The 144,179-nt window shown below is 45.4% G+C and overlaps 2 protein-coding genes and 1 non-coding gene across 5 annotated transcripts in view; 1 reads left to right on the top strand and 2 right to left on the bottom strand.

Moving 5' to 3' along the window:
- Positions 1 to 31,538: 31,538 nt before the first annotated feature.
- Positions 31,539 to 31,652, bottom strand: trnal-caa (transfer RNA leucine (anticodon CAA)). Its single transcript has 2 exons — positions 31,615 to 31,652; positions 31,539 to 31,584 (listed from the first exon to the last, which is right to left on the bottom strand). It is a non-coding gene; the product is annotated as a tRNA-Leu (tRNA).
- Positions 31,653 to 46,406: 14,754 nt separating this feature from the next.
- On the top strand, positions 46,407 to 131,518 carry zhx2a (zinc fingers and homeoboxes 2a). Of its 3 annotated transcripts, XM_078216886.1 has the most exons (7): positions 46,542 to 46,668; positions 106,248 to 106,349; positions 107,790 to 107,840; positions 109,772 to 109,876; positions 111,237 to 111,322; positions 122,446 to 125,253; positions 130,659 to 131,518. In XM_078216886.1, exon 6 carries the CDS (start codon positions 122,618 to 122,620, stop codon positions 125,246 to 125,248), a length of 2,631 nt encoding a protein of 876 aa, XP_078073012.1. In that variant the 5' UTR covers positions 46,542 to 46,668; positions 106,248 to 106,349; positions 107,790 to 107,840; positions 109,772 to 109,876; positions 111,237 to 111,322; positions 122,446 to 122,617; the 3' UTR covers positions 125,249 to 125,253; positions 130,659 to 131,518. The 3 variants fall into 3 exon arrangements, with proteins under 3 accessions (XP_078073009.1, XP_078073010.1, XP_078073012.1); XM_078216884.1 differs by lacking the exon at positions 109,772 to 109,876 and having other exon boundaries at positions 46,531 to 46,668; XM_078216883.1 differs by lacking the exons at positions 107,790 to 107,840; positions 109,772 to 109,876 and having other exon boundaries at positions 46,407 to 46,668.
- Positions 131,519 to 141,317: 9,799 nt separating this feature from the next.
- The window catches only part of derl1 (derlin 1), a 19,316-nt gene continuing 16,454 nt past the window's right edge, over positions 141,318 to 144,179 (bottom strand). The window contains exon 8 of the mRNA XM_078216882.1: positions 141,318 to 144,179. This exon is cut by the window's right edge and continues 495 nt beyond it. The gene's annotated coding sequence lies outside the window, so the exon portion shown is untranslated.

The raw sequence follows: 144,179 nt of genomic DNA, 5'->3' as shown, positions 1-144,179 counted from the left end.
GTAACTTCATTGCAGTGTGAACGTAAGCCTACTTGTGACACTAATAAATAAACTTTAATCTTTCACTGGTGGTAAAGCGTGAGGGATGGCCTGAAGTTGTGAAAGTGGTGGTTGAAATGCAATTCTTTCTTTTGATCGTATCTGAAATATCTGTGTTCATTTTAATAATGAAACAATGAATGTTATCACAGGAGAGCTAACTAATTGCAATTGGGGAAGAGTGCGGTCATGATTTTTGCACCAACAGCTAATACGTGAGCTTAAAGAACTCAGCAGACCAGTACCTGCTCCACCTCTTGTGGAATCCTGTGCACCATTTCACGCTGATAATTGTGAATGCTGTTACTGGTGTTAGACCTCTCGGTCCTGCTTTCCTTTTGAGGCCATTTATTTATCACAAATGCATGCGTGCAGGCACACACACACACATACAAACACACATGCAAGCACCATGCACACACGTATGCACACAGACAACCAAGTACTCACACACATACAAACACATTTGCAAATCCCATACACATACACACATGCAAACACCATGCACACACGTACACCCAAGTGCACACACACATACACACACAAATACATATACACACACACAAACGCACATGCAAACACCATACACACACATATGCACGCACAAGTACACACACACAAACACACATACACACACAGATACACATGCAAACACCATGCATACATGTACGTACACACAAAAGCACCTACAATCATGTATACACACACGTGCACAAATGCACACGTGCATGGACAAACACGCATGCATACACATGCACACACACACGCGTGTGCACACATGCTTGCACTTACACAGACAAATGCACATACCCCCACACACAACATCAGTGAAAAATCCCGGCAAGCAATAAATTAGGATAATTACATTTCAGGCTGAATGAATGGGAACACGTCCAGCTGATGATAATCTGAAGACTAACATGCGCTCTGATTCTGAGAATGATTACTGGAAAGGAGATTGATTTGAAGCATTTCAGAAAGTGTTTATTTAGACGGGAATGTCAGCCACATTTTCTCCACAAGTCTCCAAAGGGCAGCCACCTCCTTCAGCTGCTGAACGAAAGGGAAGTTTCCTAGACAGTGACTCAGCCAAAATAAAATCTGGACAGCTGTAATCGTGTCCGTGCAGGGAAGCCTGATCTAATGGGATATGTCATTCCCAAACCCTTCACTGCTTTTATCTTGGGAGGAGTCACTTGGGAAAGCGGATATCCCCCTGCAACCCATTCAAAGGTTAATTTTGGTCCCTCACTGCTGGATTGAATTCACCCTACGACATTCAGGACAGCTTTTCAGCAAACACTTACTGCAGACTTGTATGGATTTAGTTTATAAGCTCACAGCCAAAGGAATAAAAGCACTCGGGAAACAAAAGGGTTCCTCAAGCGGAATGTCACCAGTGTCTCCACTTCCCCGAAGTGGATGAACTCACAGTCAGAGCGTGAAGACCGGGAGTTGGGATTTTCTCCAAATCAATTGTTTTCTTTTGAAATTGTAATTGGCTGGGAATTCCAACGGACAAATCCACAAAAAACAACAACAGACATTTAGATACAGTAAGAAGTCTCACAATACCAGGTTAAAGTCCAACAGTGTCCCACTCACCTGATGAAGGAACAACGCTCCAAAAGCTCTTTGACTTGATTTGATTGATCTATTATTGTCACATGTATTAACATACAGTGAAAAGTATTGTTTCTTGCGCACTATACCGACAATGCATACCGTTCAGGAAACGAGAGTGTAGTGTTACATTCGTAGCTAGGGTGTAGGGAAAGATCAGCTTAATGCGAGGTAGGTCCATTCAAAAGTCTGACAGCGGCAGGGAAGAAGCTGTTCTTGAGTCGGTTGGTACGTGACCTCAGACTTTTGTATCTTTTCCCCAACGGAAGAAGGTGGAAGAGAGAATGTCCGGGGTGCGTGGCGTCCTTAATTATGCTGTCTGCTTTTCCGAGGCAGCGGGAAGTGTAGACAGAGTCAATGGATGGGGGGCTGGTTTGCGTGATGGATTGGGCTACATTCATGACCTTTTGTAGTTCCTTGCGGTCTTGGGCAGAGCAGGAGCCATACCAAGCTGTGATACAACCAGAAAGAATGCTTTCTATGGTGCATCTGTAAAGGTTGGTGAGCGTCATAGCGGACATGCCAAATTTCCTTAGTCTTCTGAGAACGTAGAGGCATTGGTGGGCTTTCTTAACTATAGTGTCGGCATGGGGGACCAGGACAGGTTGTTGGTGATCTGGACTCCTAAAAACCTGAAGCTCTCGACCCTTTCTACTTCATACCCATTGATTCCAAATAAACCTGTTGGACTTTAACCTGGTGTTGCGAGGCCTCTTGCTGTGCCCACCCCAGTCCAACGCCGGCATCTCCACATCATGGCATTTAGATAGAAAGAAAGGCATATACTTATTCAGAAACTCTCACAATCACAGCACACTTATTAGTGTTTCATGTATTTTTGGATTGTGGTCACGGTCCCAATTTAAAGAGCATTTCTTGTACCAGAATGTACACTGACCAGGCATAAGTTGACACAAAGCCACATCTAGGACGAGAGGTCATCGTCATAGGATAAGGGGCAGCAAATTTAAAACAGAGTTGAGGAGAAACTACTTCTCCCAAAGGGTTGTGAATCTGTGGAATTCGCTGCCCCAAAGTGCGGTGGATGCTGGGACAGTGAGTACATTTAAGGAGGAGTTAGACAGATTTTTAATTGGGAATGGGGTTGAAGGGTTATGGGGAGAAGGCAGGAAAATGGGGACGAGGAGCATATCAACCATGATCGAATGGCGGAACAGACTTGATGGGCCAAATGGCCTGATCTGCTCTATAGCTTATAAACTTATAAGGAAGTAGCTGGACAGGTTTTGAGGAACATCTTTAAGGAAGAGAGGGAGACAGAGACTGAAGAACAGCTTCTTACCTGCTGCCATCAGACTTCTGAGTGGACCTATTATATATTAAGCTGATCTTTCTTTACACCCTAGCTGTGGCTGTAACATTATATCCTGCATCCTCCCCTTTCCTTCTCCCTATGTTCTCGATGGGGCTGCACAGGGTTAGGGTTAGGGTTAGGGTTAGCACTTCTGCCTCACAGCACCTGGGACCTGAGTTCGATTCCTGGCTTGGGTCACTGTCTGTGTGGAGTCTGCACATTCTCCCCGTATCTGCGTGGGTTTCCTCCGGGTGCTCCGGTTTCCTCCCACAGTCCAAAAGACGTGCTGGTTAGGTGCATAGGCCATGCTAAATTCTCCCTCAGTGTACCCGAACAGGCTCCAGAGCGTGGTAACTTTTCACAGTAACTTCATTGCAGTGTTAATGTAAGCTACTTGTGACACTAATAATGAATTTAAAATGGTATGTTTTGTCTGTATAGCGCTCAGGAAACATTACTTTTCAAAGTGTCCCAGTACATGTGACAATAATAAATCAAATCAAATCAAAGAAACGTTTAGGGATGGTATTTCCAATCCATAGACACACCTGTACTGGGGTAAATCCTGACAACTACTTAACATTCTCCTTTAATGTATTGGTAGCCATCGTTGAATAACACAAGTGCTGATCTCCTGAGCTAACAAGTCAGCACCAAATGATAAAGGTCTCGGTGTTGTGTGTTGGAACTAGTTGATGATGGAAACAAGCAGTTTGGAAGCAAGTGTAGCTAACGGCAATGATAGGCGACAGTCTTTGGGAGTATTTACAGCAGAGACGTCTGGTGTTACACCATCATCTTTCACTGCTGAGCTTGCAGAATGAAAAGCTCGGAAACACTGGGGTAGATTTTCAAACTGGAGCCCAAGGTTCAGATTATTATCACAGTTCAACAAACTACTCGCTTAAAGAAGACAGCTTCTTCAACAGCTGCTGCCAGGATCACACTATGTCACGTCTTTATACCACGCGGTTGAATAAACAGTTAATACAAATTAGACACAAATATTCAGTTAAAGTTAGAGCGAGATTGCTATGCAGATTGCTCTCTGCACCCAGCTATTTTGCAGGACGGTTTTCTCTCACTGTCTCTATTCTGAAACACACTGCACCAAGAAAATACAACACTTCATAAAGGTGAACTCATCATAAACTGCCATGTACACTATAACTCAGCATATACCCCATAACTCAGCATATACCGCACAACTCAGCATATACCCCATAACTCAGTATATACCCCATAACTCAGCATATACCGCACAACTCAGCATGTACCGCACAACTCAGCATATACCGCACAACTCAGCATATACCGCACAACTCAGCATATACCGCACAACTCAGCATATACCGCACAACTCAGCATGTACCGCACAACTCAGCATATACCCCATAACTCAGCGTATACCACACAGCTCAGCATATACCGCACAACTCAGCATATACCCCATAACTCAGCGTATACCACACAGCTCAGCATATACCGCACAACTCAGCATGTACCGCACAACTCAGCATATACCCCATAACTCAGCGTATACCACACAGCTCAGCATATATAGCACAACTCAGCATATACCCCATAACTCAGCATATACCCCATAACTCAGCATATACCGCACAACTCAGCATATACCCCATAACTCAGCATATACCCCATAACTCAGCATATACCCCATAACTCAGCATATACCCCATAACTCAGCATATACCGCACAACTCAGCATATACCCCATAACTCACCATAAACACTATGGGTTGGATTTTATGGCCTCCCTTGTCCCAAAACTGTAAAATCCTGCCCAAGGTCAACAGACCTTTCCATGGTCCGCCCTTCGCCCATTCCGATTCCCGTGGTGGGCAGGACGGCAAAATTCCAGCCTATAACTCAGCGTATGCTGAACAACTCACCATGTGCCGGATATCTCACCATATACAATAAAACCCACCATGTACACTCTAACCCACCATGTACACTCCATGTACACGTCATGCATTTTTCTATGTTCCTATTAAAAGACTTTTAGATAAGTACATGGAACTTAGTAAGATAGAGGGTTATAGGTAAGCCTACTAATCGCTAGGGTAGGGACATGTTCGGCACAACTTCGTGGGCTGAAGGGCCTGTATTGTGCTGTAGTTTTTCTATGTTTCTATGTACACTCTAACCCACCATGTACACTCTAACTCACCATGTACACTCTAACGCACCATGTACATTCCAACCCACCATGTACATTCCAACCCACCATGTACACTCTAACTCACCATATACACTCTAACCCACCATGTACACTCTAACTCACCATGTACACTCTAACCCACCATGTACACTCTAACCCACCATGTACACTCTAACCCACCATGTACACTCTAACCCACCATGTACACTCTAACTCACCATGTACATTCCAACCCACCATGTACACTCTAACTCACCATGTACATTCCAACCCACCATGTACACTCTAACTCACCATGTACATTCCAACCCACCATGTACACTCTAACTCACCATGTACATTCCAACCCACCATGTACACTCTAACTCACCATGTACACTCTAACTCACCATGTACACTCTAACTCACCATGTACACTCTAACTCACCATATACACTCTAACTCACCATGTACACTCTAACCCACCATGTACATTCCAACCCACCATGTACACTCTAACTCACCATGTACACTCTAACTCACCATATACACTCTAACTCACCATGTACACTCTAACCCACCATGTACACTCTAACCCACCATGTACATTCCAACCCACCATGTACACTCTAACTCACCATGTACACTCTAACTCACCATATACACTCTAACTCACCATGTACACTCTAACTCACCATGTACACTCTAACTCACCATATACACTCTAACTCACCATGTACACTCTAACTCACCATGTACACTCTAACTCACCATGTACACTCTAACCCACTATGTACACTCTAACTCACCATGTACACTCTAACCCACCATGTACACTCTAACTCACCATGTACACTCTAACCCACCATGTACACTCTAACTCACCATGTACACTCTAACCCACTATGTACACTCTAACTCACCATATACACTCTAACTCACCATGTACACTCTAACTCACCATGTACACTCTAACTCACCATGTACACTCTAACTCACCATGTACACTCTAACTCACCATGTACACTCTAACCCACCATGTACACTCTAACTCACCATGTACACTCTAACCCACCATGTACACTCTAACTCACCATGTACACTCTAACCCACCATGTACACTCTAACTCACCATGTACACTCTAACCCACCATGTACACTCTAACTCACCATGTACACTCTAACTCACCATGTACAGTTTAATGTCTTTCAGCAGTGAAATTAGGAAACACATCTACACACAAAGGGTGATAGAAGTTTGTAATTTCCTTCCAGAAACAGCGATTGATGTCAGATCAATTGTTAATTTTAACTCTGAGATTGACAGCACCTTTGTCCTGCGGGAATCTAAGGGGAGAGCGGTAAAGAAGGGTGCACAGAGTGAGGTCACAGATCAGAGATGAATGAGTTGAATGGTGAAACAAGATCAAAGCGCTAAGTGACTTCTTCCTGTTCCCATGTCCCTGCAACATTTCAGAGAGCAATGAAATTGAATGAGATTGTGGGATTGGAGTCACATCGAGGCTCAGACAGTGTCACCCATTTGAGCTCTCTGGATTATCAGTCCAGAAAGGGATGCATTAAACCCAGAAACAAAGTTTTAAAAATCTTTCCAATTCTAAGTGACGGATTTTCATTTAAGGAAAATGCCTGTGTTGGTTGTATTATCATTTAGGTGTGTTTACTTCCTGTGGACGTTTAAGTAAAAACATAAAAGCATTAGAAACAGAAACATGAGTAGACAACTGGCTCCTCAACTCCTCAGCTCACTATTCAATAAGAACTTGGCTGTTCTTCTATCTCAATTCCACCTTCCTGCAATGTTGGGCAGGTGTTCCCCACAGAATGGCTGGAATTTTACCGTCACAGTTGCCCCGGAATCAGGGCAGGCGAGGCTCACGGAGCAGCATTCTCGGGCGCAATCTTACAAGCCTCGGGTGGGCGTGCCAGTAAAATTCCGGCAAATATATCCATCCAGGAAATCTTTCCAGTCTTCAGTATGTTGACAGAAAGTCTGTATTGACTACTTGTAACTATACAGTAAAGATAGAGATACAGAGCTAACTCCATGCCTTGGTTTGTACACATTTCTACTCAACACCAAACTGACCCTAGGTCTGGGTAAGGTGCCTCCTTACATCTATGAGTGTGGGGGGGTTTGGTATTCAGCCGCACATTAACTTTGTGTGTGCCAGACCCTTATACTACATACATTATCCTAATATCTTGGAATCATAGTACCCCTACAGAGCAGATGGAGGCCATTCAGCCCATTGAGTTTTCACCCACTAATATCCGGTTATTCCCATAATATCCAAAAATCTACCAATCTCTGCCTTGAATATATTCAATGGCCGAGCTTCCACAACTCTCTGGGGTAGAGAATTCCAAAGATTCACAACCCTCTGAGTGAAGAAATCTCTCCTCGGTTCAGGCCCGTATGGACAACCCCTTTTCTTACACATTGCTCTTTCATACTTGGTGTAAGCATCTTATTACCTGTTGCAGGAGGAGAACGCAACCCCCATTTTAACCCCTCCTCCCTCCCCCACAACTCGTGGCAAGGGTACAGGAGGTGGTGGGGGGGGAGGGGGGGTTGACGTGGTGCTGGGGGGTTTGAGGGGCAGGGTTGACCTCTGATCCCGGTGGTCTGCCACCTCACCAAGCTAACTGAGATCACACACAATGAGGCCACTCGGGGCTCCTCCCTGAGCCGTGGCAATCCAATTAGAATGACAGAGCTCTTCACTCCTAGGATTGTGAATCACTCCGCACTTTGTCCCTCCTTCTCACTCCACCCCCTCACCCTCAACGCTCCCCTTTCACCACTCCTTTCTTTCACTCTTTCTGTCCCTAACTCCTCCCCTCCTCCACTTTTCACTCTGAACTCTCATCTTCACCTTCCCTCGCTCGCCCCTCCTGCCCTTCACCCTCATCCCTCCCTCTCGCTCCACCTCCTCACTCCTCCCTGATCTCGTTGCACTGCTCCCACCCCTTGCCTCTTCCTGTCCATCACTCCTTCCCCTCTCCTCCCCTCCCACTGCTTACCGTCACCCTCAAGCCTCCCCTCACTGCACCTCCTCAAGTGTCCCATCCCTCACTCCTCATGTTGAATGCCATTTAAACCGGGCAGCTCTGGTTAGGAATGAGGGAGCGGCTGTGGCTATAATTCAATGTGTGTAACCATCCAGAGGCTGATGGTAACGCACGGATCAATAACGGAGAAGATTTATGTGCACATTCCCCCAGTGTTGTCACCGAACTCCTTGTATGTTGGAATTCAAAGATGCAGGCCATTCCTCCAGGTATATTGATGGAAGGTTCCGGTTTGGATTGAGTGATTTATTATTGTCACAAGTATTAACATACAGTGAAAAGTATTGATTCTTGTGTGCTATACAGACAAAGCATACCGTTCATAGAGAAGGAAATGAGAGAGTGCCGAATGTAGTGTTACAGTCATAGCTAGGGTGTAGAGAAAGATCAGCTTAATGCGAGGTAGGTCCATTCAAAAGTCTGACAGCAGCAGGGAAGAAGCTGTTCTTGAGTCGTTTGGTACGTGACCTCAGACTTTTGTATCTTTTTCCCGATGGAAGAAGGTGGAAGAGAGAATGTCCGGGGTGCGTGGGGTCCTTGATTATGCTGGCTGCTTTGCTGAGGCAGCGGGAAGTGTAGACAGAGTCAATGGATGGGAGGCTGGTTAGCATGATGGGACCTTGTTGGTCTTTAACACGATGTGGAGATGCACTCTCAGGAAGTGGCAGGGTCAATTAGATGGACTCCCTGTCTTCAAACACCCCCAGCTAAAATTGAATCTAGAACCCAATGGAGTGGAAGGCCCTGATTCTACCAGCACGCTCGCCCCGCTTGCGGAACGGCATTCCCCGTTGGTCTTGGGCGCGATCTTACGAACCTCGGACGGGCGGGCTGGTAAAATTCCGCTACAAGGCTTTTTCCAACTTTCTGTTTTTTGTTATTTGATATATTCAGTTCCTTTCAAAAACATAATGTAACTTCTCACTGCCAAGCTCCAGTCAATGCTGAATTGTATAATTCCTTCAGAGATTTGGGCTTGGGAACCTGGAGGCCTGTCCCTCCCACAAGAGGTGCTCAATGCCAATAGCCCCAGAGCAATGTGCATCTCCGACATACTGCCAGGATCAGTATAAGGGAGGCAATGGCCTGGTGGTATTATCACTAGACAATTAATCCAGAAACTCAGCTAATGTTCCGGGGACCAGGTTCGAATCCCACCACAGCAGATGGTGGAGTTTGGATTCAATTTTTTTTAAATCTGGAATTAAGAATCTACAGATGACCATGAAAACATTGTTGGAAAAACCAATCTAGTTCACTAATGTCCTTTGGGGAAGGAAATCTGCCATCCTTACCTGGTCTGGCCTAAATGTGACTCCAGAGCCACAGCAATGTGGTTGCCCTCCAAGGGCAACTAGGGATGGGCAATAAATGCTGACCAAAGAACAAAGAACAGTACAGCACAGGAAACAGGCCCTTCGGCCCTCCAAGCCTGTGCCGCTCCTTGGTCCAACTAGACCAATCGTTTGTATCCCTCCATTCCCAGGCTGCTCATGTGACTATCCAGGTAAGTCACGATGTCCATGTCCCACGAATGAATTTTAAAAAGGGAGCCAGAAGCTGCTGTCTTGTACTGAGTTCCATTCCCCTTTAAGGCGAGGGGAGGACAGGCTGCCTTTAAGTCTGTTTTATCAGGGCAATGTTTCTTGCCCCCTTCCCCCACTGTGTGTTCAGACAGTCAGCAGTGCAGGGACCTTTGGACCACCAACATAATCAGGTAAATGAGGAGGAAGCACTGGGTTCACACCCTGCCTGCCTCCAGGTGAACCTGTCCTCGAACGGAACCTTTTTGTAGCTCATTACATCTCGAGTCATCTGGGTCTGTTTATTTGCACGTTATAAAACCGGGCACCACATTGAGCTGTTTCCGATCGAGTGAGATCTCTCCAGAGTTCATCACTCCCTTCATAATGACTAAACCTGTGTTTCTTTTCATGCAGGGAAGTGTAGCCCAGGGAGAGGTCCAGCCTTAGTCAATGGCAGAGCAGGCTCAAAGGGCCAAATGGCCTACTCCTGCTCCTATTGCTCATGTCCTCACAGGCCAGTGGCGCATCTGCCTTCCCTGGGGAACTTAACTGGCCAGATTTCCATCGAGTGTTGGCAGCCGTACATAGGCTGGACTCAGATATTTTATATAAAAGCTATGATCTTATCTAGCTGTCATTACATTGCTCTTTCAATTATAACAAATATCATTCTTGGGTATGGTGCCAAACAATTTTATGCACTTTTCTTTGCCTGTAACGTTTGTTTAAGAACTCATAAATCAAAGGGAACCTCTCAATATTGCTGGATAACTGATGAGATGCCAGTTTAAGAAACAATTTAAAAAGCGCAACTTATTTTTATATTTTAATATCCTTGTTATAATTTATGTCGAGAAAATGAACCAATTTGGAACTACTTCAACCATTCCATTTACAGTTTATAATATTTTAGAAACTTTTTAAATCTTGCCCACTTGCTAAGTACCTGCAATCTGATTGGTGGGATAACTATGATTCCTGGTATTTTGAAAGGATCAGTGGGGGGGGGAAAGCCGGGAACGGGACTTGGAAATGGCGTAGCTGAGCAACAAAAGTGTATTGCTGTGAAAATTCCATGCAGCTTTCTTGGTGCACCAGGGGACTTCTCCCAGTGTCTTAGAGCCAATATTCATACCTCAACTAACAACACTAAAGCAACTAGTCCAATCATTATTGTGTAGGATCTTGCTGTGCATAAATTCGCTTGACCCCCTTTAATACATTTTTTAAATTCATTCGTGGGACATGGGCGTCGCTGGCTGGTCAGCATTTATTGTCCATCCCTAGTTGCCCTTGGAGGGCAGTTGAGAGTCAACCACTTTGCTATGGCTCTGGACTCACACCCAAGACCGCAAGGAACTACAAAAGATCATGAATGTAGCCCAATCCATCACGCAAACCAGCCTCCCATCCATTGACTCTGTCTACACTTCCCGCTGCCTCGGCAAAGCAGCCAGCATAATTAAGGACTCCATGCACCCCGGACATTCTCTCTTCCACCTTCTTCCGTCGGGAAAAAGATACAAAAGTCTGAGATCACATACCAACCGACTCAAGAACAGCTTCTTCCCTGCTGCTGTCAGACTTTTGAATGGACCTACCTCGCATTAAGTTGATCTTTCTCTACACTCTAGCTATGACTGTAACACTACATTCTGCACTCTCTCGTTTCCTTCTCTATGTACGATATGCTTTGTCTGTATAGCGCGCAAGAAACAATACTTTTCACTGTATGTTAATATATGTGACAATAATAAATCAAATCATAAGGCCAGACTGGGTAAGGACGGCAGATTTCCTTCTCTAAAGGACATTAGTGAACCAGATGGGTTTTTCCGACAATTGACAATCGTTTCATGGTCATCAGTAGATTCTTAATTCCAGATTTTTTAAATTGAATTAAAATTCCACCAACTGTTGTGACAGGATTCGAACCCAGGTCCCCAGAATATTAGCTGAACATTTCTGGATTAATAATCTAGTGATAATACCACTAGGCCGTCACCTCCCCATTGGAACAGGAGTTACACTTTTAAAAGTATTTTGTTGGCTGTGGTTGTGAAAGGCATGATATAAATGCAAGTCTTTCTTTTCATTGCTCAGTTGTCTGCTGTCTCACTCCCTTGTACTACACGGAGCCAAACACTGGCCTCCTCTGTGAAGATGTGGAGATGCCGGCGTTGGACTGGGGTAAACACAGTAAGGAGTCTAACAACACCAGGTTAAAGTCCAACAGGTTTATTTGGTAGCAAACGCCACTAGCTTTCGGAGCGCTGCTCCTTCGTCAGATGGAGTGGAAATCTGGTCTCAAACAGGGCACAGAGACACAAAATCAAGTTACAGAATACTGATTAGAATGCGAATCCCTACAGCCAACCAGGTCTTAAAGATACAGACAATGTGAGTGGAGGGAGCATTAAGCACAGGTTAAAGAGATGTGTATTGTCTCCAGACAGGACAGCCAGTGAGATTCTGCAAGCCCAGGAGGCAAGCTGTGGGGGTTACTGATAGTGTGACATAAACCCAAGATCCTGGTTTAGGCCGTCCGCATGTGTGTGGAACTTGGCCAAGTTCACTATCAGTAACCCCCCACAGCTTGCCTCCTGGACTTGCAGAATCTCACTGGCTGTCCAGTCTGGAGACAATACACATCTCTTTAACCTGTGCTTAATGCTCTCTCCACTCACATTGTCTGTATCTTTAAGACCTGGTTGGCTGTAGGGATTCGCATTCTAATCAGTATTCTGTAACTTGATTTTGTGTCTCTGTGCCCTGCTTGAGACCAGATTTCCACTCCATCTGACGAAGGAGCAGCGCTCCGAAAGCTAATGGCGTTTGCTACCAAATAAACTTGTTGGACTTTAACCTGGTGTTGTTCGACTCTTACTCCTCTATGAACACAGTAAGAGTTTTAACAACACCAGGTTAAAGTCCAACAGGTTTATTTGGTAGCAAATGCCATTAGCACGGCTCCTCTGTGAAGCCTAGTGAGTGTGTTTTTTATTCATTCGTGGGACATGGGCGTCGCTGGCTGGGCCAGCATTTATTGCCCATCCCTAGTTGCCCTTGAACTGAGTGACTTGCTGGGCCATTTAAGAGTCAACCATGTTGCTGTAGATCTGGAGTTCTTTCCAGACAAGTTAAGGATGGCAGATTTCCTTCCCTAAGAGACATTAGTGAACCAGATGGGTTTTTCCGACAATCGACAATGAGTTCATGGTCATCAGTAGACATTTAATTCCAGATTTTTACTGAATTCAAATTTCAACATCTGCCGTGGTGGGATTCGAATCTGGGTCACCCAGAGCATTATCCTAGGTCTCTGGATTACTAGTCCAGTGACAGTATCACTAAGCCGCTACCTCCAATGTCCAGACCCGCAGCAATATGGCTGGCCCTTCATTGCCCTCTGAAATGGTCAAGCAAGTCACTCAGTTCAAGGGCAATTAGCGCTGGGCAACAAATGCTGGCCTTGGCCGTGACACCCACACCCCATGAAAGAACAAAATGAAACCAAAGCCAGGATCTTATGGTCTGGCCAAAGTACAGGGCGATTTAAATGGCTGGCTATATCTACCGGCGGGAGATACACTGCGACAAGGTGATAAAATCCTGACCCAAAACAAATGGATTAGTCATTCACCTTGGTGCTGATTGTGGGAGATCGCTACAGGGAAAAGGTCTATGTAACCAAACCACACCATGGCGCAGTCGGCATTTAAAGATGTTTTTGAGGGTAAGGCGTTACAGAAATGAAGAACGTCTTTTGAGTTGGGCTTTGGGTTTCAGAGCTGTCAGCGCCGTTTCCGTGCTCTCAGACTGAACGCAACAGAAGAGGGCAGTGTGACACGTATCTATCCAATCAAACTGGAAAAAGAAGCAGCATTGTATTCTGGGTGGGACCAGTTAAGTTGGGTGTTTCATTTTTGGACGCACTTAATGATTTAGTCACTGCAAATTGTGATTAAAAATTAAGCCAGTCGATTCTGGGTGGGGTGGGGGGGGGGTGAAACGGGGAGTCATCAAAGAATCCTACAGTGCAGAAGGAGGCCATTTGGCCCATCGAGTCTGCACCGACCACAATCCCACCCAGATCCTACTCCCATAACGCCACATATTTACCTCGCTAATCCCCTGACACTAGGGTCAATTTAGCATGGCCAATCCACCTAACCCACACAGCTTTTGGACTGTGGGAGGAAACTGGAGCACCCGGAGGAAATCCACCCAGACATGGGGAGAATGTGCAAACTCCACACAGACAGTGACCCGAGGCCGGAATTGAACCCGGGTCCCTGGCGCTGTGAGGTAGCAGTGCTAAACACTGCGCCACCGTGCTGCCTGTAATTCACAATCTTGACTTGCCTTCAGAATTCCTCTGAAGATTGGTAAATGTATTTTTAATGCTGAACAGTGAAATCCCCGGCAACCCAGGGGGCTCAGATTGTCCAAGTGTTCTGGAAGCTGGACTCTTCCAGACGTGCAGCACCGTGGCCTGCCACTAGATGGAACTCAAAACAAAGTTTAAACTTTAAACAATAATTTCGAAATACACACTCAGATCGCAGGGGCAAGAATTGAAAAGAAAGCTCGGAGGAGCCATACAACACATTAAAGTCTGGCATGCAGTTTAATCCTACAAGAAAACTAGTTATAAAAGTATTCCACATATTCTCAGAAATACAATAGGAGGATTAACGGGGTAAATACATGGTGTTACAGGAAAGTTCCTGGGTGGGATCCTCTACCAGTCAGTGCAAACCTGATGGGCCAAATGGCCTCCTTCTTCACTGTAAACATTCGTTCTATGATTAGGATGCGACAGTACCCATCAAAACATATGAATCATAAAAGAATCATAGAATCCATGACAAAGATGTGCTGGTTAGGTTGATTGGCCATGCTAAATTGTCCATTAGGGTCAGGGGGATTCGCAGAGTAAATGCATGGGGTTATGGGGATAGGACCTGGGTGGGATTGTGGTCGGTGCAGGCTCGATGGGCTGAATGGCCTCCTCCTGCACTCTAATGATTCTATGCACAGGATTTTACGACCTCGCTCGGGCGAGACCGGAAATTCCCACCCAAGGTCAACAGAGATTCCCGTTGTCGGACCCTCGCCCGCTCCGATTCCGTGGCGGGTGAGGTGGTAGAGCTCCAGCCTATGACCCTATGACTTGGCCCATCGAGCCTGCACTGACAATCCCACCCAGGCCCTAACCCTGTAACCCCATGTATTTACCCTGATAATCCCCCTGACACCAAGGGGCAATTTAGCACGGCCAATCAACCTGACCCGCACATCTTTGGAAATTGAGTTTAAATTCCACTTCCCTGCAGTATAAACTGAAGCTCTCTCCTAAAGCCAGTTGTGAAAATCAGGGGCAGTTTTACACTGAAAGTACTTTGGAAAATGTGAATGATAAAGTAATCATATCTTGCTGAAACTATCAGACACTCGTCTTCCTTTCGGAGCACAGTCCTCACTTTAACTTTAGTTGCAAAACGTTATGGTTCATAAGCCGGAACCAGAGAACAATGCAGGTAATGCAATATTAGAAATTCAAAATCACCCATCCAGAAATTAGCCCTGTACTTGGGACGGAGCTCCCTGACATTTAACCGGACCCATTAGAAATGGTTGGCTGTGTTTTTACACTTCATTGGTTTACACAGAGGGAGACTGCAGCTTTAAGAATAATAGGCTATTCACTTTTACTGATTTTAATATTCTATTCATTTTTGCTAAATTATTAAAGATCAGGTACTTAACAGCGAGTGTACGTCAAAGGAAAAGTGAGTCATTGGATATGAAACTCTAAGGATATGACCTGGTGAGAAATAGAAAGCAGATACAAAACAAAAACTGTTTATTTCCTCATTCACAGTGATTCCTCACTAAGTTTCAGAGAGAAACATTTACAGTCTCGGGCTGTAGAATGCTCGGATTCTCTCTCCCTTCTCTCTTTTTCGTCCTTCGAGGCAAAGATGACCAAGTTCGTTGTCCAGAGTGTTGAGTAGTGTTCTAGTGGGTACATCTGAGCCTGGAAGATTAGTATAAAGGTTAATGCTAAATATGTAAATCTATAATCTACATTGTTAGTGATTTTTACCAATTTTTACAGATGCACCATAGAAAGCATCCTTTCTGGTTGTATCACAGCTTGGTATGGCTCCTGCTCTGCCCAAGACCGCAAGGAACTACAAAGAGTCATGAATGAAGCCCAATCCATCACGCAAACCAGCCTCCCATCCATTGACTCTGTCTACACTTCCCGCTGCCTCGGATAATCAAGGACCCCACGCACCCCGGACATTCTCTCTTCCGCCTTCTTCCATCAGGAAAAAGATACAAAAGTCTGAGGTCATGTACCAACCGACTCAAGAACAGCTTCTTCTCTGTTGCTGTCAGACTTTTGAATGGACTTGACTTGTATTAAGTTGATCTTTCTCTACACCCTAGCTGTGACTGTAACACTACATTCTGCACTCTCCTGTTTCCTTCTCTGTGAATGGTATGCTTTGTCTGTAAAGCGCGCAAGAAACAATACTTTTCACTGTATGTTAACACATATTGACAACAATAAATCAAATCAAATGTAAGATCACATCACTGCAGTGTATGCTGAGAGATAGCTCTATATAGAGCCTTGTGCTAAGCCTGTACTGTACATAGGACAATGTTCAATAAAAGGTAAAGTTTGCCAACAACCTAGTCTCCAGCAGCATCTGCAAGCCCAGACAATGAACAATCTTATGTTAAGCTTTCTCAGATAACAGATAAGGTTGTGCTGCAAAAGGGACAGGGTACCACAGAAAGCTGCATTTTGAGCAAGTTCCTGGAGCAGGATATCCTCTCCTTGCGTTTTCTCTCTGCCCCCTGATATATGCCCGCTTTCGAAGGAGGCCGCGCTGTTTTTTATTTGGTCGTACCAGGTGCCGCGATCCTGGACGGGCAGCTCCCAGGACTCAAAGCCGGCATCAAAACTCCTGAGGGAAGCGTCAGCCCAGTCCATCACGCAAACCAACCTCCCATCCATTGACTCTGTCTACACTTCCCGCTGCCTTGGCAAAGCAGCCAGCATAATTAAGGACCCCACGCACCCCGGACATTCTCTCTTCCACCTTCTTCCATAGGGAAAAGATACAAAAGTCAGAGGTCACGTACTAACCGACTCAAGAGCAGCTTCTTCCCTGCTGCCATCAGACTTTTGAATGGACCTACCTCGCATTAAGTTGATCTTTCGCTACACCCCAGCTATGACTGTAACGCTACATTCTGCACTCTCTCCTTTCCTTCTCTATGAACAGTATGCTTTGTCTGCATAGCGCGCAAGAAACAATACTTTTCACTGTATGTTAATACATGTGACAATAATAAATCAAATCAAATCAGAGTGTCCTAGTGGAGCTTCCTTTCACCACCATGTGAGCACACCCTACACTTAAGTTCTCCACATGACACTCACTTTGCTAAGCGAGTATCAGGCATTCTGGCCACATGACCAGCCCTACTCAGCTGTGATTATCTCAGTGTGGCACGGATGCTTGGCAATGCCAGCTCAGGTTCCTGGTATTGTATCCTGCCATCTGATCTTCAGAAGCTCCCAAAGGCAGCTCAAGTGAAAGTGATAAAAGCAAAATACTGCAGATGCCGAAAACGTAAACAAAAACAGAAAATGCTGGAAAATCTCAGCAGGTCTGACAGCGTCCGTGGAGAGAGAATTGAGCCAACGTTTCGAGTCTGGATGACCCTTCGTCAGAGCTCAGGAGAAATTGTCGAGTGAGAGAACTGGTTCAGCCGGATGGAGGGGAGTTGTGGTGGATGGGGATTGCTCAGTCCTCTGTTCGAGGAAGAAGCCAACAGGTCTTAAGCCATTCCTGCCAGGGAATGGAGGTGTAGAGGGATTGGACATCCACGGTGAGGAGAAAGTGGTTTGGGTCAGGGAACTGGAAGTTGCTGATATGGCGTAGGGGCATCGGAGGAATCAGGGATGTAGGTGGAAAGGGACTTGACAAGTGGAGAGAGGGTGGAGTCTTGTTGGCATGAAGCTGGTACAGAATCATTGGCCCTGATTTTACCAGCAAGGCCGCCCAAGGCTTGTAAGATCGCGCCCGAGGCCAACGGGGAATGCCGTTCTGCGAGCCGCGCTTGTCCTGATTTCGGGACGGCTGTGCCGGTAAAATCAGGGCCCAAGTGTCACGTGTAGAGAAGAGTGGGACAGGACTATTGCTCTACAGTTCACAGATTTCATTCCCAGGCCGATTCCGAAGTCTGCCAATGGTTAAACTTATTTTTAGCAATTCTTAAAAAGGCATCACAATAGCTCAGGCATTCAAGAACCAGAGGGAACCAGAGCATCTTCTGTGTCATCCTAAAGACTGGCACAGAAATCTTGTTGAAGGATTTGATGTTGCTGATGTAAAGGTGAGATCGGTATTAATACGGCAGGAGCAAATGCTAATCTAAAGTACTTACACCTCAGTGGACAGATTCTGTCGGATTTTTGCAGTCCGTTTTTTAATGTATCCAAACCAATTTCACTGATGCTTTGTTTTGTGAATTTTGAAATGCTGCCTGTGTTCTGTTTCAGAAAGCTGGGCGGTGAAGGATGTAAACGCAGCCCAACCTAGATCATACTCGGGAAATAAAGGCTTTTATTCGCAACAAGAATAGAGCATACTGCTTAACAATACTATCCCAGACTAAGGGTCACGAGGAAGTGGCAGTGACCTTTATACTCCTATAGGAAGGCGAAGCCAAACGGAGTGTACCACAGAACAATGCTAACAGGTGGAACACCCCAACCCTAACCCCAACAGTAACAAGAGTAACATATGTACAAGTACCCATAGTGGTAACCATCTATGGTTCAGTACCCATAGTGGTAACCATCTATGGTTCACCACATTCACCCCTCCTTTAAAAACAAAGGCCGGTGGGGTAAGGAGACAATACGAACTGTCCATATGTTCACAAGTTCAGCCGTATCGGGGGTCCGCACCGTCTCTGCGACCTCCGCAGCACTGGCGCCAGTGCCGGTTCTGGTGACCGTGGTGTCCCTCTCTCCAAGGTGGTGTCCAGTGACTGCTCCAGTTCCTCACGCACCTGTGGACCTCGAGGTGGCGACAATCTCCTGGACTCAGGCAAGCTGTGCACGGGAGTAAGAGGATTAAGTGGAGGCCCCGATGCTGCCCGCGCCGTGTCAGGAGGGGAGAGAATGGGCAAAGGAATCCTAATGTGGAGATGCCGGCGTTGGACTGGGGTAAACACAGTAAGAAGTTTAACAACACCAGGTTAAAGTCCAACAGGTTTATTTGGTAGCAAAAGCCACACAAGCTTTCGAGGCTCTGAGCCCCTTCTTCAGGTGAGTGGGAATTCTGTTCACAAACAGAACTTATAAGACACAGACTCAATTTACATGAATAATGGTTGGAATGCGAATACTTACAACTAATCCAGTCTTTAAGAAACAAAACAGAGCTGTGACTGGTGACAGGATTTTTGGGGTAAGAATTAGTTTTAAGTACTTTTCCGCGGGTGTTATTTATTTATTTAATTTAGTTTTAAATTTTGGCGCGCAACCGGCAGTGGCCGCGGGGTTTACTGGGAAGGGTCTCTTGAGTTTTTTTTTAGTGCAGAGGAGGTTTAAAAGGCAGGTCCCACTATCTAGCGGGCAGCGGAGTGAGACGGAGCTGAGTGAGAACTGAGGGGCTTTGGCTCATCGGGCTCAGGCAGAAAGGGCGAGCAGGGGTGAGTTTCTTATTTTTAAAAAATTTTATTTATAAGTTACTTTTCTCCGGGTACCTTGGTAGAAATAATTTGGAACAGAGAGGAATAATCTTCATTCACTTTTTTCCCTGTGTTTAAAAGGGCAATTATGACTGTCAGGCCAGTATGTTGTTCCCAATGTAGGATGTGGGAGGTCCTGGAGGCTCCTAGCCTCCCGGACGACCATATCTGTGCTGGGTGTGTTGAGCTGCGGTTCCTAAGGGACCATGTTAGGGAACTGGAATTGCAGCTCGAGGACCTTCGCCGGGTTAGGGATAGTGAGGAGGTCATTGACAGGAGCTATCGGCAGGTGGTCACACCGGGACCACGGGAGGAGGGTAACTGGGTAACAGTGAGGAAGGAGAAAGCTCGGGTGATGGTGAGCACCCCGGTGGATGTGCCCCTTAATAATAAGTACTCCTGTCTGAGTACTACTGGGGTGGACAGCCCACCTGGGGGAAGCAGCGGTGGCAGTGTCTCTGGAGCTGAGCCTGGCCCAGTAGTGCAAAGGGGTAAGGAAAGGAGGGTAGTGCTAATTGGGGACTCTACGGTGAGAGGGTCAGATAGGCGTTTTTGCGGACACAGACGGGACTCTCGGATGGTGGTTTGCCTCCCTGGTGCAGGGGTCCGGGATGTCTCTGGTCGAGTCCCAGAAATCCTGAAGGGGGAGGGAGAGGAGCCCAAGGTCGTGATGCATATAGGTACTGCTGACATAGGTAGGAAGAGGGAAGGGGTCATGAAAAGAGAATATAGGGAGTTGGGTAGACAGCTGAGAAAGAGGAATGCAAAGGTAGTAATCTCGGGATTGCTGCCTGTGCCGCGGGAGAGTGAGAACAGGAATCGGTGGAGAATTAATGCGTGGCTGAGGGACTGGAGCAAGGGACAAGGATTTGGGTACTTGGATCATTGGGACCTCTTTAGGGGCAGGTGTGACCTGTTTAAAAAAGACGGGTGGCACTTGAATCCCAGGGGGACCAATATCCTGGCGGGAAGGTTGGCTAAGGCTACTGGTGAGACTTTAAACTAGAAAGGTTGGGGGGAGGGAATAGAAATGAGGGGACTGAGAGCGAGGAGGTTAGCTCGCAAATAGATAAGGAATGTAGACAGGGTAAGAGGGAGGTTAGACGAGTGAGGGAGAAGGGAAGTGCTCAGGCTGAAGGTCTGAGATGTGTCTATTTTAATGCCAGGAGTGTAGTGAATAAAGTGGATGAGCTTGGAGCGTGGATTGCTGCTTCGAATTGTGATGTGGTGGCCATTACGGAGACTTGGATGTCTCAGGGACAGGACTGGGTGCTTCAGGTGCCGGGTTTTAGATGTTTCAGGAAGGACAGGGAGGGAGGCAAGAGAGGGGGGGGAGTGGCACTGTTGATCAGGGATAGTGTCACGGCTGTAGAGAAGGTGGACGCCGTGGAGGGACTGACTACGGAATCTCTGTGGGTGGAGGTTAGGAACAGGAAGGGGTCGGTAACTTTGCTGGGTGTTTTCTATAGGCCGCCCAATAGTAACAGAGATGTTGAGGAGCAGATGGGGAAACAGATCCTGGAGAGATGTAGGAATAACAGAGTTGTCGTGATGGGAGATTTTAATTTCCCAAACATAGATTGGAATATCCCTAGGGCTAGGGGTTTGGATGGCGAGGAGTTTGTTAGGTGTGTCCAGGAGAGTTTCCTGACACAGTATGTGGATAAGCCTACTAGAGGAGAGGCTGTTCTTGATCTGGTGCTGGCTAATGAACCTGGACAGGTGGAGGATCTCTCGGTGGGTGAGCATCTTGGGGATAGCGATCATAATTCTATCTCCTTCACGATAGCATTGGAAAGAGATAGGGTCAGGCAGGCTAGGAAAGTGTTTCTCTGGAGTAAAGGGAAATACAGTGTCATCAGGGAGGAAATTAGACGGGTAAATTGGAAGGAGGCATTCTTGGGGAAAAGTACCGAAGGAAAGTGGAGGATTTTCAAGGAATGTTTGTCTGGAGCTCTGCATGACAACGTTCCGATGAGACAGGGGGGTGTTGGTAGGGTACGGGAACCGTGGTGCACGAAGGTTGTGATGAACCTGGTGAATAAGAAAAGAGAGGCGTACAGAAGGTTCAGAGAGCTAGGAGGTGTTAAGGATTTAGAGGAGTATACGCGATGTAGGAAGGAGCTTAAGAAGGAAATTAGGAGAGCGAGAAGGGGTCATGAGAAGACCTTGGCGGGTAAGATTAAGGAGAATCCCAAGGCTTTCTACAAATATGTCAAGAGTAAAAGGATGAGATGTGAAGGCATAGGACCCTTAAAAGGTGAAGGGGGAAAAGTTTGTGCGGAACCGTTAGAAATGGCGGAGGTGCTTAATGAATACTTTACCTCGGTATTCACGGTGGAAAGGGATCTGGGTGGTTGTACTGCTGGATTGCGGAGGACAGAAAGGATCGAGCATGTGGACATAAAGAAAGAGGATGTGTTGGAACTATTGAATGGCATCAAGGTTGGTAAGTCGCCGGGACCGGATGGGATGTACCCCAGGTTACTGTGGGAGGCGAGGGAGGAGATTGCGGAGCCTTTGGCGATGATCTTTGCATCGTCGATGGAGACGGGAGAGGTTCCGGAGGATTGGAGGATTGCGGATGTGGTCCCTATATTCAAGAAAGGGAACAGGGACAGCCCGGGAAATTACCGACCGGTGAGTCTAACCTCAGTGGTTGGTAAGTTGATGGAGAGGATCCTGAGAGACAGGATTTATGATCATCTAGAGAAGTTTAGTATGATCAAAAGTAGTCAGCACGGCTTTGTCAGGGGCAGGTCGTGCCTTACGAGCCTGGTTGAGTTCTTTGAAAATGTGACCAAGCACATTGACGAAGGAAGAGCGGTGGATGTGGTCTATATGGACTTCAGCAAAGCGTTCGATAAGGTCCCCCATGCAAGACTTCTTGAGAAAGTGAGAGGGCATGGGATCCAAGGGGCTGTTGCCTTGTGGATCCAGAACTGGCTTGCCTGCAGAAGGCAGAGAGTGGCTGTGGAGGGGTCTTTCTCTGCATGGAGGTCAGTGACCAGTGGAGTGCCCCAGGGATCTGTTCTGGGACCCTTGCTGTTTGTCATTTTCATAAATGACCTGGATGAGGAAGTGGAGGGATGGGTTGGTAAGTTTGCTGACGACACCAAGGTAGGTGGTGTTGTGGATAGTTTGGAGGGATGTCAGAAGTTGCAGCGAGACATAGATAGAATGCAAGACTGGGCGGAGAAGTGGCAGATGGACTTCAACCCGGATAAGTGTGTGGTGATCCATTTTGGCAGATCCAATGGGATGGAGCAGCAGTATAAAATGAAGGGTACCATTCTTAGCAGTGTAGAGGATCAGAAGGACCTTGGGGTCCGGGTCCATAGGACTCTTAAATCGGCCTCGCAGGTGGAGGATGCGGTCAAGAAGGCGTATGGCGTACTAGCCTTCATTAATCGAGGGATTGAGTTTAGGAGTCGGGAGATAATGCTGCAGCTTTATAGGACCCTGGTTAGACCCCACTTGGAGTACTGCGCGCAGTTCTGGTCACCTCATTACAGGAAAGATGTTGAAGCCATTGAAAGGGTGCAGAGGAGATTTACAAGGATGTTGCCTGGATTGGGGGGCATGCCTTATGAGGATAGGTTGAGGGAGCTTGGTCTCTTCTCCCTGGAGAGACGAAGGATGAGAGGTGACCTGATAGAGGTTTACAAGATGTTGAGGGGTCTGGATAGGGTGGACTCTCAGAGGCTATTTCCAAGGGCTGAAATGGTTGCTACGAGAGGACACAGGTTTAAGGTGCTGGGGGGTAGGTACAGGGGGGATGTCAGGGGTAAGTTTTTCACTCAGAGGGTGGTGGGTGAGTGGAATCGGCTGACGTCGGTGGTGGTGGAGGCAAACTCGTTGGGGTCTTTTAAGAGACTTCTGGATGAGTACATGGGATTTAATGGGATTGAGGGCTATAGATAGGCCTAGAGGTGGGGATGTGATCGGCGCAACTTGTGGGCCGAAGGGCCTGTTTGTGCTGTGGCTTTCTATGTTCTATGTTCTATGTAAAACAATGGGAGTGGAGAGAGCATCAAGACAGGTTAAAAAGATGTGTATTGTCTCCAGACAAGTTTCACTGGCTGTCTTGTCTGGAGACAATACACATCTTTTTAACCTGTCTTGATGCTCTCTCCACTCCCATTGTTTTGTTTCTTAAAGACTGGATTAGTTGTAAGTATTCGCATTCCAACCATTATTCATGTAAATTGAGTCTGTGTCTTATAAGTTCTGTTTGTGAACAGAATTCCCACTCACCTGAAGAAGGGGCTCAGAGCCTCGAAAGCTTGTGTGGCTTTTGCTACCAAATAAACCTGTTGGACTTTAACCTGGTGTTGTTAAACTTCTTACTAAAGGAATCCTAACCAGGGGTGCGGGAGTGACAGGGGTTTCCAGGTCCCCTGCAGGCGCCAGATCTCTGATAGAGACCGTGTCCTCTCGCCCGTCAGGGTATGCCACATAGGCATATGGAGGGTTGGCATGGAGGAGATGGACCTGTTCAACCAAAGGGTCGGACTTGCGGGCCCGAACATGCCGCCGCAGGAGGACAGGTCCTGAGTACGTCAATCAAGACGGTAATGAGGTCCCAGAGGAAGACTTCCTAGGGAAGGTAAACATCCGCTCATGTGGGGTAGCGTTGGTTGCCGTACACAGGAGGGACCGGATTGAATGGAGCGCATCAGAAAGTACCTCTTGCCAACGGGAGACTGGAAGACCCCTAGACCTTAACGCCAGTAAGACAGCCTTCCAGACTGTAGCGTTTTCTCTTTCGGACCTGCCCGTTACCCCTGGGGTTGTAACTCGTAGTCCTACTTGAGGCAATTCCTTTAGAGAGCAGATATTGCCTCAAGTCGTCGCTCATAAATGACGAACCCCTATCACTGTGGATATAACTGGGGTCGCCGAACAGGGTAAAGAGATGACCGTGGCAGCGGACATGTCTGAACAGGGAATGGCAAAGGGGAATCGGGAGTACTCGTCAACCACGTTGAGGAAATACACATTCCGATCTGTCGAAGGAAGGGGGCCTTTGAAATCGACACTCAGTCATTCAAAAGGGCGAGTGGCCTTAATGAGGTGTGCCCTGTCAGGCCGGTAGAAGTGCGGCTTGCACTCTGCACATACCGGCAGCTCCGAGTTATCGACCTGACATCGTCTATGGAGTAGGGCAGATTCCGGGCCTTTACAAAATGGAAGAGCCGAGTGATCCCTGGATGGCAGAGATCATTGTGGAGGGCCTGTAGCTGGTCCTCCTGCACACTGGCACATGTTCCACACGACAGGGCATCTGAAGGCTCATTGAGCTTCCCCGGACGGTACATGATATCATAGTTGTAGGTGGAGAGTTCGATTCTCCACCTCAAGATTTTATCATTCTTAATTTTTCCCCTTAACGTGTTGTTGAACATGAAGGCCACAGACCGCTGGTCCGTGAGCAGGGTAAACCGCTTGCCAGCCAAATAATGGCGCCAATGCCGTACGGCCTCCACAATGGCCTGAGCCTCTTTCTCCACAGAGGAGTGCCGAATTTCAGGGCCTTGGAGGGTGCGAAAGAAAAAGGCGACGGGCCTGCCCGCCTGGTTAAGTGTGGCAGCCAGGGCGAAATCAGATGCATCACTCTCCACCTGGAAGGGGATGGACTCATCGACAGCGTGCATCGTGGCTTTCGCGATGTCGGCTTTTATCCCTTCAAAGGCTAGGCGAGCCTCTGCTGTCAGGGGAAAAGAGGTAGACTTTATGAGCGGATGGGCTTTGTCCGCGTAATTGGGAACCCACTGTGCATAATACGAGAAGAAGCCTAAGCATCTTCTCAGTGCTTTGATGCTAGTGGGTAGGGGAAGTTCAAGGAGGGGACGCATACGGTCTGGATCGGGGCCGATGACCCTGTTTTCCACCACGTATCCGAGGATTGCTAGGCGGTGCTTGCTGAATACACACTTCTCCTTGTTATAGGTCAGGTTCAGGAGAGACGCAGTGCGTAAAAACTTCTGGAGGTTGGCGTCGTGGTCCTGTTGGTCATGGCCGCAGATAGTGACGTTGTCCAGATACGGGAAGGTAGCCCGTAGCCCGTTTTGGTCCACCATTCGGTCCATCTCACACTGGAAGACCGAGACCCCATTAGTGACGCCGAAAGGGACTCTTAAGAAGTGGTAGAGACGGCCATCCGCCTCAAAGGCCGTGTATTTGCGGTCCTCTGGGCGAATGGGGAGCTAGTGGTAGGCTGACTTCAAGTCGATGGTGGAGAACACCCGGTACTGCGCAATCTGGTTGACCATGTCAGATATGCGCGGGAGAGGATACGCGTCCAGCTGCGTGTACCAATTAATGGTCTGACTATAGTCTATGACCATCCGGGGCTTGTCTCCAGTCTTGACCACCACGACTTGTGCTCTCCATGGGCTAGTGCTAGGTTGAATGACCACTTCCCTGAGGAGCCGCTGAACCTCAGATCGAATAAAGATCCGATCCTCAGCGCTGTAACGCCTGCTCTTAGTCACGATGGGCTTGCAGCCTGGCACGAGATTTTCAAATAAGGAAGGCGGGGTAATTTTGAGTGTCGAGAGACTGCATGTGGAGCGCGCTGGACAATTTGGAGGCTGCTGTTCTCCCACTGAAAGTGGAGGGAGTGGCCCATCATACTGCAGGGTCACACTCTTCAGGTGGACCATAAAGTCTAGCCCCAGGAGTACCGGAGCGCAAAGGTGCGGTAACACAAGGAGCCTGAAGTTCTCGTAAACTGTGCCCCGCACCGTTAAGGTTACCACACAGCTCCCAAGAACAATAACAGATCGGGACCTCGACGCCATAGAGATTGTCTGCCTGACAGTTTGCACACGGAGAGCGCACCGTTTCACTGTATCCGGATGGATGAAACTCTCCGTGCTCCCGCTGTCAAACAGACAATGTGTCAGGCGCCCGTTTACCTCTATGTCCATCATGGACTTGTCGAGTCTGTGAGGCTTGGCCTGGTCCAAGATGATTGACGCCACTGTTGGATCCCGAGTGTAACTGCAGGCAGCTGAGATAGTCGACGACGAGGACCCCTGCTGATCTTCTGCGGCCGGTGTCGACCAAAATGGCTGCGCCCATGGATCGCACATGGTCGATGGCGTTGAAAATGGCGGCACCCGCAAGTCGCACGTGTCTTGCGTCGTCGTCCTCAGAAATGGCGGCGCCCGTGAATCGCACATGGTGGAAGACATCGACGAGACCGGAGACGAGGAGACGGATCCTGGGGAGTCACACGCAGCACTGCTTCATTTGGAAGGGGGCTTTGCTTGGCACACTTTTGCATAGTGCCCTTTCTTCCCACAAGTGGAGCAAAATACCATCCTGGCCGGACAGCTCTGACGAGGGTGCTTCGCCAATCTGCAGAAATAGCACCGCGGGCCTCCTGGAGCTGCCGCAGCCGTCAGGTCTGATGTCGAGAACATGATCGCGCAGTTCCGAGGAGCCGCCGGGTACAGTTGAGGCGGTGGCTGTACTTGCCACGATGTTCCCACGTGGTCGGTGGGGTAGTTTTCAGGACTTCTGGAGGCCGTTTCCATCGCATCGGCCAATTCTACCGTCTTGGCCAGGTCCAAGTTATCTTGCTCTAGCAGCCACAGGCGAATATAGGATGAGCCGATTCCCGCCACGAACGCATCTCGGATCAGATTGTTGGTATATTGAGTAGCCGACACCTCCTTGCAGTTGCAGGCTCTGGCTAGCTGCTGAAGTTCGCGCAGGTACTGTGCCGTCGTTTCGCCGGGCTGCCGCCGTCGAGTGGCTAATAGGTGACGAGCATGGATTTCGTTTGGCAGTTTATGGTACAGCTTTTTGAGTAATTCGATGGCCTCTTTGTAATCTTGTGAATTGTGGATTGGTGCATACACAGTGTCGCTCACCCTTGCGTGGAGGACCCGCAATCTATCGGCGTCAGTCTGGACTGCTGTCGATGTAATCCTGGAAACACTTCAACCAGTGGTCGAAAGTGTTCGACGCTCCCGCGGCACGCGGATCCAAGGTTAGCCGATCAGGTTTAAGCATCTGCTCCATTTTTTTTTTCTTTTGAACAAAATTTGTTGCGAATAAAATTGATGAGCGATTAATTCACTCGAGAGGCTAGATCATACTCGGGAAATAAAGGCTTTTATTCGCAACAAGAATAGAGCACACTGCTTAACAATACTATCCCAGACTAAGGGTCACTAGGAAGTGGCAGTGACCTTTATACTCCTATAAGAAGGCGGAGCCAAACGGAGTGTACCACAGTACAATGCTAACAGGTGGAACACCCCAACAGTAACAAGAGTAACTTATGTACAAGTACCCATAGTGATAACCATCTATGGTTCAGTACCCATAGTGGTAACCATCTATGGTTCACCACAGTGCCTAAAATAGAACATCTTACTCCAGCCGGACCTAACCAGCGTTTTACATCAGTTTAGCATAACCTCCTTGCCTTTCTGCTCCATCTGTTTAAAAATAAAGCCACAGATGGCAAATGCTTTTTCCTGCACCCTTCAAATATTGAAGAGCAAAAGTCATAAGAAACCATAGAAAGCATTCTTTCTGGTTGTATCACAGCTTGGTATGGCTCCTGCTCTGTCCAAGACCGCAAGAAACTACAAAAAGTCATGAATGAAGCCCAGTCCATCACGCAAATCAGCCTCCCATCCATTGACTCTGTCTACACTTCCCGCTGCCTCGGAAAAGCAGCCAGCATAATTAAGGACCCCACGCACCCCCGACATACTCTCTTCCATCTTCTTCCATTTGGAAAAAGATACAAAGGTCACGTACCAACCAATTCAAGAACAGCTTCTTCCCTACTGCCGTCATGACTTACCTCACATGAAGTTGATCTTTCTCTACACCCGAACTATGGCTGTAACACTACATTCTGCACTCTCTCCTTTCCTTCTCTATGTACAGTATGCTTTGTCTGTGTAGCGCGCAAGAAACAATACTTTTCACTGTTTCCCAATACATGTGACAATAATAAATCAAATCAAGTCAAAAAGCGATAGGAGTAGGCCATTCGGCCCTTCGAGCCTGCTCTGCCATTCATGACTGATTTGTTTGTGGCCTTATCTCAACTTTCCTGCCTATCCCCCAGAACCCTGCACGCCCTTGGCAATCAAAAAACTGCCTAACCCAGTCCCGAATATATTCCATAATCCAGGCACAACTGCTTGCTGGGGTAAAGAATTCCAAAGCTTAATGAACTTCCTGGAGAAGAAATTCTTCCTTATCTCTGTCTTAAATAGGAGATCCCCTATTTTGAAATGTGCCCCCAGTTCTGGATTCCCTCATCAGAGGAAACATCCCCTCAGCATCCAACCTTTCGAAGCCTTCTCAGAATCTTACATGCTTTAATGAGATCACCTCTCATTCTTCTAAACTCAAATGTGCCAACCTGCTCAGCTTTTCACCGTTAGATAATGCCTTCATTTCTTTTCAGTATTGTTTTATGGGTTGTGGGCATCGCTGGCAAAGCCAGTATTTGTTGCCCATTCCCTATTTGCCCTTGAACTCAGCGACCTGTAAGGCCATTTCAAAGAGCGCTGCTGTGGTCTAGAGTCTGGGCAAGGATGGCAGATTTCCTTCCCTACAGGACATTAATGAACCAGAAGGGTTTTGATGATAATTTCATGGTCACTATTACTGAGTCCAGTTTTATATTCAAGATTTCTTAACTAAATTCAAACTCCACCATCTGCCATGGTGGCATTTGAATCCGTGTTCCCAGAGCATTAGCCTGGGCCTCTGGATTACTAGTCCAGTGCCATACCATCATCTCCCCCTTCATTCCAGGAATCAGTCTAATTAACTTTCTCTGAACTGCCTCCAATGCAAGCATGTCCCTCCTTAAGTAAGGAGACCAAAACTGTGCACAGTGATCCATGTGTGGTCTCACCAGTGTCCTGTACAATTGCATACAGCAGATTGCGCATACCTCCCAGTCTCTCTGTTTGAGCACCCCTTTAAAATTGTCCCTTTATCGCACACTCTCATCAATCCATTCAAGATGCTCGGGGGTAGGTACAGGGAAATGTTAGGGGTAAGTTTTTCACACAGAGGGTGGTGGGCGAGTGGAATCGGCTGCCGTCAGTGGTGGTGGAGGCGAACTCAATAGGGTCTTTTAAGAGACTCCTGGATGAGTACATGGAGCTTAGTAGGATGGAAGGTTATAGGTAGGTCTGGAAGGTAGAGATGTGTTCGGCACAACTTGTGGGCCGAAGGGCCTGTTTGTGCTGTAGTTTTTCTATGTTTCTATGAAACCCTCATTATGCTACATTGCTGTTTTGGCTTATAGATGTGGAACATCTCACAACTGGTTAAAATTACAACATGCTGCTGTGCAGAGGGACCTGGGTGTCCTTGTGCATGAATCGCAAAAAGTTGGTTTGCAGGTGCAGCAGGTAATTAAGAAGGCAAATGGAATTTTGTCCTTCATTGCTAGAGGGATGGAGTTTAAAAACAGCGAGGTTATGTTGCAGTTGTATAAGGTGCTGGTGAGGCCACACCTGGAGTTCTGCGTATAGTTTTGGTCTCCTTACTTGAGAAAGGATATACTGGCACTGGAGGGGGTACAGAGGAGATTCACTCAGTTGATTCCGGAGTTAAGAGAGTTGGCTTATGAGGAGAGACTGAGCAGACTGAGACTATACTCATTGGAATTCAGAAGAATGAGGGGAGATCTTATAGAAACATATAAGATTATGAAGGGAATAGATGAGATAGAAGCAGGGAGGTTGTTTCCACTGGCGGGGGAAACTAGAACTAGGGGGCATGGCCTCAAAATAAGGGGGAGCAGATTTAGGACTGAGTTGAGGAGGAACTTCTTCACACAAAGGGTTGTGAATCTGTGGAATTCCCTGCTCAGTGAAGCAGTTGAGGCTACCTCATTGAATGTTTTTAAGGCAAGGATAGATACATTTTTGAACAGTAAAGGAATTAAGGGTTATGGTGAGCGGGCGGGTAAGTGGAGCTGAGTCCACGAAAAGATCAGCCATGACCTTATTGAATGGCGGAGCAGGCTCGAGGGGCTAGATGGCCTACTCCTGCTCCCAATTCTTATATTCTTATGTTATTCTAAAAACCCAAAATTTCTTCTGTGTGTTCAGCTACATGCCTGGACCAAGTTTCAAATTCTTAAACAATTATGTGCTTTTTTGTGTCACTATTGGTCATACTTGGTCAGTTCTGCCTGTCTCTTAACCACAATTTCTCCTCGTAAATTCTGTTAGCAATCCCGGGGAGAGAGGAAAGATGAAGGCAGGAGTTATTTTGTCTTATTCTCCTGTCTGAGATAGCAGGCATCCCAAACAAAGCCAGATCCAGGCAAGGTGGAAACGTTGGACTTCTGAGTTGGATGAGCAAAAGAACAGTAGATGAATTTGCAATAACTCCACGGAGGCGAAAGTCCCATCACCAAGTTACTTTATTTACACCATACATCTGTACACAGCCAGCTCTCCATTTGCTCCCTGCTGAATGCAGGCTAGGAGTCTGACAGACCTGCTTTAAATAGGGAGCATGAGGCTCCCTGATTTAACCATCAATGAGTATTCATCAGGTATTTCTTTCGACACCAACCAAGTAAACGAACTCAAACTAACTTAGAGACAAATTAAAAGGGGCAGCTCCCCAAAAGGAAGGGGGGAACAGCCCGAACCAAAAACAAAGTCGAAAGGAAACTTAAAACATCAAACCAAAAGGTGATTATCAGGGTCGATAATACACCCCAGCCCCTGCGGCGCCCAGCGGTCGCGGAAGGCGTCAACCGCGCCCGTGGACACCGCATGCTCCCTCTCCAGGGACACCTGGCCGCGAATGTAGCCGCGGTAGAGGGGCAGACAGTCAGGATGGACGGCCCCGTCGATCGCCCGCTGCCTGGACCTATTGATGGCACACCTCACCAGGCCCAGGAGCAGGTTCATGAGGAGGTCGCCCTCCCAACCTGCCCCTCTCCGCACCAGATGCCCAAAGGTAATGTCAGAAGTGGGATTTGAACCCACGCCTCCAGTCGGAGACCAGAACACCCGGCCGGCAATGGGAAGGATTGAATCCTTGAGTCTGGTGCCTTAGGCCACTCGGCCATCCTGACAAGTTAGGACTCATCAGGTAGTCCATACTCTAGCAAGCCAACCTCATTAGCCTGGCTGAAGCCATCACAGAATCAGATTGGATTTGGCTCTGAGATATTTTCTCAGACTATCACCAGCTTCCCATGATCGGGGCTGACAAAGCACACGTTTACATCTGTTCACATCGCTCGGTTTTCTTGGAACAGTCTCTAGGCTGTCTCCAGAGGTTGTAGCTCAAGAAACGCCACTCCCCATCAAGCTTGGGTCGACCAGGAATCTCTCCCACTCCTATCGCCTTGCCACTGCCGTGTGTGGGAAGGATTTACAGGTCGATAATCCAATGGCCCTGTGGTGTGCACACCTCTCTTGTCCGTCAATTCTAGGGCATGGGAACAAATGCAGAAGCTCAAAGGCAGAGACGCTACCCATTGCACCAACCACAAGACTTCCCTCAGATTCCTCAGGGTGTGGGAACAGACACCCCCGAGAAGAATTCCACTCCTCGTAGGCATCCAGGACCTCAAGGTAGACTGAAATGCCATTAAGCCAGCCGAGAGGATCAGATATCAGACTGCACTGCTGTCCATTCTTGTCAGATTAAGACTCACTGAGATTTTGGTTTCTGTGACCAAACCATACTGAATACATTCCACTTGAAAACCTCTTCAATGGATTATCAACCAAAACCTTATCTTTTTATAGTAACTTTACTGCGCTAAAACATCCCAATGCACTTCACAGGGGTTTATCTAACAAAATATAACACTGGACCACATAAGAAAATATTAGGTCAGATGACCAAAGGTTGGAAAAGGGGCAGGTTTTAAGAAGAGTCTTAAAGGAGGAAAGCAAGGTCGAGAGGCTGAGAGGTTTAGGGAAGGAATTCCAGAGTTCGGGATGGCTGCCAATAGTGGGGCAATTAAAATCCCAGGGTGCTCAAGCATTCGGAATTCAATGAGCGCAGAGATCATGGGGGATTGTGGGGCTGAGGAGATTACAGAGATAGGGCGAGGGAGGGTGGTGCTTTCATGAGGGGATCGGAAAACAAGAATGAGAATTTTCAACTTGAGGTGCTGACGTACGTAGAAGCCTATGTACGTCAGCAGGCACAGGGGATGATAGAAGAACGGGACATGGTGAAAGTTAGGACATGGGCAGCAGTTTTGCGTGACTTTCATGGAGGGCAAAATGGAAGAGACCAACCAGGAGTAGTTTGATTTGATTTATTATTGTCACAGATAATGGGATACAGTGCAAAGTATTGTTTCTTGCGCACTATACAGACAAAGCATACCGTTCATAGAGTGCATACAGGTGAAGGAAAGGAGAGAGTGCAGAATGTAGTGTTACAGTCACAGCTCGGGTATAGACAAAGATCAACTTAATATACGGTAGGTCCATTCAAAAGTCTGATGGCAGCAGGGAAGAAGCTGTTCTTGAGGCGGTTGGTGTGTGACCTCAGACTTCTGTATCTTTTCCCGATGGAAGAAGATGAAAGAGAGATTGTCCGGGATGCGTGGGGTCCTTAATTATGCTGGCTGCTTTGCCGAGGCAGCGGGAAGTGTAGACAGAGTCAATGGACGGGGGGCTGGTTTGCGTGATGGACTGGACTTCATTCACAACACTTTGTAGTTCCTTGCGGTCTTGGGCAGAGCAGGAGCCCATACCAAGCTGTGATACAACCAGAAAGAATGCTTTCTATGGTGCATCTGTAAAAGTTGGTGACAGTTGGGATTGTCTTTTAAATGGAGAGAAATTGCAGAACTGCAAAATACAGAGGAATCTGGGGGTCCTGGTGCATGAATCACAGCAGCTACAGCATGAAATTGGGAAGGGAAATGGAATGTTCGGTGCTGGGGCCTCAACTGTTTACCATATACATAGACGATCTGGAGGAGGGGACCGAGTGTAGGGTAACAAAGTTTGCGGATGACACAAAGATGAGTGGGAAAGCGAATTGCGTGGAGGATGCGGAAAGTCTGCAGAGAGATTTGGATAGGCTAAGTGAGTGGGCGAGGATCTGGCAGATGGAGTGTAACGTTGACGAGTGTGAGGTTATCCACTTTGGAAGGAATAATAGTAAAATGGACTATTATTTAAATGGTGAAAAATTACAACATGCTGCTGTGCAGAGGGACCTGGGGGTCCTTGTGCATGAATCGCAAAAACTCAGTTTGCAGGTGCAGCAGGTGATCAAGAAGGCAAATGGAATGTTGACCTTTATCGCGAAGGGGATGGAGTATAAAAGCAGGGAGGTCTTGCTGCAATTGTACAAGGTACTGGTGAGGCCGCAACTAGAGTACTGCGTGCAATTTTGGTCCCCTTATTTGCGGAAGGATGTATTGGCCTTGGAGGGAGTACAGAGAAGGTTCACCAGGTTGATACCGGAGATGAGGGGGTTAGCTTATGAGGAGAGATTGAGTAGATTGGGCCTGTACTCTTTGGAGTTTAGAAGGCTGAGGGGAGATCTTATAGAGACATATAAGATAATGAAGGGGCTGGACAGGGTAGAGGCAGAGAGATTCTTTCCACTTCGAAAGGAAACAAGAACTAGAGGACACAGCCTCAAAATAAGGGGGAGTCAGTTTAGGACAGAGTTGAGGAGGAACTTCTTCTCTCAGAGGGTAGTGAATCTCTGGAATTCTCTGCCCATTGAAGCAGTGGAGGCTACCTCGTTAAATATGTTTAAGTCACAGCTAGATAGATTTCTGATCAATAAGGGAATTAAGGGTTATGGGGAGCGGGTGGGTAAGTGGAACTAAACCACTATCAGATCAGCCATGATCTTATTGAATGGCGGGGCAGGCTCGAGGGGCTAGATGGCCTACTCCTGCTCCTATTTCTTATGTTCTTATGTTCTTAATGTTGTTTTTTATTGCAAGGGGGGATGGGATATAAAAGGTTTAGTTACCATATCCAGGGGAATTGTGCACAGTTTTGGACTCCTTACTAAAGAAAGCATATAATTGGTTTAGAAATAGTTCAGAGAAGGTTCATTCATCTAATTCCTGGGATGAGGAGGTTATCTTCTGAGGAAAGGGTGGACAAGCTGGACCTGTATCCACTGGAGTTTAGAAAAAACGAGAGGTAATATCCCGTAGGTATTCCAATTGCTGAGGTACAATTGGTTCTAACTATTTACTCAATGGCACAGAACATCCGGGTTGGCAGAGAATGAATTCGGCGAACACGTAGCTGAGACAGTGAATCTCGCAGTTTGAACAGACATGCAACAGCCATTGAAGAGACTACACCTGAACATGTGGAAAAGAAAATGAGGTGTCGAAGGAAGCCAGTCTCTGAGGAAAATATAGATTACCGTCAGTGACACTGGAGTATGTATTGATAACATTTTTCCAGCCGAAAAAAATTTACGGTGGGCACAGTGGTTAGCACTGCTGCCTCACAGCGCCTAGCACTGCTGCCTCACAGTGCCAGGGAACCAGTTTCAATTCCGGCCTCGGGTCACTGTCTGTGCGGAGTCTGCACGTTCTCCCCGTGTCTGCGTGGGTTTCCTCCGGGTGCTCCGGTTTCCTCCCACAGTTCAAGGATGTGCAGATTAGGTTGATTGGCCATGCTAAATTTCCCCTTAATGTCCAAAGATGTGCAGGTTAGATGGATTGGCCATGCTAAATTGCCCCTTAATGTCCAAAGATGTGTGGGTTAGGTGGATTGGCCATACTAAATTGCCCCTTAGTGTTCAAAGATGTGCAGTTAGGTGGATTGGCCATGCTAAATTGCCCCTTACTTTCCAAAGATGTGCAGTTTAGATGGATTAGCCACAATAAACAGAGACCTCTGGTGCACTGAGGTCTTGGTCGATGGGATGCAGAGATATGTGATGCCGCATTCTGTGAATAAACCTACCATCAGAAAAAATGGTCTGGTTTCATAATTCACTATCTGGCTTGGATCCAATTAACATAGCGAAGCCCAAAATAAATTAAAAATGAAGGAATAAATTTTTAACCAGACTACAGCGGGTTCATGCTGAGAGATTTCGAGATTCCCCCGCAATGCAAACCAATCAGCAGGAGATAATCCCAGGCCAAAATCTCCCACATGAGGATTTGTCCATCAATCCAGTGGACCATGCTGGTATTAAGTGTGGTTTAAGTGACATAAACTTTTTTTTTGTTCTTATTTATTGATTTAATTTTTTTTGGAATCATTACCCATTTCAGTTCATCATCCTGTTTTGTAACCCAGTGCATTTGTTCCCTGTCATAAAATTATTAGCCCACCGCCATCAAAGGAACATAGAATACAGCAGATTTATCCAAGTACCTTCTTGTCTTGCAGGCTACTGTGCATTCTTGAAGTAATAAGAACTGACTTTATTTCTGTGCCATAACATAGAGTGAATGTTAATGGATATTTAATTATTTTGAATGTGTTTATATCAAGCCATGAACCAACTTATTATGCGAGATCCGTGACACACTGCTGAAGCAGACTGCATTCAATAAAGAGGTAACTGAGGAATTTTAATATTTAAATTCCCAGGTCGTCTCATTAATAAACACAATTGCTTTTGCAGATTTTCAAGATGACAGCCACTTACCTTCGGAAGGAGGATGAGGAAGAAAGCAAATTGGGAGTGTTAAGCTCACCCAAAATGGCACAAATGGCTTTAGGATCATAAGGAATAGGAACAGGAGTTTGGCCCCTCAAGCCTGCTCCGCCATTCAATAAGATTTGATTTGATTTGATTTGATTTATTATTATCACATGTATTAGTATACAGTGAAAAGTATTGTTTCTTGTGCACTATACAGACAAAGCATACCGTTCATAAAGAAGGAAAGGAGAGAGTGCAGAATGTAGTGTTATAGTCATAGCTAGGGTGTAGAGAAAGATCAACTTAATGCGAGGTAGGTACATTCAAAAGTCTAATGGCAGCAGGGAAGAAGCTGTTCTTGAGTCGGTTGGTACGTGACCTCAGACTTTTGTATCTTTTTCCCGATGAAAGAAGGTGGAAGAGAGAATGTCCGGGGTGCATGGACTCCATAATTATGCTGGCTGCTTTTCTGAGGCATCGGGAGGTATAGACAGTGTCAATGAGTGGGAGGCTGGTCTGAGTGATGGACTGGACATCGTTCACAACCCTTTGTATTTTTTTGCAGTCTTGGGCACAGCAGGAGCCATACCAAGCTGTGATACATCCAGAAAGAATGCTTTCTATGGTGCATCTCAAAACGTTGGTGAGAACTGTAGTGGGCATGTTTTCTGAGAAAGTAGAGGTGTTGGTGGGCTTTCTTAACTGTAGCATCGGCACGGGCAGATCAGGACAGGTTGTTGCTGATCTGAAAACCTAAAAACTTGAAGCTCTCAAACATTTCTACTTTGTCCCCATTGACAGAGACAGGGACATATCTTCCACTATGCTTCCTGAATTCGATGACTATCTTCTTCGTTTTGTTGACATTGAGGGAGAGATTATTGTTGTCGCACCAGTTCAACAGATGGCTGATCTGTTGTGGCCTTAACGCCGTGTTTCTGCCTGTTCCCCATGACCCTTGACTCCCCTGTCAATCAAAATTCTTCTAACTCAGCCTTGAATATATTCAATATTCCAGCCCTCACTCCTCTCTGGGGGAGAGAATTCCAAAGACTAACGATACTCTGAGAGAAGAAATTCCTCCTCACTTCCGTCTTAAATGGGAGAGACCTTCTTTTGAAACAGTGCTCTCTAGTCCTAGATTTCCCCACAAGGAGAAAAACTCTCCCAGCACCTACCTTGTCAAGCCCCCTCGGAATCTTTTATGTTCCAATAAGAATGGGGTGGCATGGTGGGACAATGGTTAGCACTGATGCCTCACAGCGCAAGGAACTCAGGTTCAATTCCAGCCTTGAGTGACTGTCTGTGTGGAGTTTGCACGTTCTCCCCATATCTGCCTGGGTTTCCTCCGGGTGCTCCGGTTTCCTCCCACTATCCAAAGATGTGCAGGTTAAGTGGATTGACCATGCTAAATTGCCCCTTAGTGTCCCAGGGTGTGTAGGTTAGGGAGTTAGTGGGTTAAATATGTGGGGTTAAGGGGATAGGGCCTGGATAGGATGGTCTGTGAAAGAGTCGGTGCAGACTTGATGGGCCGAATGGCCTCCTGTAGGGATTCTATGATTCTAAGATCATCTTGCGCTCTTCTAAACTTCTTTGAGTATAGGCCCAACCTGCTCAACTGTTCCTCTTCATCATAAGCATTAGCCTGTCTCTAAACCAGGGGGATTGGAGAGATCATTGGTTCAATCTGGAATCTGTGTGAAGTCATGTGACCTCAGCTGGTCTTGGCACCACGGTTTAGGGAGGAAGGTTTCAGCTCTGGGCCCCACCCCTGATCCGGCAGAAAGCCACATTGGATTGGCATCTATGAGTGTTGTTCGGGACCAGATCAGAAACTCCAAGGTTTATTATGAAGTTAGCCTAGACCCCAACTTTATTTGGTTTTGGCATCAGGGTGAGCATAAAGTGCTTCACTCCAGGTATGATTCGATTGGCCCACTATGAAGCTTCTATTAAAACAGAAGTTATTTAAGAACACAGTTAGAATATAACAAAAAGAATTAGCATAACTTTTACCAATTAAAATTTTTAACAGCTATCCATCTCTATAGTTCCAATTTAAGCAATATCCCCATAGACATACATCCTTCTTCAGAACCAATTAGCACCAAAACAGATATGCTCACGTGGTTGATAGATTTCCAGCCTTTTAACCCCTCTGGACAGATACAGAAAGATACCTGCCTTCCAATTCCCATACAGCAGTTTTCAGAGAAGAATACATCCTCAAATAGCAGAACTTCCGCGAAAGAGACCTAGGGTGGAATTTTCCTGTCCCGCCCGCCACAGGAATCATAGCGGGTGGGATAGGACCATGCAAAGATCCATTGATCTCGGGCAGGATTTTCTGGTCTTGGGGCAAGCACTGCTGGAAAATACCGCCCCTACTTTCTGGCAGATTTCAGTCTCTAAACTTCAGAGAGACACAGAGCTATTTCTGCTCTTTACAGATCCCAAACAGCAACTGCAATGGGTTTTTCTCTGTGGGCCTAGCTCCATCCAGCTTTTCCTCTCAAAACCTAATTAAATCCCACTCTGAAAACATTAAAATAACAACCCTGCATTAGTCTAGATTAAAACAAACATTGAAGCAATCATGATCAATTATGCTGCTGCAAAGAGACTGCTGTGTACAGACAAAACAGCACCAATAGATAGAACTGCCTGCTAAATAAATCCTGCACAAGAAACATGACACAAATACATTGCTTAAAGGCACAGTATCATCACACAGTATAGACTGATGGATTTATGGAAAATGAACACATTAATTTTAAAACCAAATAGAGTTGAGAGGTCAGTTGACAATGAAAAACAGATACTATGGTCACATGAAAAAAACAAGTTTCTGATAAGGGACATTTAATCAGATACATTTTGGAGCAGTGTTAACAGTTAAAATGGGGACATCGGTTATTTTTAGTGGCCAGAATTTTACGCTCCACCCCAGGCAGGTTCCAAAGCGGGACGAGCATAAAACTGCATGCACGGGATTCCCTCTGGAATCCTGCCTGCCCCGACCCAGAAACAGGCTCATGGTGGGGTGGACAGAGCCTCAGCCTATACCTGTACTATGGCCATTAAATGATTACTTAAGGTCCCAGCCTCAGTTTTTAAGATTGGCGGCTGTCGATTGGAACAGGGTGTCGATTAGAAAAAGTGAACTTCTCCATCTTGGGGGCGGGAGTGGGGGGCTCTATGTGAAGACTCTTTCAGCTTTGGGGTCCCCTTCCCTCAGGGACCTGGGAACCCCAGCACCAAACGCGCACCATCCTGAAATTTCAGGCCAGTCTATTCTTTATTCATTCATAGGATATGGGCATCGCTGGCAAGTCTGATATTTATTGCCCATCCTTAATTCCCATTGGGAAGGCAGTGATGAGTCCCTTTCTGGAACCGCTGCAGACTATGTTGTGTAGGCACACCCACAGTGCTGTTAGGGAGGGATGTCCAGGGTTGTGACCCAGCGACAGTGACGGAACGGTGATTATATTTCTGAGTCAGGATGGTGCGGGGCTCAGAGGGGCACTTAGAGATGATAGGGTTCTTGTATGTTAAGCATGGACTTGCAGATTCTTTTAAGTCTCTTTTTTCCCCCTTGACAATAGCTAGCTTCTCCTCTCCAATGGAGTTGACTCCTTACTGTGGTATCATGGTCCCAAAGATGATGGCATTCTCCTACATCTCAGCAAAGTGGACAATTGAGCAAATCAGTTTCGACAGTGAGCATTGACAGAAAGTTAAATGCAAGGGGCCTGATCCCAGCTTTTCTGATATCCATTGTTATAATGTGGAGATGCCGGCGTTGGACTGGGGTAAACACAGTAAGAAGTTTAACAACACCAGGTTAAAGTCCAACAGGTTTATTTGGTAGCAAGAGCCACAGGCTTTCGGAGCCTTAAGCTCCTTCTTCAGGTGAGTGGGAATTCTGTTCACAAACAGGGTATATAAAGACACAAACTCAATTTACAGAATAATGGTTGGAATGGGAATCCTTACAGCTAATCAAGTCTTAAAGGTACAAACAATGTGAGTGGAGAGAGCATTAAGACAGGTTAAAGAGGTGTGTATTGTCTCCAGACAGGACAGCCAGTGAAATTCTGCAAGTCCAGGCAAGCTGTGGGGGTTACAGATAGTGTGACATGAACCCAATATCCCGGTTGAGGCCGTCCTCATGTGTGCGGAACCTGGCTATCAGTTTCCACTGTCTTAATGCTCTCTCCACTCACATTCTTTGTACCTTTAAGACTTGATTAGTTGTAAGGATTCGCATTCCAACCATTATTCTGTAAATTGAGTTTGTGTCTTCATACGCCCTGTTTGTGAACAGAACTCCCACTCACCTGACGAAGGGGCGGCACGGTAGCACAGTGGTTAGCACTGCTGCTTCACAGCTCCAGGGTCCCGGGTTCGATTCCCGGCTCGGGTCACTGTCTGTGTGGAGTTTGCACATTCTCCTCGTGTCTGCGTGGGTTTCCTCCGGATGCTCCGGTTTCCTCCCACAGTCCAAAGATGTGCGGGTTAGGTTGATTGGCCAGGTTAAAAAAATTGCCCCTTAGAGTCCTGTGATGCGTAGGTTAGAGGGATTAGCGGGTAAATATGTGGAGGTAGGGCCTGGGTGGGATTGTGGTCGGTGCAGACTCGATGGGCCGAATGGCCTCCTTCTGCACTGTAGGGTTTCTATGATCTTCTATGAAAAGCTAGTGGCTTTTGCTACCAAATAAACCTGTTGGACTTTAACCTGGTGTTGTGAGACTTCTTACTGTGTTTACCCCAGTCCAACGCCGGCATCTCCACATCATGACCTCCAGCATTACAGCAGTGACTGTGCTTCTAAATGACTTGATTTGCCGTTGTAAAGTCTTTGGGCGCGAGCGGAGGGGAGGGGCAGGCAGAGAAGGGGAAAGGGAATGTCACGAGAGATGCTGGACAAATACAAGGCGTTGACAACAAGAACAGAAAATGCTGGAAGAGAGCCAATGGCCACAATTTTACCGGCACGCCCACCCCAATTCTGGGAACAGGCGAGGCTCGGAGAACGGCATTCTCTGTTGGCCTCAGGTGGGATCGTATGGACGTGCCTCGGGTGGACGTGCCCGGAAAATTCCGCCCAATGTTTCGAGTCTGGATGACCTTTCATCAGAGCTCTGTTCTCTCTCCACAGATGCTGTCAGACCTGCTGAGATTTTCCAGCATTTTCTGTTTTTGTGTCAGATTCCAGAGTCTGCAGTATTTTGTTTTTATCGAAATACAAGGCATTACCCTCACAAAAGAAAATTCTACAACCCCTTAAATGTACTGATGAAGGTTATGTTTCCACCTAAGGGGTTCCTCGAACGGCACTTTTCTAGCACTTTGATTTGAATTTTTTTGATTTGATTTGATTTATTATTGTCACATGTATTGGGATAAAGTGAAAAGTATTGTTTCTTTCGCGCTATACAGACAAAGCATACCATTCATAAAGTACTTAGGAGATGGCAAGATGGCACAGTGGTTAGTACTGCTGCCTCACAGCACCAGGGACCCGGATTCAATTCCCGACTTGGGTCACTGTCTGTGCCGAGTTTTGCACGTTCTCCCCGTGTCTGCGTGGGTTTCCTCCGGGTGCTCCGGTTTCCTTCCACATTCCGAAAGATGTGCTGGTTAGGTGCATTAGCCATGCTAAATTCTCCCTCAGTGTACCCGAACAGGCACCAGGATGTGGCAACTAGGCAATTTTCACAGTAACTTCATTGCAGTATTAATCTAAACCTACTTATGACACTAATAAATAAACTAAACTAAACATAGGGGAGAAGGAAAGGAGAGGGTGCAGAATGTAATGTCACAGTCACAGCTAGGGTGCAGAGAAAGATCATCTTAATATGTGATAGGTCTATTCAAAAGCCTGATTGCAGCAGGGAAGAAACTGTTCTTGAGTCGATTAGTACATGACCTCAGACTTTTGTATCATTGTATGGTTTAAAGTTTAAAGTTTATTTATTATTTATTATAAAGTTTATTTATTATTGTATTGAGATATATTGTTTCTTGCACGCTATACAGACAAAGCATACCGTACATAGGGAAGGAGAGGAGTGGGTGCAGAATATAATGTTACAGTCATAGCTAGCGTGTAAGGAAAGATCAACTTAATGTTAGGTAGGTCCATTCAAAAGTCTGATGGCAGCAGGGAAGGAGCTGTTCTTGAGTCAGTTGGTACGTGACCTCAGACTTTTGAATGATTGGATGGTTTAAAGTTTATTTATTGTTGCCACAAGTAGGCTTACATTAACACTGCAATGAAGTTACTGTGACACTACATCCTGCACCCTCTCCTTTCCTTCTCCCCTATGCTTAGTTCAGTTTATTTACTAGTGTCATAAGTGGGTTTACATTAACACTGCAATGAAGTTACTGTGACACTACATTCTGCACCCTCTCCTTTCCTTCTCCCCTTTCTTTCTGGTTGTATCAGAGCTTGGTATGGCTCCTGCTCTGCCCAAGACCACAAGGAACTACAAAAGGTCGTGAATGTAGCCCAATCCATCACGCAAACCAGCCTCCCATCCATTGACTCTGTCTACACTTCCTGCTGCCTCGGCAAAGCAGCCAGCATAATTAAGAACCCCACGCACCCCGGACATTCTCTCTTCCACCTTCTTCCGTCGGGAAAAAGATGCAAAAGTCTGAGGTCACGTACCAACCGACTCAAGAACAGTTTCTTCCCTGCTGCTGTCAGACTTTTGAATGGACTTACCTTGCATTAAGTTGATCTTTCTCTGCACACCTAGCTATGACTGTAGCACTCTCTCGTTTCCTTCTCTATGAACGGTATGCTTTGTCTGTATAGCGCACAAGAAACAATACTTTTCACTGTATGTTAATACATGTGACAATAATAAATCAAATGAAATCAAAACCCTGTGTTTGGTTTAGTTTATTTATTAGTGTCACAAGCGGGTTTACATTAACACTGCAATGAAGTTACTGTGACACTACATCCTGCACTCGCTCCTTTCCTTCTCTCCTGTGTTTAGTTTAAAGTTTAATAATTAGTGTCACAAGTGGGCTTACATTAACACTGCAATGAAGTTACTGTGAAAATCCCCTCGGGGTTAGCAAAACGAAAAGATGATGATGTCCCTTTTAAATGTTGTGATTGCCTTGACCAGGGAGAGCAGAGCAGTGGGTGTCACTGTGAAAGCGGCTGGGGTTGTACGCCCTGCTGTTTGCAGTGGCTGATGCATGTCATTTCCTCTCCGTCATCCGAAATCCCCTGTGTGTGTGTGTGTGTGTGTGTCTGTGAGTTTCTCTAACTGCAGGGCTTTCCCTGGCCCATGCATCTCACTCTAATCTCTCACCAGAGAAGCCGGGATGTCAGATCCAATGAGTACAGTTGAGGAAGAGCTGCAGGATTGAAAGGCCACTTGGCTTTTGGAGTTCAGTCAACTGATAAGTTCACCCATCGGACATGAAATTAGCCGGTGCAACTCTGCAGGAAACCTCAGGACATCTTCCAGTCAGGTGTTTTTTTATTGTACATGCTGGATGAGATGAGATCTTTGTGGCCCCTAAATCAAGTAGAAATCGCACATGGATGCGAGTGTCAAATTTTCTCTCTCTCTCTCAATCTGGCTGCATTTTAAATCGAAATGGAACGATTTAATTTGCACTCCGATTCTAAACCCGGGAAAGGAGCGGGGGAAAAGGGGAGTGGATTTATCCGGACTGCCCCTCACTGCGGGGCTGGGTCCAACAAACCTTTTTTCACAAATTTGTGCCCATTCGAAACTTATCATTGCAGCAACAACGGTGAGTATTAGATTACCCTAATCCTAACCTTCCTTGACACTTGGGGATTAATCTGGTGCTTAGATTATCTTTGCAACGGGTGAAATAAAATGCAATTTGAGTGCAGTACCAACAAAGGGAGGCCAAAAATCCCACTGGGTTTACTTTGGGGGGAGGGGGGGCACCTGTTTCCTTATAGAATTCAGGTGAGGCCCCAGAGTGACTTCTCAGGTGGATGTTAAAGATCCCCTGGCGCTGTTTTGAAGGGGCAAGGGTATTTTTGGTGCCATAGCCAATATTTATTTGTCCAACAGTGGTTTAAAAGAACAGATGATTTGGTCATTATGATAATCTTGAGATCCTGCAGCGGGCAAATTGGCTTGTGGCAATTCCTACAGCACAAACAATCACTACACTTCAAAAGGAGCACTTCATTGGCTCTGAAGTTTTGGGGTGTCAAGAAAGGCGATATACAAATGTAGTTGTTAATAAACAATACTACACATAGGAACATAGGAATTAGGAACAGAAGTAGGCAAATTCAACCCTCCGAGTCTGCTCCGCCATTCAATTAAATTATGGCTCATCTCTCCCTGGTCTCAAATCCACCTCCCCACCTCTTCCCCAATTCCCGTTTTTTTAATCAGAAATATTTAAGTTATATATATTAGTGTCACAAGTAGGCTTTCATTAACACTGCAAAGACGTTATTGTGAAAATCCACTAGTCACCACATTCCGGCGCCTGTTCGGGTACACTGAGGGAGAATTTAGCATGGCCAATGCACCCTAACCAGCACGCCTTTCGGACTGTGGGAGGAAACCGGAGCACCCGGAGGAAACCCACGCAGACACGGGGAGAACGTGCAGTCTCCACAAAGGCAGTGACCCAAGCCGGGAATCGAACCTGGGTCCCTGACGCTGTGAGACAGCAGTGCTAACCGCCATGCCATTTATATTCATCTCCTTCTTGAAAAAAAATGATTCAGACTCTACCACGCTATGGGGCAGTGAGTTTCACAAATTCACCACCCTCTGCGAGAAATAGTTCCTCCTCATCTCAGTTTTAAATCTACCGCCTCTCAACCTATACCTGTGACCTCTTGTTCCAGATTGCCCCACAAAGGGGAAACATTTGGTCTATATTTACTTTATCAATCCCTTTTAGAATTTTATATACCAGTTGGGTCGAAAAAAGAGGCCATTTTAGATATTTGTTAAAATATCTGTTAAAATATCAGCCAGCCCTTTTTTATGGCAATGGTGGTAATCATCACCTCCTCTGACTTCTAATTCATACATTTGTATGAACACAAAAATTGGGGCAGGAGTAGACCATTAGGTCCTGCAAGCCTGCTCCTCCATTCAATAAGAGAATGGCAGATCTTGGGCTTCATTACACTTTCCCATCCTCTCCCCATAGCCCTTCATTCTCCGAGCGGCCAAAAATCTGTCTGTCCCAGTCTTAAATATACTCAACAATGGAGCGTCCACAACCCTCTAGGGTAGAGAATTCCAAAGATTCACAAGCCCTCACCCTTACCCTCATCTCAGTCCCAAACAACTGACTGGTCCCTTATTCTGTCACTGTGCACCCAACGTGTTTCAGATTCCCCCCCCCCCCCCCCAGTGGAAACAATCTCTCAATGCCCAGTCTATCGAGCCCCTTTCAGGATCTGGATTGTTTCAGTGAGATCGTCTCTCATCTTGTCTAAGCTCCAGAGAAATATTAAGGCCCAATATTCTCAGCATCTCATCACAGGAGAGAACCCTCCCCTCCCTTGTCCCCAACCACCCAGGGTGAGACTTGATCAGATCCTTCCCCCACCCCACCCCATTATTTACTATATTAGGAGGGATCAGCAGACTTGGTGGATGGAATTGAGTGGAGATGCCCACACAGAAGAGGTGAAAGAATACTCCCAGACATATGAAAGGTGGGGGGCAGGAAGGGGGTCCTTTGAGGGCAGCACAGCTACTGCACAGAGCCAGCGACCGGGTTCGATTCCAGTCTTGGGTGACTGTGTGGAGTTTGCACATTCTCCCCGTGTCTGCGTGGGTTTTCTCCGGGTGCTCTGGTTTCCTCCCACAATCCAAAGATGTGCAGGTTAGGGTGGATTGGCCATGCTAAATTACCCCTTAGTGTCCAAGGATATGCAGGTTAGATGGATCGGCCACGCTAAATTGCCCCTTAGTGTCCAAAGATGTGCAGGTTAGGTGGATTGGCCATGCTAAATTGTCCCTTAGTGTCCAAAGACGTGCAGGTTAAGTGGATTGGCCATGCTAAATTGCCCCATAGTGTCCAAAGATGTGCAGGTTGGGTGGAATGGCTATGCTAAATTGCCCTTCGTGTCCAAAGATGTGTAGGTTAGGTGGCTTGGCCATGGGAAATGTGTGGGTTGCAGTGGACGGGAGGGCCTGGGGGTGGGTTGCTCTTTGGGAGGGGCTAGGCTGGAGGGGCTGAATGGCCTCTTTGTGCCCTGGCGAGGATTTGGCTGCTTGTTCGGTATGCAAATGGAGCTTGCTGACGTTGTGATCATGTGTTCTGGTGGATGTGCCCCTGTGGAGGTTTCCCTCCTGCCTCCGAGCTGGGGCTTTGCTACATTTCGCTGCTGGATTCATTGTAGCCAAGAAAGAGTTACAGAGTAGCGGCGGCTCAGCGCTGTGTATCCCTCACAGCGGCGGCAGCAACAGCAGCAGGTAAGGAGATTTAACCCCCTGTCTCCCTCCCTCACACACACACACCCCCCTCCCTCACACCCTCCTCCCGGGGAGGCAGCAACCCAACTCCTTAAACATGTCTCCCATGTCTAAGTGGAGCGAAACATGGCGGCTCCCGCTCCCCCCCCCCCCCCCCCCCAGCACACATCTCCTGTCAGCTGTTGTTTTACCAACAAAAAGTGCTGGTGTTTTTTTCCCCCCTTTCTCTCTATCTTTAATTTTCGGAGAGCGTTGTTTTTTTTTTTTGGTCGGCGTTTCATCCTCTTTCATTACAGCAAACAAAAGTGGAAGGTTGATAGAGAGAGAGAGTGTGTCGTTCTTCTTTCTGAGGGAGCTTGTGCAAATGGTGCCGCCGACTTGTGAGGGAGTTGGGGCGCATTGTGAGGAGGAAATGCGCGAGCGGCTGAGGGAGAGACAGGCGGAGAATCGGTGCAAGACTGGCGCAATCCGGGGGGGATGGGTGGATTGGGGGCGGGGGGGGAGTTGTATTTGTTGAGGGGGCTGAGGGGGGGTTGGATTTGTTGAGGAGGTGAGGAGGGGGCTTGGATTTGTTGAGGGGGTGAGGAGGGGGCTTGGATTTGTTGAGGGGCTGAGGAGGGGGTTGGATTTGTTGAGGGGGTGAGGAGGGGGCTTGGATTTGTTGAGGGGGTGAGGAGGGGGGATTGGATTTGTTGAGGGGGGTGTTGGATTTGTTGACAGGTGTTTGGTTGGGATTTGGTGATGGGCTGGGGGGGTTGTATTTGTTGAGGGGGCTGTTGGATTTGGCGAGGGGATGTTTGGTTGGGATTTGGTGACGGGCTGAGGGGGGTATTGGATTTGTTGAGGGGGGTGTTTGATTGGGATTTGGTGATGGGCTGGGGGGGGGGTTGTATTTGTTGAGGGGGCTGTTGGATTTGGCGAGGGGATGATTGGTTGGGATTTGGTGACGGGTTGAGGGGGGTGTTTGGTTGGGATTTGGCAGAGATTTGAGTTGTGTGGTGGAAATTTGGCGGAGATTCGGCAGTATTTCTGGGGAGATTTGACACTCGGGGTAGATTTAGTGCAGATTTGGCTTTGAGGTGAGGGGGGGTGTTGAGGGCAGTGATTGCTGTCGGTTGTTGTGGACATGGACCCCGTCTACTGCGACCTCGAGTTGTGTTTTTAATTTTGACTTTTCCAATAAATAATCCTGATCTAATCCAATCAAGAATCTCAGGCCTTCATCTCCCTGAGATAGTGGTCAGTCATTTCTCTTTTGGACCAAGTACCACCTTGGGTATGAATCATGGAAAGATGTGCATGGGCAATCAGGCTTTTGTTTGCTTGTGTGTGTGTGATTTTAAATTTCCCAAACTTCAGTTTAAAGAGACAGCGCCCAACTGAATCTGGGTGTCACCAAAATAACACACTTAGTCCCCCCCTCCCACATAATCATTGAAGACCTGGACTTCAACATTCACTTATTTATCTCAGTATTATCAGAATGATCGGGCCAGTTGCTTTTTGGTAAAGGAGGGTAAATTCTGCAGTGTAAGGATCTGATTGTAGCCATGCTATTTTTCTCTGGCCCATATCATATGTTTGAAATAGTCAGTCACCTATGTATGCATGCTTTTCTGAAACGGTTTGAAATCACTGCCATTCTATCCGTGAAATGTGCAAATACGTATAAATTACTTGACATGAGATCTAGTGTCTTTCTTTTTTAAAAAAAACTGCTGGTTGGGCCCTTTGGCAGGCTTGTGCTCAAGAGAAAAGAGCAATGTTCACACAGGCCAACATCAGCGTTTTGCAAGGTTGGCCTTAGCACTGAAACAGAGAGAAGGGTTTTATTTTTGCCACCAGGAGTGGAAACAAGTTTTGCCATTACTGGGTCCTTCATGAAAACAATGGGTCTTGCTGGAAACAGTGGGGAGGGGGGAGGGGGGAGGGGGGGGGGGGGGCGGTGGAAACCTTGGTTAATCTGGCAACATGCAGACTGTTTTCTAAAGATATATTTTTTTTAAATTCATTGTATGGACCCTGTGGCAATTGCACTATTTTTACCCCTGCTTACTTAAGTCAAAAAATTTAGCAACCCGAAATTATGTTGTACAACAATAATTCCACAAAAAAAACTAATGAACAGTCAACCAGAACAGCACTATTGTGAAGTCATGAATGTGCAGAACAAAAACTTGTATCAGTTCGCTGCCCCCATCTGCAGTGCAGCTTTTTAATGCCATTTCCCCCTACCCTGGGTTTTGGCAATGCGTAGTAACTCCCCAAGTGCGTTGAGTGTAAATATTAATATTGAATTTAGTGTTTTCTTGGCCATTTTAAGGGGCTGCCCTGCCAAAATTAAATTCTGCTTTTAAGAAAAGGCACTGCATTTTTTTTTTCGACCCAAAAAAAATTAATTTAAAAAATATGTTGCGATCCTTGGTGTTGCGAGGCCCGAAAACCTTGGAGTTGGACCAGCCTTAGCGGCAACAGTTGCACACTTCCCTGGCCTGCTTTACCCTGTTGTCACACAGGGTTGGATGAAATTTATTGACAACCGCACTAATCTCTTTTTTTTAAAAAAAAACTTTAAACTGTTTTGCTATGAGACTGAATTTATTCATTATCAGGATCTGTGTGTCGCTGGCAAGGCCAGCCTTTACCCATCCCCAGTTGCCCTTGAACTGGGTGGCTTGTTCAGCCATTTCAGAGGCACAGTTAGGAATCAAGAGCACATTGTTGTGGGTCTGGAGTCATGCGTAGGCCAGACCAGGTAAGGACAGCAGGTTTGCTCTGCCAAAGGCCATTCGATGGGTTTGATAGTCTCAGTAACGGTGACCATGAAACTAACATTCAAGTCCAGATTTATTAATTCAGTTCAAATTCCACCAGCTTGCAGTAGTGGGATTTGAACATGTTAAGTCTGGGCCTCTGGATTACTAGTCAGCGACAACAACCACTACACCCACAGTGTCTCTCTCTCTCTCTCTTTCCACCCCCACTCCCCCACCCCGAAGGAAGAATGTGAATTGATATTTTTTTTAAAAAAGATTTTAAATAAAAGACAAACAAGGTCAGATGTAACATTGAGATCCACACAGAGAACTGGGACATGTTGCTATGTTTTTCCACATCTGCTTTGGGTTTTGGTTTAAAGGAAAAAAAGATGAGGAAACCCATGGCTGATGAGGTGATCCAGGGGAGTTGTAACTTGGGTTGGCGGTGGGGGGCGGTGGGGCCTTAGAATTTGAAAGTTACTTAAATCTGATGCAAGCTTCATTAACATTTTCTCTTTCTAATTTTTGTTATGGTGAATGACAGCAAAAATCTGATGTTCAGAATCAGTATAAGGATTTTGCTGTTCGCAATTAGTGAAAAGGTGTAACTAAATTATGCCTTTTGTAATGCAGGGATTTCAATATTCTAAATACTAAACGCCAGATGAAAATGTATTTAATTTTACTGGCTAGTTGTGAGCAAGTGTGTGTGAATGTTGTCATTTTGAGAATTTCTGGTGTGTTACATGTCACAATCTGCATATTACAGCAGGCATTCGCTTCTGATTAGGGCAATCTGCACTTAATGTACCCATCTCGTGTTTACACTGTTTGCAGTCCCTGATCAGATTGTGTGCCAGGTAGCATTAGATTACCAATTAAACTTGTGTAACGTTTTCCTTGATACATTTTTTTTGAAACTGGATTAGATTTATATGTATTATTTATTGGTTTTATAGGCATTATGTTCTTCTGTCAGGTTTTTTTTTTTAGAATCACATTCAATGTTTACGTGAAGAATTTTATTACAAATTGGCTGTGCATTCGCAGGATGAATGTGTCGCTGTGTAATGTGATTTGGAGTTTTAGTTCAAGTTTTGGCTGAAATAAATGTGTAGCATTCTGAACAACTGCGAGACGCCTTGTTACTTACACGTGGCATGTTTTATAATCTATGACTTTGGTGTTTATCATCATTGTTTTGATATCTTTAGCAGTAGCAGATTCTGTAGTGACAAAATTGTGAACTGGTTACTGTGTGAATTGAAATCTGGTTGGGGGGTTTTTTTTTCGAGGGAACCGGCAAATGAATTGAAAGCAAAGCAACGCAAGGTTGTGAGAGCAACCTTTTTTCTATTTTCCTAACCTGCAAAGTAACTTTTTATGGGGGGGGCTGGGGGAGGCGGTGGGAAATAAACTTTGTTTCATGATGAATGTGGCAACTTTCAACTTGAGAAATGTTCTCTGCCCTGCCTTCTGAAGAAGGCTATTTCAGCATCTCCGTGATGCTCAGTGAATAACACTTCCTGCCAAAACAGGATGGTTTTTGTGAATCTAGTAGAGCTCAGAAAGGGTCGGGGTGCTGACGGGTATTCCTTTTGCAAAATCTGGAAACCCGTGTTCTGAGGAACAGACGTTGTTTTTTTTTTAATTGTACAAACATTTTGGGGCCATTCCACACGACACTGCAAACGCCTCCTCGGCCATTTATCTCGGATTAAAGGATTGATTGGAGTTGTAGTTTCCACTGCCAAAAAAAAGGCGGCGGCACAGTGGTTAGTGCTGCTGCCTCACAGCGCCAGGGACCCGGGTTCGATTCCCGGCTTGGCTTGGGTCTCTCTGTGGAGTATTCTCCCCTTGTCTGTGTGGGTTTCCTCCGGGTGCTCCGGTTTCCTCCCACAGTCCAAAGATTAGGTGCATTGACCTGAACAGGCGCCGGAGTGCGGTGATTAGGGGAGTTTCACAGTAACTTCATGGCAGTGTTAATGTAAGACTTACTTGTTACTAATAAATAAACTTAAAAGAAAATACGTGTTCTGCTCTCTGCAATGCACACAATTTCTTAGTTTCAATTTGCAGACTTTTCGTGTCGGGAGGAGGGGGGCGGGGGGGGGGGGGGGGGGGGCGGGGGGGGTCTGACAATGGCATTCGCCTCCCCTCCCGTCGACCAGTTTTTAAAGAATGCTTGCTGGCTTGCCTTCGTCTCTGCACTTGGCCTTTCAGCAATATTTGTCTGTGATCCGTTTATGATATATAATGTTCCAATATGCTAATAATGAGAGTAACTGTACAAATGTTGACGAGCCATGGCATGATGTGAGCTCGTGTTGCCCTTGTTGAAAGCAGGACAAAGACATTTCTTTTGACTATAGTAGTGGCATTATTGCATTTGAATTAATTTTAATTTTGTTTTCTCAGGATATGAAATAATTTTGGTGTCTCTCTCTCTCTCATTCTCTTCTTACTTTAAATAATAGAAGCGAGTGTGAGAAACATTCAGAAAGACCTTCTGCCGAGAGTGTGTGGTAGAAAAGCTTGTGGTTTTAGTTTAAAAGCTGAAAAGGTTTTCCGCTTTCAGTGGTTGAGAAAAATAGTGTTTATGTACTTTGTCTTTTCCTGTCCACCCAGTATTGCTATTTATTTCAGTGCGCCCACTGTATCTCAGCTCATCCTTCTCAATTCTCAGGTTCATGACTCACCAAATCCAAAATGGTCGCACTGGGCTGGGTGTCATGTGTTTCAATGGATCAAAAGCTGTCATTGGGTGGCACGGTGGTTAGCACTGCTGCCTCACAGCACCAGGGACCCGGGTTCGATTCCCAGCTTGGGTCACTGTCTGTGTGGAGTTTGCACGTTCTCCCCGTGTCTGCGTGGGTTTCCTCCGGGTGTTCCGGTTTCCTCCCACAGTCTTAAAGATGTGCTGGTTAGGGTGCATTGGCCCGAACAGGTGCTGCAGTGTGGCAACTAGGGGAATTTCACAGTAACTTCATTGCAGTGTTAATGTATGCCTTACTTGTGACTAATAAATAAACTTTTTGTCATTCTGTCCATTGTCTACAAGGCATAAGTAAAGAGAGTGATGAATTGCTCTTCTTTTGCCTGGATGAGTGCAGCTCCAAAAACACTTCAGAAGCTCGACACCATCTATGACAGGCTGTTTGGCATGGCATCCACCTAATTAACCATTCACTCCCTTCACCACCAAGGTACCAAGTGGCAGCAGTGTGCCATCTACAAGATGCACAAGGTTCTTTAGACAGCACCGTCCACAGTTATGACCATTGCCACCTAGAAGGACAAGGGCAACAGACACATGAGAACACAACCACCTAGAGGTTCCCCTCCAAGTCATTCATCATCCTGACTTGGAAATATATCAGCTGTTCTTTCAGTGTCGCTGAGTCAGAATCCTGGAATTCCCTCCCTAACAGCACTTTGGTTGTACCTACCCCACATGTACTGCAGCACTTCAAGAAGACGGCTCACCACCACCACCTCAAGAGTGGCATAGTGGTTAGCACTGCTCCCTCATAGTGCCAGGGACCCGGGTTCAATTCCAACCCCGGGTGACTGACTGTGTGGAGTTTGCACACACTCCCCATGTCTGCGTGGGTTTCCTCCGGGTACTCTGGTTTCCTCCCACAGTCCAAAGATGTGCGGGTTAGGTTGATTGGCCATGCTAAATTGCCCGTTAGTGTCAGGAGATTAACAGGGTAAATACGTGGGGTTATGGGGATGGGGCCTGGGTGGGATTGTTGCTGGTGCAGGCTCGATGGGCCGAATGGCTTCCTTCTGCACTGTGGATTCTATGAAGTAGGAATAGCAACAAGTGCTGACTTAGACAGTGATGCTGTGAATGTTAAGATTTTTTAAAATTCACCAATTTTCTGATTCAATTCCACCCAATCTGCTCCTCAGTTTCACAGCTTAACGTCTATGTAGACTTTTAAAAAAAAGGTGCCGCTACAACACGTTTTCTCTCCAATCACTTGCCTGCATCTAGGAGATGGTGGGCTCACAGACAACTGTTTCACATCTTAATTTCTACCCATAAGAACTGTCAGCTCCCATTAATTCTCAACGATGCATTCCTGGTGTGGAAACATTTGCTCTACAATTTACATAAATGCTGTAGATTTGACAGGAGCCAGAGCTGCCCATTAATAAAGTAATTTGATCGGATATCTTTTTTGGCTATTTGAAATAAGTTCAAAAGTTTTCAGTTTCGCAGGGGAATAAATCCAAATGAACATTCAGGTTGGCTGCTGTTTAGCCCTGAGTTCTAAAGGAGGCTGATGAATGAAAAGTGGATCATGTGTGCTCGCCTGTGAGAGTTTTGGATAGTTTCATATTACAGTACGTGTACTGTTGCCTTGACAACACAGTCACTAAAACGTCACTGCTTCTGCTCTTATATTCATAACAAAACATGGTTCAGGATGTTTCTCTCTCCTTGCCTTAATGATGCTTCTTGTAAGATTTTGTGTTACTCTACCTTGAGTGTTGTGTGTTTACAATATTGGGAAATGTGTCCTGAATTGAACTCCTCCTTCTCTCCCCACCCCACCTCCATTAAATTCCAAGCTCCCTAATTTGTGCTGGAAAGGGTTATTATGAGTTGGTTCTTGAAAGATGGCATTGTGTTTGTGAGCTATCCCCATGTCTTGCCCTTTTTTTTTCTATCACTTCATATTGCAGATTTCCGAGGCTCTCCTGATGATGTTTTAGCCCTTTTTACCTACAGGATTTATCCAGAACTTCTATAAACAGAAATCCGAGGTCTAATTTCTTTGTGCTGAGGCAAAGACAGATGTTGAACAGAGATAGGTTTTTCATCTGTGGACAGGAACGATGTCAGCACTAATCTGTCAAGTCAATTAAACAATTACTTCTCACAAACCTTAACCTGGCATTTAGAACCAATTTAATTCCAATAGGTCTACATCTTAGCCTGTCTTTAATGAGGCTTGGGCAGGACGTGGTTGTGTAAGAGTAATGTTCAGGACAAGGGTTATATGTGACTGTTGGCTTTAACAAGTCCCCTGCATGACTGAATTTATTTGGGAAGTGGATCTCCTTCATGGCCAAGCGTGGCGACTTGAACATTATAACATTTCGTGAATAATATATTTTTCTTTTGCTCCTGCTAAGAATTTGGTCTATCCATTTTTATTCTATCACAGGATGTGTGTGGGGCTTGGCCAAGGGGATTTTCACAGTAACTTCATTGCAGTGCGAATGTAAGCCTACTTGTGACTAATTATTTAAAAACTTTATTGCCCGTCCCTAATTGTCCTCAAAGGTGGCGACGGACCACTTTTGAATCCCTGTGGTCCATGGGGCGGCACGGTAGCACAGTGGTTAGCACTGGGATATGGGGGTAGGGCCTGGGTGGGATTGTGGTCGGTGCAGACTCGATGGGCCGAATGGCCTCTTTCTGTACTGTAGGGTTTCTATGATTTCTATGATGTGATGTAAATGCACCCACAGTGCTGTTTGGAAGGGAGTTCCAGGATTTTGATCCGTGACAGTGAAGGAATGGTGATATATTTCTAAGTCAGGATCATGATTGGCTTGGAGGCAATCTTACAGGTGTTGGTGTTCCCTGTTCCCAGGCATCTGCTGCCCTGGTCCTTCTAGGTGATAAAGATCATGTGTTTGGAAGGTAATATCAAAGGAACCTTGGTGAGTTGCTTCATTGCGTCTTGGAGATGGTACACACTGCTGCGACTGAGCATTGGTGATGGAGGGAGTGAATGTTGAAGGTGGTGGAGAGGGTGCCAATCAAGTAGACTGCTTTGTCCTGGATGGTGTTGAGCTTTTTGAGTGTTACTGGGATTGCACTCATCCAGAGAGTTTTCCATCACACTCCTGACTTGTTCCTTGTGGATGGAAGACAGGCGTTGGGGAGGATTCTCAACCTTATGGCTGGTACAGTTCAATTTCTAATCCTGATCCAGAATGTTTATGGTGGGGAATTCAGAATGTCAAGAGGAGACAGTTAATGGTTAACCACAGTGCACGGTGACACAGTGGTTCGCACTGCTGCCTCACAGCACCAAAGACCTGGGTTCGATTCCTCGCTTGGGTCACTGTCTGTGTGGAGTTTGCACATTCTCCCCGTGTCTGTGCGGGTTTCCTCCGGGTGCTCCGGTTTCCTCCCACACTGCAAAGATGTGCAGCTTAGGTTGATTGGCCATACTAAAATAGCACTTAGTGTCAGGGGGACTAGTAGGGTAAATACGTGGGGCCATGGGGAGAGGGCCTAGGTGGGATTGTGATCGGTGCAGACTTGATGGGCTGAATGGCCTCCTTCTGCACTGTAGGGATTCTAAATTCCCTCCTGTGCCAAGAACTGACCATCTCAAATGACTGTTATTTATCAGCCTAAGTTCAAATGTTGTCCGGGTCTTTCTGCATATTGGTATCGACTGCTTCAGTATCTGAGGAGTTACAGGTGGGACTGAACACTGCAGTCATCAGCGAACATTCCCATCTGACCCTAGTCAACCAGATGGTTGGGTCTAGAAAATTACCCTGGTGCCTTTGGATTAGTTTGGGAAGCATCTTTGGTATAATTTACCGACAGTGAAATTCTTCACTGACAATACAAGTGTTCAGCTGATAGGGAAACAGCCTGTGACAGCTCCTAACAGGACCTGGAAAACAGCCCAGATTGGGCTGCGTAGTACCACAATGTTTATGTCAACAAGTGCCAAGGTAATGACCATCTTCAACAAGAAAACCCAGCCATCTCCCCCGATCTTCAATAGTACAGCCAAAACCAACATTCACTTCTTTGTGGGTCACCACTAATCAGAAGCTTAGTTAGGCCAAGTCAAATTAGCACCATGGCTGTGTTTAGGGCAAAGGCTACATACCCTGAGTAGCTCGCCTCATTTCCTGCTCAAAGCCCCTCTAACATCTATACGGCTTGTCTGGATTGTGATGTCTGGATTCCCGCTAGTTGTTGGAATGGGAACTATAACAGCACCATCCAAGGCAAAGCATTGCTCTTGATTTGCCCCAGTGCCACTGGACTCCGTATCAATCCCTTTGACCACTAGCACACTTCAACGCATGGACAGAGTGGATAGTCAGAAACTTTTTCCCAGGGTGGAAGAGTCAATTACTAGGGGCATAGGTTTAATGTGCGAGGGGCAAGGTTTAAAGGAGATGTACGAGGCAAGTTTTTTTACACAAAGAGTGGTGGGTGCCTGGAATCGTTGTCGGGGAAGGTAGTGGAAGTAGATACGATCGTGACTTTTAAGGGGCATCTTGACAAATACATGAATAGGATCGGAATAGAGGGATATGGTCCCCAGAGGGTAGGGGGTTTTGGTTTCAAATGGGCAGCATGGTCAGTGCAGACTTGGAGGGCTGTAGGCCCTGTTTCTGTGCTGTAATTTTCTTTGATCTCTCGGGATAGCCAATAATAGTGATATATGAACAATAGTGTGCACTGTAACAATGTGCCAAGGTTACTTCCACAGAATCATCCTCTCCTGTGGTCCCCTTGCACTAAGTAGGGCAAGAGCAGCAATGCACTGAGGAAAACCACCTCCAGATTCCCCTCCTAAGTCTGGCATCATGCTGGCATGGGCATGTATCACTGCCATCCCTTCAGCAAATTAACACGCTTATACTTCCTTCCTAATAACACTGCTGAGCATACATTCCTTAAAGACTGCAAAGAAAAAGCTTCTCAGGACAAGTAAGAATGGGTACTAAAATGGCCCCTTGATCAGTACCATCCCACGGCCTAAAAATGAATGATGAAAGACAACGTTCTACTGAACGGACCAATTTTTAGAAGTCGAGATTGTGCTATCACTTCGCATCATTTGAGCCTGAGGCAAGTTTTGTGTCATTACATCCCTTTTAAAAATAGTTGAATAAATTGGCTTATTTTCTGTCCAGTTCTGTGACAAAGGTCTTTGAGATTTACACTGGGATGTAAATGGCTTCATTTAAGATGTTGTACAAATTGTCAGATGTTTATAACTGCATGATTTGAGGAAATGAACTTTTCAATAACAATGCATCAGGGAGAAAATTGGTTTCACAATTCAGCAGAACCAAGAAATAGATATATTTGTGTAATACGCTATAAAATGTGCTGTTAAGCAGACAGTACTAATTCTGTGTTTGCTTACCTTGCATCTTAAAAAGTCCAACAGTATCTTTTTTGTTTTTTTTAAAGTTGTCGTATTTTATGGGTCATTAAATAGTCGTGTCTTCTGTTTCATGTTGATTTATTAGTCACTTAAAAAATGGCACTTGCAGCCAAGTCACAATTAGCCAAAGTGTGCAGCAACTGCGGGTTAGATCCTTTAATGTATTCCACTGAAGTTGAGTTAAGAGAGACAAACTCAGAACTTCTACAAGCCACTCCAGCCTTTTAACTCTGATTTTGCAAGAATGTCTGTCTTTATTCCAACGCCACTAGGCAGACGGCAGCATTGTCTCCCAATCTTCTCCAGCATATTTATCATCTTTTGATGCAGAGGCTTTTATTTCTCTTCCCTGGACTTTTTTCCCCAAAGTGATTTGTGTCACATACCTTCAACTATTTTACTCTCTTTTTAAAAAAAAATGAAATTGTCATGATGGAAAAAATATGATTGCATCTGGGTTGGTTTAGACACTATGAAGATGTTTAGAAAATCACAACAGATGGGTTAGATCTGTTCAATTTTTTTTAATGAAAGCAATTGTTTTGTATTTTCTCTATTGACTTTCAGCCGTCAGAAGAAAGGTTACAATAAATTATCAATGGGCAAGAAGGCAAATGAGGGAGCATTTGAATTTTGTGCTTTTGATTGGAGAGCTTTAGTACTTGACTGGAAAGGATAATGGAGGGTTTGAGGTACAATGTAGTTTGCAGTCAAAGCACTTTTGTAAACTTTGCCTACTGAGACGATTCTGTTGTTGACTGAGACCCAATTCTGAGTTGCACTTGTAGATGACATCCACACTCAGGCTTTCACAGTGCTGTACAAAGGTGAAAGGCGAGGGTTTGTCTGCCTTGGGAGGAGGGGAGATGCACACTGGTTTGTCTCACTACGTGTCACTCAAGTTTATAATGACAACAGCCCGCGTTGTTAAACATCTTTTTAAATTAATCAAATGTCCCAAGCCGCTTTGCAGGAGCATTGCAAGACAAAATTTTACACCTCGCCACATAAGATAGTAGGACAGGTCACACAATAACCTTGGACAGAGAGTAAAATTTAAAGAGCGTCTTCAAGGAGGAAGAGGCTTAAGGAGCTAGCGCTCTGGGTAGGAGGGAGAAGGCAGCTGAAGCATGGCCACCAATTGTGGAGTGATTTAAATCGTGGATGCTTGAGACTAGTATTAGATGAACATTGATATATCTTGAGGGCTGTGGGGCTGGAGGAAATTGCAAAGAGAGGAACGGGTAAGGCCATGAATGGACTGGGAAAACAAGATTTGAGAATTTTAAAATTGAGTTTTTGCTTAACTTGAGAGCCGGTGCAACTCTGGTTAGCAGAAGACGATGATTGAATAAGAGTTGATACGAGTTAGAACACAGAGAGCAGAGTTTTAGTTGAAGGGTAGACTGTCGGAGAGGCAGGTCAAAGGTGCATTGGAGTTGTTGGGTCTAGAAGTATCAAAAGCATGGCTGAGAGTTTGTGGCAAATGAGTTGAGGAAGGGGCAATGTCTAGCAATGTTAGACGTGGAAACTGGTGGCTAGTTTAAAAGAATGGCGTGATTGACCAAATATCTAATATATCAGTATTTTACACCTTTTTAATAGTATGGCTTTAACATCTTTTTGAGGGTGCAGATTAAACAAAAAGTGATATATGGTTTGAGTTTAAAATATACGTAAATCATTCCGTTTGCAAGTTTTGGGGCCCTCAATCCTGCTATGCTAATTCTTGCTCATCATAAAGTTAAATTAGTATTGGAAAGTTGGGTGCCTCTGGCATTGGTGGTTGGGAGAAACAAACTTTAATGTGTCGGAAGAAAATAACATATTGATGACATCAAATGCTTTGGAGGTAGCTGAGATCAAGAGTGCAGCCTGTTAATATAATGAGTCCTGGGTATGAGTCTTTGATATTAAAGCTCAGCTTTCATCTTGATAGAATCATAGAATCCCTACAGTGCAGAAGGAGGCCATTCAGCCCATCAAGTCCACACTGACCACAATCCCACCCAGGCCCTATTCCCATAACCATATTTACCTTGCTAATCCCCCTGACACTAGGGTCAATTAGCATGGCCAATCCACCTAACCCACACATCTTTGATCCTGTTAACTGTTTTAGTTGGGCACATCAGGAGGATGAGGGAATACCTTTTGGTATTCCCACCACAGTGATCAGAAAATAGAGAGATGCCCCTAATATCTGAGCATGGAATGGTTGCTTAGTGGATAAGAGTGTGGTTATTGATATCAAATAGAGAGATGGCGAGACGATGGCGTAATGGCAGTGTTACTGGACTAGTAATCCAGCAACACAGGCTAATGCTTTGGGACACGGATTCAAATCCCACCATGGCAGCTAGCCGAATTTAAATGCAATTAATGAAATCTGGAATTGAAAGCTAGTCTTAATAGTGACCTGACCATAGTGGAATAGTGTAGATTAGATGGGCTTTAGATTTGTTTCACTGGTCGGCGCAACATCGAGGGCCGAAGGGCCTGTACTGCGCTGTAATGTTCTATGTTCTGACCATGAAACTATTATTGGTTTGTTTTTTTAAAAAGTATATCGTTTACTAATGTCCATTAAGGAAGGAAGTATGCCATTCGTACCTGCTCTGGCCTACATGACTCCAGACCCACAGCAATGTGGTTAACTCTGAACTGCCCTCTGAAATGGGCTAGCAAGCTACTCAATTCAAGGGCAAATAGGGATGGGCAATGAATCCTGGCCCTGCCAGTGATGCCCACATCTCTACAAGTCCATATAGATCAGGAACAAAAGCTAGCAAAAATGGAAACATTCGGCCCATCGAGTCTGCACCGACCACAATCCCTACCCCCATATCCGTACATATTTACCCCACTAATCCCTCTAACCTACGCATCCCAGGACACTAAGGGCAATTTTAGCATGGCCAATCAACCTAACCCGCACATCTTTGGACCATGGGAGGAAACCGGAGCACCCGGAGGAAACCCACGCAGACACAAGGAGAATGTGCAAACTCCACACAGACAGTGACCCAAGCCGGGAATCGAACCCAGGTCCCTGGAGCTGTGAAGCAGCAGTGCTAACCACTGTGCTACCGTGACTGATGACTGGTGACTGATCTGATGATCGTCAACTCCACTTTCCCACCTTATCCCCATAACCCTTGATTCTCTTACTGGTTAAAAATCTGTCTGTCTCAGCGTTGGAACATGTTTACCGATCCAGCCTCTACAGCTCTTTGCAATAAAGAATTCCAGATTTACTGCCCATTCCTAGAGGAGGTAAGTACAGCCACTTTTAGATAGTCCTTTTTTCAAACATGACGATTCAAGGGACGGAGAATCATGTGAACAAGAAAAGTACTTTGTTAAACATGACCTTTTACATAGAAAAAGAATGTTCTGTGTCTGCAACAGTCTGACGAAGTAGAAATGGTCGGGAGCTTCAAGTTCTTAGGTGTCCAGATCACCAACAACCTGTCCTGGTCCCCCCATGCTGACATTATAGTTAAGAAAGCCCACCAACCTCTACTTAAAGCCTCTACTTTCTCAGAAGACTAAAGAATTTGGCCTGTCCGCTACGACACTCCAACTTTTACAAATACACCATAGAAAGCATTCTTTCTGGTTGTATCACAACTTGGTCTGGCTCCTGCTCTGTCTGAGACCGCGAGGAACTAAAAGGGTTGTGAACGAAGCCCAGTTCATCACTCAAACCAGCCTCCCACCTTTCCACCCACTGACTCTGTCTACACTTCCCACTGCCTCGGAAAAGCAGCCAGCGTGATTAAGGACCCCACACACCCCGGACATTCTCTCTTCCACCTTCCATCAGGAAAAAGAAACAAAAGTCTGTGGTCACGTACCAACCGACTCAAGAACAGCTTCTTCCCTGCTGCTGCCAGACTTCTGAATGGACAGATCTCACATTAAGTTGATCTTTCTCTACACCCCAGCTATGACTGGAACGCTACATTTTGCACCCTCTCCTTTCCTTCTCTATGAACAGTATGCTCTGTCTGTATAGCGTGCAAGAAACAATACTTTTCACTGTATGTTAATGTGACAATAATAAATCAAATCAAAAAGCAGTGCTTTCTATAATTTACAGACATATGCCTGCTTTTAACAAGAGGGGACTGCTGTTTGTGATGCTAATTGTCAATTGATAATTGAATATATAATGATGATTCTAAACAGATCAATTCAGGTCATAAGTTTGAGCTTCCTGAGAGATTTTGGCTCGAGTGGCTAGGTTAGGTGGATTAACCATGGTAAACTGCACGGGGTTATGGGGATAGGGTGGGGGAGCGGGCCTGGGTAAGATGCTCTTCAGAGTGTTGGTGCAGACTTGATGGGGTGAACGGCCTCCTTCTGCATTGTAGGGATTCAATTATTCAGCTGCCAAGGCCCTAAGCGCTGGTATTTTCTCTCTCTAAACCTTTCCATTTCCCTGTTAAGATGCCCCTTGTACCCTACCTTTGACCAAACTCTAGGTCCTATACATCCCATTAATGTCACTCACTTTAGAACTCCTCTGTGAAGCGCCTTGCGATATTTTATTGTGTTAAAGCTGCTATATCAATGCAAATTGTTGGTGTGAATTTGGAACTGCTGGAGAGCTTCTGTCTTGACATGAAGTCTTTCCTATAAGCAGTACCAGTGTTCTTTAATACTTCTGGAAACGAGGAATTTGAAATCCTTTTCGATACTTGAAATGCAAAATAACCCTCTGAAATGTACCACACTGGCTCTTGTCAGTGTTTTGTTAATTGCAGGTCTGCCAACTTTTCTTCCATGTGTGTGTGTCCTTTCTTTGTGGGTGGAATAATTTATTTCCTCTATTAATGTTTATTAACTGCAGTGTCTTTTTAGTTGCACCGTTTTGGGGGGGTTGATAATATTGAAGCAGTTGTTAGGTATGAAGCTGAGTGTGTACAGATAGTAATAAACTCCTCGTTCCCTAGCAGGAATGTGAGCTCTTTAATTGGTGGCTTTATAGAAACTGTCATGAGCGAAAATGGTTACTAGGTAGAAACCGACTAAGCAATTTACTGTACAATTTAACTCTCCAGTTAACAAGGCCAGTTTTAGCTTTGTTCCCTTTGACTAACTACTGATCAATTCCCAGTGTTTGCCCTGTGAATGCAGGCAAAGATGTGTGGGTTAGGTTGGCCATGCTAAATTGACCCTAGTGTCAGAGGATTAGCAGAGTACATGTATGCGGTGAAGGGAACAGTGCCTGGGTGGGATTGTGGTCGGGGCAGACTCGATGGGCCGAATGGCCTCCTTCCGCACTGTAGGGATTCTATGATGAAATGGCAGAACGTGACACTTGGGGTCAAGCTACCACTGTATTCATCTTTGCACTTTCAAATCTTGCAAACCAAATATTCTGAACCGTTCGTAATGCCATAATAGCAATTTCTTGAATAGCTAACTGCACCTCAAATCTCGTTTGCCTAAGTTATCTTGATTTGGATCAGTGCCTGGAGTGTGCTGTTGGTAATGTTTAACCCACAAAGTTGGATTTTGGCTTATTACTTTCTCAGCCCACTCTGAACCCAGTGATATTGTAAACGCACTGTTACCACCCCCCCCCCCCCCCCCCCGACCCCCCCGAAAGCCCTCCAATATGAGGTTGCCTTCGTTTCAAGTTGAGGCATTTTTCAAATGTTTCTGACATTCCAACTAAAATATTCTCTTTAAGCAAAACGACTTCTCACTTTTTAAAAGTGTTGATTTATCCCATCTGTAATGTTTAATGTGTAGACTTTGTAAGCCAGTTGGAGAGCAATTAAGCTGCCTGCATATTGTCTGATTGGGACCTCCTTGTGTTCTATCACAATCGGCTTCAAAAGATGTCCGGGTATGCGAATCATTAAAATATCATGGACCGGGGGAGAAAATAATCAAGCTAAATTTTTTTTTTAAATCTGGAATTAATCTGATGAGCATTGACAGAAAAACCCATCTGGTTCACTAATATCCTTTTGGGGAAGGAAATCTGCCGTCCTTACCTGGTCTGGCCTACATGTGACTCCAGAGCCACAGCAATGTGGTTGACTCTCAATTGTCCTTCAAGGGCAACTAGGAATGGGCAATAAATGCTGGCCCAGCCAGCGACGCCCATGTCCCACGAATGAATGGGGAATGATCTTTTTTTGGGCTTCGTGCGCTGGTGTAACCATTTGGCCGTATCGCTGGTTTTGTCTGCATGTTCCAGGTGCACCTTAGATAGGGTTCTATTTTATTTTATCCCCCCCCCCCCCCCCCCGCCACCCCTCACTACCCCGTGCTTGCGTATGCCCATTCCTCCCAGGGTGGGACTTTTTCTCCCACTCTGTGCCAGACCATGGTGAAATTATTGAGTCATAGCTCTAAATCAGTATTGTATTGCACATTAGAAAATATAATTAAACCCAGTCAGCCAAATTGCTACGGATGGGCAGCTATTCAGAAATGACCAAGATTTAAGCCATTGATAGTATGATTTACAGACTACACCTGGATGGAATTGCGGAATCCAATTCACCAAAAACTGCTTCAAAATCCCATTACCTTTTCATATGAAAATAGAGGTTAGTGTCTTCAGTCAGCATTGACTGGCACCTCTGATAATCTGTGCTTAGTGTTCCTTGTTGTATTTGCATTTAATATTCTCAAATTAAAATATTTCTGTTACTTACCCTCCCCTGCAATGATCCAGATCCATTTTCACTTGATAACTTCATCAGATGTCAGGTTAATGAAGACATCAGATGTTTCGCCATCCTGGTGACCCTTGTTAAATATATTCAAAAATACATTTAGAATCCTTACAATGCAGAAAGAGGCCACCCGGCCCATCAAGTCTGTACCAGCTCTCCGAAAGAGCATGCTGCCCAGGGCTTCCTCTCCACCCTATCCCTGTAACCTCATGCATTCACCATGGCTAATCCACCTAACCTGCACATCTTTGGACACTTGCGGGGCAATTTAACATGGCCAATCCACCTAACCATCTTTGGCCTGTGGGAGGAAACCCACGCAGACACAGGGAGAATGTGCAAACTCCACACTGACAGTTACCCAAAGCCGGAATTGAACCCAGGTGCCTGGCACTGAGGCAGCAGTGCTGGTAACCATACAGATCAAATGCTATTTATATAGTCCTGTCATGTACTTCATAGAATCTACAGTGCAGAAGGAGGCCATTCGGCCCATCGAGCCTGCACCGACAACAATCCCACCCAGGTCCTATCCCCATAACCCCATGTATTTACCCTGCTAAACCCCCTGACGCTAAGGGGCAATTTATCACGGCCAATCCACCTAACCCACACATCTTTGTACTGTGTGAGGAAACCGGAGCACCCGGAGGAAACCCACGCAGACACGGGGAGAACGTGCAAATTCCACACAGACAGTGACCCAAGGCCAGAATTGAACCCGGGTCCCTGGCGCTGTGAGGCAGCAGTGCTAACCACTGTGCCACCGCATCACCCAAATCAAAGTGGAGAATCTGGGCTGAAAAGGGCTGGCTCTACAGTAGAAACTTTCCTTGTCTTTCTCCAGATGCGAGCTATACTGTCAAAGTCAGATGTGGAGACCGCTGCAGACTTTCTGGTGGTGATTCAGCAATGATGTTGGATTGGCATTGGAGGGACCCAGATATTCGTGCAAATCATGATATGTATATGTGATTGGGGGAGGGGTGAAACTGAAAGTGACGGAGCTCCCATAACGTTGCTACTACTGCTGTTCTCCATTGTTGTAGAGGTCATAAGTGGTGAACCTGCTGGCGACATAATCTTGGTGGGTTGCTGCAGTGCATCATGCAGGGGCGGCGCAGTGGTTAGCACTGCTGCCCCACAGCGCCAGGGACCCGGGTTCAATCCCTGGCTTGGGTCACTGTCTGTGTGGAGTTTGCACATTCTCCCCGTGTCTGCGTGGGTTTCCTCCCACAGTCTGAAAGACATGCTGGTTAGGTGCATTGGCCGTGCTAAATTCTCCCTCAGTGTACCCGAACAGGCGCCGGAGTGTGAATTTTCCAATAACTTCATTACAGTGTTCATGTAAACCTCCTTGTGACACTAATAAATAAACTTAAAACTGAATTGATTGATTGATATAATTTCATTCAAGTTGCCCTGACACCACAAATGTATTTTTTCTTTCACAATAAATGCAAGTTCTGAAGCAATGGTTAACGGGACTGAGATGGAATCCGTACTCTTTCTAAACAAAAGACCCTTCACAGGTGCAAATTTCACTCCCTGCACTTTGGAACTGGATAGGCCGTGCGGACCTAGTTTCCATTGCTTTAATTAAAGTATTTTTAATTTATAGGTGTCACAAGTAGGTTTACATTAACACTGCAATGAAGTTACTGTGAAAATCCCCTAGTCGCCACACTCTGGTGCCTGTTTGTTCGGGTACACTGAGGGAGAACTTAGCATGGCCAATGCACCTAACCAGCACATTTTTTGGACTGTGGGAGGAAACCAGAGCACCCGGAGGAAACCCACGCAGACACTGGGAGAACATGCAAACTCCACACAGACAGTGACCCAAGCCGGGAATCGAACCCGGGTCCCTGGGCACTGTGAGGCAGCAGTGCTAATCCACTGTGCCACTCTTAATTAATTAGTTAACTCAGTCATTGAAATGCCGAGTTCTGAAAAATGTACAAAATGGAAGTTTGTTTTATTTGTTTTAAAGAGTCCATTGTCTGAGCAAATGTTGTCTTTTTGAGTGGAACTATGGAGAGAGAAGATGGTTACGTATTAAGTATTGCAAATGCAATGGTTGAATACTGCAGTGAGTTCAGATCAGTTTGTTCCCAACTGCAGGCTCTGAATTCCGACATTTTTAACAGCTCAATTGGAATGGAGTGTGTTGGTAGAGAGAGGGAAATTGGGCAAGGATTATTATTATTTTTATTTTTTGCAAGGATTAGTGTTTTGTCTTTGTCCTGAATTTGATTTGAGCTGAAGCTATACTTGTGCGCCATAGGAGTTTTCAGAGTTGAGTCGTTGCTCTCTGGAACTCCTCCAAGACAAATGAACTGCTTTTACAGGGGAAAAAAACTCTTGGCTCCGAAGTCTTCACAGTGGGTGCAACTTGGAAGTACTGCGATGAAGCCTTGCTTTGGAGCTAACTTCACTAAATTAAACACACTATTTACCACTGGAGCACTGAAGTCATTAGTTGGATAGGTTGACAGGGGGTTTTGGGGTGGGGAGCAGGGAGAACTACCTTCCAAAGAGCCTGATCTTTGTGAGGGGTACAAAGGTTTAGGTAAAATAACTCCCATCACCTTTTGAAGATTTTTAAGAGGTGGCACAATGGTTAGCACTGCTGCCTCACCGCTCCAGGGATCTGGGTTCAATTCCCGGCTTGGGCCACTGTCTGTGTGGAGTCTGCACGTTCTCCCCGTGTCTGTGTGGGTTTCCTCCGGGTGCTCTGGTTTCCTCCCACAGTCCAAAGACGCGCAGGTTAGGTTGATTGGCCATGCTAAATTGCCCCTTAGTGTCCCAGGATGCGTAGGTTAGAGGGATTAGCGGGGTAAATATGTGGGAATAGGGCCTGGATGGGCCGAATGGCCTCTTTCTGCACTTGGGGATTCTATGATTCTAAGAATGTTTGTTCTGAAAACTTGTGTATTCTCATGTCAGGTAGAGTGCAAGTAGATTGGGAGTGAATATCATTATACCCTGTTAATGATGTTGTTCAACCCTGACTGATGTAGAGCACTACATATTGCACTGGTGTAATGTTCCTCTGTTTGCAGCACCCATGACTGCAGCTACATTCGCCCACGCCCGCTGGGAACTGGATTAAATCCACATTGAGTCTGCCAAAATTAATTCCCCATAGGATGTGTCTAGACAGCAGCAAAGAAAACTTTTATCCCAAGACTCAGTTGGTAGCACCCTTACCTCTGGAGTCACAGGGTTCTCGGTTCAAGTCTCACTCCAGTGATGTGAGTGCAAAAAAATCAAAGTTGACAATCCAGTGCAGTACTGAGAGAAAGCTGCTCTCTCAGGATGAGACCTTAAATCGAGCCCCCAGGCTGCCTGCTTGGGTGGATGTGGACGATCCCACTGTATTACTTCAAAGAAGGGCAGAGGAGTTATCACCAGTGTCCTAGCTAGTGGCATAAGTCGTTAGCACTGCTGTTTCACAGTGCCAGGGACCGATTCCCTGTCTGTGGGTCACTGTGCGGAGTCTACATGTTCTCCCCATGTCTGTGTGGATTTCCTGCGGGAGCTCCGGTTTCCTCCCACAGTCCAAAGACGTGCTGGTTAGGTACATTAGCCATGCTAAATTCTCCTTCAGTGTACCCGAACAGGCGCCAGAGTGTGGCAACTAGGGGAGATTTGATTTATTATTGTCACATGTATTAGTATATGATGAAAAGTAATGTTTCTTGTGCGTTATACACGCAAAGCATACCATACATAGAGAAGGAAAGGAGAGAGTGCAGAATGTAGTGTTACAGTCATAGCTAGAATGCAGAGAAAGATCAAATTAATGCAAGATGGGTCCATTCTAAAGTCTAGTGGTAGCAGGGAAGAAACTCCTCTTGAGTCATTTGGTACGTGTCCTCAGACTTTTGTATCTTTTTCCTGAAGGAAGCTGGTGGAAAAGAGAATGTCGCAGGATACATGGGATCCTTGATTATGCTGGTTGCTTTTCCAAGGCAGCAGGAAGTGTAGACAGAGTCAATGGATGGGAGACTGGTTTGTGTGATGGACTGGGCTTTATTCACGACCCTTTGTAGTTTCTTGGGCAGAGCAGGAGCCGTACCAATACTTTCTATGGTGCATCTGTAAAAGTTGGTGAGAGTCGTAGCTGACGTGCCAAATTTCCTTTCCCAAATCTCCTGGGAAAATGGAGGCATTGCTGGGCTTTCTTAACTATAGTGTCGGCATGAAGGGTCCAGGACAGGTTGGTGACCTGGACACCCAAAAACTCAAAAGCTCTCGACCATTTCTACTTCACCCCCATTGACGTAGACAGGGGCATGTCCTCCACTATGCTTCCTGAAGCCAATGACTATCTCCTTTGTTGACATTGAGGGAGCACCAGCTCACCAGATTCTGTATCTCTTTCCTGTACTCTGTCTTGTCATTGTTTGAGATCCGACCCACAACAGTGGTGTCACCAGCAAACTTGAAAATTTTCAGTGACTGCACCGCGGTGTTGATGTAAGCCTACTTGTGACACTAATAAGTAAACTTAAAACTTCCTTTTCGGGGTTGTGGGGTGGGTGTGGAAAATTGGTAAGAAAGACAGAAATACTAATAGGGAGGAGAAATGTAGTTCCTTATTTAAGCCAACTACAGGATTATTTTTCTGGGCCAATTGATTCTGTGGTGGCCCTTGCTGTTTCCTGCCCAGCATCTTTACAAACATCTCCAATCCCTCCATTAAACGAGAACTTTGGAACACAAAACGTTCCCCCGACTTTCATTACTCCCAGTGCTGAGTGCACTAGAGTTTGTGCTTTATAGTTACAGAAATAGCTACAAAATTGGCCGCTGTGAGGAGGAAGAAAAGAGAAGATACTCAAGGGGAATCAGGAAATGAAGCTTACACCACAGTCATGTCCTATGTTAAGTGTGAAATTTTAATAGCTGTACTGCCTGGACCTCTGGTAAAAATAGACGTGTGTAGAATGTACTCATATTTTCAGGCAAGCATATTGAACCAATAGTCATGAGCGGAACAGAACTAATCTGTATGCAAGATATTTTGGTGCACTTTAAAGTCTCGCAAAAGGTGTGCTACACACTGTTCAGATGGTAATATTCACTGTAAAAGCCAAAAATACCATTGTACTCCTCACTGGTGACATCAGATTCTCAAAACTTTTGATTTTTGGAAGGTTCTGTGGCTTGTCGGAAACTCTCTCAAAGCTTCAGAAAATGCTAAGATAAACCGTGTGGCACAATCCAATCCAAAGCATATGTCACCAGAGAAGTGGTTTTACGCTATAAAGGGATTCTTTAACTTGCTGTAACGCTGCCCCCAACAGAATAATTCACCTGACATTAGTCCTCCGAAAATGGCTAATTGCAAACTTTTGCATCACCCGCAACCCTCCCCTGAAATGAGAATTTTTGAACTCCTTGCCCCATTGCAGATCAAACTAACACACTTAGGATATCGCAGCTTGCCAGTACAGTTGTGACGTGGCTAAAAATGGCTTTCGGACCATACTCCAAAAATGACAGTAGAACTCTGAGGCATTGGGCAGTGCTAACCACTGTGCCACTATGCCATCTGCACGGGTAGACCCCCCAAACCTGCCCGTGTTGGCAATGTGCCTTCTACTAATGCAGGTCTACCATCTACCACATTCACTGGTCAATCAGCTCATAATTTGAGTTCTTTGAAGCAACGCAGAGGATTGTTGGTAGTACGGTTGATGTGTTTACAGGGGAAGGTGGTGGCGTAGTGGTAATGTCGCTGGATTAGTAATTCACAGGGCTCCAGGCTAATGCTCTGGGGACGTGGGTTCACATCCCACCACAGCAGCTGTTGGAATTTGAATTTGGTTAATAAAATCTGGAATATAAAGCTAGTCTGTGATAGTTGTAAAAACCCATCTGGTTCACTGATGTCCCTTGGAAAAAGTCCCCACATTGTGCTGCATTGTTCTAAGAGTGTGCGCCAAAAAGGTTCAAATCAGCTGATGGCCACTTTAGCGATGACCAAACAATGTTGGTAAATTCTGATAGATGCCTCTGAAAAATCATTGATCCCTAAAGGTAGAAGATAAATGTCTTTTGTTACCTTTCTCTGCACTGATGTACTATAGTTTTTACATCAGATTATTGATGCACTAACTTGTGATCTCCAAATTTTCAGAGCAGTAGCTTGGTTAGAAGCATTCTCTGCCGGGGTGTAATCTTACCCACTTGCAGAGGATCTTCTGAAAGTGGCCAATCTCAGGTGCCAAGAGTGTTGTAATTATGCAAGATGCATCTGAGCCATTCTCAATCCTCCCCTTACCAAGCATCACCAGACCTATAGTTATAGACCAGACACTATAGTTAAGAGAGCCCACCAACGCCTCTGCTTCCTCAGAAGACTAAGGAAGTTTGGCATGTCAGCTACAACTCTTACAGATGCACCATAGAAAACATTCTTTCTGGTTGTATCACAGCTTGGTATGGCTCCTGCTCTGTCCGAGACCTCAAGGTCGTGAATGTAGCCCAATCCATCACGCAACCCAGCCTCCCATCCATTGACTCTGTCTACACTTCCCACTGCCTCAGCAAAGCAGACAGCATAATTAAGGGCCCCACGCACCCCTGACATTCTCTCTTCCGTCGGGAAAAAGATACAAAAGTCTGAGCTCACTTACCAACCGACTCAAGAACAAACTCTTCCCTTCTGCTGTCAGAATTTTGAATGGACTTACCTTGCATCAAGTTGATCTTTCTCTCCACCCTAGCTGTGACTGTAACGCTACATTCTGCACTCTCTCGTTTCCTTCTCTATGAACGGTATGCTTTCTCAGTATAGCATGCAAGAAACAATACTTTTCACTATGCTAATATGTGGCAATAAATCAAATCAAGCCCCAGCAATGGTTGGTGAACATCCACCAGTCACAAAAACCCAAGCTGAATTTCCATAATGAGCTGGGGGTTACTGTGGAAAATTATCATGTCACTACTGCTACCTTAGCTAAGGCAATAGAGAACTGGATTTGAAACCATCTTCATCAGCAGCTCAACTACTCACTTGTTGAAAATTCAGGGAGCCCCCCCAATAACTCTTCACCTGGTTGAAGCAAAGAGGAATAACTGAGATTCTTCAATGACATTCCTTTTTTTGTACCTAGAATTTGCAGAACAGAAACAGGCCATTCAGTCCATCTGGTCCTTGCCTGTATTTATGCTACACTCTCCTCCTCCGACCCTCCTTTGCCAAATTCTGTCAGAATTCCATTCATTTCTACTTGCTGTATCTGTGCTGTTCGCATCCATCACTGCGCGTAATAGTGAGTTCCACACTTTCACCACCTTCTGGAGTGAAGAAGTTTTCCCCTGAATTCTCTATTAGATTTATGAGTGCTTATCCTTGCATTTAGGACCTCTGGTTTTCGTCTTCCCCCAATAAATGGAAACATCTTCTCTGCCTGCACTATAGAATTCTAAAGTTATTATGATAATTCCATTTGTTCATCTCTGCGTTCTATTTTCTAGTGATTTTTCTCCAGTTTCCGTGTCTTTTTTCACTCTGTACATTTGCTTTTTGGATTCATATCTGTCTTGGAAGTCATTTTTGATATTTTTATTTGATTTATTGTTGTCACATATTAGTATACAGTGAAAAGTATTGTTTCTTGCACGCTATACAGACAAAGCATACTGTTCATAGAGTACATAGGGGAGAAGGAAAGGAGAGGGTGCAGAATGTAGTGTTACATTCATAGCTATGGCGTAGAGAAAGATCAGCTTAATATAAGGTAGATCCATTCAAAAGTCTGATGGCAGCAGGGAAGAAGCTGTATTTGAGTCGGTTGATATGTGATCTCCGACTTTTTGTATCTTTTTCCCGATGGAAGAAGGTGGAAGAGAGTATGCACGGAGTGCTTGAGGTCCTTGATCTATCAGCCTCTGTCCTGTCCCATTTCGATTCTTAACTTCGTGTTCTTGCCCATCTCTAATTGTCCTTGAGAAGATGGTGGTGAGCTGCTGCCTTGGGATCTCTCCAGCCCGTGGTACATAGGCATCCCCATGATGCTGTTAGATAGCAAGTTATTATATACATTCACGGCGGTTTGATACAACTGAGCAACTCACTAGACCATTTCAAAGGGCAGTTAAGAGTCAAACACATTGCAGTGAGTCTAGAGCCATCAGATGCAGACGGCAGATTTCCTTCCCTAAAGGGCATCAGTGAACCAGATGGATTTTTACATAATATTTGCTTGCTTCATGGTTACTGTTCCTGATACTGACTTTTTAGTCCAGGTTTATTCAATTCACAGGCGGCACAGTGGTTAGCACTGCTGCCTCACAATGTCAGGGACCCGGGTTTGATTCCTGGCTTGGGTCATTGTGCGGAGTCTGCACGTTCTCCCCGTGTCTGCCTGGGTTTCCTCCGGGTGCTCCGGTTTCCTCCCACAGTCCAAAGATGTGCAGGTTAGGTGCATTGGCCATGCTAAATTGCCCCTTAGTTTCCCGGTATGCATAGGTTAGAGGGATTAGCAGTGTAAATTTGTGGAGTTACGGGGATGGGGCCTGGGTGAGATTGTTGTCGGTACAGCCTTGATGGGCCGAATGGCGGCCTCCTGCACTGTAGGGATTCTATGAACTGAATTTAAATTCTCTAGCTGCCATGTTGGGATTTAAACTAATTTCCCCAGATCATGAGTGAGGGTCTCTGGACTAATAAGTCAGCAAAATGACCGGTATGCTACTGTACCCCATGTTTAAGTAGGAATGTCTCATTTATGGAAAAGCTTTTTACACGTACTTATTATCAATATCAGTGATTATCAGTGTTCCTCATTTGTTAGTCTTTGGTTTATATAATTGAATCGTTGAAGACTTTGGATTTAGTCGGTTCCCACATGAGGGTAGATTTCTTAAGACGACAGCATTTGTTGTCTGAACTGCGCTACGTGGGAAAGGTCAAACAAACACATTGTCAAACGGAGCATTGTGCTGGGCAGCCTCAGCGAAAATGTTGCTGGAATCTCAACCATAGTGCCGGAGTTCAAATTCCAGCCTTGACTGACATCCCCACAAAGAAAGCCAGCCTTTTGCCAGTTTCCCGGCAGGGTAACTTAAATGGAACTTATTATTGTAGAAAGCCGTTCAGTTCCCTGTGTTAGGGAGTAAAGAGGATGGAGGAGGGTTGGAGGGGGGTTTAAAGTTGGCAGGACCAGACACATCTCTGCGGTTTTCAATCATACAACAGCGGCAACTCCACCGATCTCTCCGTTTGTGAAACTGTGGGGGAATAGTGGCAGAAAAAAACAGCAGTCGAATTTGAACCAGGGGTACGGGAGAAAATACATTTGAAATGTATTCTCTCTCACCGCAGTTCAAGAGCGTTGGCTTTTATTATTTTGGGCAATTGCCCACATACGGTACCAATGAATAAATTATGATTTCAACACTTTGACTAACTACCAAAATCAAATCACTTTGTTACTTCGGGCTTATTTGTAAAAGAGAGGTTTTAAGTGTAGACGGTTCTATTCCAGGGCTTATTGAATAGAATCTAGATAATCTGACGCTAGTTTGGAATTCTAACAATTCATTCCTGCTTTATAGTCATACTCGTTCCAAGCAAAACATTTCTTTAGCAAATTGATTATGCAGTTGTAAGATCCAGTTTAATTGACAAAATTATAAAACTTTTCATACAAAAATCATTTTTGCACAATTTTACAATGGGCACACTGGGGATATTAAAAGTTGCAATTGGTGTGCAAATGGCCTTTCTTTGCTAAATTGTGCAATTATTGTTAATAGTTTCTAACCATGCGTAACCTCCATTGACTATTATGAGTTGGAGTTTTAAGGGATGAATGAATAGAGCTGTAATGGAGGATTGGGTGCTTTGAAGTTCCATTTGTTCAACTTGGCTTCAGCGATCATATGTCAACTACAAAGCTTTAACTCTGGCCTTATTTCCTGCTGTCTTTGGATGCTTGCACAAGAGTATGTCTAAAGCCTCAAGCAAGCTAAGCTAAAATTAAACCAACAATGCCTCATTAAACTCTTTGCCAGATTAACATTTGATGAACATTATATGTCAATATAATAAAATTATTGGTAACTAACATGAGAGGCCTCAGTTATTGTGCCCATTTACACCTCCATAACATTGCCTGACTTTGTCCCTGTCTCAACTGCTGCTGAAACACTTTTATCATTGTTTTTGTTACCTCTAAACTTGACTATTCTAACGCACTCCTGGCTGGTCTGCCGCATTCTAATCTTGTAAACGCGACCTCATCCAAAACTCTGCTGCCCATGTCCAAGCTCGCACCAGGTACAGTCCCCCTGTTACCCCTGTGCTCACAAACCTACTTGGCTCCCACTCAAGCAACATCTTGATTTTGAAACGCTTATCTTTGTTTTAAGATTCCTCTCTGCGGCCTCGCTCTCTCGCACGTGCACTCTCTCGCTCGTTTACCCCCGTCCCCACCCCCCAAATCTCTGCAATCTCCTCCAGCCCCACAACCCTTCGAGATGTGTGCGTTCATCCAATTCTGTCCTCTTGAACTCATCAGATTATAACTGCTCTATCAGAAACGATTACCTTCAGCTGCTGGGTCCAAAACTCTGACATTCTCATCCTAAACCTTTCCAACTTTGACCATCATCTGACCTAATAATTGGTTTGAACATAGAACATAGAACATAGAAAGTCACAGCACAAACAGGCCCTTCGGCCCACAAGTTGCGCCGATCACATCCCCACCTCTAGGCCTATCTATAGCCCTCAATCCCATTAAATCCCATGTACTCATCCAGAAGTCTCTTAAAAGACCCCAACGAGTTTGCCTCCACCACCACCGACGTCAGCCGATTCCACTCACCCACCACCCTCTGAGTGAAAAACTTACCCCTGACATCCCCCCTGTACCTACCCCCCAGCACCTTAAACCTGTGTCCTCTCGTAGCAACCATTTCAGCCCTTGGAAATAGCCTCTGAGAGTCCACCCTATCCAGACCCCTCAACATCTTGTAAACCTCTATCAGGTCACCTCTCATCCTTCGTCTCTCCAGGGAGAAGAGACCAAGCTCCCTCAACCTATCCTCATAAGGCATGCCCCCCAATCCAGGCAACATCCTTGTAAATCTCCTCTGCACCCTTTCAATGGCTTCAACATCTTTCCTGTAATGAGGTGACCAGAACTGCGCGCAGTACTCCAAGTGGGGTCTAACCAGGGTCCTATAAAGCTGCAGCATTATCTCCCGACTCCTAAACTCAATCCCTCGATTAATGAAGGCTAGTACGCCATACGCCTTCTTGACCGCATCCTCCACCTGCGAGGCCGAATTAAGAGTCCTATGGACCCGGACCCCAAGGTCCTTCTGATCCTCTACACTGCTAAGAATGGTACCCTTCATTTTATACTGCTGCTCCATCCCATTGGATCTGCCAAAATGGATCACTACACACTTATCCGGGTTGAAGTCCATCTGCCACTTCTCCGCCCAGTCTTGCATTCTATCTATGTCTCGCTGCAACTTCTGACATCCCTCCAAACTATCCACAACACCACCTACCTTGGTGTCGTCAGCAAACTTACCAACCCATCCCTCCACTTCCTCATCCAGGTCATTTATGAAAATGACAAACAGCAAGGGTCCCAGAACAGATCCCTGGGGCACTCCACTGGTCACTGACCTCCATGCAGAGAAAGACCCCTCCACAGCCACTCTCTGCCTTCTGCAGGCAAGCCAGTTCTGGATCCACAAGGCAACAGCCCCTTGGATCCTATGCCCTCTCACTTTCTCAAGAAGTCTTGCATGGGGGACCTTATCGAACGCTTTGCTGAGGTCCATATAGACCACATCCACCGCTCTTCCTTCGTCAATGTGCTTGGTCACATTTTCAAAGAACTCAACCAGGCTCGTAAGGCACGACCTGCCCCTGACAAAGCCGTGCTGACTACTTTTGATCATACTAAACTTCTCTAGATGATCATAAATCCTGTCTCTCAGGATCCTCTCCATCAACTTACCAACCACTGAGGTTAGACTCACCGGTCGGTAATTTCCCGGGCTGTCCCTGTTCCCTTTCTTGAATATAGGGACCACATCCGCAATCCTCCAATCCTCCGGAACCTCTCCCGTCTCCATCGACGATGCAAAGATCATCGCCAAAGGCTCCGCAATCTCCTCCCTCGCCTCCCACAGTAACCTGGGGTACATCCCATCCGGTCCCGGCGACTTACCAACCTTGATGCCATTCAATAGTTCCAACACATCCTCTTTCTTTATGTCCACATGCTCGATCCTTTCTGTCCTCCGCAATCCAGCAGTACAACCACCCAGATCCCTTTCCACCGTGGTGTCATATTTTGTTTTCTAACACTCCTGCGAAGCACCTAGGGGGATTTTGTTTTTACATTTAAAGGTGCTATATGAATGTACGTTGTTACCAAATAAGATTAACGCAAAATACGTATAGAGGTCAGGAAGATTCCACCTGGAACATTCTATTTTTAACATGTCGTTTCCATTGCAAAGTACCAACCGACTCAAGAACAGTTTCTTCCCTGCTTCCATCGGACTTTTGCTACCTCGCATTAACTTGATCTTTCTCTACACCCTAGCTATGACTGTAACACTACATTCTGCACTCTCTCCTTTCCTTCTCTATGAATGGTATGCTTTGTCTGTATAGCGCGCAAGAAACAATATTTTTCACTGTATATTTTTTACTGTATCCCGATACATATGACGATAAATCAAATTGATGCCTTTTTGTACTTGTGGCAAATAGAGGCAAAATAAATCTAACTCGACAATAGGCTGATGTATTCATGCTGCTCTTCCACTGCGAATCAATGGGCTATAAGGATGACTGGAGGAAGGGGAGGGTGGAAAGGGGTTGGGTTAGGATTTGGAGGTTGGTTGGATGGAGATTGGGAATGGGTTGGAGGATTACATTGTTGGAAGATAGATTGAGAGAGTGTTGTTGGAGGGAGTTTGAGTAGTTGGAGGATGGGTTGGTTTGGGGGCATTGGAATGGGTGTGGGTGGGCGGAAGGTTGCAGGGTTAGAGAGGTTGAGTAGGTGAGTCGGGGTGGGGGAGACTGGCTGGGTTATTTTCAGGGGCTGGACAGAACTTGGGGAAGGGCCTGCAGCACTAATGCGGTGAAAACACCACCCCTATCCATCATCAGGATGATATAATCATTAGCCCACAACTACTCGGTCAAAAGAAGCTGTGTAGGTTTGAAGCCTGGTGAGTAAGCGAGGGGCCACATTTCTGTAGCTCTGTTAATTAAAGATACATCAGGGCAGTAGTGAGAGACGATATAGGCTCTAAGGAGCAGAATGTGGAATCGTTGTGGGTGGAGATAAGGGGAGAAAGTCACTGGTGGGCATGGTCTATAGGCCCCCAAATAATAACTTTGAGGTGGGTCGGGCTATAAACAAGCAAATAATGGATGCGTGCAAAAACGGAACAGCAATAATCATGGGGGATTTTAACCTGCATATTGACTGGTTGACTCAAGTCGGACGCGGTGGACTTGAGGAAGAGTTCTTAGAATGCTGTCGGGATAGTTTCCTCAAACAGTATGTTCCAGAACCTACGAGGGAGCGAGTTATCTTGGATCTGGTCCTGTGTAATGAGACAGGTAAAATTAATGATCTTCTTGTGAGGGATCCTCTTGGAATGAGTGATCACAATATGGTTGAATTTCTAATACAAATGGAGGGTGCGAAAGTAGGGTCCCAAACCAGTGTCCTCTGCTTGAACAGAGGGGAGTACAATAGGACGAGGGCAGAATTGGCTAATGTAGACTGGGAGCGCAGACTAGTTGGTAGGACAGCTGAGCAACAGTGGCGGATTTTTAAGGAGATTTTTCTCCGTACTCAGCAAAAATAAAAAAGGAATGTAAGAAAAGGGATAACCAGCCGTGGATAACTAAAGAAATAAAGGAGAGTATTAAATTAAAAACCGATGCGTACAGAGTGGCCAAAACTAGTGGGGAATTAGAAGATTGGGAAAGCTTTAAAAAACAACAAAGAACTACTAAGAAAGCGATAAAGAAAGGAAAGATAGATTATGAAACTAAACTGGCACAAAATATAAAAACTGATAGTAAACGTTTTTACAAATATATAAAAAGGAAAAGAGTAGCTAAAGTAAATGTTGGACTCTTAGAAGACGAAAAGGGGGATTTAATAATGGGAAACGAGGAAATGGCCGAGGCCTCATACAAGTTTTTGTGTCGGTCTTCACAGTAGAGGACACAAATAGCTTACCGAAAATTGATGGTCGTGGGACTGTAGGGGGTGAGGTCCTTAAAACGATTACTATTACTAAAGAGGTAGTGCTTGGTAGGCTAATGGGACTAAAGGTAGACAAGTCCCCGGGCCCGGATGGAATGCATCCCAGGGTACTGAAAGAAATGGCAGAAGTAACAGCGGATGCGTTGGTTGTAATTTATCAAAATTCGCTGGACTCTGGGGAAGTGCTGGCTGATTGGAAAACAGCTAATGTGACGCCACTGTTTAAAAAAGGAGGTAGATAAAAGGCGGGTAACTACAGGCCGGTTAGCTTAACTTCTGTAGTTGGGAAATTGCTGGAATCCATCATTAAAAAAGAAATAGCAGGACACCTGGAAAAAAATGGTTTGATCAAGCAGACGCAGCATGGATTCATGAGAGGAAAGTCGTGTTTGACGAATTTACTGGATTTTTATGAAGATGTAACGAGTGCAGTTGACAGAGGGGAACTGGTGGATGTGGTGTTTTTGGATTTCCAGAAGGCGTTCGATAAGGTGCCTCACAAAAGGTTGCTGCAGAAGATTAGGGTACATGGAGTTGGGGGTAAAGTGTTAGCGTGGATTGAGGATTGGCTATCTAACAGGAAGCAGAGAGTTGGAATAAATGGGTGCTTTTCTGGTTGGCAGTTGGTGACTAGTGGTGTGCCGCAGGGATCGGTTCTGGGGCCTCAACTGTTTACCATATACATAGACGATCTGGAGGAGGGGACTGAGTGTAGGGTAACAAAGTTTGCGGATGATACAAAGATGACTGGAAAGCGAATTGCATGGAGGATGCGGAAAGTCTGCAGAGAGATTTGGATAGGCTAAGTGAGTGGGCGAGGATCTGGCAGATGGAGTATAACGTTGACAAGTGTGAGGTTATCCACTTTGGAAGGAGTAATAGTAAAATGGACTATTATTTAAATGGTGAAAAATTACAACATGCTACTGTGCAGAGGGACCTGGGGGTCCTTGTGCATGAATTGCAAAAACTCAGTTTGCAGGTGCAGCAGGTGATCAAGAAGGCAAATGGAATGTTGACCTTTATCGCGAAGGGGATGGAGTATAAAAGCAGGGAGGTCTTGCTGCAATTGTACAAGGTACTGGTGAGGCCGCAACTGGAGTACTGTGTGCAATTTTGGTCCCCTTATTTGCGGAAGGATGTATTAGCCTTGGAGGGAGTACAGAGAAGGTTCACCAGGTTGATACCGGAGATGAGGGGGTTAGCTTATGAGGAGAGATTGAGTAGATTGGGCCTGTACTCGTTGGAGTTTAGAAGGCTGAGGGGAGATCTTATAGAGACATATAAGATAATGAAGGGGCTGGACAGGGTAGAGGCAGAGAGATTCTTTCCACTTCGAAAGGAAACAAGAACTAGAGGACACAGCCTCAAAATAAGGGGGAGTCAGTTTAGGACAGAGTTGAGGAGGAACTTCTTCTCTGAGGGTAATGAATCTCTGGAATTCTCTGCCCATTGAAACAGTGGAGGCTACCTCGTTAAATATGTTTAAGTCACAGGTAGATAGATTTATGATCAATAAGGGAATTAGGGGTTATGGGGAGCGGGCGGGTAAGTGGAACTAAACCATAAGACCATAAGACATAGGAGCGGAAGTAAGGCCATTCGGCCCATCGAGTCCACTCCACCATTCAATCATGGTTGATTTCAACTCCATTTACCCGCTCTCTCCCTTAATTCCTCGAGAAATCAAGAATTTATCAATTTCTGTCTTGAAGACGCTCAACGTCTCGGCCTCCACAGCCCTCTGTGGCAATGAATTCCACAGACCCACCACTCTCTGGCTGAAGAAATTTCTCCTCATCTCTGTTCTAAAGTGACTCCCTTTTATTCTAAGGCTGTGCCCCCGCGTCCTAGTCTCCCCTGTTAATGGAAACAACTTCCCTACGTCCATCCTATCTAAGCCGTTCATTATCTTGTAAGTTTCTATCAGATCTCCCCTCAACCTCCTAAACTCCAATGAATATAATCCCACGATCCTCAGACGTTCATCGTATGTCAGGCCTACCATTCCTGGGATCATCCGTGTGAATCTCCGCTGGACCCGCTCCAGTGCCAGTATGTCCTTCCTGAGGTGTGGGGCCCAAAATTGCTCACAGTACTCCAAATGGGGCCTAACCAGTGCTTTATAAAGCCTCAGAAGTACATCCCTGCTTTTGTATTCCAAGCCTCTTGAGATAAATGACAACATTACATTTGCTTTCTTGACCACTATCAGATCAGCCATGATCTTATTGAATGGCGGGGCAGGCTCGAGGGGCTAGATGGCCTACTCCTGCTCCTATTTCTTATGTTCTGTAAATCCCCATTAATTAAAAAAACTGACCCCCTTGGTTGTTTAAATGAACCCCATCTTCTGCCCTCTTCCATCCCCAACTGCCAGTCCCATCCAACTATTCCATATATCCCCCCCCGCCCCCTGCCAACTCCTTCAGAGTGAGGGTCACTGCCATTGTACTGGGTGTTTGATATTTGGCTTGGGGTGGGTGGGGTAACACACACAAGAACAAAATACTTTTGACAATGGGCAATCCTTTGTAATCCCCAAGGAACAATGTGGCCGTATGAATCAGCCTCGTTTGCACTGAAAATCAATCCCTTTTTGTTACCCCCCAGTCTTTAATCACATGAGCATAAAACTATTTTCTCTCTTCTCCCCCCGCACTACCCCCCCCCCCCCCCCACTCCCCATTAATAAAGAAACATTGGGTTGCCAGCTGAGAACTGAAACAAAGCTTCCCCCGTTGAAGAAGGGCCAGAAGAATAAAGAACTCGATCACAATGCGAAAGTAACGTTATGAGACGAGAACGAATGACGTTATTCCTGTTATTAATGATGCACTCCAGCTCTTGTGGTGGCAGTGATAGAGTTGTGTTTTTCCTTGAGGTGGTTTGATCTTGCATTTGCCCAAATTTAATCATTTAAAAACTCTTGTTGCCATTTAAACAATCACCTTTTATTTAGAAAGAAGTCATGTATGGTTAGAAATGTCTAGACAGGTTTTACATGAGTTGTCATTATTCACAAAGCTTTCTGCATATTTGCCGTGATTCTTGTGGTGAATCATTATGGCTAAGCTATGAAAATCATTCGCTGTAGTTAACCACAACATTGCATTCCTATTTTGTCATAACTCTTTTGGAAATCATCACATTTCAGTATTATTTTATTTGAGAAAAAATTTGATGCAAAATTCAACATTTTCTTTACTTTCTTTCCCCCCCGTTACCCCATGTGGTGTAATGCCCTGAATCAAATTTGGACCTAATCGCCTTTCAGCATTAGGCAAGCAGCAACACTGCTCAAAATTAATATTAGTATAATATCAAATGTCCAGATTTCATGGTTAGCGACCTATCTTTGTGTTTGTGGTGTGACTTTCCCCTTGCCCGACACCAGTTTAAACCGAGTGCCCAAGTCAAGGGGACCTGTCATCAAGTGGGAAAAGCAACCAATCACATTGGAGGACTGAGGTGACGAGAAATGTCTTCACCCAGAGGGTGGTGAATGTGTGGAATTCACTCCCACAGAAAGTAGTTGATGCCAAAATGTTGTCTGATTGAGGAGGAATTGAATATAGCTCTTGGGGCTAAAGGGAATCGAGGGATAGGGGGGAAAGGGGAGGGGGCGGGGATCAGGATATTGAATTCGATGATCAAAATGAATGGCGGAGCAGGCTCGAAGAGCCGAATGGCCTCCTCCTGCTTCTAGTTTCTATGTTTCTATTCACACAGATCGCAAACAGGAAGTAAGGTGCGCTGATTTATCCTTCATTTCAAATTGAAAACTTTAAGAGAGCGAAATAAATGATTGGGTCATACTGAATGTCATAGACATTTTATATTTTAAAAAAAAAAGGTTATTTTTTAAATATTCATTGTTATTATAGAGAAATTATAGAGACATTCCAGAAATATAAAATTTAGTTTCTTATACGGCCAGTTGAGGCTGTTGAATAATGAGGAAGTGTACACTGTTTAAGACGCAGTTACACATTCCATGTGGTTTAACAGTTCGCTTTCTTTTTCAGCAAGGCTGGCAAGTAAAATGGCAAGTTTTGTTTGATTTATGGGACGTGGGCATCGCTGACTAGGTCCAGCATTTATTGCCCATCCCTAGTTGCCCTTGAGAAGGTGGTGGTGAGATGCCACCTTGAAACACCACAGTCCCCGAGGTGAGGGCAAGTTCCTGTCCATTCAGTGGTTTCTACTTGATTGCAGTTAGGGCGCACCCCCAGTGTTGAGAAGTATCGAATCACTGGCGTATTCTGGATTTCAGCATTTGACTGCGCACGTGGATCCCAGAAGTTACTGTCAGTTTTGCCGGAGTGATAATGGGGAATGCTGAGCGTTTCATTGTCAATATTACTGCAAAATCTTGGGTCAAAGTGGTTTCATGATTACTAAAAATCGAAGGACTCCAATAGCTACAAATCTTGCGGCTCAGGGTTTAAGAGTCATAGAGGTTTACAGCGTGGAAACAGGCCATTTGGCCCTACTTGTCCATGTCACCCTTTTTTTTTAAAACCACTAAGCTAGTCCCAACTGCCCGCGTTTGGCCCATATCCCTCTATACCCAACTTACCCATGTAACAATCCAAGTGCTTTTTAAAGAGACAAAATTATATTTTATGACTTTTTTGTGGATGAACATTTGAGGCAGAGAATTTTTACAAGAAGAGGCGAGTTTGTCTGAATCTCAGGCCACAGTTCAAACATGCAGATGTGTTGCATTTTGTTGAGTATCAATATATGGATACGCACAGGATTTTCATTCATTCATGGGATCATTCGTATCACTGCCAAGGCCAGCATTTATTGTCCATTCTTAATTGCCCTCAAGAGGGTAGTGGTGGACAGTTTTGCTGCAATCTGCATGGTGTAGGTACACCCACAAGTGGCTGTTTGAGAGGAGGTTGCAGAATTTTGACCCCGTGAAGGAAAAGCGATATAGTTCCAAGTTAGGAACTTCAAAGCACTTTTGACTTTAATCATTGATGCAGTAAAGCACTGTTAATTAAACCCATTAACTTTCCATAGGCAACTCCTACTTTAAACTGCATAACAGAATTTGCCCATTTCTGCTTTTAATGACAACCAGAAGCCCCAATTCTGTTACATTAATTGGTTCGTTAAGTAGACAATTCAAAGTTTAACAGTTCCCAGGTGTTTACTTCTGTTTTCTTTTCCCAATACTGTCTTCCACCATGAGAGATTTCGCTGAGAATTCTCCCTCTAACCACACGTAGGATAATCCTCCAACCTTTTAACCACTCACAAGTTTGGTTTTCAAACTACACGCAAGCTCGCACCCACCTTCCAAGTGGCGAGCGGTAGAGCCAGCATTTTCTCTGGCCTCCACGCTGAGCTAGCATCCACCTTTTTGCTCCCCAGCTACCAACGGGTCTGCTGCACAACAGAGACACCAAAAACTGCAACTGTTCTTCTGCCTGTGCTATCTCCGGGTTTACAGTCAAGCATGCAACCTGATCTCAGAATGGTTTCATCTACCCTCCTCCCCATGGCAACGGGAAACACAGTAGCCTTGTGTCTAAGCAGAAATGTTAATCAACTATCTCTGAACCAGCACCACTCTTGCAGATTGGAAACAAGGGTTCCAGTACAGATGTTTGCAACCTAAAACCGATGACACCTTTCTTGCTTTTTGGAGACTTCTCGTGGTGGACTTGGAGAAACAGCTGTCATTGTCCCCAGGTGTTAACATTTGGCACCTTCCTGTCAGTGACACCATGTGACTCTCCTTTTGATCCAACAATCAACTCGCCCAGATTCCCTTTCAGACAGATTCCGGCTTGACTCTCGTGACTCTTTCCATCAACCTACATTTAAAAGAATCAGCCCCAGATTATAACACTTACGAACCAAAAGCAATAGTCCTAAAGCATAATCCTCTAAACATCACACAAGTGACAAGAAACGATACAGAAAGCAATCCTTTTTGAGCTCAAGACAAAGGTGGAGGTATCTTTTGATTTACAATAGTCCTGTGTCTCGACGGGGTTAACATCTTGCTTTAAACATGGTTGGTTTTGTGGGCATCTTTACTATCCACAATTGCATCCATAACAAGACGGGGAACCATTACCTTTAAGGCTTTTGTTGTCAATCAGTGTCAGTATTTGTCACTTAAGAGTCATCTTTGCAAGCCTTGACCTGACTAGTGAATTGTCTCGTGGTTCATTAACTTTGCCTGCAAGCCAGGCTGCGTGGTGTATCTAATCTTGCCATTCTAGTCCAAAGTATTCCATTCAAGTAGGTAAAGCTGCTTTGTGTTACGTTATATTTAGGCTTCCTTCCACTCCCAAGGTTAGGAATTAATGGCTCCTTGAAGAAGTAAGTGATGTGCAAATAAAGGATGAAGGTGTACTCAAAAAAACAGAAGTTTAAACTAAAGGCGCAGAAGCTGAGTTAGTTGTGAGTAACTATCTGAGTAAACCTACTTGAATTTTGAGTGGTCAATATTTGCATTTTGGCAATATTTCAGAATATGTATTTCCTTCAGTCCGAGGACCGGAACTTGTTGTTTGTTGAGATGTATGTTGAAATCCAAATACTTTTTGTTAAACGATTGTACGGTTTGTCATTTTGGGGAAGCTGTGCAAAGGGAGCTTTGACAATGCACTTTGTACAGAGTTTGACAATGACGTGATCATGTTTATTTTAAATTTTTGCTTTTGATATCCGTGCCTTTTCTGAATTGAACTTTTCTCACCCAAGTTATAAGTCGCTGATCTTTATCTAAATGATGCAGATTAAAATTTCATTTGAAACTTGGGGTTACATGCCCTCAGTGATGACATTTCTTTAAATTTTTTTGTATTTTTTTGATTTTATCTCAAGATGACGATACGTCGAACTGATTTTGCAATAGGTGATTCTTGAGTATAATGAACGTTTTGGCATCTGCGAAACCGCTACGTACTGTAGTTGCTTTATTCTTCGACGATATTGGCCAACCTAAAATTATATTCTGGTCCCTACCCTACTTGTCATTCACCAGGAACAAACTACAGCAGTCTGTATTGATGTAGCTTCTTTCACATAATAAAATGTCCCATGATGGTCACTTTTTAAATAAAGTTTGTCTCTTGGCCCCCCCACACAATTATAGGAAAACAGGGACATGGGATTTGGGAGGAGGCCATTCAGCCCTTTGGGCTGGCTCTGCCGTCCAATAAGATCACAGCTGATCTGATTGTGGCCTCAACTCCACTGTCCTGTCTGTCCCCTGTTGTCCAAATCTTACCGGCAACGATTACCAGCTCGGTACAAAGAGGAGAGGAGGAAATCCTGTCTGTATTAGTAATCCACTTTATTATTATTGTTAGGCAGTGTACATATAAATCATACATCTGGTTAGAGCATAAGCATGAAGCTTGTATCAAAGCTGTGCGGTCTAACTGCACTCCCTTTGGTTTCCATGACAATTCCTGAGTAATCACAGAATGAGAAAGATATTCCCCGAGAAAAGGGAGCTAACGCTGGCCATACGTTTGTCTTCCATCTGTATGCCATCTCCGTGTCTTCCAACGCAGGGTCTTCCTCTTCTGCGTGGGTTAATCTCTGGAGCTTTACTGCAGCTGGTCCTGAATCTCCCATTCTTCTCCTGTTCTTTATCTCTTCCAGGAATATGCTGCCACTTCATTGTTGGTTCAAACTTCCTCGCCTATTTTGTATTTTCCCCTCATTGGCCCCAGCACAAGGTCCCATGTAGGATTACCTCATTGATCTCTGGCTAAATAAGGGCTTATGCCTTACAACACTTCCTTTATAATTAAGTGAGCTTAACCCATTCAAGCCAGTTTCAAGTTTAAGGTTACAGCAGTTCAAGTAGCCTTTGCAAATATTATCTGCCCCTTTCAGCCCCTGGCCAACTGCGCTCCCTCCTCCCCCCCCCCCCCCCCCCAAATAACCTGCGACTCCCTTATTGATACAGCAAGAATCCAACTCCAAAAGCGCAAGTGCTGGAAAATCTCAGCATGTCTGGGAGCATCTGTAAGGAGAGAAAAGACCTGATGTTTCGAGTCCAGATGACCCTTTGTCAAAACGTTGGCTCTATTCTCTCTCCACAGATGCTGTCAGACCTGCTGAGATTTTCCAGCATTTTCTCTTGGTTTCAGATTCCAGCATCTGCAGTAATTTACTTTTATAAGAATCTAACTCCCCCTTAAATCGATCCACTCATCCAGCCTCCGCTGCTTTCTGGGGAAGAAACTTCTACAGACTAACCATCCTCAGAGCATGAACAATTTTCCTCACCTCCATCTGAAAATAAAACCTCTTTAACTGTGACCACTGGTTCTAACTTTCCTTACAAGGGAGACATCCGCCCGCCCCCCCACCCCGTTATCAACCCTATTGAGAACCCTCAGGATCTTGTGTGTTTCCAAGCTGGCCAATAGGTAGGTTCCAGAGAGAGGTTTTAAAACCTCAAGAAATGAGAGCCCCAGAGAAGGAATCCAAGATGTCCAGAGGCAGAGCTGCCAATGATGGAGCGCCGAAAGTCTGGTGTTCCGGGAGAACAGAATTAGATGAGCCCAGATAACTGGGAGGGTTGTGATTCGGTGGGGGTGGCAGGCGAGATCATGAAGGAATTTGGAAGCAAGGATAACAATTTTTAACATGGAGGCCAATATAGGTCAGTGAAAACAGGGTTAATGGGTGAACAGGAAGTGGTGCAAGATTGGGAACAGGCAGCAGAATTTTGGATGATGTCCACTTTGCAACAGGTAGAACATTCAAGGTCGGTCAGGAACTGCGCAAGGGTTAAGCATAACAGTGAGCAATGCTGTTATTTGAGATACATTGTTTTTTTTATTGCCCTATCTATATGTAAAGTAACTGTTTTATTATGAAGGTAGTTTCTTGTTTAATCAGCCATGGTTTAGTGGGTAGCACTCTCTTGCCTACAAGTCAAAAGGTTGAGAGTTTATTTCAGGACTTGAAGATAAGTCGACCCTGAAACTCTTGATGAGCTGTTCTGAAGGAGAGCTGCTTTCTGGAGAAGAGCCTTCTACAGACTAACCATCCTCAGAGCGCAAACAAGTTTCCTCACCTCCACCTTAAAGTAAAACCTCTTTAACTGTGTCCTCTGGTTCTAACTTTCCCTACAAGGGGAGACATCCCCTCTGTTATCAATCCTATTGAGAACTTTCAATGTCTTGTATGTTTCCAAGCTGGCCAATAGCTTGGTTCCAGAAAACCCAAAGGAAAGAGAGTTTTAAAACCCAAAGGAAAGAGAGCCCCTGAGAAGGAATTCCAGCACTTGGGTCCAAGTTGTCCAGAGGCAAAGCTGCCAATGATGGAGCTCCGAAAGTCTGATGTTCCAGGAGACGAGAATTAGATGAGCCCAGATAACTGGGTGGGTTGTACTTTCACACGAGACTTTGGAGACCCGTCTGCCCTCTTGGTTGGACACAAAAGATGCTGGTGCAGTGGTAATGTCAATGTGCTAGTAATCCAAAGGCCCAGGCTAATGGTCTGGAGACATGGGTTCAGATGCCACCATTTAAATGCCGTGGTGGGATTTAAATTCCACGAATTAAACCTGGAATTATAAAACTGGTCTCGGTAATGGTGACCATGAACCCACCATTGATTGTTGTAAAAAAAAACATCTGGTTGACGAATCTGCTGTCTCTGCCTGGTTAGCAATGACCCTTAACTGCCCCTGAAATGGGCAGCAAGTCATTCCATTCAAGGACAACTGCGAATGAGCAACTCATGCTGGCCTTGCTGCCACATCCCATGGAAGAACGAATCTGAAACAAAGATCAAATAGCAATCATAGAATCCTACAGTGCAGAAGGAAGCCATTCGGCCCATCGAGTCTGCACCACCCACAATACCATCCAGACCCTACATTTACCCTAGCTAGTGCCCCTGACACGAAGGGACAATTTAGCATGGCCAATCCACCTAACCCGCACATCTTTGGACTATGGGAGGAAACCGGTGCACCCGGAGGAAACCCACGCAGACACGGGGAGAATGTGCAGACAGTGACCCAAGCCGGGAATCGAACTCGGGTCCCTGGCGCTGTGAGGCAGTAGTGCTAACCACTGTGCCACCGTGCCGCCCTGTAAAATTGAATTCAAATTTCTCCATTTTCTCCAATATTTAGAAGAGGAGCAGGGTCATTCTCTCAAGTTTGTGGATGACACGAAGATGGCTGGACTTGCGGATAGTGATGAGCATTGTCGGGCAATACAGCAAGATATAGATAGGCTGGAAAATTGGGCGGAGAAGTGGCAGATGGAATTTAATCCAGATAAATGCGAAGTGATGCATTTTGGAAGAAATAATGTAGGGAGGAGTTATACAATAAATGGCAGAGCCATCAAGAGTATAGAAACACAGAGGGACCTAGGTGTGCAAGTCCACAAATCCTTGAAGGTGGCAACACAGGTGGAGAAGGTGGTGAAGAAGGCATATGGTATGCTTGCCTTTATAGGACGGGGTATAGAGTATAAAAGGTGGAGTCTGATGATGCAGCTGTATAGAACGCTGATTAGGCCACATTTGGAGTACTGCGTCCAGTTCTGTTCGCCGCACTACCAGAAGGACGTGGAGGCATTAGAGAGAGTGCAGAGAAGGTTTACCAGGATGTTGCCTGGTATGGAGGGTCTTTGCTATGAGGAGAGATTGGGTAGACTGGGGTTGTTCTCCCTGGAAAGACGGAGAATGAGGGGAGATCTAATAGAGGTGTACAAGATTATGAAGGGGATAGATAGGGTGAATGGTGGGAAGCTTTTTCCCAGATCAGAAGTGATGATCACGAGGGGTCACGGGCTCAAGGTGAGAGGGGCGTAGTATAACTCAGATATTAGAGGGATGTTTTTACACGGAGGGTGGTGGGGGCCTGGAATGCGCTGCCAAGTAGGGTGGTGGAGGCAGACACGCTGACATCGTTTAAGACTTACCTGGATAGTCACATGAGCAGCCTGGGAATGGAGGGATACAAACGATTGGTCTAGTTGGACCAAGGCGCAGCACAGGCTTGGAGGGCTGAAGGACCTGTTGCCTGTGCTGTACTGTTTTTTGTTCTTTGTCCTGGGCTATACCTATTCCTCAGTCAGTGTCACCAAAATTAGATTATTAGGTCATTATCACATAGCTGTTTGTGGGAGCTTGCTGTGCACAAACTGGCTGTCAACTCTCCTAAACTACAATACTTAAAGTACTTCTTTGGCCATTCCTTGTAACTTTGCATTTCAACCAGTCTTCCCGCATCTCTTCCCTACCAGACCCCTTTTTTCTCCTATTATAGAATGATAGATTGGTTACAGCACAGAGGGAGGCGATTTGACCCATGGTGACCGTGCCGACTGCCTGCAAGAAAAGCTTGACTGGTGTCACTCCCTCTGCACTTTCTCCTTAACTCTGAAAATGTTTGCTCTTCAGATCACCAAACAATTTCCTTTGGGACGTGCTGAGGTCATGAAAGCCACTACAGAATATACACACATGCCATTGAAAAGCAGGAGTAGGCCATTCAGTCCCTCAGTCCGGTTAATAAGATCACGGCTGATCTGATAGTAATATCAAATCTACATCCCACTCAACCCCCCGCCTTCTGTTTACCAAGAATCTGTCCACCTCTGAGCACTCTGTACCTGAAAAGGTGGTGGAAGCAAAGGCTCGCAATTCTCTGAGAGAAAAGATTTTGCCTCCTCCCCATTGCGAGTCTTTCTTTTTGACAGCTTTGTTCTGGTCCGCTCTCCATTAGTTCTCTTCTGTTGTTCAAATGTGCTTACATTTAATTTTTTTTTAAATTTTACTTCGCTCTCTCATGCTAATCGCATTCATACACCTGTTATTAATCTCTCCTGTTACTGCTAGGTGATGCTTTAATTACCTGGGGTGCTGCGAGGTCGCTAAGATTCAGCTGTTTCCAGTATTGTTTTGCCTGATGTGGAGATGCCAATGAAGATACTTCGCAGTTTATTTAATCCCACCAGCCATTCCTTTAAACTTTGCTTTTCAACCAGCCTTCTCGCATCTCTTCCCTACCAGACCCCTTTTTTACCCCCTGCTGGGGTATTATGGAATGATAGATTGGTTACAGCACAGAGGGAGCTGATTTGACCCATTGTGTCCATGCTGACTGCCTGCAAGAGCAACTTGACTCGTCCCACTCCTCCTGTACTTTCTCCTTAACTCTGCAAATGTTTGCTCTTCAGAGAATCAAATAATTCCCTCTCGAAAGTAACGATTGAATCAGCCTCAATTGCACCCTCTGGCAGTGCATTCCAGATCCTAACCACTTGCTGCATTTTTTAAAAAGACGGTTTCCCTCGAGTCGCCTTTAAAACCTTTTTAACCAGCCTTTTCCTGCTGGCGAAAGAGCCAAGAACTTGTTTTTCCCCTTATTTGTTCTTTCAGACCTCTCGTGATCTTGAACACCTCAACAGAACCTCCCCTCAATCTTTTCTCCCATGAACATTCGAACACACAGATTGCATCATGTGTAAAACTCAGGTGACTATTGGCTTTCCATTCTGTGCCTTGGAATGGATGAGGTCAGTTGTTTACATAGAAACATACATAGAAGCAGGAGGAAGCCATTAGGCCCTTCGAGCCTGCTCCATCACTCACTATGATCATGGCTGATCATTAAAGTCGATATCCTGATCCGCCCCTCCACCTCTTTCCCTCCTCTCCTCCTCCCCCCCCCCCCCCCCCCCCCCCGGCCCATATCCCTTTAGCCCCAAGAGCTACATTGAATTCCTTCTTAAAATCACACAACGGTTTGGCCTCAGCTACTTTCTGTGATAGTGAATTTCACCAGTTCACTCCTCTGTGGGTGAAGAAACTTCTCCTCACCTCAATCCTAAAAGGTTTACCCCTTATCCTCAAACTATGACCCCTAGTTCTGGACTCTTTCCCCCCACATCTGGAACATTCTTTCCAAATCTATGGCGAGAGGATCGCGCTAACGTTTTGAGTCTGGATGACCCTTTGCCAGAGCACGAAACCATTGTCTATTGTCATAATGCTCTTGAGGGAAGGAAATCTGCCATCCTTAACCAGTCTGGCCTACATGTGAGCCCAGATCCACAGCAATGTGGTTGACTCTTAACTGCCCTCAGGAATGGGCAGTAAATGTTGGGCCCAGCTAGTGACGCCCAAATCCCATGAACGAATAAAGAGGAAAAAAAGGTGCTAGTGGAATTATAATCATGGGTATTTCACAGCTAATCAACAGTGAAGAAATGCAATTTCAGTATTCTTGCTCTATCCCACCAGTTGAATCTAAAACAGATTTGCATTTCTGTGGCACCTTCCACAGCCTCCAGGTGTCCCGGGACGTTTTACAGCTAATGGGGTGCTTTTTGAGGAGTTGTTGTGGTGTGGAAGGCGAGGGGGCAAGTCGATCCCTTCAGACAGCAGTCATCAGATAATGTTCTTTTTATTGGTGTTGGTTAAGTATTGGGAAACTTCCCTTGCTCCTTTTCAAATAGCACCATGGAAACCTTTACAACCTCCTGAGGCCATAAGAGCAGAATTAGACCACTCGGCCCATCGAGCCTGCTCCACCATTCAATCATGGCTGATATTTTTCTCATCCCCATTCTCCTGCCTTTTCCCTCTAACCGCTGATCTATCCCTGTCTTGAAGACACTCAATGACCTGGCCCTCCACAGCCTTCTGCGGCAAAGAGTTCCACAGATTCACCACTCTCTGGCTGAAGAAATTCCTCCTCATCTCTATTTTAAAGTATCGTCCCTTTAGCCTGATGTTGTGACCTCTGGTTCTAGTTTTTCCTAGACCAGGGCCGCAGTTTAAAGTTCCTTCCAAAAAGTGGGACCTCCTCCCTCAGTACTGCACTGAGAAGTGTCAGCCTAGGTAATTATATCCTGGGTTGCGACTTAAACCCACAACTTGAGGCCTGAATGCTGTCCACTAAATCGGGGCTGACTCTGAGATTATTTTCGCTCTTGATCACCAAAGTGCTTGCCGCTTCAACATTGTTCTTTTCCCACTTTCACCCACTCCCTGTTGTGAAAGGTCATAGAGGTTTACAGCATGGAAACAGGCCCTTTGGCCCAACTTGTCCATGCTGCCCTTTTTTTTAAAACCCCTAAGCTAGTCCCAATTGCCCGCATTTGGCCCATATCCCTCTATACCCAACTTACCCATGTAACTGTCTAAATGCTTTTTAAAAGACAAAATTGTACCCACCTCTATTACTACCTCTGGCAGCTTGTTACAGATACTCACCACCCTCTGTGTGAAAGAATTGCCCCTCTGGACCCTTTTGTATCTCTCCCCTCTCACCGTAAACCTATGCCCTCTCGTTTTAGATTCCCCTACCTTTGGGAAAAGATATTGACTATCTAGCTGATCTATGCCCCGAAGAGATGCAATTTCAGCCAGAAAGGTGTTATATAAATGGATGGCACAGTGGTTAGCGCTGCTGCCCCATGGCGCCAGCGACATGGGTTTGATTCCCGGCTTGGGTCACTGCGTGGAGTTTGCACGTTCTCCCCGTGTCTGCGTGAGTTTCCTCCGGGTGCTCTGGTCCCCCCCCCACACAGTCCGAAAGATGTGCTGGTTAGGGTGCTTGGACATGCTAAATTCTCCCTCAGTGTACCTGAACAGGCGCCGGAGTGCGGCGACTCGGGGATTTTCACAGTAACTTAATTGATGTGTTAATGTAAGATTACTTGTGACACTTATAAACTTTAAATGTGAGATACGTTTCTGAACTTTGGATTGTTTGTTGGGGTTATTGGTCCTGATATGATTTGGATTTCCCTGTACAGCTCAGCACTTTGGAATTCTAGAAACCCTATAGTGCAGGAAACCATTTGGCCCATTGAGCCAGCACCAGCAACAATCCCACCCAGGTCCTATCCGCACAACCCCACGTATGTATCCTGCCAATCCCCCTGACACTGAGGGGCAATTTAGCATGGCCAATCAACCTAACCTATCTACGACTGTGACACTACATTCTGCACTCTTCTTGTTTCCTTCTCTATGAACGGTATGTTTTGTCTGTATAGCGCGCAAGAAACAATATTTTTCACTGTACGTCAATACATGTGACAATAATAAATCAAATCAAATCTTTGGAGTGTGGGAGGAAACCGGAGCACCTGAAGAAAACCCACACAGACACAGGGAGAACGTGCAAACTCCACATAGACAGTCACCCGAGGCTGGAATTGAACCCGGGTCCCTGGCGCTGTGAGGCAGCAGTGCTAACCACTGTGCCATCGTGCTGCTCAAATCAAAAACATTGATGAGCCATCTCATTCAGAGGGATTGAAGGACTTGCTGGAGCGGAATAAAGAGAAGAGACCCACAAATAACGAGAGCAATAGTGATGGAAGGAGGTAGAGATGAGGCATGATACAGGCACTTCAACAAAAATACACACGTATAGAATGAGCGAAAGAGAAAGAAATGGAGAGAGCCAGAAAGGCAGTAACAGAATGGAAAGGAACATAACAGCAAGAGAAAAAATTTATTTTTCTTTGTAGATCAGTTTTGCATTGGAAGTAAAATTATCATTGTTAAACTTGTGTTTATTTACCTAAGGCATTACAATTAGCTAATAGAAGTCATAAGAAATTTATGCACATTCAAAGCTCCCACTTGACTTCAGATGCCAAAAACTTAGAGTGAAGTGAACAATGGGCTTAACAATTTAATGATTTTGGGAAACAATGAGGAAAAATGGATGTTTTTTTAAAAGAAAAGCCATAGAAATTCCATCCACATTTATCACCAAGCCAACGGGGCATAGATCAGCTAGATAGTCGACATCTTTTCCCAAAGGTAGGGGAGTCTAAAACTAGAGGGTATCAGTTTAAGGTGAGAGGGGAGGGATACAAAAGGGTCCAGAGGGGCAATTTTTTCAGAGGGTGATGAGTGTCTGGAACAAGCTGCCAGAGGTGGTAGTAGAGGCGGATACAATTTTGTCTTTTAAAAAGCATTTGGACAGTTCCATGGATAAGATGGGTATAGAGGGATATGGGCCCAATGTGGGCAATTGGGACTATCTTAGGGGCCGAAGGGCCTGTTTCCATGCTGTAAACCTCTATGACTCTAATGGTATTGTTGGCAAAAGCACCAGCCAGTTAGTGACTCTCGACCCAAGATAAGGGGTGGAATTTTTCACCAGCGGGATTTTTGTCTCCTGTCGAAACCAGTGGACTTCTGCTGCATTTTCCAGTCCCACCCACTCTGTTACGGGTCCATAAAATTCAGCCCATGGTAGCTGGGAACCAGATGAGAGTAGCTCGAGCTTCACTAAATCTCTGATTAGACTGATCATGAAAGCCAGCGATTAAGCCAAATTTTGCTGAAAAGAGAGGTGTTGCTGAAGCTTTTCAACTTGCGCTGATCAGGACAAATGCAAGAATACCAAATTTCAAACGAACAAAAAAATGCTACAGGAGAAAAGGGTGCTTATTGGTTGGCAAGTCAACTCTGACTGGTTGAGGCGTTGCCATGGAGAAAACAACGGGGAACAACAGGTTTCGCAAGCTCCTGGCTAATTCATAAAAGGTTCAACTATTATAGTAATGCCATGTTAATTTTGTTTTCTCTGCCTATGAAGGTATACCACTTCTTGCAAGTGAAAATAAACCATGTGATGAGTTTGATCGATTATTTTGAGTTGGTTGTTAGTGCAGCTATTTGCATATTAGGAATCATTCAGCAAGGGCTGCCTCATCAATTTCTTTTGTATGAAATGTTCTGAATGCTTACACATGTTTCAGGTATTGTATTCCATCCATTGTCCTGCAGAATATGTCACCTTGGTCATAATCTATTGGGATGTGGAGTGTTTAGTGTTAATTATCAGCTGTGTGGAAGACAATGTAGATTATTGAGATTAGTCGCAATAGCCTTGCAAAAGGTATTTGGGTTGTGCTTGACTATGCATATGTATTTGTGTCTGAAAGAGGTGTGAACAGCATTCGTAGTGATGTCCTCTACTTTGATACAAATTGCCGAGTGACACAGCCCCACAGTGCATGAAGGTTCTGTAGTCCCAACGAGTGAGTTGCTTTGTTCGATCCCTGACATGGGGAACAACACTGTCCAATCTATAACTCAACCCTGTATGGGATCATAAGCAATCGGAGCAGGAGTAGACCATTCAGCTCATCAGGCACGGTAGCACAGTGGTTAGCACTACTGCCTCACAGCGCCAGGGACCCAGGTTCGATTCCTGGCTCGGGTCACTTTCTGTGTGGAGTTTGCACATTCTCCCCGTGTCTGCCTGGGCTTTCTCCAGGTGCTCCGGTTTCCTCCCACAGTCCGAAAGATGTGCGCATTAGGTCGATTGGCCATGCTAAATTGCCCCTTAGTGTCAGGATAAATAAGTAGGGTTATGGGGACAGGGCCTGGGTGGGATTGCGGTCAGTGCAGACTCGATGACCTGAATGGTCTCCTTCTGCACTGTAGGGATTCTGGGATTCTATGATTCTACTCTGCCATTCATTAAGATCATGGCTGATCTGACTGTGGCCTCAACTCCACTTTCCTGCCTGTTCCCCAGAGCCTCAAACTCCCTTGTCCACCAAAGATCTGTCTAATTCAGCCTGGATTAAATTCAGTGACCCAGTCTTCACTGCTCCGAGGCAGTGAATTCCAAAGATTACTGACCCTTCGGGAGAAGAGAATTCCTCTGCATCTTTGTCTTAAACGGGAGGCCCTTATTGTTAAACTATGGCTTGTGAGTGAGTTTAAGAATCATTCCGTTCAGATCCCATTGTCTTGTTTGCTTCCAGCTGATGCTGGCAATGAGGTGTATGCTTCAGTCTGTACCCTGAAGGTTACAGGTTGAAACCAACTAGCTTAAGAGCTGTTTGTTACAACATTCTCCCCTTCGCAGTCCATCCTGTGGAAGGAGATCCCCCAGGTTGGACGTTGTTGCCCCAGATTAGGAAAGTAGGAGCCAGAGTTTGTTTGTATGAGCATTTTATATATTGTGCAGTGGACGTTGTCACCCACCAGCATTGTACACCAGAATGGACAACAAATTACTCACCAAAGATAAAAACATTTCTGAAATTAGTGACTGACAAAGCAAGTCACCGGAATGGGTGGCACAGTGGTTAGCACTGCTACCTCACAGCGTCAGGGACCTGGGTTTGATTCCTAGCTTGGGTCACTGTCTGTGTAGAGGCTGCACGTTCTCCCCGTGTCTGCGTGGGTTTCCTCCGGGTGCTCCAGTTTCCCCCCACAGTCCGAAAGACGTGCTGGTTAGGAGTATTGGCCATGCTAAATTCTCCCTCAGTGTACCCAAACAGGCGCCGGAGTGTGGCGACTAGAGGATTTTCACAGTAACTTCATTATAATGTAAGCCTACTTGTGACACTGATAAGTAAATTTAAAGAAATCATTAGGAAGGCTAATAGAATGTTGTCATTTACTGTAAGGGGAGTTGAATACAAAGCAGGGATGTTTTGCTCCAGTTGTATCGGGTATTATTGGTGAGGCAGAATCCGGAGTACTGTGCACAGTTATAGTTTCCTTATTTAAGAGGATATAATTGTGTTAGAAGCAGTTCAGAGAAGGTTCATTCGACTGATGCCTGGGATTGGAGGTGGGTTGTTATCGTACAAGGAAAGGTTGGGCAGGTTGAGCCTGTATCCATTGTTTAAGTTTATTCATTATTGTCACAAGTAGGCTTATGTTCACATTGCAATGAAGTTACTGTGGAAATCCCCTCGTCGCCACACTCCGGCACTTTGTTTGGGTACACTGAGGGAGAATTTAGCATGGCCAATGCACCTAACCAGCACATCTTTCAGACTGTGGGAGGAAACCGGAGCACCCGGAGGAAACTCGCACAGACACGGGGAGAACCTGCAGACTCCGCACAGACAGTGAGCCAAGTCGGAAATTGAACCCGGGTCCTTGACGCTGTGAGGCAGCAGTGCTAACCACTGTGCCACCGTGCCGCCCATTGGAGTGGCGAACTGATTGAAACATGTGATGTTCTTCGGGAACTTAACAGGGTGGATCTTGAATGGATGTTTCCCCTTACGGGAGAGACTAGAACTAGGGGCCACAGTTTTAAAATAAGGGGGTCTTCCATTTAAGACAGAAACAAGGAGAATTTTTTTTCTGAGGGTCATGGGTCTGTGCAACCCTTCCTCCAGGGAGCAGTGGAGGTTGGTTCATTGAATAAGTTCAAGGCTGAGTTAGATTCTTGACTGAGAGAGAAGTTACAGGGGAAGGACGTGGTGCTGAGCCCACAGTCAGATCAGCAGTGACCTTATTGATGAGTAACCAAATGGCCTACTCCTAATTCACACGTAGGGGCTCATCATCGACTAGGAAGCTGACAAAAATAACCATCAAATATACTCCTCCTACAGGGCAAACACATTCATACTTCTTCAAACTTTAAATTGGCTGTGTTCTCAACTCAACAAATCTACAAATAAATTATTGCCTGCTGTACGTTGAGTGGAATTAACCTGCTGAGAATAGCAAGATGTGCAACATCGATAACAGGCTACACATTTACATGTTCTCTATCACGGTAATCTCGATCCCCACTGTTTGTTTCTATGAATGCAACAGACAAACTTCCCATGGCAAGGGCCAGAACCAGGGTGAGGAGCAGCGATTGCAGCTTAGCACCCTAGAAGGGCCAGAACCAGGCTGAGGTGGCAGAGTCTGTATCTCAGCACCCTGGAGGGGCAATCAGCCTCATGGTAGATGTATCTCTGCGCCATAGCCCTTTACATATGAACCTTGACTGAATGAATTAACCTGATAAGAGGCATTACACTTAAATGTCTGGGTTGACACATGGCACAGTTCTTCTGTTGTAGTGAGGCAGCAACAACTTGCATTTGTTTTTAAAGTTTATTTATTAGTGTCACAAGTAGGCTTACATTAACACTGCAATGAAGTTGGTGTGAAAATCCCCCAGTCGCCACACTCCAGTGTTCAGGTACATTGGTCGTGCTAAATTCTCTCTCAATGTAGCTAACCAGCACGTCTTTCGGACTGTGGGAGGAAACCGGAGCACCCGGAGGAAACCCACGCAGACACGGGGAGAATGTGCAGCCTCTGCACAGACAGGGACCCAAGTTGCGAATTAAACCTGGGTCCCTGGCGCTGTGAGGCAGCTGTGCTAACCACTGTGCTGCCCATGTAGCACTTTTAACATAGTTAACAAATCGCCAGGATCATCATCAAATGTAATTTGACACTGCAATGTATAAGGAGAGACTTGCACAAATGACACCACGTTTGGTCAGAGGGGGAGGTTTTCAGGGATATCTTAAAGGGTATCGCGGCGGAAAGGTTTATGGAGGGAGTTTCAGAACTTGGAACCCAGGCAGTTGAAGGCACAGCTACCACAACAGTAGCAGTTAAAATTGGGGGATGCGTGCATTAAGCCAAAAATGAAGCAACGACGATAACTCAGACTTGTAGTATTGGAAAAAGTTCCCGAGATGACGCCACGGAGGAATCTGAATTTTAAATTTGAAGGGAGGTATTTGTCCCATATATTCTGAAGCTATGAACAGCAGCTATTGGCAGCATCTACTTGGAGGTTTGTATATAAACACACACTCATGTATCCAGAATTTGTCCATTGGAGGCAACTGTGTGAAGAGCCTAAAAATCAGCCTGCTAAAGCTGCAGTTTGGTGATGAATGGCATGCCCAGGCTATGATCAAGAGCACAGTCATGATGTGGAGATGCCGGCGTTGGACTGGGGTAAGCGAAGTAAGAAGAGCACAGTGCCATTGCTATTCATACAGATAATTCAATGAGCGGTCCTGTTTACGGCTGTTAGGAAGTGTTTTAGGACAGCACCAAAGGAGTCTATTTGGCCCATCGTGTTTGTGCTGGCGCTCTCAAAGAGTAATCAAGTTCGTCGCAAAGCCCCTGCCATGTTTACTATTCAGTATTTACCCAATTACTTCCCTTTTGTTCATTAGGATTGGATCTGCTTCCACCACCCTTTCAGAGAGTGCATTCCAAACCTAACTGTTAGTTGTATACAAGGAAATTCCCTCACGTTGCCGCTGGTTGTTTTGCAATATTGTGTGTACTGTCAGATGCAATTGCTTTTGCAGTTGTCAAATGACTGCTCGCCTTGGGGTGGTAAAATCCGGGGTGGGTGAGCTGCTACAAGACAAAATGCCCAATTCTTGTACACTGGGAGAGAATTGATTAACTGTTAAACTAATCCTGCTCAACTGATGCTTAGCATGTTTTGATGGGATGAGGGCATCCCAAGTATAAAGCAGCCAGCATAATTAAGGACCCCACGCACCCCGGGCATTCTCTCTTCCATCGGGAAAAAGATACAAAAGTCTGAGGTCACGTACCAACCGACTCAAGAACAGCTGCTTCCCTGCTGCCGTCAGACTTTTGAATGGACCTACCTTGCGCTAAGTTAATCTTTCTCTGTACCTTAGCTGTGACTGTAACACTACGTTCTGCACCCTTCCCTAACCTTTTCTATGAACGGTATGCTTTGTCTGTATAGCATGCAAGAAACAATACTTTTCACTGTATGCTAATATGTGACAAATCAAATCAAGTGCTAGGTGAGCACTTATTGCCCATCCCTAATTACCCCAGAGAAGGTGGTGATGAGCCGCCTTTTTGAACCACTGGAGCCTGAGGTGTAGGTATACCCACAGTGCTGTTAGGGAAGGAATTCTAAGGTTTTGACCCAGCGAAAGTGAAGGAACAGCGATTATATATCCAAGTCAGGATGGTGTGTGGCTTGGAAGGAAACTTGCAAGTTTAATAGTGTTTAATAACACTATTATTCCCACGAAACTCATCTCCAAACTCCGTGGCCTGGGCCTCGGCACCTCCCTCTGTGACTGGATCCTGAACTTCCTGACTCACAGACCACAATCAATAAGGATAGGCAACAACACCTCGTCCACGATCATTCTCAACACCAGTGCCCCACAAGGCTGTGTTCTCAGCCCCCTACTATACTCCTTATACACCTATGACTGTGTGGCCAAATTCCTCTCCGATTCGATTTTCAATTTTGCTGATGATACCACTGTAGTGGGTTGGATCTCAAACAATGACAAGACAGAGTACAGGAATGAGATAGAGAATCTTGTGAACTGGTGCGGCAACAATAATCTCTCCCTCAATGTCAACAAAACGAAGGAGATTGTCATTGACTTTAGGAAGCATAAAGGAGAACATGCCCCCGTCTACATCAATGGGGACGAAGTAGAAAGGGTCGAGAGCTTCAAGTTTTTAGGTGTCCAGATCACCAACAACCTGTTCTGGCCCCCCATGCTGACACTATAGTTAAGAAAGCCCACCAACGCCTCGACTTTCTCAGAAGACTAAGGAAATTTGGCATGTCAGCTACGACTCTCAGATGCACCATAGAAAGCATTCTTTCTGGTTGTGTCACAGCTTGGGATGGCTCGTGCTCTGCCCAAGATCGCAAGGTACTACAAAAGGTCGTGAACATAGCCCAATCTTTCACGCAAACCAGCCTCCCATCCATTGACTCTGTCTACACTTTCCGCTGCCTCGGCAAAGCAGCCAGCATAATTAAGGACCCCACGTACCCCGGACATTCTCTCTTCCACCTCCTTCCGTCGGGAAAAAGATACAAAACTCTGAGGTCACGTACCAACTGACTCAAGAACAGCTTCTTTCCTGCTGCTGTCAGACTTTTGAATGGACCTATCTTGCATTAAGTTGATCTTTCTCTACACCCTAGCTATGACTGTAACACTACATTCTGCACTTCTCTATGAAGGGTATGTTTTGTCTGTATAGCACGCAAGAAACAATACTTTTCACTGTATGTTGATACATGTGACAATAATAAATCAAATCGAGTGGTGGTGTTCCCAGGTATCTGCTCCCATGCCCTTTCTAGATGGTAGAGGGTGTGGATTTGGAAGGTACCACCAAAGAACCGTCTTGATGAGTTGCTGCAGTGCACCTTGTAGATGGCACACGGTGCTGCTAATGTGTGTTGATGGTGGAGGGATTGAATGCTGCAGATTGTGGATGTGGTGCTGATCAAGCAGGGGCTGCTTTGTCCTGGATGGTGTCAAGCCTTTTCAGTGTTGTAGGAGCTGCACCCATCCAGGCAAATGGGAAGTATTCTGTCACACTCCTGACTTGTGCCTTGTAGATGGTGGACAGGAGGTGAGTTACTGACTGTGGCATTCCTAGCCTTTGACCTGCTCTTGTAGCCAAGTTCACCTTCTAGTCAATGGTAACCCCCCAGGATATTGATAAGGGGAGATGGGGTGGGGGGGGGGGGGGGGTGGATTCAACAATGGGGAACAAAATGCCAGACTCTGTTGCAGAAATGGACAAACCTTATGGTGGAAGTGAGCAGTGAAGTCACAGATTCAAGTTCTAGTCAGCAACACCACCAGCAGTGTGTTAAATTCCTAATTGTTCTTGAACGCGGTGTGGTCTAACCACATAACTTCCCATACTTGAGCATCGGTGACAACTTAAAAGGTGCAGATTGGTTCACTAGTTTGAGTTAATCGTTGGGTATGTCACAGAACTGATTTGCACCTCGTGGTGTGAGTCATTTAGATTTGAAGCTGTTTAAGAAAATAACTGTAGGTTTACAAAAAAAAAAACTCCCGTTGGCGTACTTTCAGAAGTAAGATCCTGCATGTCTTGCAATCAAGAGGTATTGAAAGCATTATATTATGATTTTAAAATCACCCTTACAAGAACAGGTGCAGTTAACAATACAGCAATTTTCACTTTTTTTTTTAAAAAGAAGGAATTTATGCTGGGCCACCGTATTTTGATTATTTCAAGTAATTTGCTTCCTTCACAACACATTACATAATGCCTGGTGTCTGCTGGCTGCTCTCTCACAGTAAATAGCTTGTATTAACAATGTTACTGCAAAGACTGACGCAGGTAAAAAGATGGAAAGTTTAAACTCTTGTGGTTTAATGGATCTTCACTTGTCTGCCAAATGATGCATGCTGTTGATTCAGATTATTAAAGTGCAGCCACCAAAGGCATTACAGGCATGCGTGTGCGTGTTTAAAAGATTCAGCAGCAGTAACTCATGGCGCAATTCCACAGGCCACAGCAAACCATGGAATATAATATATTCAGTCGCTGTCAAAAGGGTAATGCTAGCCATCCATTACACTTGCATGTTCTGTGGGTTTTTGCAATGCACTTGCAGTTATTGCAAATTCTTAGTGTTACGCCCTCGACGGGGGATCTGCGGGCCTGTCCGACTAGGGTAAGCAACTGTATGTCTCAGCCAATCAGACTGAAGAATGCTCACTGAGCCACGCAGAGTCTAAACCAGGAAGTGTGAATTATAATAGTGAAATCATACACTGAAAGCTCAATAGAGTATAGTCCTTACAGTGCAGAAAGAGGCCACTTGGCCCATCGAGCCTGCACCGACAACAATCCCACCCAGGTCCTATCCCTGTAACCCCACCTATTTACCCCACTAATCCCCCTGACACTAAGGGGCAGTTTAGCATGGCCAATCCACCTAACTTGCATATCTTTGGAGTGTGGGAGGAAACCAGAACACCCGGAGGAAACCCATGCAGACACGGGGAGAATGTGCAAACTCCACGCAGACAGTCGCCGGGGTTAACTTGGCTGGGAGCTGATGTTGAATTGAGCTTGGTGACTTGCTGCAGTCCATCCTGTAACTGCCGCACGCTGCAACCATGGTGCATGGGTGGTGGCGCAGTCCACGTGGGGAGTCAGGTGGGCTGGGTGTATATCAAGTGCAGTGTCTTGTTTCTGAGAGTTATATCTGCACCCCAACCAAATGAGTTATGAGTATTGAATTGGAAATTGTTAATTGTGCTTGCGTTACTGGACTAATAATCTCGAGACCTAGTCTAATGCTTGCTTAACACCAGGATCTAATGCTATGGTGAGCTAAAGTAATCCGCAGGAAATTTAGACCTGTGTGCCCATTGACAAGATCCCATCATATAATGAACGTAATATCAGAGTTCAGCAAGCAGGTGAAGGACAGGCGAGTTTCAGATCTCATCCTGTGTGGTATAAAAATACAAAGAGCTTCTACAGATTTTTTTTTAAAAACTCCTTTCCCAAGATTTTTTGTCGGGAATTTTAGTGTTAACAGAAAAAAAAAATTACAGAATGATGTAGCACCAAAAGGTGGTCATTCAGCCCATCTTGCCTGTGCCAGCTCTTTGAAAGAGCTTTCCAATTTGTCCCATTCCTCTGCCCCTTCCCACAGCCCTGCAAACTTTTCCTCTTCAAGTATTTATCCAGTGCCCCTTTTGTAAGCTCCTATCAAATCTGCTTGAACTGCCCTTTCGTTCCAGATCACAATTACACATAGAACCTAGAGGCAGGAGTAGGCCATTCGAGCCTATATCTAATTCCTTCTTGAAATCTCGCAACGTTTTGGCCTCAATTACTTTCTGTGGTGGTGAATTTCACACATTCACCACCCTCTGGGCGAAGAAATTTCTCCTCACCTCAGTCCTAAAAGGTTAACCCCTTATCCTCAAACTATTCTACCCTAGTTCTGGATTCCCCGACCATCGGGAACATTTCTTTCTGAATCTACCCTGTCTAACCCTGTTAGAATTTTATAAGCCTCTGTGAGAGCCCCTCTCTCACTTCTCAACTCCAGTGAATATAATCTTAACCCTACTTGCTGCGTAAAGGAAAAATCCTGATATTCCTTCCTGAAAATTGGTTTCCACGTGTGGATTGTAAGTGATGAATGATGATTCTCCAGTGTGTATTTTGTATTAAGGCTGCTCTTTCAGTTGACTTTGAGTTTTGGGTTCTGGGCTATAGATTCTCTTCTGCTGTATGAATTTTAGGGTATATTTATGAGTTATTTTATGCCACGCCAGCCACTTCCTGGACCTTCCCAGATGACACATGCATCCCTGTTCTCCTCTGGCAATGTCAGAAACTCAAAATGACTCGTATTTCCATCAACCGCCCCCACCCAAGGAGGCCTCAGAACACAACTATGCTGCTCCACACAATACCCTTTCAGTTGGGTGGAGGAGAAGAGGAGAGAGAGGGACCATGTCATGTGACAGCACTCTGTCCCGACCAATTGTAGTGTTAAATTACTCTAACCCTGAATCTTTCCTGTGGGCCTGTTAACGAGTAATGAATTGTCACGGGAACCGAAACCTGACTTGACATAAAATGGCGTGACATTGAGGGGGGGGGGAAAAAGGTCATTTCTCTTTGCCTGTTATTGCTCTGAAGGCTTGGGGCCTTGAATTTCCCCAGCACAATGGCTGAACATGTCTCGACAATAATTTTCTCTGTTAGGATGGTATAACGTGCCCTTGGCAGTCGATGCTAAAATCTCGGACTGTTAATGGTCGCATTTTATTATCTTCTGCTGTTTCTTTGCAGCCAGCCAGTTCTGGTCTGGAACAAACTGGTTACCCGCATTAAAACCTCACTTGCCACATTGAACCAAAAAATTACACTCCACTCGAATCAAATGGACTCGTAGCAGTTCCTTGCCCCGGTGTGTGCGCGCCGGCCCTTCTCGTCCCAGTGGGGTGAGGTGAGGGGGTGCACATGCACGTGATTCTCTCCCCAGTGGGGGTGTGCGTGCGAGTCACCTGATGAAGGAGCAGCGCCCCGAAAGCTTGTGATATCAAATAAACCTGTTGGACTTTAATCTGGTGTTGTGAGATCTATTTAAGGATTAGGATTTAACTGTTTTTTAGTAGAGGTGAAAAGCATTTTAATTGCAGGTGACATAATACCAATGTAGCATAAGTGGAAGTCATCTCATTGATCTGCAAGTGCAGATAAATGGTTTGATTTGATTCATTATTGTCACATATATTGGGATACAGTGAAAAGTATTGTTTCTTGCCACGCTGTACAGACAAAGCATAATAGGTAGGGGAGAAGGAAACGAGAGTGCAGTCATAGCTAGGGTGTAGAGGAAGATCAGCTTAATGTAAGGTAGGTCCATTCAAAAGTCTGACGGCAGCATGGAAGAAGCTGTTCTTGAGTTGGTTGGTACGTGACCTCAGACTTTTGTATCTTTTTCCCGACGGAAGAAGGTGGAAGAGAGAATGTCCGGGGTGCGTGGGGTCCTTGATTATGCTGGCTGCTTTTCTGAGGCTGCAGGAAGTGTAGACAGAGTCAATGGATGGGAGGCTGGTTTGGGTGATGGACCATGATACAACTCTTAGGAGGAGAAATACAGATCTCTTGGAAAATAAGTGTCTAAATGGGTGAAGGAGCAGAAGGGCCTGGGATACAGATGCACAAGTCACTGAAAGTTCAACAGAGATAGAATTGAAAAGCAGAAAAGTTTGAGTAAACTAACACAGAACTGTGGTTGGAACACAATTAGAGTTTTGTGAACAGTTCTAGCCTCCCATGTCCTTTTTTTAAAAAGGAGGCAGTGAAGGCACAAATTAATTTAATTCAATTAAGGGAGTAGAATCAGAATATGGAGGGGAGGGGGGGGAGGTGTGGGCGGCCAAGCATGGGGGCTTTCCCTTGCCAGACCTGCGAAGAGGAAATACTCCTGCTCCTCTTGTGTTGTCATTAAAAATCAATGTTCCGATGCATCACTTTAGATAAAATCTTATTTAATTTTGGCCTTACTGTGGGATGATTTAATGATAGTTTTCTTCTGATTTTTAGGGGTTCTCGCTGACTCTTTATCCGGCCGTTTACACACATTCTTCTATCTGTGAGAAAGGATAAAAAGCAGAAATGCTTCTGCCATTAACGGGAGCTGAAGTGGTGAGTTCTATTTAATCATCAGTATTAAGCCAACTTTTTGTTCCAAGTATATGCAGTGAGCACTTGTGCAACAGTCATATCCTTCGCATCTAAAAACAGAATTGTTACAATTTTACAGCACAGCTGGAGGCCATTCAGCCCATTGTTGCTGTGTTGGCTCTTCACCTGAGCCATCCCAAGTTGCATCCATTGCTCTCTCGACCCTTGGCCTTTATCTTCCTCTTAATTCGTTCGCACGATGTGGGCGTCACTGGCCAGGCCAGCATTTATTGCCCTTGAGAAGGTGGTGGTGAGCCACTGCCTTAAGCCACTACAGTCATGTGGTGTAGGTACACCCACAGTGCTCTTAGGAATGAAGTTCCAGGATTTGAACCCAGCAACAGTGAAGGGGCACCTATACATTTCCAAGTCAGGATGGTGTGAGGCTTGAAGGGGAATATGCGAGCTGGTAGAATTCCCATGCATCTACTGCCTTTGTCCTTCAAGATGGTGGAGGTGATGGGTGTGGGAAATGCTGTCAAAGGAGCCTTGGTGAGTTGCTGCAGTGCATCTTGTCGATGGTAAAAATTGCTGGCACTGTGGGAGTGGATGTTGAAGGTAGTGGATCGGGTGCCAGTCAAATGGGCTGTTTCCACCTGGATGGTGTGGGGCTTCTTGAGTGTTGTTGGAGCTGCACTCATCCAGATAAGTGGAGAGTATTCCATCACACTCCTGACTTGTGCCTTGTAGATGATGGAGAGGCTTTGGGGATTCAGGATGTGAGTTAATCATAGAATCCCTATAGTGCAAAAAGCGTACATTCAGCCCATCGAGTCTACACCGACCACAATCCCACCCAGGCCCCACTCCCACAACCCCACATATTTACCCCTCTTTGATACTAGGGTCAATTCAGCATGGCCAATCAACCTAACCCGCACACCTTTGGACTGTGGGAAGAAACCGGAGCACACGGAGGAAACCCATGCAGACACGGGGAGAACGTGCAGACTCCACACGGACAGTGACTCGGGCTGGAATTGAACTCTGGTTCCCAGTGCTGTGAGGCAGCAGTGCTAACCACTGTGCCACCATGCTGCCCCTCGCCGTAGGATTCCCAGCTTCTGACCTGCTCTTGTGGCCACAGTGTTTACTGATTCAGGTTAGATATTTATTATGAAAAGAAGTGCAAAGCCCTTTAATTCAGCCATGCTTTGGGCCAAAATGTAATCTAGTCACTAAGGGACTTCAGCAGAAACCCCTCTACCTGACACAAGCACAGTGAGTTATTGAAGCAGAATACGGATGCAGTTCAAGGAAAGCGTATGAAGGAGAAAGGAAGTAAGGATGTGCTAATAGTTATATCGGGAAAGACAGGTGGTCAGAGTGGAGTTATTTGATTTATCATTGTCGCATGTATTGGTGTACAGTGAAAAGTACTGTTTCTTGCGCACTATACAGACAAAGCATACCGTTCATAGGGGAGAGGGAAAGGCAAGGGTGCAAAGTTTGGTGAGTATAAACAGCATTATGGTTGGGCCAAATGGCCTGTTTCTGTGCTGTAAGTGATTTTAATGTAAAAAATTTCCATTTTCCTAACCTCTATCCACACCCTTAGTGACCATTTAAAAACTGATGACCTCCCACCATTGAATCCCCAAATAGAGAAAATAAATGTTCCCTCTTCACTCTTACAAAAAACTTCTGTAATTTTAAAAAACTTGCGCTAAATCATGTTGCCTTCTGTATCTCAGTGGAAGTATCCTCATATTTCATGTCTCTCGTTTATTATTAGCCACATTAACCATTCCTACCCGCCCTTAACTAACTGGCTTGCTTAGGCCATTTTAGAAGGCAGTCGCAAGTCTGGAGTCACCAATAGGCTGGACAAGATTAGGGCAGCGAATATTCTTCCCTAAAGGGCATTACTGATATTACTATCTCTATAGAGAGTGGCCATCTAAAAGGACCACACAATGAGATTTCAATTTTTAAGACTTATACTGTACTAGACAAACTATTACTGTACTAGACAAACTATTACTGTACTAGACAAACTATTACTGTACTAGACAAACTATTACTGTACTAGACAAACTATTACTGTACTAGACAAACAATAAGCAGCAATGACTAAACACTATTTTGTCAGCAACTTGTACCCTAAACAATAGAAAATAAATTATCCGTTTAACTTTCAGTGTGATCAACCAAAAATCTCCTGCTTTGGTTATATTGTTAGTCTCCCTTAAGTTGACACTTGGTTCTCTGGGAAACTGCCTAAAATTATTCTTCATTCCAATGGCTTGCTTGCTTTTTCCCTTTCCCAGGCATATAACTTCTATTCCCAGAACTGACTTCCACTGTGTGGGTTACAGTGGCAATTGCTTCCCTCTAGGCCAAGCTAGGCAAGCCTTCTAGCCTCCTTTAACTGACCAAAAACCTAATCTCTTCATTTGGGCTTGATCTCCCACCTGCATTCTGTGCAGTGACCAAAAGAATCTGCATTTTCTCTGCTTCGTATGCAGAACTGGCTGTTTCGATCTCATACTTTCTGTCTCTCGGCTGCAGACGGTTTCGAAAATATCCCTGAAACTCTCAGATCCCAAAATCCACCTCCATAGTAACATGAATCAAATAAGCCATGTATCCAGGTGGATATGTGAATTGGCTATCCTCTAGACTCCCAACTCCATTCTATCTTTGAATTACGCAGGCAGTTCAAAGTATAACCATTTATAAAACCTGACATTCCTAACACCTCCGCACCAGACTTGGAGACTAACAGTCCATCCACAGTCAGCACAACTGCTCTTACCATTGTCTACTGGTGTGAACATCTTGCACCCTTCTTCCCAGTAAGATGACCTGGGCCCCTTTAACAACGAAACCACACAGGCTTATTGTCGGGCAGAATTTGGAGTAAGCCACACTCTATTCTTCCATTTTATCTCACAATCTTATAAACTTGGTATTTGTTCTTGTGAACCCAGTAGATTTTTAGGACAGTCTGATAGTTTTGTGGTCGCCATAACTGATGTTCGCTTTTCATTCCAGATTTAGTTAATTAACTGAATTTAAGTTTCCCAGCTGCCATGATGGAGAGTTCCATGTTGTCCAGATCATCGGTCCAACCCTCTGGGTTACTAGTCCAGTAGCTTCATCAATAACCTGGTGTTCCCAACTAGTGACTGAAGGAACATTTACTTGCTGATTCGGGAACCTATAGAAACATAGAAGATAGGAGCAGGAGGAGGCCATTTGGCCCTTCGAGCTTGCTCTGCCATTTATTGCAATCATGGTTGATCATCCAACTCAATAGCCTAATCCTGCTTTTTTCCCATAACCTTTGATTCCATTCGCCCCAAGTGCTATATCCAGCCACCTCTTGAATACATTCGATGTTTTGTCATCAACTACTTCTGTGGTAATGAATTCCACAGGTTCACCACTCTATGGGTGAAGAAATGTCTCCTCACCTCCGTCCTAAATGGTCTACCCTGAATCCTCAGACTGTGACCCCTGGTTCTGGACTCCGCCACCATCGGGTATGTCCTCTCTGCATCTACCCTGTCTAGTCGTGTTAGAATTTTATAAGTCTCTAAGAGATCCCTCCCTCAATCCATCATGCAAACCAGCCTCCTATCCATTGACTCTGTCTACACTTCCCGCTGCCTTGGCAAAGCAGCCAGCATAATCAAGGACCCCATGCACTCCAGACATTCTCTCTTCCACTTTCTTCATTCGAGAAAAAGATACAAAAGTCTGAGTACCAACCGACTCAAGAACAGCTTCTTCCCGCTGTCAGACTTTGAATGGACTTACTTTGCATTAAGTTGATCTTTCTCTACACCCTAGCTATGACTGTAACACTACATTCTGCACTCTCTCCTTTCCTTCTCTATGAACGGTATGTTTTGTCTGTATAGCGCGCAAGAAACAATACTTTTCACTATGTTAATACATGTGACAATAATAAATCAAATCAAATCATTCGTCTGAAGCGAAAATAATCCTAACCTAGTCAATCTCTCCTCATACATTAGTCCTGCCATCCCCGGAATCAGCCTGGTAAACCTTTGCTGCCCTCCCTCAAGAGCAAGAACATCCCTATGATACTCCCTGTACCAGTCCATAAAACCCAAATATCCTTGTTTTAACTAGCCAAGTACAATAGCAGAGTTTTTCAGAAGCAGATTCAATGGTAACCAAAAATATAAACTTAAATGAAAAATGTGCAGGACTGTGAAGAGCTATCACGAGCACAATGGGCCGAGTGGTGGGTCTGCTGTGTTTGTATGGTTCTATGGTTCTATTTGTATGGTTCTATGGTTCTATTTGTATGGTTCTATGGTTCTATTTGTATGGATCTATGGTGATGAGGGCTCACTGGACCTTGGATGTACTGCATTGCAATGTGGTGCTGTCTTAGCCAATAAGCTCAGCAAGTTTAAAGGCTTTCGGCTCCCTAACTTCATGGCAGAAGCTTCCATCAATGAGGAGGCGGTAAGGTGTTCTGAGTAGAACTTTCCCTCGTACGACGTTCTGCCCCAGCGACGACAGCAATGTGAAGTAATGCAATCATCCCATTGTTCTCATTCATGAGATCACAGGAAGCGTACTGGGCAGCGAGCAAAGTTCTCTCCAAAATGTCTGACTCTGACCAGCAGCAGTAAGGCTGGGAACGGGAGTTGAGAAGATATCTTGGAAAATAGAGTATGTGAATCTATACCTTTCTCCATGGCTTTCAGAAGTATGGTGTAATCCTCAGTCAGATAACATTGTCCCATTTCTGTACTGAGATACAAGAAAAGAAGTGGGTTTTGGAAATTAATTTTGATTCATGTATATAAAGTCACACCCTGACTGTAACTTCCCCCTCAAATTAATTGGGATCCTTTCTCTTAGCCATTATGAATCCTGTCATCCCTTGCTGAGAACAGTGAAGTGGTTCCGTCACAGCCTTGAGGAGAACAGATGAAGACTATGAATAGGTAAGATTTTTTTTCTTACGCTATCGAAGTAATAGGAATTACTTTCGAGCACTGTTACTGTTATAATTACATATGTAATGGCAGAGATTGAGGTGAGGTGCATGTATGTTGTATCTAGTGCAGGGAATGTTTTTAATCATGTTTCATAATGGCCTCTCTATGAGAAAGTGGAGGTTTCGTGGCGCACCGGATAGTGTCCCTAACTCTGGACCAGAAGCTCCAGGCTCGAGTCCCACTTCAGAACTTGACAGCCACGGAGGGTGTGTTCGTAATGTGGCCAAACAGGTTGGTCACCAGCCTGTAAATGCTTTAGATATCCCTGATGGTAAACGGTATGAACAAGAGATTCCTGGGGAGCTATGTAGCAGAAGGCAGCCTAACGATAAACCACTGCTGTGCTTTGCCAAGGATAATCATGGACCAATCCAATGGTAGTCCATGGCCGCCAACACCCTCTCTTTGGTGTTATTCGCTCACGAATGTGGACGTCACCAGCATTTATTACCCATCCCTAACTGCCCTCCATTTTCAGAGGGGCATTTAAGAGTCGACTGCATTGCTGTGACTCTGGAGTCAAATGTAGGCCAGACTGGACAAGGATGACAGATTTCCTCCTCTAAAAGGACATTAGTGGACCAGATGGTTTTTTCTGACAAGCGACAGTGGTTTCATGGTCATTAGTAGATTTTTAATTCCAGATTTTTATTGAATTCAAATTTCGCCATCTGCCGTGATGGGATTCGAACCCAGGTCCCCCAGACCATTACCCTGGGTCTCTAGATCACTGGTCCAGTGGCAATAACAGGAGACCACTGCCTGCCCTCGAAGGCGTGGTAGTAGAAGGAGGAATTATGAACAAACTGAAGCAATTGAGTTTATATCCTGCCGGCAGCTCTGTCTTCATTCATCATCGTCGCCCGAGTTGTGATAAACAGCTGCCTTCACAGAAAACTTAACCCCGCTGCAATCAATACAAAGATTTCCGTTTGTCCCTGGCCTAAATGGTTTTGTGGCTCTGCAACCGGGGAGGCTGTGGCCTTTGAACACTGGGTTGACATTGAGCAGAGTAAGCAAAGCCCCCAATCAGAGTGGAGAAGCCCCTCCTTGACTGGCTGTCCTGGTGAGGGTTGCGGACGGGGGTGGTGATTTATTTCAAATCCAGCGACCGGCTGGATTTAAAATAAGAAATGTAGTTGCCTTGTCCTGCCAGTGGAGAGAATCTCCTTGAGGGATGCACCCAGCCCCACAATCCAGACACACACACACACGCCCACGTGACTGGTTCAGGAATGCGCCTAATTGGCGACTGGTTTTGAATCTAAGAGACGGCAATTTTAATTCCCGAAAACCCCCAGTAACTGTTTTGGGGATGGTCATTAGCTTCAAGGTGCTGGAAGAACCTTTTTGAGTTTGAACTGGAGTCTCTGCAGAGAGCCTCCTGGTGAGAATTAGTTACAGTAAGAGCTTTAACAACACCAGGTTAAAGTCCAACAGGTTTATTTGATAGCAAATGCCATTAGCTTTCGGAGTGCTGCTCCTTCGTCAGATGGAGTGGAAATCTGCTCTCAAACTCTGGGCTGACTTACATACGCCGGCATCTCCACATCGAGAATTAGTTATCCAGACGTTCCCTTAAGTTGGTAAGACCATGAAAATAACAACTATATTTGTCTGTATAAAGGTATCTGCATCGTAATTCAGTTATAGTGAACCATTTGTTCCTTATGCAAGGGGTTCAATATAACTACTGTAGAGATGTATTGTCAATGTCATTCAATTGTTTACTTCTAATAAATTAGTTTTTTGGGGTTTTAGATGAGGTCTCCTGTGTCTCTGCCACGCTCCACAATTTGGAGGATTTTGTGAAGACCTGGGATAAATCTAGGAGCTACACTAACTATGGATGGCACAGTGGTTAGCACTGCTGCCTCACAGCTCCAGGGACCCGGGTTCGATTTCCGGCTTGGGTCATTGTCTGTGCAGAGTTTGCGCGTTCTCCCCGTATCTGCATGGGTTTCCTCCGGGTGCTACGGTTTTCTCCCACAGTACGAAAGACGTGCTGGTTAGGTGCATTGGCCATGCTAAATTCACCCTCTGTGTACCTGAAAGTGTGGTGTCCAGGGGATTTTCACAGCAACCTCATTGCAGTGTCAATGTAAGCCTATTTGTGACACTGATAAATAAATAAAAAATTTCAACACATCCATCAGGATCAATTCTTTGTTGGGAATAAAGGCTGGAACCCTAAATAGAGAACAGGGACAGTACAAATCTCGAATTACAAGGAGCTATAAGCGTAAGATGGAATGTGGAATTGGAAAAGCTGGAATTAGAACGCAAAGAGCCACCATGCGTTGTTAAGTTCAGGAAAAGGGTTTGCACAGGGTAGAGTGTTAAATATGGTAACGTGATGAATTGAGCCAATTACATCCAACCTAATCTTATTGGACTAAGTCAAAATTAGGTTTCAATCAGCCACATTTCTGATTGGTTTTTTTAAAGGACAGTTTCAGTTTTGTGAAGAAATCTAAAGCTGGTGGTGATTGTTGGAGCAGAATCCAATCACTGCCTTGCGTTGTTGCCTTTGGCACAAAGGCTTCCATTGTTCACATCTGCTCCGAGTTCTATCTGGTGAAGTCAACTACGATTGAACTGAACAAAGAGAAAATGCAAACTGATACTGATGTGTTTTTCGATAGAAAGCTGCGTTCAGCAGTTTACAACAATAGCTTGAATCTATGTAGCACCTTTAACTAGTAAAATTCAGCACAATTTGACTTGGGGTGGCACAGTGGTTAGCACTGCTGTCTCTCAGCTCCAGGGACCCAGGTTCAATTCCAGCCTCGGGTGACTGTGTGAAGCCTGCACATTCTCCCCGTATCTGCGTGTGTTTCCTCCGGGTGCTCCAGTTTCCTCCCACAGTCCAAAGATGTGTGGGTTAGATTGATTGGACATGCTAAATTAACCCTTAGTATCCCGAGATGTGATAGATTAGCAGGGTAACTGAGGGGTGGACAGGACCTGGGAGGGAATGTTGTCGGTGCAGACTCAATGGGCCAAATGGCCTCCTTCTGCACTGTAGGGATTTTATGTTTCTATGAATCACCTTGACAGAAATGACCAAAAGCTTGGTCAAAGAAATAGATTAAAGGAGCTTCTTTTTGATTTGATTTATTCTTGTCATATGTATTAGTATACAGTGAAAAGTATTGTTTCTTGCGTGCTGTATAAACAAAGCTACCGTTCATGGGAAAGGAGAGGGTGCAGGATGTAATGTTACAGTAATAGCAAGAGTGTAGAGAAAAATCAACTTAATGCAAGGTAGGTCCATTCAAATGTCTGACGGCAGCAGGGAAGAAGCTGTTCTTGAGTCAGTTGGTATGTGACCTCAGACTTTTGTATCTTTTTCCCGACGGAAGAAGGTGGAAGAGAGAATGTCCGGGGTGTGTGGGTCCTTGATTAAGCTGGCTGCTTTTCTGAGGCAGTGGGAAGTGTAGACAGAGTCAATAGATGGGAGGCTGGTTTGAGTGATGGACTGGGCTTCATTCACTTTTGTAGTTTATTGCAGTCTTGAACAGAGCTGGAGCCGTACCAAGCTGCGATACATCCGGAAAGAATGCTTTCTATGGTGCGCCTGTAAAAGTTGGTGAGAGATGTAGCTGACATGTTGACTTTCTTTAGCCTCCTGAGAAAGTAAGGTTTGCGGGGGGGGAAATTACGTGGAATTGTTTAAGGGGGAAATTCCAGAGGTAACAGGCCAGAAATTTGAAGGCAAAGCTGACAGAGGTGGAGTGATTAAAAGCAGGGGTGTGCCAAGAGGCCTGGATTGGCGACGCAGAGAGATCTTGGAGGATCGTAGGGTTGGAGGTGAAGCCGGAGGAAGGCGGAGGCCATGGAGGGATTTGAAACTGAAGTGTTGAGAATGTAAAATCATGGTGTTGCTCTGTCTGATGTCAATTCGGATCAGCTGGCACAGTGGGTGGTTGGTTTACTCTTGGTAATAACTCAGTACAAATAAAGAACAAAGAAAATTACAGCACAGGAACAGGCCCTTCGGCCCTCCAAGCCTGCCCCGACCATGCTGCCCGACTGAACTAAAACCCCCTACCCTTCCAAGGGACCATATCCCTCTACTCCCATCCTATTCATGTATTTGTCAAGACGCCCTTTAGAAGTCCCTACTATATCCGCTTCCATTACTTCCCCCAGCAGCGAGTTCCAGGCACCCACCACCCTCTGTGTAAAAGATCTGCCTCGTACATCTCCATTAAACCTTGCTGAAATAGTGAAAGAACACTGGTTTCGTGGATTTCAATGTTGGGTCATTTAAAAGAGGCATTGATTTGGGTGGTGCCAAATACAAACAAACTAATGCATGATGTAGAAGGAGGTAAGCGACGCTGACCCCCAGCAACCACAGTCCACCCTCTTAATAAATCCTGACCCCCTTGAACTGTTATCACAAGATAAATATCATCAGATTGGAAGAGAGGAGGCCGTTCATCTCACTTAAAATTATCAATCTAAAAAAGATCTTTATTTCCCCCATCTCCAATTAAATGATTTTCTGGCTTGTACATGAACTGGCTGCATATTATGAGGAGGCCCCTGAAGTAAGGGGCCCAAAATTTGTCTTTCACTTCCCTGAGCCTGTGCCTCTCATCCCATTATCAGCCTCTGAGTCAGTAGCGCCTGGGTTTAAAAGTTTGTTTATTAGTGTCACAAGTAGGCTTACATTAACACTGTAGTGAAGTTAATGTGAAAATCCCCTAGTCACCACAGTCCGCCGACGCCTGTTCGGGTACACTGAGGGAGAATTTAGCATGGCCAATCCACCCTAACCAGCATGTCTTTCAGATTGTGGGAAGAAACAGAGCACCCAGGGGAAACCCACGCTGACATGGGGGAGAACATGCAAACTCCGCACAGACAGTGCCTCAAGTCAGGAATCGAACCTGGGTCCCTGGTGCTGTGAGGCAGCAGTGCTAACCACTGAGCCACCCTTTGAGTTTCACGCCAAATACAAAGTCTAGGCTGACACTCGCCGCGCTGTCAGCGTGTCAGTGCTGAGGGAGTGCCGCACTGTCAGCGTGTCAGTGCTGAGGGAGTGCCGCACTGTCAGCGTGTCAGTGCTGAGGGAGTGCCGCACTGTCAGCGGGTCAGTGCTGAGGGAGTGCCGCACTGTCAGCAGGTCAGTGCTGAGGGAGTGCCGCACTGTCAGAGGGTCAGTGCTGAGGGAGTGCCGCACTGTCAGAGGGTCAGTACTGAGGGAGTGCCGCACTGTCAGGGGGTCAGTGCTGAGGGAGTGCCGCACTGTCAGCGTGTCAGTGCTGAGGGAGTGCCGCACTGTCAGCGGGTCAGTGCTGAGGGAGTGCCGCACTGTCAGCGGGTCAGTGCTGAGGGAGTGCCGCACTGTCAGAGGGTCAGTGCTGAGGGAGTGTAGCACTGTCATCTTTGGGACGAAACATTAAACCAAGGCTCCATCTGTCCTTGGCTGGATGTGAAAGATTTCACAGCGCTGTTTGATTAAATTCTCCCTGACGTGTTGGCAGATGTTTATCCCTCGACCAACATTATGAAACGGATTATCTGGTCACATTGCTGTTGTGGGAACTTGCTGTGCACAAATTGGTTTCCCTGTTTCCTGCATTACAGCAGTGACCACACTTCACACATTTAAACAACACCCTTTATATGGTGCCTTTAATGTTGTAGAAAGTCCATGGCACCTCATTGTTATCCTGAGCTCATGGAAAGGCGCAACATAAATGCAAGTTCTTCCTTTATACTCTTACCCTGGGCTAGTGTTCTGGACTTGCTCGCTCTGTAACACTGCTGCTTGAAAATCATCCTGAAACAGGTTCTTTTGACTTCTGACAGACTCCAGTGACACGCTCTTATTTCTTTGTCACTCTTCAATAAGCATATAAAGAAAGGCACTGATTGAGACTGGCAGGTCATGCTAGGTAACTCTCCTAATGCGACTCGCTTGCCTTCAACCGGTGCTTTGCATGAAAATCAACTACCCGCATCTCGACTTTGTAACACCCCTACCTGTCAGCCAACAAGTGCCTTATTTTGTCATTACTGATTTCCACCCCCCCCCCCCTTACCAACCGAGTAAGCAATTCACCTCATAACTTGTAAACTCTTAATGGGAGCTTATTTCTTTATTCCCGTGACTCCATGGCACGTTTCTGCTGGACACTCGTGTATCTGTGCGTTCTGGTGTATCCAGGCAGTTTGGGAAAACCTTTGTCCTGTGCTGCTCAAGCCGCACTTTGCGAGGTTAAGATTATTTCCTGTGACATGCTCAGTGAAAATGAAAATGTGAAGTGGCAGTCCCCTCCTCACGTGAGACTGGTGATTCTTAACAATTTGGCTCAAGCTGGCTGCATCTGCTACAGGACTTGACTGTTGGCTTCAGGGCAATGCTATTTCCCAGCTGAATGACTGTAGACTCAAAACCCTTTTTTAAAAAAATATTCTCTTTCCCCCCCCCCCCCCCCCGCCCCCCCGCCAACTAAACTAACAAATGCATTCAAAAGTGAAAGTTGGCAGCATTGAAATAATCAATTAATCTGTCAAAATATCCCAAAGGTAAAGAACATTTCCCCGTGTTTTTGTTTTCTAGTTGCAACTGGAAGATACTTGCAAAATAAAGATTGTTTCCTGCTCATTCAAAGATAAATGATCTCATGACGCCTAATATTTTAGAATTGATTTCCTGTCCTTCTAAAATAATTGAGCACAAAGTAGGATACTTCCTATAGGCCACATTGCCATTAAACTTGGCCTTTTGGGCCTTTGTTTTATCTCTTAATCTTTTAAAGTTCAAGTTGCTAAACCAGATCATTGCTCTCTTTCCTCAAGTTTGTTCAATGAATTAAGATTTCAGTCTTGTCGAGTGGAAGTTATTTTTTTTTAAACCAAACGCGTTGAGATGCGCTGTGAGTGAGTGCGTTTAGCATTATCTTTTGACAGGTACTGAACATTTGAGTGAATCATGCAATCACTGGAATAAATTTGTTACCAGTACAATATGATCTAATAATGTAGAAGCTGTATGCACTCTTCGGGATCCCAGCGAAGATGTAGGCCCAGATTTTGTGGAAGAAATAACGAGTGAGCCTGTCGGTGCTTGCCAGTATCAAAGAGGAAATCGGCCACAGACTTTTGATGTTTGGACAAGCGCAATTAAACCTGGATGCTGGAATTACTGTCCGAGTGGTACTGCTCCTTCAACAGCTTCACTAATGCAGCATCTCTCTGAGGAATTCCGCATTCAAAGTTGCTGTACTTACTCAATAGCCACATGAGAAAAAGTTGGGACTCGTCCCTTCAAGTATAAGTGGATTCTTTATGGAATGATAGGTCATCCAAACTACTGCTGAACGACCTCTCTGGCACTGAAACTTTAAAGAATGTGATCTTATTCCTTCAGATTTATTCCTTGGAACATAGGAGAATGAGGGGTGACCTTATTGAGGCGTATATAATCATGAGGGATATAGATGGGACGGACGCACATAGTCTTTTTCCCAGGGAAGGGGAATTGAAAACTAGAAGGCATAGGTTTAAGTTGAGTGGGGAAAGATTTCAAAGGGACCTGAGGAGCAACTTCTTCACGCAGAGGGTGGTGCGTGTATGGAATGAGCTGCTTGAGCAAGTGGTTGAGGCAGGTACAGTAGCAACATTTGGATAAGTATATGGATGGGAAAGGATTAGAGGGATATGGGCCAAACGCGGGCAATTGGGACTGGCTGGGAGGGCACTATGGTCGGCATGGACCAGTTGGGCCGAAGGGCCTGTTTCTGTTCTGCATCGGTCTATGACTCTTGAGTTATTGGAGTTTTTGAAAAACCCATTTGTTTTTTTCTCTCTCTTTCAATCCTATCTCTCTTTATTTTTCTCCTTGTACATAGCTTGACAAAGTAAATAGCCAAGCTTCTATTCCCTTGTTTAGACAATGTATGGCTCAGTAAGGATCCTTCAACATGTCTAAGGAAATGCTGTTGTTTGCCAGTTCAAACAGGTCCCTTTTAGAGGGCACCTCACTATTTTGGCCCTTGAATTGCAATTGTGGTCGCACAAGGTTAATCTTTAACCCATTGCTATCTCCCCACAGCCCTCTGCCTTAAATATTTATCCAATTTTCCCTCAAAGAATGACCTTTGCCTCAGCCACACTCTGTGGCAAAACAATCCTTGTTCCACCAGCCTTCTGCATATGGAACGTTCTAATATCTCCTCGGTCCAGTTAATAATACCTTTGAAATGTAATTACTGTGGTTAACTAAGCCACCAGTTTGTACATTGCAAGGTCTCAAACAACGGTGAGCTAAATGATCATTTTTCTTTAGTGACGTTCATTGAGGGTTAAGTATTGACAATGGCGATAACTTCTTGATTCCATTTTCTCTACTCAAGTGAAAATATTCCCTTGCTCCCAGTGGCTCTTCATAATCTGCCTGCTCATGAAACTGTTTTAAATGTTCTTTCCCTAGCGGATATGCCAGGCCTTGCGGTTATAGAATGTATTGGTGCAATTCTGCTGCCAATGGCTCAGAAGGCCCCCATGGATGCCCAGTGTTGATCACTTGATCTTTTCTTGATCTACCTCACTTCGCACATTGTGCCACCTAACACGATGGAGGGTTTGAAGACAAGATTCGGTCTCTTGGTCATTCCTGGGCAGACACGTCTGCAACAGGCAGATGGTTGAGGAACAGGTTGGGTAGGTTGTCCCATTGTGTTCAATGTCCTCTGCGGCTTTGGTCTGGCAGCATTGCCCTTGGGGATTTGGGCAGCTCAGGGAGCGGCGGTGCTACTGAGCTCTTTTTAGAGATGGATGTTCTCCACCGAGAGTACATTCTGTGCCTTTTGTTACTTTTAGTGGTGTTCAACATGGAGAAGCACTGATTTTGATTTGATTTATTATTGTCACATGTATTAACATACAGTGAAAAGTATTGTTTCTTGCACGCTATACAGACAAAGCATAATGTTTATAGAGAAGGAAAGGAGAGAGTGCAGAATGTAGTGTTACAGTCATAGCTAGGGTGTAGAGAAAGATCAACTTAATGCAAGATAGATCCATTCAAATGTCTTGACAGCAGCAGGGAAGAAGCTGTTCTTGAGTCGGTCGGTACGTGACCTCAGACTTTTGTATCTTTTTCCCGATGGAAGAAGGTGGAAGAGAGAATGTCCGGGGTGCGTGGGGTCCTTAATTATGCTGGCTGCTTTACCGAGACAGCGGGAAGTGTGGATGGGAGGCTAGTTTGTGTGATGGATTGGGCTACATTCACGACCTTGCGGTCTTGGGCAGAGCAGGAGCCCAGACCAAGCTGTGATACAACCAGAAAGAATGCTTTCTATGGTGCATCTGTAAACGTTGGTGAGAGTCGTAGCTGACATGCCGAATTTCCTTTCTTCCAAGGTGGCAAGCAAAAGGAAGTCTTCTTGCGAGTATTTGACCTGATGCCATTAGATGTGATGGGGGGTGGAGTGATGAGTCTTTACGAGGGGAGAGAGGCAGAAGGGTTAGGCAGGGGTTTAGTGCTTAGAGTGAATTTTGAGGATTCCAGTGTCTTCCACCCCCCCCCCCCCCCCCCATCCCCCCGCATCATCTGAGACTGGAGACTGAGACTAGATAGATTGTCATCCCTTGGGTCTATCCTGCCCCACCTGCAGGGTGTTGTTTGCACTCGGGTTGACCTTGGAATGGATAAAGTCATCCAGTTACATTGCCTTGCTGTTGATGTATATGAACTGCCCATCCTGCCTCCAATTCCTCTCCACTGACCTCTGTAACACACACCGAGTTGTACCAATAACTGTATTTTAATTTCTCTTGCCTTATTAATTTCCCATCCTCCCTTTCCATCTGCAAGCATTGACTCACTGCTGTGTAAAACATCCCCTTGTGCTTCACCTTTGACCTCGTTGCCACATAATGAGATATCCAGGCAAGTGACCAATGCTCTGGTAGGTTTTAAAATTGGGAGGGGAGAGAGGCAGCGGTTTTAGTGCTTAAAGTATCTGAAAACATGGCGACAATGATATAGTGATACTGCGTCAAGCATGTTCCATCCATCCAGGCCTGAAGTGATTCGTAATGTTTTCGAATCCAGCAAAGCAGCTGGTAAAAATGTATTTGCAACATTGTAAGTGGATTCAAATTTAACTCAGACTGCTAGTTACATCACTATCACCTCTTGTCTTTTATTTAGCCCTGTTAGTAGGTCCATTTAATTCTTCCTCCCTCGTGTGTTTATCCAGATTCCCAGTTTTAAAGTTTATTTATTAGTGTCACAAGTAGGCTTAAATTAACACTGCAATGAAGTTACTGTGACTACCCCTAGTCGCCACACTCCGGCGCCTGTTCGGGTACACTGAGGGAGAATTTAGCATGGCCAAGGCACCTAACCAACACGTCTTTCAAACTGTGGGAGGAAACCAGAGCACCCGGAGGAAACCCACGCAGTCACGGGGAGAACGCGCAGACTTTGCACAGAGTGACCCGAGCCGGGATTGTTTCTTTGAAATCATAGAATCCCTACAGTGCAGAATGAGGCCATTCAGCCCATCGATTCTGTACCGACCACAATCCCACATTTACCCTGCTAATCCCCCTGACACTCGGATCAATTTATCCTGGCCAATCAACCTAACCCGCTCATCTTTGGACTGAGAGGAAACCCATTCTGACACTGGAAGAACGTGTAAACTCCACACAGAGACCCAATCCGGGTCCCTGGCGCTGAGAGGCAGCAATGCTAACCACTGTGCCACCCCATCAAATTTGGGGCAGTTTTAAGTGTAGAGAGTGCAAAACCCTGCACCTAACCCCACCCCAGCTGTGTCCCCACATTGCAGGTGACTGTGTGTGTCCATTCCTCAGTGCTGGCCTTTACTTGAAGGAATCAAAGGAAACCAATCAAAGTTGGCACCTGTGTAACTTTAAACAGTCCTGAGGGAATTCAGGCGTCCCTAATAATCAAGCTGCTTTCTAAACCCTTCACGATCTTGGGCTGGACCTATTTTGAATCCATCTTTCAGTGCTGTATAGGCGTTTAATATTTTTTCTAAAGAAAGCTGTGATTTAACTGTTGTGTATTGCAGGTAAAATTCTCTGGTGATGTGGGCCAACAGAGCTGCTGGTTGCAGCTGATGGGAATCAGTGAAATCTGAGTTACTGCAATCTGGAGTTTCCACTTCCCGAAGGAGGGCACCGGTCCACCGAGCTTTCGAGAAGGCCCCTCGCCAACTTGCTGCCCCTCGTCATCGAACACTCATGGCTAGTAAACGGAAGTCAACAACCCCTTGCATGGTGCGTGCCACGGATGTCTTGGAGCCAGACCCAGACATGGAGGTGGATGGGAACGGGGGCGAGAGGTCCCCCCGCCAGTTGTCGGATGAAAGCTGGCCGGCGGATAATGGTGTAAGCGACGCGGATCAGATTGTAGAGAAAACTGCCTTAGACAATCAACAGACCAAGAAACTAGAGGGAGGCTATGAATGTAAATACTGCACCTTTGAATCACAGGACTTGAATGAGTTTACAGAACATGTCGATACGATACACCCGAACGTTATCCTCAATCCATTTTATGTCTGTGCGGTTTGTAATTTTACAACAAAAAGGTACGACACCTTTACGGATCATAATGGCCGACATCACCAAGGCGAAAGCAACTTCAAGTTGAAGTTGATAAAACGCAATAATCAGACTATTCTTGAGCAAACAATTGAAGACCCCACTAACATTGGGAGCACGGACAGAGAGGAAATTCCTCCAGCCGGAATCTCAATAAGTAAAACTCCAATCATGAAAATGATTAAAAGCAAAGCAGATGTTAAAAGAATCAACGTGTTGCCGCGAGTGAAGGATGAATATAGTACTAAGCAAGAAAACAGAACAGACACTGACGTTATCCACAACGCCAATGGTGGATTACTTATTCCAGAAACTGTGATTAAGGATGGAGTGCCTCATGTGATGCCATCTATACAGCCGCCACCAAACATCAACCTAATACCCAAAGTCATGATCCCTATGCATGGCTCCAAGTATAACGCTGCTATGGATGTTAACAAAAGCCTCACTGGTTCCTTCAATAAATTCCCTTACCCTACACAGGCAGAGCTATCCTGGCTGACAGCCGTCTCAAAGCATCCGGAGGAACAAATCAAACTGTGGTTCTCCACCCAGCGTCTTAAACATGGCATCAGCTGGGCCCCCGAGGAGGTGGAAGAGGCCAGGAAAATGATGTTCAATGGCACCATTCAGACGCCAACTATCACGATGGTGCCGGCACAGATGCCATCCTCCACCAAAGGCACGACGCAGCAGGTTATCCAGACAGGAGTGCCGTGCCAGTTAGTCAGCCAGACCGGCATCGTCTGGACGCAAGTGGCCAACGGGTCGACGGTGTCCTGCTCTCCCATCACCCTGACGGTATCTGCTGGCGCCAGCGCTAGCCAGGCCCAGAAACGGAGCTTACCGCCCCCGCAAGTAACCGGGGACCCGAAGCGGGCGAACGTTGTGCAGGTTTGCCAGCTCGCCTCACAGGGCAATTCCGTCCTGTTCTCCCCGAGCGCCACAGATATCAACACCAGCCGGAAGAAGACCAAGGAGCAGATGGCGGAGCTGAAAGCCAGCTTTGCCGTCAGCCAGTTCCCCGATGACGAAGAGGTTTTCCGACTCATGCAGGTGACTAAACTCTCCAGGGCGGAGATCAAGAAATGGTTCAGCGATAATCGCTACCGCACCCAAAAGGGCCATTCCAGCCACGCCGCTCACGAAATCGTGGTCACCATCCCCCAGGACCCTCCTCTGGGGGGCCACCCGAATCGGAAATCTGGGTGGAATAGCTTCTCCGATTTTGCGCCGCAGAGATTCAAAGAGAAAAGCACGGACCAGCTGAAGGTGCTGGAGGAGAGCTTTCAATCTAGCTCCTTCCCGACAGACGAGGAGAAAGAGCGATTGCGGTCAGAGTCCAAACTGACCAGGAGGGAGATCGATGCCTGGTTCTCTGAGCGGAGAAAGCTGAGAGACTCGCTGGAAGGGGCGATCCTCGAAACGAGCAGGCCATTCCTCAGTCAGGATGTGAAACCAGAGACTATAAAATCAGAAGGACTTGACGTAGCTGACAATAGCCAGACAAAAACGTCCCTTTCGGGACCAAATTATCCGGGGACCCCTCCACCAAGTGTAGGCATACAGCACATTAAAACGACCAGTCCAATTGACAAAACTCACAAGAAAAGCCAGGAACAGCTGCACATCCTAAAGAGTGCTTTTGTGCGGACACAGTGGCCAACAGTAGAGCAATATGACAGTCTAGCGGTACAGAGTGGGCTGCCAAGAAACGACATTGTCCGTTGGTTTGGCGACAATAGATATGCAATTAAGAATGGCAACTTGAAATGGCTTGACCAGTACCAAAGAGCAAACACGGAGAGTCACAATGGCCAGAACAACCTCAATGGCAATGAGCGAAGAGGAAGTAGCAGAGGACACAAAGCAGCTGGAGTTTGGGGTGGAGTGGGACATTCGACACACAGCCGGGCTGGGAAAACCGTCCTATTCCAGTATTACCTACGGCACAGGCAGCTTCGGGAGGAAGACCTCGATGAGTTGGTCTCAAAGTCCAACATGAGCTACGAGCAGGTCAGGGACTGGTTTGCAGAAAAACAAACGGAAGATGCCATGGACACGTCAGAGAGCAATAGCAGAGACGGCCAATATAGTGAGGATGAGGATGAGGATGAGGAGTGGGGTGAGGTAGAGGACATCAGTGAGAGAGATGAAAATGTTGTCTCTGAATACACGGGCAGCTGGGCGCACACGCCACAATGTGGCTCAACTGAGTTTAATGAACTGGATTCTGAAAGAATGTCTGCTGAAAATCCCGCAATATAGCTAAGGTAAAGGACTTAATTATTTAATTTTCCATCCACCCGCAGTCGGTTTCTTGGATAGAACCGTGTGTTGAGACTGTACATGCGCTGAATGAGAACATTAGAGATGGGAACTGTAGACCGGTTAGCCCTTAAAGCCTGCTCCGCCATTCAGTAAAATCATTGTCGATCTTCTACCTCAACTCCACTTTCCTGCACTCTTCCCCGTCTCCCTCAATCCCCTCAGTGTCTAGGACATCAATTGCTCTTTGTCTGGAATGTACTTGGCATCCACAGTTCCCTGGGATAGATAGGTTCACAGCCCTCTTGAGTGAAGACAATTTCTCTGCCTGACCCTTTATCCTGAGAATGTGACAAATGTGCCCCCAGGGCCATACAATCGAGCAGCTACCCGAATATTTGGGCGCAGGCCAAATGCAGGTTGGCCCCTTTAAGTTAAAGGGCCCTCGTGCACAAATCACACACCCACCAGTAAGAAGTAGAGGATATGTTGATTGTGACCCTTACTTCCCTGCCAGGGGAACGAAGCCTTTCCCCAGCCAGTTAAAAGAGAATGGAATCCTTTTAATGCTGATTGAAGGGTTTGATGCTCCAGCAGTGTAGACCGTAAATCTCCATAAAGAACCATTGAAATAAATGTGATTTGCCGCACTAGCCTGCCCTTGCCTTCATAACCCTGTAAAATTTCTGCCTTCCTCTATTTATCCGATTCCCTTTCGAAAGGTACTGTTGAATCTGTCTCCACTGCCCTTTCAGACAGCACATTCCAGATCATCGTAACTCGCTGTGATTTGTATATATAAAAAAAATGTTTCCCTGTGTCTCCTCTGGTTCTTTCGCTAATCACAATTAAATCTGTGTCCCTCTGGTTTCTGACACTCTCTGCCAGTGAAGGTAAGCAGTTTATAACTTATTTTGGTTTGTATAAATCCAGTCACTTTCCGTGGGTTGACCTTTGAGAAGGCTGCACTGATATCTATAGTGGTGACCTCAGGTGCAGGTTCTTCCAGGGTGGAGGGCACGTACTCACTGACCTCTTGCTCAGAATGTGCAGAGAATGCATTGAGCTCATTAGGGAGGGGTGCGTTGGAGCCAGGAACCTAATGACACGGTTGGATGAGTACTGGTGTGCAATGGCACTGAGCAGATACATGCTGGTTTATTATTCCAGCAGATATCTGTATTCCTGTAGATACCTGTGCTATTCAAATCTACATCCACAGATGTCAACATATTGTATAAATTTTAAAATCCAAATGATTCTTTAAGCCAGAACAATGTGTTTAGCTGAGAGTTTTAGAAATGGCACGGTGAGCGCACGTCACCCAAGCCTAAAGCTAAAATCATTTATTATTTTTGAGACGTATTAATCCTATATTCATAATCACGTTGACATTTTTCTCCATGGGGTGCGGATATCGCTGGCAAGGTGAACATTTGTTTCCCGTCCCTTTTGCCCTCGAAGGTGGTGGTGAGTGGCCGCCTTGCACTGTTGCAGCCCATGCAGTGTAGGTACACCCACAGTGCTGATAGGGAGGGAGTCTGATTACTTGGGGTGACAAGGATAGGACCTGGGTGGGATTGTTGTCAGTGCAGACTCGATGGGCTGAATGGCCTCCTTCCGCACTGTAGGATTCTATGATTCTGGGCTTTTGATCCAGCAACAGTGAAGGAATGGGGATATTCCTGGGAATTCCTCAGAACAGCTGCACTTAAACAGCATATTTTTCATTTGTGTCCCAATGCGCTCAAAGGAGCATTATCGGGTTGGGGGATTGCCATCAAGCCACGTTTGAAAGAGACGATTGCCAAATTCTTGCTGGTGTTTGCGCTTGTGGGATCTTATGGTCCCACCAATGGCGCACTCCTGTTGGTGAAAGATGTGCGTTCAACCAGAAGCTGCATTGACAACAGCAGGACCATAAGATCCCACCACCGAGTGGTGCACTGACCTGCTCTCTTTTCTCACCCCCCTTCCCCCAACCCCCCATGCGAAACACACCGTGGCGAGGGAGAAAGGTCCTGCCCATAATTAAGTGCTCATGTTAAACGAGTTCTCTTATTGGAGACCTAGCTCTGGGCCCTGTAATGCGCCTCTCTCCTGACGGACAATGTTGAATTATTTTTCTGTTGTCCTGGAATCTTGACGATGTCTTCAACAGGGTCAAGTATTCTCTTTGAGGGGAGAGTTTGTTTCTGTCATGAACACATGGAATTGGCTGGCGAGAGGTAGACATTATCATTCTGACTCTACCTCAGGTACGGAGTTAGCTCGAGAGCAGATTGTTCCCCACAATCTCAGTTTGCTCGAATTCTGTGCCATCTGGATCACTGTTACTTCAGTTTGCTGAATCTTGTACCTTGTTTTGTAACATGACCTTTCTGTTCTGTGTGACAAATTACCAAGATTCCACCACCGTACAGTCGTCCCTTTAGAAACTATTCATGTTGTTGCGCTCTCCTGAATATTCGCAATTTCTAGTTTTCGCTATGACACTTGTGTAAATTCTGCAAAATTGTTCAACGTTAGTATTCAGTTTGAAAATGATTAACTCTGGTAGGAGACAAGTGTGAGCCATGGCTCAATGAGCAGCACACACACCTCAGAGTCACAAGGTACTGTGTTCAAGACCCACTCCAGCTACTTAAGTACCAGTTAACGCTCTAGTGGAGCACTGAGTGAGTGCTACACAGTCAGACTTGCCGTCTTCCAAATGAGACGTTAATCCGAGGACCTGTCTGTCTCAATCGGCCCTATTTGGAAGGAGGGAAAAGGGCTGGGGTTAATGCCCAGTACCCTGGTTAATATTTATCCTTTTAACCACACCACAGAAACAGATTACCAGGTCGTCATCACATTGCTGTTTATGGGATCTTGCTGTGTGTAAATTGGCTGCTGAGTTTCCTACATTACAATAGTGACTATATTTTGGAAAGTTCAGCATTGGCTGTAAAGTGTTTTAGGGGCATCCTGTCATGATGGAAGGTGCTATAGAAATGCAAATCCTCCATAGTTTGGGTACTCTTCCCCCCCACCCCCCTCCCCTCCTTCACAAGCTCTCCTGGGGTAGGACTTCACAAAGGTGACCAAAGGAACCCAGAACAGAGAGCATCAGTGGCAGCAACATCGCAGAGATTTCCCTCCAATGTAGAAGTTGAGTTGCAGCCTCTGAGTCTTGGGTGGCAGGGAGAAACGGAAACTGTCTTCAACAATCAAAGCCTTTGAAGTTTCTCATCCCGTTCCGTACAGCTCAGTGAAGATCTTGGATGCTTTCATAGTACCTTCCAAAAAAAATGCAATCCAAGCTGCGTACGCTTTCTCTCAAACCTTTGGGTCATTTATTCATAATGAAAAGGTGGAATCGCGTTGAAGAAATAAATGTCTTCTTTGAAGAATGATGATGCTGACAGTCGCAGTGATATAGGCATCACAGCACAAACAGGCCATTCAGTACTTACCCAGCTTCTCCTTGCATACATCTGACCCATGGAGGTTTGTGCTGGGGGAGAGGCGGTCGTGCTTGCGGGTAACTTTACCCAGCACGGAGGTATAAGGATGACAGGAATGTACAGCGTTGTGATGTCTCCATCCTGTGTTGGGCCAAGGGTCTCCTGGCACTCAGTGTGCAGGTTCAGAAATGACCACCTGCGTGAGACAACCAAAGGCTGTCCTTGCCTATGGTACCATACCCTCTACAGAACTAAACAGCTCCAAAAGAGGCAGGAGGGAACACAGTCCAATGGTGACAAACAGAAAACAGACTGCACTGGCCTCCACAGACCAAAGAACAAAAAAAAGTACAGCACAGGAATAGGCCCTTCAGCCCTCCAAGCCCATGCCGTTCATGATGCCCTAACTAAACTATAAAAAAATTCTGTCCTTACTCGGTCCGTATCCCTCTATTCCCTCCTTATTCATGGACCCATCCAGATGTCTCTTGAATGTTGCTAGTGTGCCTGCTTCCACCACCTCCTCTGGCAGCGTGTTCCAGGCACCCACCATTCTCTGCGTGAAAAACTTGCCCCACTTCACTTAAAATTTCTCTCCCCACTCACCTTGAATCTGTGCCTCCTTGTGATTGACACTTCCACCCTGGGGAAAAAAGCTTGTGACTATCCATCCTGTCGATGCCTCTCATAATCTTGTAGACCTCTATCAGGTCTCCCCTCAACCTCCATCTTTTCAGTGAAACAATCCTAGTTTATTCAACCTCTCCTCGTAGCCAGTGCCCTCAAGACCAAGCAACGTCCTGGTGAACCTTCTTTGCACTTTCTCCAAAGCTTCCACATCCTTCTGGTAGTGAAAGATCAAAATGTGGCCTGACCAGTTCCTCACATATGACCTGTTTCCTCTTCACTGATATTGTCCATGCCTGGTTGCCTAAGCGGTGAGTGTGGGATCACTTTAACAACTTACTGCCATCACTTTATTCCATTGACATTGAGACTTTTTCTTAAATCTTTATAAAGACAAAATGGTTTACAGATTGAGGATTCTTTTTCCTGATTTACATCTCTCAAACACTTTGGGACATGTTTCTACATTTAAAGAAACTCCAAAAACACACATGGTCATTAGATTATTAATGACCCAATGCTGGAAAATAGCATTAGGATAGGTGTTTGATAACCAACACATTCATGATGGGCTGAAGGGCCTCTTTCTGTGCTGTAAAACTCTATGAACTCTAAATTTGGGAGAGGAGTAAAAAGTGTTCATGATTCACAACCCTAAACAAAAACCTTTTTAGTTTTTAAAAATTTCTGCATACATTGTGACTTTGTGCAATTCCCCGTGCAACTCTCAGTGCTCCCCTCGAGCTAGTCTAAAGATTTAAAGTTTATTTATTAGTGTCACAAGTGGGCTTGCATTAACACTGCAATGAAGTTATTGTGAAAATCCCCGAGTCGCCACACTCCGGCCCCTGTTCGGGTACACTGAGGGAGAACTTGGCACGGCCAATGTACCTAACCAGCACGCCTTTCGGACTGTGGGAGGAAACCGGAGCACCCGGAGGAGACCCACACAGACATGGGGAGAACGTGCAGACTCTGCACAGACAGTGACCCAAGCCGGGAATCGAACCCGGGTCTCTGGCACTGTGAGGCAGCAGTGCTAACCACTGTGCCGCCCTTCTAAGATGAGGATGATAAAGTTTAGCTTTTGATTTTTTTTTTCGCTCACTTCTTCCCTGCTTACCTCCCCACCTTGGGTCAGGAAACCGTGTGGGGGAGAATCAGGAGTGCGGGGGGGGGCGGGGGCGGGGGCGGGGGGGGGGGGGGGATAGGGAAAAACACAGTGCGCCACAAGTGATTTGCAAAATAGCTTGGCCAGATTCGATGTTGGGATTTGCCCTTCTTATTGTTTTTTTTTAAAAGCACGTAACATCTTGTTTGTTTCACCTCCGTAGGAAACCAAATGAGAAAAGTTCTGACACAAATAGAAACATCTTGTCTAAAGGAAACGACCATTTCTATTCTCTGCAACGAAAGGAGAGTAATGGAGAACTTCATCTCTGACTATATACTGTGTGAGATTGCAAACATGGAGACAGAATGAGGACTGACTTCCCGTTCGAGCATCTGTCGGAGAGCGAGAGATTCGGTTATATCCATAGTGCCAAAGTTTTACTACTGTAATCAAAAAGGGTCTTTGTAAATATTTTTTTCTGTTTTTGAACAGATTTGTACAATTTAGGAATTTTATTACATTTATAATTGGTGAGAGTTGAACTTTGCCGATCAGGGTGTGCCCTTAGAGTCCCCACTGGTTTTAGAGTTAGTTACCACTACAGACACTCTACATTTGACATCTTTTACACTCACTACTTTTACAAAAAAAAAACTGAACTCCTAGCCAAAGAGGGCTGAGATACTGAATGACGAAAATTATGTTCGAGTCCCAGTAACATCTTTTAAGTCTTTGATGTATAAAATGGCAGGAAAAGATATTTTAACAAGCACATTATTAGAAGCTTGATATTGTAAGAGGCTCCATTTGTATTGTAATGCAAACTGCTCTGGGCAGCCTCCAGTCTAGCGATGTGCAATATTGACTTTCTTATGTCAGTATACTAACATAATTGAAGTTGCAGTAACTTGTTTCCTCCTATCTTTCGCAAGATTACATATTCAAAAGAATAAAAAAAAAAGTGTTGTCCCCAGTCTGAATTTTTGCAATTATTTTACTAAACCTGGCAACCAATGGATTAGGGGCTCAGACTATAAGTTGCGTTTCTGAGTCAAATTCCACAGATGGGGCTGAGTTTGAGATGGGTGGCACAGTGGTTGGCACTGCTGCTTCACATCATCACGGATCCGGGTTCAATTCCTGCCTTGGGTGACTGTGTGGAGTTTGCACGTTCTCCCCGTGTCTGCGTGGGTTTCCTCCGGGTGCTCCGGTTTCCTCCCACAGTCAAAGATATGCAGGTTGTGTGAATTGGTCATGCTAAATTGCCCATGAGGGGGATTAGTGGGGTCAATGGAAGGCGTTACGGGGCTAGGGCAGGAGGAGGGGCTGGGTTGGGATGCTCTGTCGGAGTGTTGGTGCAGATGCTATGGGCTGAATGGCCTCCTTCTGCACTGTAGTGAGTCAATGACTCCATGAGCTGAGAGGATGGAGCATTCGACTTGATAGGGTGTAAATTTGAATCTCCACCCTGGTGTCAAGATTCTTATCCTGTTACCCAAGCTGTAGTGACGTGCTGGGTGAGATTGGAACTCCTTCAAAGCTCATCCAGAGGAGGGGGATCATCAGAGCTGAGATCTATTCTTACCCTGCAGAAAGTAGCTGTTTCAGGGACCAGTCAAAAATAATTAGTGCCAGGTGTGAAATTTAGAAACACAAAGGGTGGGAGGAGTTCGGAGCACACTTCAGATGTTAATGTTAAATCTTCGATTGAGTGATGTTTTAGTTAGCCAAAGATATTAAGGGATATGGGGCAAAGGCAGGGTATGATAAGTCATAGATCAGTTATGATCACAATGGTTGAACAAACTCGATTGGGTGACACAATGGTTAGCACTGCTTCCTCACAGCACCAGGGACCCAGGTTCAATTCCTCGGGTGACTGTGTGGAGTTTGCATGTTCTCCCCGTATCTGCATGGGTTTCCTCCCACAGTCTAAAGATGTGCAGGTTAGGTTGATTGGCCATGCTAAATTGCCCCTTAGTATCAGGGGTATTAGCAGGGTACATACATGGGGTTATGGGGATAGGGCCTGGGTGGGATTGCAGGTTCGATGGGCTGAATGGCCTCCTTCAGTACTGTAGGAATTCTATGATTCAATTCTATGGGCTGAATAGCCTCCTATACTTTTAGCTGAAAGAGGCTAGACCCTGTTTTTATTTTCAGGGACGGTGTTCAAATGCGAGTGCAAAGGGAACAGTGGTGCATTACGTTAAAAACTGGGCTAAAAAGGGTAACTAAACACATCATTGGAAAAATGGGGTAATGAAGCTGTGTTGCAGTTAAAGGCAGGGAGAAAGGTGAAATGAAGACATCGTGATGCATGACTTTGAGTCAAAGCACTGGGTGTAAACTTACATTACATCTGAATAACGAGCAATGCTATTGGTCCCAAATTATAATATTTAATATGATCTCTCATTGAGTTTGCTGGATCCATGTTTATCATACATGCATGTGTTATGTTAACTGTGAAGGTTAAGTGAAAGCATCATCATATTAGATTCCACTGCTGCTATTGTGTGTGCTATAGTACCACGTGGATTTTTAAAATAATGCTAATAATTTTACCTCCATTTGTGGTTTTTCTAATTAAATGATTCTCCTCTTTCTATGATAGGCTATATATACTGGTGGAAAATCCAATTTTTACATCATTTAAGGACAAAGCAGTTGATTTAATTGGCACCCATTCACCACCTTAAACACACACGCCCTCCACCACACGTGGACAGTGTGGGCAGTGTGTACTATCTACAAGATGCACTGCAGCATCCCACCCTGACAGCACCTTCCTAACCTCTACCATCTAGAAGGACAAGGGCAGGAAATGCATGGGTACACCACCACCATCTACCAGTTCCCCTCCTGGCTGCACACCATCCTGAATTGGAACTGCCTCACTGTGTTCCTTCATTGTCGCTGGGTCAAAATCGTGGGGAATTCCCTTCCAAACACCACACGGACTGCAGTGGTACAAGGGCAAATGGGATGAGCAATAAATACCCACGTCCTGTGAACAAATAAGAAAATGCCCCACACCTTCAGAATGGTAAAAAGTTTGCAAAAGCAAACCAGTACTGACATGTTTAATAATCAACTTCCAGCTTTCTCTGGGGGTCCAAAGTTTTCACCCTAATATTATTTTGTAGAATTACAGTAACAACTTCTATTCGTCACTTTGTGATTGTAAAACATTTAAAAAAAATATTCTTATTCAATTGAATTACTGAGCTAACATCGCATTAGACTTGTGCCAAAGAAAATGGAACTCTATCTCAATTGTATTCACTTTATAATTCCTCCAAGTTTAATTGTAAACAGGTTTGAACCCCTCAAATAATTGCATTTAACAATGGAATTTCTAACCAGAAGAATGACTTACAAATTAAATGAAATGGGTGGGTTGCAGGGCAGAAAGCTGGGATGCGGTTAATGTTACAGAAATAATGTATGTTAACCCCAATGAGTATGCTGTCTTGTTAAGTTCCTGAAATTCCACTCTACCTTCGGAATGCTTTGATTTTACTTCAGTTTAGCTTTTTTTAAAACCAAACTCAGCATTACCTGATGGAATTATCATTTGTACACAACATCCTCCTGGATGGTAGAGGTTAGGAAGGTGCTGTCAGGGTGGGATGCTGCAGTGCATCTTGTAGATAGTACACACTGCCAACACTGTCCACCTGTGGTGGAGGTTGTGTGTGTTTAAGGTGATGAATGGGTGCCAATCAAATCAACTGTTATGTGGAACCCTTTGAACATTCTCAACTCAGCTCTTTGTTGTTTGTGTTCAGTGCACAAGAACACTCGCAATTCCTTCCCACTTGGTATTCAAAAGGCTAGTTGTTGAAGTAAACGCAAACTAGATGATTCTTGATGACAGCGCAGTGGTTAGCACTGCTGCCTCACAGCGCCAGGGACCCAGGTTCAATAATCAGAATCCTACAGTGCAGAAGGACTGTACTGAGTCTGCATCGACCACAATCCCATCCAGGCCCTATTCCCATAACCCCATGCATTTACCCTAACTAGTCCCCCTGACTCTAAGGGGCAATTGAGCATTGCTGGTCCAACCAACCCACACATCTTTGGACTGTGGGAGGAAACTGGAGCAACCGGAGGAAACCCACGCAGACACGGGGAGAATGTGCAAACTCCACACAGTGACCCAAACTGAAATCAAAATCGGGTCCCTGGTGCTGTGAGGCAGCAGTGTTAACCACTGTGCCACTATGGCTTGGGTGACTGTATGGAGTTTGCTGGGCATCGCTAGCAAGGGTGTATTTCGCTTGCCATCCCTTATTGCCTTGAGGCACTCACCTGATGAAGGTGCAGCGCTCCGAAAGCTCGTGCTACCAAATAGTGAGCCACATTCTCAACCCACTTCAATCCTTGAGGTGTAGGTACATCCACAGTGCTGTTAGGGTGAGAGTTCCAGGATTTTGACCCAGAGACAGTGAAAGAATGGCAATTATAGATCCAGGTCAGGATGTGTCCATTGCCCTCCTATAGCGTTCACAGGTGCAGTCGAAGGAACCTTTGCGAGTTGGTGTCTGGAGCCTCGGTGTGTTTTCTTTCCGTACTGCTGCCTAAAAATGGTTAAACTTTCAGAATGTGATTTTTTTTTGATTTGATTTATTATTGTCACGTATTAACATACAGTGAAAGGTATTGTTTCTTGCGCGCTATACAGACAAAACATACTGTTCATAGAGAAGGAAACAAGAGAGTGCAGAATGTAGTGTTACAGTCATAGCTAGGGTGTAGAGAAAGATCAACTTAATGCGAGGTAGGTCCATTCAAAAGTCTGACAGCAGCAGGGAAGAAGCTGTTCTTGAGTTGGTTGGTACGTGACCTCAGACTTTTGTATCTTTTTCCCGAAGGAAGAAGGTAGAAGAGAGAATGTCCGGGGTGTGTGGTGTCCTTAATTATGCTGGCTGCTTTGCCGAGGCAGTGGGAAGTGTAGACAGAGTCAATGGATGGGAGGCTCGTTTGTGTGATGGATTGGGCTACATTCACGATCTTTTGTAGTTCCTTGCGGTCTTGGGCAGAGCAGGAGCCATACCAAGCTGTGATACAACCAGAAAGAATGCTTTCTATGGTGCATCTGTAAAAGTTGGTGAGAGTCGTAGCTGACATGCCAAATTTCCATAGTCTTCTGAGAAAGTAGAAGCATTGGTGGGCTTTCTTAACTATAGTGTCGGCATGGGGGACCAGGACAGGTTGTTGTTGATCTGGACACCTAAAAACCTGAAGCTCTCGACCCTTTCTACTTCATCCCCGTTGATGTAGACAGGGGCATGTTCTCCTTTACGCTTGCTGAAGTCGATGACAATCTCCTTCATTTTATTGTTCTATCTTACATACATTTGTAGCTCTCTATTAAATTTACTTAACTATCTAACATCTGTTGATTCACACCAAACCTTGGAAGGAATCTTTCAGATGACACTCTGTCAATGAACAATGTTTTAGTTTGGCTACATTTTTGTTACAAAGCAATGGTGTTTTACTCTGGAATTGGCTGTGCCATTCCCGATCTTGAATACTTGATGCCAGTGCTGTTTCTACAGTGGGGTGGGGTGGGTGACGCGTTCTAATTCCACATCATAACATAGTGCAAAAACTAGCCAGAAACAATAGGATAAGCAGTTCTTCATGGCATAATGAAGAACAACTGTAGTTTGTACAGTATAGTAAGAGAGGTTCTATAAGACCATAAGACGGTGGCACAGTGGTTAGAACTGCTGCCTCACAGCGCCAGGGGTTCGGGTTCAATTCCCAGCTTGGGTCACTGTTTGTGTGGAGTCTGCACGTTCTCCCCTATGTCTGTGTGGGTTTCCTCCGGGTGCTCCAGTTTCCTCCCACACTCCACAGATGTGCGGATTAGGTAGATTGGCCGTGATAAATTGACCCTAATGTCAGAGGAATTAGCAGGGTAGATGTGTGGGGTTACGGGAATAGGGCCTGGGTGGGTTTGTGGTCAGTACAGACTTGATGGGCCAAATGGTCTCCTTCTGCATTGTTAATTTTAAAAAAAGACATAGGTGCAGGAGTAGGCCATTCGGCCCATCAGGTCTGCTCTGCCATTCGGTGAGACCATGACTGATCTGATGTGACAATCCTCAGCTTCACTTTCCTGGCTTATCCCCATAACCCTTGATTCCCTTACTGCTGAAAAATCTATCTCAGCCTTGAATATATTTAATTAACATGACAAATTCTACATTTTTGCCTATTTTCAATGAACAGAACAAGATCGACATGACATTTTTCACTTGAGTAAGATCACAGTAGAAAATAAGTGACTGGGTTGTTGTGAAGTAGGTTGTAAATTTGATTGTTTTTCATTGTGCATGCTTTCATATTCATCTTAAATTCCTTGCTTTGTCACTCTTCCGATTTACCCAACTAATTATCACAATAAAAGCAACTTACTGCGGATGCTGGAATCTGAAACCAAAAGAGAAAATGCCGGAAAATCTCAGCCGATCTGATTGGAAAATGTGCCTCGGAATTAATATTTTTCCTGATAATTGGGCTTATTTCCCCCATTTCACTATTGAAGGACAGTCAACACCACACAAATCCACAGTATAGCAGTCCGTTATTACACGGTGTGTCAATTTAATACCTCCAGGAATGTGTGCTGGCTAAAGACGCTGTTTTACTGTATTTATTGAAACTCTGTGCACATCTCCATCGTGTTTGTCAGTTATCCCTGTAATTGCCATTTTAAATGCGAGTGAAATACGTTGCGTCCCAACTAATGTCAAAGCATTTGGATTACTTAGGTGGCACAGTGGTTAGCACTGCTGCCGCACAGCGCCAGGGACCCAGGTTCAATTCCCGGCTTGGGTCACTGGAGTTTGCACGTTCTCCTCGTGTCTGCGTGGGTTTCCTCCGGTGCTCCAGTTTCCTCCCACAGTCCAAAAGACGTGCTGGTTAGCTGCATTGGTGCTGGTTAGGTGCATTGGCCGTGCTAAATTCCCCCTCAGTGTACCCAAACAGGTGCGACCAGGGGATTTTCACAGTAACTTCATTGCAGTGTTAATGTAAGCCTAGTTGGGACTAATAAACTTTAATTTTTGCCATCTGTGTTCCACTCAAAGATTCAAACTTAATTTTGAGCCATTTATCAACTTCTTGGTCTTGTTGTGAGAAAGATGGTCAGGCGGGCGGGGGAAGGTGGTGATTTTGTATTCTTTTGTATTCTATTCTTGGATCTTAAACCAAAGTTATGAGTATTTCAACCGATGGACATCAGATATACCTAATGAATGTTTTCCTTCCAGCATCAGAGGTTTTGAATAACTTGTACCTACTCTTTTGAGTTTGTCACATCTTTAAGCTATTCCTTGAGCATAATGGTGTTCTCCAGGTCAGTGTCAATCACACTTGGGCTTCTGTGAAGTGGGAGAAGGTCATTTTTGTCTCCGTTTTTCCCTTGCCTCGCACTTTCCTAAAGGGGAGCTGGTCATCCTATCCATCATTCTGCCAGGAGATGAGATCTATTGGAGACTCTTTTGGGAAGCACTGAGTTAAAACTTATTGTTTAAGTTTATTTATTAGTGTCACAAGTAGGCTTACATTAACACTGCAATGAAGTTACTGTGAAAATCCCCTAGTCGCCACACTCCGCGCCTGTTCGGGCACACTGAGGGAGAATTTAGCACGGCCAATCCACCTAACCAGCACATCGTTCAGACTGTGGGACGAAACCAGAGCACCCTGAGGAAACCCACGCAGACACGGGGAGAACGTGCAGACTTCACACAGACAGTGACCCAAGCCGGAAATTGAACCCGGGTCCCTGGCACTGTGCCGCTGAAGTGGAGCCTCACCAAAATCTTACAATTGGTCCTGTATCCACAGAATCACAGAATACCACAGTGCAAAAGAGCCCCTTCAGCCCATCGAGTCTGTACCGACGTATGAAAGGTCCTGACCTGCCCATCTAATCCCACTTGCCAGCACTTGGCCCATAGCCTCGAAAGTACTCATTCAGGTACTTTACAGTCATCCAGCCACTTCACACCCATGGGTATGTGAACTGGAGATCTTCATTGCATTTTATTTTTATTTAAATCTATTTGTTCTAAAATAGATATTCTCGGAACCCAGAAGGAATTGGAAGGCTGGTCCCTTGCTCAAATATTAATGAACGTGAGGTCTTAGCTTCGGAGTAGTTTGGCTGTGAGTGAGGAAGCTGCAAACCTCTCTGAGGCAGGGGAATAGCTGAGGTATTTAATGAGACTGAGGGAGCTTTATTGTTTTTGCAATGTCATCAGTATGTGCTTCTTAGCTGCTTTATCTCTGAAAAGGAGTTAATTTTGGATGTCTGAAGCCCACATGACTCCGCCATTCGGATTATGCTGCAGCTTTGGTGACATTTAGTTGTCACCAGATCTAAATGCACGTCGAAAGATGCACATCAAAGCGATAATACCTCTGACTGTATTCTAAATGAGAATATGAAATGTGAATAAAATAAAAATACATTGATCTGTCTTAACAGTCCTGCTCTTATGATTCATGCTTCATTTATATTTTGAAAACAATGGATCTTCTTCATATTATCTATAGAATCCCTCCATGGAAGGTCACCCTGCCCATCAACAATCCCACCCAGGCCCCATCCCAGCAACCCCATATATTTACCCTGCTAATCCCCCTGACACTAAGGGGCAATTTAGCACAGCCTGGGTGGCACAGTGATTAGCACTGCTGCTTGCACAGTGCCAGGGATTCGGCTTCGATTCCAGCCTTGGGTCACTGTCTGTGCGGAATCTGCACGTTCTCCCCATGTCTGCGTGGGTTTCCTCCAGGTGCTCCGGTTTTCTCCCACAGTCCAAAGACGTGCAGCTTAGGTGGATTGGCTATGCCAAATTCTCCCTCAGTGTACCCGAACAGGCGCCAGAGTGTGGCGACTAGGGGATTTTCACAGTAATTTCATTGTAGTGTTACTGTAAGCTTACTTGTGACTAATAAATAAACTTTAAACAATCCAGCTAACCAGCACGTCTTTCGGACTGCGAAGGAAACTGGAGCACCCAGAGGAAACCCACGGAGACAATGTGCAAATTCCACATGGACAGTGACCCAAGCCGGGGATTGAACCCGGGTCCCTGGCACTGTGAGGCAGAAGTGCTAACCACTGTGCCACCATCACCCACATTGTTGGTAAATAGCACGGTTTGTTTTTTAACTTTTGCAAAAGAATTCATCAAGAATTGCAGAAACCCCTTCCCTGGAAATGGGATCGTTATTCATTACAGCAGTTTGTTTTTATTTGTTTATGGGATGTTGATGTCGCTGGTTAGGCCCATTCCTAGTTGCCCTTGAGGCTACATTGAACCGCTGCAGTCCATGTGGTGTAGGTGCTGTTATGGAGGGAATTCCAGGATTCTGATCCAACGACAGTGAAGGATGGTGTGTTACTCAAAGAGGGAACTTGCAGGTGATGATGTCCCTATGCATTTGCTGCCCTTGTCCTTCTAGATTGTAGAGGTCACGGGTTTGGAAGGTGCAGTTAAAGGAGCCTTGATGAATTCCTGCAGTGCATCTTGTAGATACTACACACTGCATCTGTGTTGGAGGGACTGAATGTTGAAGGTAGTGGATGAGGTATTGATCAAATGGGCTGCTTTGTCCTGGATGGCATTGAGCTTCGAGTGTTGTTGGAGCTGCACTCATCCAGGCAAGTGGAGAGTATTCTATCACAATCCTGACTTTTATCTTGTAGATCATGGACAGGCTTTGGGGAGTCAGAAGATGAATTACTCTCCACAGAATTCCCAGCCTTTGACCTGCTCTTGTAGCTTTAGTATTCATATGGCTGGTCTAGTTCAGTTTCTGTTTGATGGCAGCCCCCTGGAATGTTGATCATTGGGGATTCAGTGATGATGTTATTGAATGTCGAGATGTTTAGATTCTCGCTTGTTGGGAATGGTCATGGCCTGGCACTTGTGATGCAAATGTTACTTTCCACTTATCAACCCAAGCCTGAATGTTGATCAGGTCTCGCTGCACACGGACACACACCACAGCAGTATGTGAAGTGGTAAATAGCTCTGAACATTGTGCCATCACCAGCGAACATCCCCCCTTCTGACCTTAAGGGAATTTATTGGACATGATTCCCTGTGAAAATCCCCTTCTTTCACATGGAATTTGAGGAAGTTTTTGCATCATATTCTCTATATGTTTAGTTTACAGAAGAAATTCAAAAATATACACCTAAATAAATTTCCAATTTAAATGGAAAATTGCATGACTGCTCATTAAATAAGATTTGCGAAATCATCCCCTCAGTGTTTCTGTGCCTAAGGACTGACTTTAATGAGCCTGTTCCACCATTCATCACAATCATGGCTGATCGTCCAACTCAATAGCCTAATCCTGCTTTCGCCCAATAGCCTTTGATCCCATCCAGCCCAGGTGCTATATCCAGCTGCCTCTTGAATACACTCTAATGTATTGATGCCATTCACTTCAACCATTCTATGTGGCATCAAGTTCCACATTCTGTGTAGAGACGTTTCTCCCAGATTTCTGATATCACTGCTCACCCTGGAAGTGGGAGCACGAGTGAGCTATAAATGCAAGCAAGGATAGAACCTGGAGTCTCAGGGCTGCTTGCCCCAACTTCCAGTCATTAACCTGCAGGGGAGTCGATAGGTCGAGGATGTTAGAGCAATTTACAAGATAGCAGTTTAGCCTCTAGCTGTTCGCCATTTCCTCAAGTCTCTATTTTGCTGCTTGTTAGCTTAGTTTTGACTTCTTCAGGAGGCCACACTGATTGCAATAGACTGCATCTACATTTCACACCTCCTCTGCAAGGTTACCCAGAAGCATGAGCCATATGCTTGTATAAATATTGTGCGTGGAACAAAAAGGTAAACTACTGAAAGGCTTCTACTGATTTTAGAATTTCAGCAGTTTAAGATTTAATTACAAAAGCGTACATCCTTTTTATACAAAACAGCTCAAGGGATCGGTATACACCAGGTGTGTAACCATTGCGGTTTCACTAATCATCTTTTATTTATACATTCAACCTTCTTCCTTGGAAGAGACTAACTAGCACAAAAAAATCTCAACCTATCACATTGCAAAAAGAAATAATCTTCCATGGGTTGCAGAGAAAAAAATAAACCATTCCTCATCCATTAGGAACATCCTGTGATTTAAGAAAAGGTTAAATATGGTTTCTGGGTGATACACAACACATTCCAATCCAGGCTGAAAAAGAAACCTTAGGTACCAAATTTAAACTAACCGCAAAGAAGTGGGAGGTTCCAGACTTCCAAATTCATTAATAATGGAAGCCTGTAATCTACAGGCAATCTAGCGAGACTGTGCTGTTAAATTGCTGTCCCCAGTGTCTAGACTATAGTCACAGTCTAGGAGCAAAACAACTCAGTTCACTCCTCGTGTACCTGCCTGGATTCGACAAACTGCTTACACCTTTGACACCTTGGGTTGAAAGGGCAATTGAGCTGACAGTCGCGACACTCTCACATTAACTTTCGACTTGGGGGTGAATTAAACACAACACAGTCTGCCTTAATCTGGAACAGTGTGCTAATTCGCCAATTCCACACCCCCACTTCTTAAAAAGGGATTGAAGGTCAACAAATGGGCACTGCGCTATTAACTGTGACCTCCATTCAGTCGCAGAGTTCACCCCCGTACAATTTGCCGGCAGTGACAATGGAAATGGTTTATTCAGAACCGGACAGTGCAGTTACTGCTGTTACTTCAGTGCTCAGTACACTAGCTGTTTTCCCGCAGCATGCAGGCAGTCTGGGGTGCAGCAGGGCAGCGAGTGGACCTGTAATTCTGCCCCCACTGTAAAACGTTGCACTCTCTATGCCACTGCTTGTATTTCCATTGTAAATACCAGAAAACTTTCTCCCAATAGAAATTCCACATTTAGAACGGAAAACTTTACAGAGTCCTCCTGCTACATGTGGCATTGCACTGCCTCCACTGACAGCAAATGGTAACTACAGGCAACCGGTTTCTCTCATAACTAAGGACATAGGAATTTAGAATGGAAAAAGTTGACAGGAGGAGCGGGTATAAGACATACATGAGGCTACTTATCAGAGATATGAAATTTAGAAGTGTTCTTGTTTTGTTTTAAGATGAATGTGACCTGCGACAAAGCTGTTTTTATAAAACAATACAATATATTTCTGTTAAGCATCGATTACAATCGAAGGAGGAAACATTACCGTGTTGAAGCGATGTGTCTCTCTTTGGCACTTCTGGTCTCCTCTCCCCCACCCCACCCCGACCGCTTTTGTAAGGGAGTTGAGACGCAGCAACTTTTGTAAATATATTCCTGAGTCTCTGCCACCTTTTCATACACAACCTCCAACTCAAAGTAAAGAGTTAGACAAGAGGGCACCAAGATACGGTAGTGGCGAAAGTCTTCTCTCCATGAAGGGCCCCAAGTCAATATCAATCCTTTTTTCCACAAGCCAGCACCAAATGCAGGAGTTCAGGAAACTCATGGGATTTCTCCTTGCCACATCTTGCAGTGAATGGTTTAAGCATGACACTGGCAAATGGCCCAGTCTGCCAGCCTCACCCTGGTGCCATTCTGAGCCCATAAGTCTCACAACACCAGGTTAAAGTCCAACAGGTTGGACCTGTTGGACTTTAACCTGGTGTTGAGAGACTTCTTACTGTGTTCACCCCAGTCCAACGCTGGCATCTCCATGCCATTCTGAGACCCAGACAAGAGGCAGCAGGAAAGAATCAAAAACAGGGGCGGGGGTGGAGAGCAAGCTCGATGGGCCAAATGGCCTACTCTCACTGCTAATGCGGATGTATACATGTCGGTATAATCAGCGTTTGCTGAGCAGTCTCACCTACCCCTGAAAAAACGCTGTTATTCATGACGTTAGTTGCTCAGGATTCAGGAGTATCGTCCCAAATTGTTTTGAGATCTCAAATGCAGGTAGAAATACAATTTGGCAATAACTGCATACGGCCATGAAATTAGCAAATAAAAATTAATTGTAACTCTCTATCTGCTGACAGACTTTCTATTTTTCACCCTTGCTGAATAAAGAAAAAGAACAGAAAGCAATCAATTAAGCACACCGCAGAAAGGTGCGAAAGAATCATACATAGCAACACAGCGGAACATCGACTATCCCACTTCCAAGGGGGTGCCAGGGGTGATCGGTGGGAGTCAGTACTGTGTTTCCAAATACGATCCTTCACTGGAGGGTGTTGCATTGCTCTGTGGATCAGCTGATCCGCTGACAGCTTTCCTTATCTTCCCCCCCTCCCCCACCCCAGTCTCTCCCAAAATCGCACGCAGTAATCCCTCTTGGAAAAGTAACTCCAACTTTCCGTTCTCATAGAATCCCTACAATGCAGAAGGAGGCCATTCGGCCCATCGAGTCTGCACCAACCACAATCCCACCCCAGGCCCTATCCTCATAACCCCACATATTTACCCTGCTAATCCCCATGGCACTAGGGACAATTCAGCTTGGCCAATCAACCTAACCCGCAAATCCTTGGAGTTGTAGATCCAGGGAAGTCGATTATAAAACTGGGACAAAATGTTGAACGGATGTGTTCGCCCCAAGCGATTTCCCTTGCTGACCCAATCACTGTAGGCCCTGCCTGTTCAAACAGTGGAGGAATCAGAGATTCGGGGAACCCTGCTTTTCCTAATGGTCTCTGGTATGCCCTGAGGGGGGTGGAGGAGGAA

The sequence above is a fragment of the Mustelus asterias genome, chromosome 7 (assembly GCF_964213995.1).
Source record: "Mustelus asterias chromosome 7, sMusAst1.hap1.1, whole genome shotgun sequence".
NCBI classification, from domain to species: domain Eukaryota; kingdom Metazoa; phylum Chordata; class Chondrichthyes; order Carcharhiniformes; family Triakidae; genus Mustelus; species Mustelus asterias.
The sequence above is the reverse complement of the archived record's forward strand: the minus strand, read 5'-3'. Positions and strand labels throughout refer to the sequence as shown.

Bases quoted from the DNA above. Each gene is read 5' to 3' on its own strand.
- zhx2a (XM_078216883.1), top strand. From the start codon at position 122,618: ATGGCTAGTAAACGGAAGTCAACAACCCCTTGCATGGTGCGTGCCACG.